Source organism: Pinus tabuliformis, chromosome J (assembly GCF_031772625.1).
Source record: "Pinus tabuliformis cultivar Carrire ecotype Pingquan chromosome J, CPIR1, whole genome shotgun sequence".
NCBI classification, from domain to species: Eukaryota; Viridiplantae; Streptophyta; class Pinopsida; order Pinales; family Pinaceae; genus Pinus; species Pinus tabuliformis.
Window position 1 is genome coordinate 301,207,690 of NC_142295.1, and position 144,179 is coordinate 301,351,868.

At 38.5% G+C, this 144,179-nt stretch overlaps 2 protein-coding genes across 2 annotated transcripts; both read left to right on the forward strand.

Moving 5' to 3' along the window:
• The first annotated feature begins 12,095 nt into the window (after nt 1-12,095).
• Nucleotides 12,096-97,990, forward strand: LOC149226946 (uncharacterized). The gene is made up of 3 exons (XM_089377636.1): nt 12,096-12,785; nt 21,661-21,873; nt 97,129-97,990. Exons 1-3 carry the CDS (start codon nt 12,291-12,293, stop codon nt 97,531-97,533), a joined length of 1,113 nt encoding a protein of 370 aa, XP_089233762.1. The 5' UTR covers nt 12,096-12,290; the 3' UTR covers nt 97,534-97,990.
• LOC149226947 (uncharacterized) lies at nt 53,927-55,425 on the forward strand. The gene is made up of 2 exons (XM_089376850.1): nt 53,927-55,123; nt 55,248-55,425. Exon 1 carries the CDS (start codon nt 53,927-53,929, stop codon nt 54,902-54,904), a length of 978 nt encoding a protein of 325 aa, XP_089232976.1. The 3' UTR covers nt 54,905-55,123; nt 55,248-55,425.
• Nucleotides 97,991-144,179: the final 46,189 nt, after the last annotated feature.

Sequence of the window (144,179 nt, forward strand, 5' to 3'; positions counted from 1 at the left end):
AGCCGAAGAAGCAAGCAAGAGAGGAGGTAACTGACAGGGTAAGCAAGCGTTGAGGAAGCCGAAGAGCCTGCGGAGAAAGGAAGCCAAAGAGCCAACGAGAAAGAGGAAATGAATGGACAGAGGCATGGAATGTATAAAAGCAGCAAAAACAGAGAACTGATGTGGTTATTGGTGTATGGTATAACCTGAGTATGAGATAGTGGAAGCAGTAGAGGCAAAAGGGGCAGCAGAAGCAGCGGAAGCTGAAAAGAGTGCAGCAGCACACCAGTGTATACAAAAGTTGGGTTGGAGCCCAAGAGGTTGGAGCCTCAGAATTGAACAGGATTGAAGTCCTTGGGAGTTGGTGCTCCTAAGTCCAAGATCGGTGTCTTGGCAAAACAAAGTTGGTGCTCTGGAGGTTGGAGCCTCACTGAAGTCCAAGTTGGAGCTTGGCAACTACTCACAGTCATAGATACTTATATTGTATTTATTTCATTGCACTGTCTTGCGTTTTAATAAAATTTATTCCAGCTGTTGATTTCTGTGTTCAGTATATACATATACATATCTATATATGCTTTTGGCAATCACTGGAACGAAAAATAATAAATACTGATTCACCCCCCCCCCCCCCTCAGTATTCCTAACACTTACAAAGGAACAAGATGCAGATATTTACAAAGGCTTTGTCAAAGGGAAAATTCGAGTTCCATAGAGGCAGGACAGGGGTATCAAATAATCCCTTTCTTTTTTTTCCACTGAAAAAAATGTCGAACTTTCTATTAGAAATAGATTGTTACAGAGTAAATGCATAGCATTACCAAACGACTTGATTTTCACCTTGTTGGGTGAAAAGAAGTCACGTCTGAAAGGTAAAACAGCTCAAAAGAGAGTATGTGCATCAGTTGTTACTGCCAATAAAATGGCTACAAACGCCTCCAACTGAGATACCATCTCCTCGAGAAAAGATTCACACAGAGAGAAACATTTTACAAGTTGAGGCCGAGAGACCAGAAGGAAAAGCAGCGAACAACGTCCCCAATGTAGATCATTTAACATTGAGGGCACTCCGCGGCCTGGGCTTCCTATAGAGAAGGAAACAGCCCAAGAGCCCAGGAGAAAGCTGCCTGAAAGAATTAAAAAAACAGAAGGAAAAAGAAAAGCTATGTACATGATCAAAAACAGACTCTGGTAAAAAAACTTAAGCGAAAATGGGCTGTTCGAGCAGCCGAACCAGCCCATTTTCTTCCTCCAAAACAGTCCAGGACCCCGAATCTTGTTCAACACCCTCTTTTGAAAGACGGTCAGCTTCATGATTTCTTTCCCTATAGATATGGCTAAGAGTGATCTCCGAGAAACGACTTTTCAGGCGTAGGACTTCTCTAAGCAGAGGGAGCAAGTTGAAGTTCCTGCATTGATGAGTCCCGTTAAACCATTTCACTGCGTTCATTGAATCCCCAAAGATCTGGATGTCTCTCACATTCCTAAGGAGAAGCCAACATAGTAGGAAGTGAAGGGCTTTCAATTCGATCAAATAACCCCTTTCTTGCTGAGAGGGAGTGTTGAAAATGCATCAAGAAAACCTAGTTTTGACTTTGCCTTGGTCAAACTAGATTAAATTTCAAATGTCAATTTCAGTAAAATACTTGGAGGTAGTTAATTGAGGTGACATGGCACTTGTCACTTAGTTAACTCCGTTAATTCAAGTTGGAGACGCTTGAGTTCACTTTAGTATGATTGATTGTTAATTTATAACAATCTATTTAAGTTAATTTGAATAATTGTGAGTTAAATTAGTTCTAACTATTAGAGAACTAGTGGAGGGTCCAGTAGTGGGGTGTGTATGTCAATGATCAACTAGTTAACTCATCAATAAGCCCAAAATAATTCATGCATACTGAGAACTCGAGTTACCCAATTGAGATTGGAGTTCAAGGGTAGTGTACTATCAGTTGTAGACTATTCCGAAGTGTACATGGGGTGCATGCAACCAGAGAAGGGCCTAAAGGAATTGTGCAATTCTCAATGAGCAATTTCCCTAATTAATAGGGGTTGATTCCTCAAGGAATGGCGCAAGGAAATAGGAGCTTGGAAGGTAGGAAAATTGGTTAAGTGTTGGCGAGGGTTAGTTTGTGAAGCATTGAGATAGACTATACTAGTGCAAAGGTTGCTTAGGCTTGAGAAAGTGTTGTATTTCTTCTCTATTTTATGATTTATGCAATACAAATAGGAAGGGGTTTTGAGTAGTTGCTTTCCCCTAGATAAATCTTTGTGTATGTGTATTAAATCATGTCTCATGTTTATGATTTCCTTTCTCGATCGTGAATTGCTTTCCGTGGATGAGTAACGTAGATTAAAGTTTTATGTTTGAGTAAATTACATGAGCAATTTTGAATATACATAGAATTTCTACATGGACAATGCATCCAAATTTTGGGACCCTCTCATTTATATTAGTCACATCACTCTTATTCATTGTACATTTCATGTTGTTGTACAACAAAGCCACACGAATATTTATTTTCCTGCATTTGAAAATAGCAATTTTTTTTGGAAGTTTTAATTGCATATTCCTTAAAATGCTTTAGGCATTCCCCTCTAGAAATGGATGATTTTTTGGTCATGAGTATTTTAAAATATCCTATTAATCTGTATTTGATCATTTTCTGATGGTATTTTTATTAGTTGATATATTGATGATTATATGTATAAATGATGATTTTTCAAAATTATGAATGTTTAAAGAACAAAGTTTAAAACTAATAGAACAAAATAAGCCTTTTCTTAATACTGTGATGTATTTTATAAATTCACCATAAGCTCTTTTTGATACACACACAAACACACACAATTCATCCTAAGCCAAGATTAAATTACAACCAGAGGTACTATCTAGTTTAACATATGAGGCCAAGGTTGGATGCTACTTGAAAGTACATGATGTTATTGTTGTAGCCTCAATGATGACAATATGAGATATTGGCTTTCTTGTAGATACTATAGATTGAAAATACCTAGTCTTAGAATAAGACCTAAAACTGTGTTTGATTGGCTAAGGGATCATCTTCCTTAGATGTAGGGAAATAGGTTAATGGCCCAAGGCCTTGAACCATCTTGTACGAGTAAAAAATTACACCCTTATGTGCCACCAGTGAGTCATTTTAGGTGGCTTTGTTTTCCTTGAATAATGACGATGATTTAGGCTACATTCATAGATAGAAGATAAATTGGTTATACCCCCTACCAATTGACAACTAAGTTATAATTTTCCATTTTTAGGAAAAATGATTTAAAAGAAAAGGAAAATATCCTACTTTAATACCTACATTTTTTTTTGGGGTGAAAATTAAATAAAAGAAAAATCATTAAAATCATAAAATGTGAAAATGTAATTGAATCATTATTGATAATGACAAGCTGAAATTTATCCCTTTAGACTTTTATTAAAATAATAAGAAAAAATAATATTTTCTTTTCAAATAAATTATATTTACCAAAATACCATTGTCATAATTCCTTTATAAATACAACATTGTTCCTCCTTGGCACGAGGTTAAACTAAATTGGGTTTTATTATCTAGGCTTCATGCATAGAGTTAAAGGATAGGTTCTTCTAGATACCACTTGACTACTCTCCAGTAACTTTCGCAATGACCAAATGGGAAAATGGGTATCTCATGTATACTAATGATTGGTTGAAACTACCTTTTAGTCCTTGAGTACGACCTTAAATTACTTTTGATTGGTTAAGAAATCAACTTCCTCAACTGCAAGGAAATAATTTGATGACTGAATACCTAGAGGCCTTTGGAAGGAGTGAAAGTCCGTGCCCTTATGGACCACTAGTGGTTTATTTCACATCACAAAATTTTGTTTACACACAATGATGCAGTTGTGTTGAGGGTCATGAGTTTGTGTTAATAGAAGATAGGTCAATATACGCGAGTAATGTAGGTAGATTTTGAAACATTATCAAATATATGCCTCTATTGTAATAAAAATAATAAAACAAAAAATGGTGTCAGACACTTTTTCTTGACTGACGTTAGTAGAAGAGAACTGACTGATCTTTAGTTAGTTAGAAATAATTTTCCCTCCATATTCTCTTTAGTCCACTGGAAACTATTTACTTTTCTAATGATGAAGGAGCTATCAAATCCTTGTGAGAATACACCCATTGAGTTGTTAAATCCTTATGAGAATAGTTATTGCCACCTTTCACTCTCACTCCATTGACCACCCTTTCTTTTTTCAATTGGGATAATAGTTATCAATGCTTTATGGGAATAATCGATTGAGTTATACATTGTTGAAAATAAACCATCTTCCCTCCACCATATGTCTCGTCATCCACCTTTTACTTTTTTTGGTAAAGATGTAGTCATCAATGAGGGGAACCCCAACCTAGATTTTCTCTCTCTTGTCCTGAAATACCTTTTGATGGCCCTCCTCTGCATTTCGTCCCATCCATCAACCCAATCTAAAAAGAATTGAAAATTAATAACATCCTAAAAACTTAAAAAGGAAAGAAGTAAACATTAAAACAAAATTAAGAAAACATTTAAAAATAAATAAAAAGATAACACAAAAGTATCAATAAAAACCAAATTAGAAACCAACCCAACAAGTAAAATAATTATAAAAAAATTTTATATTTTAAAATTATAAATTAAAAACCAACCCACCTTCCTCCCCCACTCCCAAAACAACCAAAGCTCTTCACCCTATTCCTCCACTCTCATCTTCCCCACATTTTCTCCCTTTCCTCTTCTCCCTACTGTGACAACCCTTTTTGCAATCCCTCTTGTAATTATCATTATGAATTGTAATTCAAGTAATTATTTGTGGAAATGTAAACACAATGACTGGCTGAGAGGAGTGGACAAGGATTTAGAGTTTTGAGGAGAATTTGCTCGGGAAGTTGGAAGTCAAGGTTGCATTTTATTGATCACCAACCCTTTAATGAGTTTTAATGACTTGCATGATAGGAAGGGAGGTGAAGTATGGGATTTTTGAGTGGAGGACAAGCCCATACCCCCTCTGTCATACCTCATAGGTTGTGATGTGTGGTTAACATGCAAGGGTCACACGAGGGGGTCAGTGGGAGAAAAAAGCCGACAAAGAAAGAAGAATGGATGGACAATAGAGTATGATCACATAAAAGCATGGAAAGAGCATTGCGAATTGCGGAAAAGAGAAATAACAAATTGGGAGACAAGTATGGCTGCCTGATGTAGGAAATCACACACCTAGATGCAGGTTGTGGATGCTTGTATGCCAGGCTAGACATATAGGAATTTACAAGTAAATTTGCGGGAGCGAAGGAGAATGTTGGGACGACATTAGCGCCAGAGCGAACACACGTAGAGTAGCGTGGCGAAAGGAAGGAACAAATGGAGACACATAGTATTTTGGAGCCATGTTGGGTTGAGTAGGTGGAATCTCTATACGCTTTGGATCCCTGGTTTGCAAAGGAGAAACTCTATGTATTTTTGCATGACTGTGTGATTAATAGTTGAACACTAGAGGACATAATTGGATGACTGTGCTGTGGATTCCTGGGTAATGGGTGGAGACACTAGAGGACATAGTACTGAACTAAGCAGGTGGAGACAGGGTAGTCTTTGTATTCTTATCTGATTAACTAATTGGCATCGATTGAATTCCCTTGAGCACTTCTCCTCAAACTCTAAATCTAGCTTGGGGGTGGTCAGCTGCAAGAATAATTGCAGTGTAGTTGGCCTACGGTTGGGTGGAGAGTGGAATTTATTCCCTCAGTTGCTAGACATTAAGATTATCATATAAGTATTATGTACATCCACTCGTATATGAATATGTTACACTATGAAGGGAATGGATATTGTTATGTGCTGTAACAATGCATGCATCAATATTCTTTGCATGGGAATGATGTTATTCCTGGCTATTAATAATGAGATGAATGTGTATTGTTCTCAAGGTGAAGGGACTTGCATATCCCTGGGATTGTTAACGTATCTTTGAGTTACAAGTCATCGATATAGTCTTGTATGCATGCCTATTGGGCTCATCTAAGATATACTATGCATGATTTCATGGTTTGCTAATGATCATGGATATTTGACTGGTTTAGTCTATTGATTACTTTTATGCTGCAATGTATGTTTGTCATTGGTTTTGATGATGTTAGGTTGCATCTATTTCGGAGCATGGTAGGATGTTAATGTGCTCGGTAAGTAGGGTTACATTGGCCACAATTTGTTCATTTAAGTTCCTAATAAAGGGGCATGCCTATAAGCTTTCTTGGAAATGCAATATTCTAAGTAGCATTGGTCCTTAACGGAACTTGAGAAGGGTCCATGAAAGTCTGAAATTCTATGTTTGATGCAATAAACTTGAGCTTGAGATTAAGGAGCCAAAGGAAAATCATGACTTGGAAAAGGTGCAGAGATAATAGGGCGCAGGATGGGAAAGGTTCTTGTTTGATGCCATGAAATATTTAAGTCGCATAGCACCAAAATAGTTAAGTGGTAGTAGTAAAGGAGGAACAATAGATAGAAGGTGTGGGATAGGTAGTTCCATGTCACTTTCCATCAAAATCTTTATTGCATCGCAGAGGTTGATCTGGGAGGATCCATAAATACAAGTGGCCTTGAAAATAACTCAAAAATAAAAAGTCGTTAGATGGAAGTGAAACAAAGACTAGGTTATAGTGCTCGTCCCCTTGATTCCAACAATGCGAACGACACTCAAATCTGAGTTCGTATGCTCAAGTTATAGCTGGTCAAAGTTGGGGTCAAACTTGGCCAAGTGACAGTCTTAACGACGCAACAAATTGGTAGAATATTAACGCACAAAATCTGGCCACCGGAACGGGCAAATTTATCGAATCGTTAATTTGTCCAATATCCCTTATTTTTCGGCGGGAAATTTCGGATCGTTGTGTTATTTAAAAAAAAATAAAAATAATAATAGTAAATTTGGGGGGCGGGCTGTCAACCCCGCCACCCCCAATGGATTGTGTTAAATATAATCAAAACATGAGTGGTGGGCGGGCCGCCCTTGGCAGACCCGTCTGACCACCAATCAACAACATATATTAATATACCTGCATGGTTATCAAACTTCCGACGGAAACCACAACATCAAACCGTTGGAACCATATGCTATCACCTTCGAAACATAATCGCCCATAGAATGCATCATACTTAATCATTAGGTCTATTGTTGACTAAGCTAACCATTTGTTGCCACATATAAAAAAACATTTTACTATTATGGGAGGCCAAGGTTTGAAACCGGGACCTCCCCCGACCTAGTTGGCTTTGCCACCAACGAGCCACAAACTCATTCCTTGGTGGCTCCACCCAATGAATTTATTCAAACTCTCATCACTCAGTCAGCTGAACCAGCAGAGGTGTAGGGCGTGGAACCAGGAGCGTCCCAGAGGTTCAAAACCCTGCGTGAGGGTATCAAGTAGATGCTTAAAAGATTCCCTTAGAGGGATAGAGGTTTTAGTGTCAAAATTGGGCAAATTTATAGTCGATTTTGCATGTTTCCGTGCTAGGAATCCATCCATGCTGTCTGTTTCTCTAGCCGAGCTCTCCATTTTTAGGCCATCATCCAGATTGGAGGTATAATGGCCATTTTTGTAAAGTTGCTTGTAACTGATTTATTTGATGCCACTTAATAAAAGAGGGCCTCCCCACTGTTGAGCAAGGCCCCGAGACATAGCTCACATTAGGTGAACTCTGTAATCAAATCGTTGTGTCTTTGATCTCATGTTTGATTACATTTTTTCCACTTCTTTTCATGCGGTTTAAGTTAGTTGGTTAATATGCTCTATTATATGCAATTCTGAATGCATCCTTGAAGTTAAAAGATATGGATCAAGTTTGGTATCAGAGCAAGTCCTCTTAATTCGAGTTGCATGAGTGAATGCTAACCAGAAACAAGCTCCAAAGAGGTGAAGGAAAAATTAATTCCTTTGATCTTGAAGCAGGACGTGCACCACGAAGACGAAACATGGCAGATGAGGAAGCTCGAATCAAGGAAGAGTGAAGTTATCACAAGGCTTTCTTCACCATGGCATAGAAAGTTGACAAGCTATTTACAGAGTACGAGAAGACAATTAAGCCTGAGAAGAAAGAGCCAGATGACCATGCATCGATAAATCATGGACGCGGTCGAGAAGAACCTCCTCCCTTTCCATCTTCTAGTGATAGTTCTTCTTCTTCTTCTTCTTCTCATCACTCTAACAGGCATAAGAGGAATACATCTAAAAAACCCTTTTTTAAGTTGGATGTCAAATTTGATTTACTTGTATTTAGTGGAAAACATAATGCATAAAAGATACATAACTGGATAAGACAGGTTGAAGTGTATTGGTTCATACAACAAATAAAAGAGGATGAAGCCAAGATTCAGCTATCATCCCTTCGATTGAGTGGCACCACCCTCGTCTGGTGGAAAGACAAACTACAACAAGGTGGTAAGAGTAGTCGTAAACTTCTTTCATCTTGGTCTGAGTTCATTTCTACTTTAAGAGGACAATTTTATCCATTGGGTCATAGAGAGAAGGCCATGATGGAATGACAACATTTGAAACAAAGCAAAGGTCAAACTATTCAGAATTTACAGAGGAGTTTAGAAAACAAGCATTAGTATTAAATATTCCACTAGATACTTCTAAGACGTTGATGAAATATATTGGATCTTTACATAGTTATTTGCGTCATTCATTGTTATTATTTGAACCTATGTCTCTTGATGAAGCTAGTGTGAAGGCTGTACATCTTGACAGTAGGGAGAAGCATGAGCAAAATGACCACGCGAAGAGGACAGCAGCAACCAAAAGAAGAGAAGCAAGGCCCTCTTGTACTCATTACGAGAAAGAAGGGCATGATGAGGAGAATTGTTGGAAGTTGTATCTAGAATGAGACCTAAAAGGAACGACAGAAAAGGGAAGCAGAAGACAGTTGCAACTGTGCAACAAGACCAAGAATTTGAATGAGAGGATGATGAGAAGATCACAACAACGGGATTTGTAGGTGATGGACCAATTGACTTGGGATCAGATTCAAGGGACAAAATGAAGATTGCAGCTCTTGGGATTGCAGCAGATGGACCCATCGACTTGGGTTCTGATTCGGGTGATGAGACAAATATTTTAGCAGATGTTGTACCAAAGATGAAAAGGACACCAAATGCGGCATGACTCCAAGAACTCAAAGAAATCAACCAAAGCATTCATGCGGAGAATGTTGAACTAACAAGACTCCTAAAAGAAGTAGAGAAGGATAAACAAGGGTTGCAACATTAGTTACAAGCTAAGGAGGAGGCCTTGGAAAAGTTGCAGAATAACAAGCATGAGGTAAAAAAGTGATTCTTCAATTTCATGTGCTTTTTATGATGATGATTTTGCTGCTTTTGAGAGACATACTACATGAATTGGATCAAAATTATTGAAGAAAATGGGGTATCAAGGAAAGGGCCTCGACATTAATGGCCAAGGCATTATGAACCCCATTAAAGTGGAGGAATTACTTCATTATGCATGACTTGGATATGTCAGAAAAGAGTTTGGGGAATGCTCTAAGACAACCAGTGATCAACCAATGACAGATGGTGAAAGGACCTCATCACATTCCAGTTCCACAGGCACTTATCATAGGCACACCAGGAGAAAGCGTTCCAAGACGATTTAGAAAGTTTGGAGGAAAAAGAATCATTGTAGTTATTGCAATGAGGATGGACACCAGAAAGCCGCATGTCAAACACTCCAGTCCCAGGAAGCACCCATGAAGAAACCAGTTGGTGAAAATATTCAACAAGCGAATCCGCCATAGGGAGATGAGCCATTCACTTTGTTGAGTAAGAGATGGTTTTACTAGGTATAGTCGCTTGTCATAGCTACAGTTTGTAAATCATGTGTTGCGACTAATTGTAAAAGTGATGATGTATTTCCATCGCTTATTAAAGCAACAATGATATTTTTGGCCTTTTGTTGGTAGCTAGGGTATTGGTTTCTATTATGTAAAACTTGACCAAAGAGTGTATGTTATAAACTCTTGGCAAGTATGGGGTTGTTTGAGTCATGTGTGGTTTTGTATGCGATTACAAAGAATGTACCAGATTTACATGAAATGCAAATGTTGAAAGTGTAGCTTGATGAGGACACAGACAATGTGCAGGATATGGTTATGCTTTTGGAGGACCAAAAACTCCTCAGTGGGGAGGAATGATCTGGGAGGATCCAAAAATACAAGTGGCTTTGAAAATAACTCAAAAATCAAAAGTCATCAGATGGAAGTGAAACTAGGACCATCTTGTAGTGCTCATTGCCCTAATTCCAATGGTGTGAACATCACTCAAATCTGAGTCGTATGCTCAAGTTATAACTGGTCAAAGTCGGGGTCAAACTTGGCCACGTGACAGTCTTAACGAGACAAGAAATTGGCAGAATCCTGACGCATGGAATTCGGCCAACGGAACAAATGAATTTGTAGAATCGTTAATATATCTTATTTTCCGACGAGAAATTTCAAACTGTTATGTTATTTAAAAATAATAATAATAAATTTGGGGGACAGGCTATCAACCCCGCCACCCCTAACGGATTGTATTAAATATAATAAAAAATGAGTGGTGGGCGGACCAAACCCGACAGACTCGCTTGACCACCAGTGAACAACATATATTAATACACCTACACGGTTATCAAACAGCTGATGAAAACCACAACATCAAACCGTTGGAACCATATGTTATTACCACCAAAACATAACTGTTGGGTCTATGTTGACCGCGCTAACCGTTTGTTGCCACATATAAAAGAACAATTGATTATTATGAGAGGGGGGGGGGGGGGGGGGGGGGATTTGAAATCGGGACCTTCGCCAACCTAGTTGGCTCCGCCACCAATGAGCCACATACTCATTCCTTGGTGGCTCTGCCACCAATGAGCCACAAACTCATTCCTTAGCGGCTCCACCCAACAAATTTATTCAAAATCTCATCACTTAGTCGACCAAACCAGTGGAGGTGGAGGGCGCGAAACCAAGAGCGACTTAGAGGTGTGGAACCCCGAGCGAGAGTATCAAACAGATGCTGGAAATATTCCCTTAGAGGGCCAGAGGTGCCAATGTCAGAATTGGGCAAGTTAATAGTCGATTTTGCACGTTTTCACGCCAGGAATCCATTCACGTTCTCTGTTTCTCCAACCAAGCTCTCCATTTTCATGCCATCATCCAGATTGGAGATATAAAGGTCATTTTTGTAAAGTTGCTTGTAACTGATTTTTTTGATGTCACTTGATAAAAGAAGGCCTCCCACTGTTGAGCGGGACTCAAAGACGTAGCCCATATTGGGTGAACTCTGTAATCATTGTGTCTTTGATCCCATGTTTGCTTACATTTTTTTCGCTTCTTTTCATATGGTTTAAGTTACTTGGTTAATATGCTCTATTATATGCAATTTTGAATGCATCCTTGAAGTTAAAAGATCTGGATCAGAGGTGTAAGAGCCCACTAGGTGTGGTAGATGGCAATATTGCTCGAAGGTGTGGGCGTGACAGGAAGTTTTACCATTGGGTAAATGGAGATATGTCCATCTCGGGAGACAGGAGGAAGCATACCTGAGAAAAACGAGAGTGTCTAAATTAACCGGAAATGGTCCAAAGTGGTTGGAAATTATACAATGGGAATTTGTGGGTTTACACGAATGCCAGGAGCTAGTGGGTCCTTTGGCTAGGTTAAACTGTTAAGAGATAAGTACGTTGAGAAAGGCTACATGGTTGTCACGTGGGTACATAATGTGTTAGAGTGATATCATCAAATTGAAAGGGTGGTGATATGAACTTTTTAGACTTTATCAAACATTTTTTAGAACTAAACCGAAATGAATAAGAAAATAAACCATACTCCCAATTACTCTAGTTACTAACCTAAAATAAAATAAACCCATACAACACTAACAAAAAAAAATATTTTCCAATAAAAATACCCTATCCTACTTACTTAAAAAAAAACTAAAAACCCAAAAAATACCTTATCCTACTTATTTAAAAAGAAATACCCAAAACAAAAACAACCATATCAATCATTATTTTATCAAATGTTAACTGACATAAATTCAATCTAAACGCCGCAATACATTTTGCATTTTAACAGAATGCTTTTTAACTGTGTTCCTTCGCACCAACTGGGATAAAATTGCAGTTTCAAATCATATTGCGGCATCCGAAGCGCGAGCATTCAAATGGTTTTTCATCGGTTACGAACATTATCTTGAAGCGAGGAGAGTCGTGAAATCGTGGGAAGCGCTTCAGAATCATGGATGATCTAGCGGTGGAGGACGATGAATTCCTGTCTCTCGTGGATGCAGTGGAGGCCAATGTCTTGAAGAAACGAAAGATGAATGACGGTGGTGGCTCCTATACACCTCCTTCCAACTCCAATCACAATCCCAATTCCAGTGAAGAAGGTCAGTACCTTGCTGCTCTGAGGGGAAGCAACAGCCATCTGTGGCAGACAATGAACATTCCCAAGACAAATACCAATAAGAGACCGGCCGAAACTGCTTCCTATGGAGGTGCCGGGGGAGGAGGAGGAGGAGCAGCAGGAGGTGTTTGTTTTAAATGCCAGCAACCAGGGCATTGGGCTAAGGACTGTGTCGCATCAACTTATGCAGGGCCAGACAGAGGCGATGAATCTGGCCCTCAAGCGCCGGAAAAACAGTGCCCGTGTGGTGGAGGACCTTGTCTTGTCTTGATTTCAAGTACCGAGAAAAATCCAGGCCGAAAATTTTACAGGTGCCCTGTGAGAGAGGTATGTTCCGCTAATTCTCCTAAACTCTGATTGTCCTTTTTTTAGGTTAAATTCTTTCCTTTTGGGTTGATTTAAAAAAAAATTGTTCCTTCCCTTATGATACTAATATTTAACAAGTCACTACTCTTTTTTAATCTATATATTTTTAAAATGTCAATCCATATTTTTCTATAACAATTAACATTTTAGGATTTTTTTTTTTCAAAACAATTAATATTTCATGAGTTTTTTTTCCCTAAATTTCCTCTTTTCAAGTCGATATAAAAGAAATGTTTTTTTTTTCATTGTTATTAAGTTATTAATAATATGTGTTTTTTTTATTGAATTTAACAAAGCAAGTCTATATATTTTTTTAAATAATTAACATTTTTTTTTAGAGGAATTGATTATGAGATTTTATTAAAAAAGGAAATTAAGATCTGGCCCAGAACCCTTCCAATCTCTTAAGCATTTACCCCATTGTACAGAAATTTCAGTTATGCATTTACATTCCATCACTAATATGATTTATTAACATGAAAGGATTACCTTGCGCTAATTTGAAGGCCTCATTGATTTGAGGTTGACTTCCAAGTTTTTTATTTAATTCTGCTGTTACCTCTCTGGCTTCCCTCTTAGAGTGTTTCCATGGTCTTTTTTGGAGCTTCCTGTTTCCTGGCTGCTTTTTTCATCTCACCAATTCATTTTTTTTGCCCATCTAGTCAATAAATTCCTGATGCTTACCTCTAGTTCCTTTGGTATTGTAGGCATGTTGCCCATTTTCTACCCCTTATTACCTATGGAGTTGTCAACTTGTTCTCATAGTTTTAAAAACCGGAACTGGTGACTGGACCTGTCCACCTAATAAACCTGGTTTCAAACCGGTTTTTAAAAAAATACATGAAATAATTAATTTTTAATGAAAAAAACTATTTTTAAGATTTAAAACCATGACTCCAAACCAATAGAGACAAGATATGCAAAGTTTTCTCATCTATATACCATATAAAGGTGAATATCTCAAAATGGCACCGAGTGCAATACATATCATCGACAAAATACATAAGCAATGAGGCTCTAAATGGCCTATAAAGTCCAAAAACAATGCTACAAGATTTGGGACCATTGGCCTACTACAAGACTACAAGTCTACTGATACATATTGGTGATCAACATGAGCTACATATCAGTGATCAAATTCATCACCACTACTAGACACAGGATCATCAACAAGAGCTACATAAACATCATCTAGATCAGAGTCTGAGGATGCCTTATTCTCATTAGCAACCTCAGTTGTAGCACTGCCACCAAGATGACTACTCCAGCAAAAACTCGACACTCTCCAAGCTCCCAAGATGACTACTCCAACAAAAGCTCAACACTCTCCAAGGTCCCAATAAAACTCACAAAAACTCCAAATGAGATGTGTGAGGCAAATGAGGGGGGGTGATCTCCTTCTATTGGTTTGGAGATGGTGTTTTTGGAGGGAAACAACCCTTAGTTTCCTTCCAAACCACTTGAGAAGCTTCCAAAAATTGGCTTGGTGGTTGTGCGGCGGCTGTGGCATTGAACTGACCGATTTATGACGAAACCAACTGGTTAACCCATAAGCTGGCCGATTCCATCATAAACCGTCCGATTTACCCATAAACCGGCTAGTTTACCCATAAACCGACACTGGCTGGTTTACCCATAAACTGGTCGGTTAGTTCCGATTTTTGTGAAAAACTGACGAAATGGTGGCATAAACTCAGTTTTGAGATTTGCCAGTGAACTGAGTTTTTGGATGGAAACAACCCTTAGTTTCCCTCCAAACCACCTAAGAAGCTTCCAAAAACTGCCCTGGTGGGTCTGTGACGGTCGTGGCATTGAATTGGCCGATTTATGACAGAACTAGCTGGTTTACCCATAAACTGGCTGGTTCCATCATAAACAGGCTGCTTAGGTCCGGTTTTTGTTAAAAACCGGTAAAATGGTGGCATAAACCCAGTTTTGTGGCCGGTTTGGCTAGATTTGCTAGTGAACTAACTGGTTTGACTGGTTTCCGGTTTATGCCGGTCAGTTTTTAAAACTATGCTTGTTCTAGAATTGGAGTGTTTTGATTGTTGATTTGATCCGTGGATAGAGATTGCTCCTTTGCCAATGAAGTCATTTCTCCTTCTGGTTCTTTTTCATGAATTTCCTCCTCTACTTCTGAAGTTACTGCTTCCTCTTCCAGAACCTCTTTTTGTTTATTGCGCTTCCTCCTCCAGAACCTCTTTTTGTTTATTGTTTTGTGGTGCTTCTGATCTAATTTCTTCTTGCGCCTTGTCATTCTCTTCTTGAGACTGCAAGACCTCGAATGGGTTTTCAGAGATTGATGCTGCATTTTTGTCTTGTGTGGGTTGGGCTTTAGATGCTGCCAGATTTCCTTTATTCCTGCCCTTTTTTTGGGTTTGCCATTGCTCTTCTTGACCTGTTGTCATATCCGGCCCCTTTATCAGATTGAGACTGCTTGCAATCCCTTGCAAAATGGCCATATTCATGGCAGTACTTGCATTTGAAAGGTAATTGCTCAATCAAGAGTTTGACAATGGGACCATTCTCCCTGTGTGAGATTTATTTATGAGGGAAACCTTTTTTCCAGATCTACTTCAACGCAAACTTTTGCACATGCAAACTAAAATCCTTTGGGTTCAGCCCTATCCAAATATTTCCCCAATCCATTTCTGATTGCTCACAGACAATCGTCACTCCAGCATGAAAGCGGGAACGAGGGAGCTTGACCCAAACAGGAACTGCATTTGGGATATCTTCATCTGGATGAAAGTCTAGTGACCATTTGTTCAAATACCTTTGGTCCCAAAAAAATAAGGTCCATTTCGAAAAATTACATCTTTATCTTCTTTAAATTCAAATAAGAAGGCAAAGAACCTGTTTCCACATGCATACATTCCAATATTACCTTTCATTAATGGCTTCCAGGTTTTTTCCAACCATAGCTCCATGGATCTTGGGGACAGCCACATTCCTATGAACTTCCCCACTAAAGCTCATTCTGAATATGCCAAGGAAGTTCTTCAAAACCCTGTGGGAAGGGCCACCGAGGGAATAGTCTCTTCTTCACAAATTTTGCATGCACCTTAGATCTAGGTTTTTTGGAGAGTGAAGCTACAAGGGCCTGGAAGGTTGCAGCTTCATCCACTGGCGAGGAAACAACCCCTTCCGAAGCAGCCATTTCAAACCAAAGGTCGCACCTGCTTAAAAACTAGAGCAAAGGTACATCAACAGTGGATCTGTGAGATCTCCGTTGACTGTGACAAAGACGGCCACACACTGTCAGCAAATCGTCCAGCAATTCACGCAGAGGAAGCCTGGTTCCAGATCTAGGACGTCACCTTTGAAACAAGCACGAATTTGCCCTGAATCTGCAATTTCTTTTTACGGTGGCTAAGGAAACCCTAGCTGCCAAAAGCCATACGCTGCGGAGCTCCGCTTCATTTTCTTTTCAATTAGGTATTGATTATTGTGGAAAGAAGGAATGACATTAAAACAATTAACATTTTATAAATTATTCTTCAAAACAGTTAATATTTTGTGTCTTTTGAAGGATCTACAATATTTATAACTACAAATATATTTTGAAAATTTTGTTCAAAAACATCAATAAATTATATATAATCCTTTGGACTAACAGCAAAATTCTATTTACATATTTTCAATTCTATATATGTATTTCCAGTGCTGTCAATTTTACTGCAGACATTTTGATAATAAAATTTGCCTGTTTCTATTTTAAAAAAATTGTCTTTGACCTGACATATGAGAGTGTTGAGTTGTGAAATTTTAATCATTATCATAAATCGTTATTATATTTTTAGATTCAAATCATTGTTATATTAGTATACTCATTTTACCATGTAAAAAGTTTGAAAATGAAAATTCATTGCTCAGGAAAATATTTAAAACCTGTAAAAAGCTTGAAAATGAAAATTCATTGGTCAGGAAAATATTTAAAACATACATCTTATCAACTAAAAAGTACATACTAATGATACTTAAAATTTCATGAAAAGCGTGCCTGACAGGATTGAAAGTGGTTCTCAGAGGAAAGAGGCCTGATAATGTATCTAATCAATTTTCAAAAACCTAATAGTTTGAATTTTTTTTTTATATGTCATTAAGGCAAATCCATTTTAGTTTTATAATTATTAATTTAAGTTCTAATGGTGCAGGACCCAGGTTATTGTTTTTGGTTCCATGAATCCGATTTTGAGGAGAATTCTGCTGAATTGAATTCTTGTTTGAATTTCTGCACAGAAGGGCCCTATTCGACTGAATTCTGCTGCTATGTTCTAAACTTTGCCCCTTTGCTACAGAAAATCCTTTACCAACTCACTATGGTGGGGTTATTCCCAATGTTCCACCAAGTTTCAAGGACACGCGCGGAAGTAAGAAGACACACATGGAGATATGTGGGAGCATCTTAAATTTTTAGGGCAATTTAGGGGATGTTAGGGTCCTTAGCATAGGAGTCTTCGTTGCTAAAACTATAAAAATAATGATATGATAATGATAAAATCCCTATATCAACAATAGTGAGGTTATTCCCAATGTTCCACCAAGTTTCAAGGACAGGCGCGGAAGTAGGAAGACGCACATGGAGATATGTGGGAGCATTTTAAATTTTTAGGGCAATTTAGGGGATGTTAGGGTCCTTAGCATAGGAGTCTTCGTTGCTAAAATTATAAAAATAATGCTGATAATGATAAAACCCCTATATTAACAATTCATTTCATGCAAACTCATCATTGTGCAATTCAATGGAAATATTATAATCCTTTGAATCCTATAACTCTGAAAACTGTTAAGTCTGCTAAATTTTGAATAGAATATGAAATTCTAGTTTCTCCACATGAAGTCTGATGAGGTTGGATCCACTCTCAAATATCCTGAAACAATTAATGGCAATGTTAAAAATTAAAGTAAAAGTGACATTCACTTTTACTTTAAGAATTTAATATTACCATTAAGTACCAAGGTCACAATCTTCTCAAAGTTCTATCCTCTATCTTTTTTCTATCTTAAAGGGTTGTTGGACAGAAAATGGGGGAGAGGAGGGAGATGCCTAAACATCCCCTTTTTAAGTGCCCCTTTTGTGGAAACACGTCCCCCACACCGGATAAATGTTTCCCCAAAGGAGGACACGGGGAAATGTTTTCCTAGGTAACCCCGCCCGTGGAGCATGGGAAATGTGGAGGGCATATTCTTGTGGAACACTAGTTATTCCTTGTTCCTTTAATCATCTATACCACGAACAATGTGCATGGCTTTATTTTATAAAATCAGCCATAATCAGATCTCAGCCCCTTAGGCATAAGACAATTCATGCAAACGTCCAGACCGACATAGAAAACACTAGATAAAGTCCGAGCCAACAGGCCCACAACCTACATAGCACCTAAAACCAAATACACAAATTAAGTGTTTTCGCAAGTCTAACCCAACCCCCAGGTTGGGTCATCATTATCCTTGGGGTTGACCCCCATCCATTTATTGTGAGCTGTGGGTCAGGTATAATTAGCAACACTAGAGTCGGGCCCAGAGGCTTTTCAACCTTAGAGATGGTGAGTGTGAGCCTAGGTAACTTGTCATTCTGTTGTATAATTTATGGGGCCAGTTGTGTTGTCATCTTTGACATTATCTGACAGCACAGTTGTGGAAATTCAGAAATTTCACTTCAATCACTTAGAAGTTTCTGGATTTATTCCCTGTGAATTATTAGCGATCCAAAATGGAGCTGAACAAAGCTAAATGACTCAATACAAACAGGCCCACAGCCTAGCTAGCACATAAAATCGGATACACAAATTAAGAGTGTCACAAGTCCAGCCCCAGGTCGGGGGTCATCATTATCCTTGGGGTTGGCCCCCATCCATTTGCAGTGACTCGTTGTTCAGGTATCATCAACTGCCAAGCATCATTACTAGAGTCAGGATCAGAGTCTTTTCAACCTTAGAGTTGGTGAGAGCGAGTGTAGGAAACTTGTCAATCTGTTGCGTAGGTAGTGGGGGCTAGCTTTACTGTCACTCTCCGTGCTTTTTGATAGTTGTGGAAATTCAGAAATTTCATTTCAATTAGTTGATGTTCCTGGAGCTATTCCCTGTGAATTCTCACTGTTCTGAAATGGATCTGAACAAAAACGAATGGTTGTAAGATTCAATACACACGAGCAGTTTGACAATTAATGAGGGTTGAAGAAAAAGAAAACACAATACGATCATTGAAAAAATTAAATTAAATGAAAGGGTTGAAGAAAAAGAAAAGACAATATGATTACTGAAAAAAATAAAATTAAATGAAAGAAAAGAAGAGAAAAATGATAAAAAGAAGGTGAGATAGGAGAGAAAATTGAGCAATGGGAAACGAAGGGGCAGGGATGCTTGGTCTTCCCTTCACCCTAGCTCTGTGCATAACTTTTTGTAATTCGACTCAGAAGGCATCTTTTGACCAAGTGGAGAGGACAATGAAGATAAATTCACTATGTAAATTGTTCATGGTCAAGAGAGTCATGAATTTGCATTCTAATCTGAAATTGTCAAAATAAAGACTGAGCAACCATTTGGTTTTTCTGTTTTGGGTTTCGAGGGTAAACATTATGTCCATTGTATCATGACTTGCTATATGAATGTGTGTAAGTTGTGTAAAAAAATCATGCGATGGATCCGGAAACAAATTCTCAACAAAACTCAGATCACAGAAGCCTCAAAACTATAAGTGATATAGTTCTTGGTTTTGTTCATGAGTAACCATGATGAATTTTAGACTATATTTCTGAGATCTCTAGTCATTCCATGTCAGAAGTAGAAATGTAGGTCGGAGAAAAAGTTCTTTTATGCATTGAAGATCATAACCTTGGACATACTTGGGTTGATTATTAGTTGTCGAAGGTCACAATTTACAAAAACTGGCAAGGGCATCAATCTATCCTTGTGGGCCCTCAGGGGTGGATGTCAGCAGGATCAAGTCTTCAACAAAGAGGAATAAGGAAATCAGTGCCTGATATAGAAAACAACCATCTCCCTCTTGAATGTGCATGTAGAGGAAAGATTCGAGCTTGTTAATGTAAATCCCAAAGAGGGTTGGCGAGGAGGAGTGCTCCTGCTTTATCTCAATGGTATTCTAGATAAAGTCAGAAAAGCTTGAACTTTGGTGTCATTCAAAGACAATCCATAATTGATTTGCACAATTTCATGATGGCCACTAGGATGGGTTTAGCGATGCCAACATCATGAAACCTCTGGAATAAGGCTTTCTTGGTTGTGTCAAATGCTTTCCTAAAGTCCAGAAAGTAGCAATAGACTTTCGAAGAGTGATAGCGAAAGCCTCCTCTATTCTGGCTTTCAGTGTGAATATGTGATCAGTCGTCTAGTACTTTGGGCAGAAATCAACATGTCCTATAGCTTTGTGGTGTCAACTCTCTAGCACTTTTGAAAGCCACAAATGCAGGATTGTGGCATATAGCTTGGGGAATGTGCGTCCAACCATAATCGTCTGACATTTGTTCAGATTAGAAATGCTCCCTGATTTGTGGATCAGGTGAATGATGTGTCCAGTCCAAGAGTGGGGCAAACCAAAGTAGAGCACATGGTTACAATAAATCAAGAATGTGTGAATCAAGAGACCGGATGCCTTGCTTGAAGATTTCACCCTAGAGGCCTTCCTTCTTTGCTGCTTTGCTGGTGCTCATAAACTTGGCTGCTCTCTTGAGATCTCTTTCAGAGAAGAGAGCATGAGTTGGGTGTGGGGACGTGAGGGGACTGTCTAGGAATGTTGTGGAGGGACGTTGTGCGGGAGAACATAGACTTGGGGTCTAGGTCTTGGGGAAGGCATGGTGTTTAGGGAAAAGGGTACGTTGAAAGGTTTTTGGGGAGTGTTGGAGTGCCAACACAAAGTTCATGTCTGCTCCAGGAGAGGTGCTCGCTTCTTATGACTGAGGCAATAGTAGTTTTTGCAGAGGTGATAGAAAGATGGGGGTGTCATGTGTAAAGGTTAAGCATAGATGCTTATGGAGAGTTTTGCTTTCTTTGTAAGGAGCTTCATTTATGGGGCAGTTTAGAACAGCCCAAAGTTCAACATGGCTGACTAAGCTTGCAGAATTTTGTGTGTCCTCAAAATACTTCTCAAAATATCTTAAAAACAATTAATTTGTAAATGTGGAAAGTTACACAGTTTTTTATTTGTTAGGGACTATGAGCCCCAAGTCCTTATTATTGTGGTACCATTTGGACATGGGGAGCCATAAAACTAAGCCAGCACACACATTATTCTTGGGCTGTCTGCCTGCTGGGATCTGAGACTCTGAAGCTTGGTTGTTTGCATGGTGACGCCCTATCTCAACCATTAGACCATAGCCAGACAGACGTAATGGTTGAAAGTTATGTTTCGAAAACTATCGTATTCTGCTGTATATATTTGAAGGATAATAACCATAAATGGCCCTGATTTAACTTTTCCCAAGAAAATTGCTAACCAGAATCCTGTGTAAGATGAGTGGTGGCTCAAATAAAATTGATCTTAAGGATGTTGCTAAAACGAAGTAAAATCTCTTATCAAAGATCAAGTTCAATAGTGACAAATACTCATCCAACATTAACCTTATCAGTTTTTTGCTTAACATAATGCCATCCAGAAGCAAAATAAGTCGGTCAGTTTTCTTCAATTTATCTTCTCGTGCAATTAGATATTGTATAGTGAATGCAGTTGTAACGAGTGATATCAACTTATTGGTAAACTTTGTTTCTGAAATTTATCTTAAAATAACAGGCTGTTGAAAGTATCATTCACTGCAGGTTATCATGGTAATGGTTTGTGACTTAATATTGACTTGTATCTATTTTGGGACGAAATGTAGGATGGTGGTAGATGCAAATTTTTTGAATGGTGTGACGCTGCTCAAGGTTCTTCAGGAGCATATGGAGGTCAAACTAGGGTTTTCAGCACAGATATTTCAAAAGGATCAGAGCTGTCCATGCAATGCCCTTGTGGTGCTGGCCTTTGTCTTGTATTGACATCCAAGACGGATAAAAATTTGGGCCGTCAATTCTTTCGATGTCCTTTGAAAAAGGTATATATATTTTTGTAAGATACATCCTTGCTTCTTGCCAATGGAGATTGCTTTTTAAGGAATAAAGCATAAGAGGGGAAATTTTGACTCCATGGTATTTATCAATAATCATGGATCAATATGATATGAAATTATTGCTAATATAATGTTTGCTGTAATATTTATGGTTTATAAAGATAGATTAGGAAAACCAGTCTGCACTTTTCAAAATGTTGTACCAGCCAATGACTAACCAAAATTGTTAACAAATTTTTAAACAACAGGCAAGCTCGAGTATCTATTCTTGCTTCCAAGTTAGTGGTCTTACAGACATAAAAACTGTTTGGTTTTGGTGGATTTGTATATAGTGCATAAGGAACCATCATCTGTTGCATGAGCTTTCTTTCGAGAGATATAACTGAAAAAGCTTTAGTTTTTCAAGATAAGATACGATAAGATAAAGTAATTTCGAATTTCTTTAATGTCCATGAATGACCATATAAATGAAAAGCTGCTTAAATCCATATTAGTTTTCTTGAGATGAAGATACGAAAAGATAAGCTAATTTTATTAATGTCCATGAATGACCGAAAAGGTAGGTCAGCGGGACTTACATGTACTACTGGTAACAACATATTGTGGGAGTGCCAAGGCTACTCCTTAAAGATTAAAAATGCCAGCATGTAAGAAAGTACAAGTAATAGCTAAAAGAGAAACAGCCGCATATAATTAGTTATAGATGTAGAAGTAGGAGGGATAAGGAGCATCTACCACCACCTCTATCATTGTGAAGGTGTGCTTGCATTTTTTGACAATGTAATCATGGGTGTCTGCGGCGCTGAGAGGACTTTGCTCGGTGATCCTAGGAGGAAACCAAGAGACATAGATAAGAAAACTTCTTAGGTTCACACTAGTTCTCCTGAGAGACAAGTGGCCTTCTTAAATTCACACCTTTTCTGCCAAGGGAAAAAGTTACAGAAATTTGATTGAAGTTAAATGTCCATCCGATGAAAATAATCATTCTTTCAGATACTTTCATCCATCCTTACATATATATTGGTAAAAGAAAGTGGGAATAATATTAACAAATATATTATGGAGTATACAAAAATGTCTTTCCATTCTAAGGTGAGGTAGGAAAAAAAACAGTAGATATGCAGGTCAAAAGTGAACAAAATGGCAATAGATTCTAGGTCAATAAAATTCCTCTTAGTTATTACCTTAAAAAGCCTATGGAGCAAAAGGACCTATAAGAGATAATTGTTTGAACTTTGAACCAGAAAACACAAGAAGTTGATCAATTAACATACTCGCATAAAGGTCCTGTGGACCTAACAAAAACCACCAAGAAAGAGAGTGACACTCCTAAATGCAGATTGGAGTCAGTGGTACCTAATGTATTAGTCAGTTGGGGAGGCCTTGCTCCTATCTTTAGCTTTGTTGGTCCTGTGTCATTAGGGCACAAACAAGTGACCATGCCTAGTTTTAGTTTGGCTATGTCTATTAAGGAGTCCTTCAGCTAGAAGTTTTGCTTTAGACGTAGGCTAGTTGCTGGAGCACTACTTTGGGGCGCTAGTTCATCACCAACTAGTTATTTACCGTAACATTGAATGCTAGGAGAGTTGTGGTATATTGCTTCGGACTTGAAATGGATCACTATGTAATTTTTCATCTATTCTAGTACTTTATGAGTAAATCAAAGCCATGACCTTGTTAGGCCCATTTTAGAGGTAGATCCTATAGTTGAAATTTGGGGTCTTGAAACTTTCAAAACATGTTTTGGTATTAAACAATCATTTATGGGTTCAAAACTATGTGAACAAAGTTAAGAGCCCTTAATGTTGTTCTTCTTATTGAGAGCATTACATTGGTTCAAATAGCACCTCAATGTGAGTTTGTAGATTGGGAATCGGGGCATGCAAAAAACCCTAATGCTAATTGGGAGTTTGGCCATGCAAAAACCCTAACCTAACCCGATATGGCTCAGCGTTGCATGGGAGCGCTTGTCGAATTCGCTCCCAAAGCACGCTTTGCTCGGGAGCAACCCTTGGGAGCGCAATTCCTAAAAAAATTTATGCTTCTTGCCCTGTTGGGAGCGATTGCTCTCGTATCACTCTCGACCGCTCTGAGAGTGATTTTTAAAGTCATGAGATTGAGAGAGATTGAGAGGGTTTGAGGAGCTTGAGTTGAGGAAGATTGAGAGGGTTTGAGCTTGAGGAGCTTGTAAGGGAGATTGAAGGCTTCCATTTGAGAGAACTTGGGAGATTGAAGGCACCACCATTGGAGAGCCAAAGAGGTATGGTCTAATCCCATTCTTTTTTATTTTCCATGTAGCATTTGTGTTTTTTATATGTTGAATGAAAGATGTTCTCGTCTCCTACTCTTTCCCAATTCTCATTCCTCCATTTTATTGTAGACAAGAAACTATAACTCCACCAAACATGATGGGTATATGGCTTGGCATTCTCTTGTTGGTTCCTTTTTTGTTATGATGGTGTTGGGAAGCAGAAGGAGGAGTGATGAAGATGATGAAGAAGTGGGTATTGGTGGATTAGGAAACCTTGGAGAAGAGGAGTACCAAGAGGAAGAGGAGGAGGAGGATAATGAGAGTGGAGATGTTGATGTAAAAAAAACCACGGTAGACCAAACCCCCTTGTGGAAATATGTTACTAAGCTTTTAGGAGGGAAAGGGGGTGGAACCACTAAATTTACATGCCCCCATTGCAAAATCACTTACACAGGTTCATATACCCATGCCAGAAAGCATCTCTGTGGGAAAATGGCATGGGATGGAACTAAGCAAATAGTAATCAAAACCAGTGGATGTGCGTAAGCACAACAAAGAGCCAAATACATAAGGGAAGAGGAGGAAGCCCAATACATATCTAAAAGATCAAAGGGTGACTTTGAACATGACACCACTAGCCCACAATCACATAGACTATGAACTCTGTTACCATCCACCCATGGTAGTGGACACAGAGGCACAAACACAGACATATCTTTAAGGTGTAGATAGTAGAACTATATTAGATTTCCTTGATCAAGGGTGTAGGGATGATGTGGATGCAAAAAGTTTTCGGTTTCTCTATGCATGTGGGATACCATTCAATTTGGTAGCTCAGTGATAAATTCCAATCATGGGACTAGATTCCTCTTTTCGAGAGGACCGTGTTATGAATAAATATATAGGAAATAATGTAAAATATTGTAAATGATAATAATCATAAATAATGATTAGTTAATTAGTAATTAGGTTTAAGAGGCATGTTTAAATGAGACATGACTCTCCATGAAGAGGCACCTGCTTGGTATATAAGCAAGCCTCTCACTCTCATTGTATCATCATTCTTATTCACACATTTAATATATAATATTTGTATCCTCATGGATATCTTTATATTCCAAGTCTTCTAGAGTAATTAATCTGTAGAAGGAACTTTGTTCGCTTCATTTGGTATCAGAGCCACGTTTCGCTGATCACTAGGTCTTTGGTCGTCAACCTATTGTCAACTTTGTTGTCGTCGTGATCTAGGCGTTTCGCTAGCCTTGGGGATTCTCCATTCCTCCAGATTTATTGTCAGGCCTTTGGCCATTTAAAAGGTTTAATATATATATATACATAGAGAGAGAGAGAGAGAGATGAATTATTCAAAAAAAGGGGTAAAAAAAATCAGGAAAAAAAAAAAATAAAATAAAAAATTATATATATAAAAAAAACAAGAGTCATTTAAGAAAAAAAACAGTTATATATATATATATATATATATATAAAGAAAAAAGCGAGAGCTAGATATAAAGTCAGAAATAAAAAGAAGAAAATATATAAAAAGAGTAAAAAAAAATTATTAAAAAAAAAGAAAGATAAGCAGCAACACATAAATTTTCGGGCGAACGTTTTGCTGCCATGGACGACTGCCACCGCCACCGATGCCCTATTTGCAACTAAAGACTGCCATTAGCAAAGCGCCTCTCTCAGCCGAACTCTGCAGCTGCTACCTCGAGCCCGACGTGGCCTCTTGCCTTGTGTTGGAACTTTCCGCTGCGTATACGACGTTGCCATCGTTGTGCCAGAACTGCAATAAGAATCGTGGCCAAAGGATTGAATCGCACTGCTCTAGACACCACGATTGCCCCGATACAATACCCTTCGCTGCCCAGATGTGTTGCGGCTTCTGTCAACCACCACTGCCACCTTGCACAGCCAACGGCCTAGACCAGCAACACTCTCCTCTTTCCTCCATTGTACCTCTCCTCGACCATCTTGCATGTTCCTTGCGTTTCGACATCCACCTCAACCCCACTGTCGCTGTCACCATTCGTTCAAGTTGTCCTCAACTGCCCGCACCATATCACTGTTGCAACCCAACAAACTGTCGTGCTATTTCTGACCGCACCACCACAATTGCCCCAATGCCTATTCGTAGTCCCGACCTTCTCCACTGTCTGTCGCACTGCTAACTCTGCTCTCGTTATCGTAAAACTGTAGTTGCCTGTGTTCCTAATTCACTCTGCCACCAACACAGTTCTTCATCGCTTGTCTCCCACTGCCAACGACACCGATTCGATGACCATACCATTGTTCCATCGCATCTAAACCCATATCGTGTTCTACACACCACTGTAATATATTTTCGTTGCTAAACATCTCCTATCAAACGCCACATCCTTCTCTTCTCCGTTTGTCCTGCCTCTGGCCAGTGGAAATCAAACCATTTCATGCGTCATTGCCAAAAGTCATGGCTACTTGTGAAGTGGATTTATTAAAGAGAAAGGTTTTATAAAGTGAAGTTACGGATTTATTAAGAGCAAGGTTTTAGAATGTTATATATTATATCAAAAAGGTAATATATAAAAACTTATAATATAGATAATTATATAGGTCAAATCAAATAACCACTCAATATGTGGAAGATTAAGGAAACTTATTTTATTAAACAAAAAAAAATAGAATATTATTGAGACGTTTTAAGTCTATATATAAGTCTCAATATATAATTATAAGAGGAGAACGGTTATTTGTGAAGTAAAGAATTTATTAATGAAGAAGGTTAGCAAAAAGTACTCAAATAAAAAGGTAAAAGGGTTAGATTGAGAATTTATATATATAAGGGTATAAAAAGGGAGATAAATTATACCTTATTAAGTGGAAAAAGAGAGTATTAAAAGCTGAAAAAAAATGGAGTTTAAATCAGAGATAAAAGAAGGAAGATTTTCAGAAACCTCAATCGGTTATGCTAAAATACTATTTAAAATTAAAGGAACTATCGTAGGAAAAGATGTCACTATTGCTATCTCTCTCGCGGAAGATAAAAATTATATAACGCCTAAAATCGTAAACCAATTAGTAGTTCTGGCATCAAATATAATCGAAAAGTTAAACTGTTTAAAAAAACAATACGAAATAACTGATTTACAGTTAAACATTGGCGATTATACATTTATATCGCAATTCTCGGTTCAATCCCTATTGACTAATCCAAGTGACATTATTCTGGGATCCCCATGGATGCAAACCCTAGGTTCCTTCATCCTGAATATGAAAAGAAGTTTTTGATGTTTTCATACAAAAAGAAAAAAATAACATTTGAAAATGTTACATTGAAGCCAAATTTAGTAATGCCAGATGACATACAAGATCACTGACTTATAGTTAAACATTGGCGATTATACATTTATATCACAATTCTCGGTTCAATCCCTATTGACTAATCCAAGTGACATTATTCTGGGATCCCCATGGATGGAAACCCTAGGTTCCTTCATCCTGAATATGAAAAGAAGTTTTTGACGTTTTCGTACAAAAAGAAAAAAATAACATTTCAAAATGTTACATTGAAGCCAAATTTAGTAATGCCAGATGACATACAAGATATTTCAAAAGTAATTTTTCAAGAAGGTAAAAAAGTTCTACAAAATATGCAAGGAGAAGTTGACAAGATTACTGCTGACAAAAATGAAGAAGTTTCTTGGCTTAAAAACCATAGTGAAAAATTACTAACGCAAATTAAGAAACTTAAGAAGGATAAGAAGTCATTAGAAAACAAAGTACAACAACTCATTTAAGAAGGAAGCATTAGGAATTCAAGTTGACGAAAAAATAACAGATACCGATCCAATGAATATGACAACTCAAGAAGAAGACAAGTTAGTTGAAGAAAAGACACAATTAGATGTTGCAGTTAAGATGATAAACATCCCAAGTGAAGGTTCTGTAACCAACTCAACGCTGTCCTCACAAGTAGAAAATCAAAAAATTTCCTCACACCTAATAAGGGAAAGTCAAACCAAAAAAGTTCCCTATTGGCATCCGAATCATGGAAGTAGACAAATCAAACATGCTGCGTATCGGGACCATTCAGAACAGAAACAACAAATTGATGTTCTAAAGAATAGTGATGTAACCTCAATCCAGTCCTATGATGACAAGTCGTTACAAAGTTCCAGTGATCAGAATACTACACGGAAGGTTAATCTAGGATGGTCTGATCCCTTCTCAGTGCGACAGTTTTGTTTGTCACTTAGAGGATCATATCGTCTTGCTTCGACGAAGATGACAATTTCGAGACAAAAAGACATCCGAAATAGAAAAAATATCAAGCCTTTCATCAGTGAGCTTTGAGGACAAAGCTTTTTGAGGAGGAAGGCAATGTTATGAATAAATATACAGGAAATAATGTAAAATAATGTAAATGATAATAATCATAAATAATGATTAGTTAATTAGTAATTAGGTTGAAGAGGCATGTCTAAATGAGACATGACTCTCCATGAAGAGACACTTGCTTGGAATATAAAGATATCCATGAGGATACAAATATTATATATTAAATGTGTGAATAAGAATGATGATACAATGAGAGTGAGAGGCTTGCTTATATACCAAGCAGGTGTCTCTTCATGGAGAGTCATGTCTCATTTAGACATGCCTCTTCAACCTAATTACTAATTAACTAATTATTATTTATGATTAGTATCATTTACATTATTTTACATTACTTCCTATATATTTATTCATGACATTTTATATATAGGACCGATTTTGACTTTTGAAGCACTTGATTTGGACAAAGGAAAGTGTATTTTACATTATTTTACATTAGCTTAGTGATAAATTCCAATCATGGGACATTATTTTACATTCTTTCCTATATATACATATATACATATATTTTATATATGGGACCGATTTTGACTTTTGAAGCACTTGATTTGGACAAAGGAAAGTGTATTTTTGAATTGAAGCTCACTTGTGCACAAAAGGACAGGTCGACCCAAAAGAGAAATTGGACACCCTCGGATGGCTATAAATCAATGTTTTAAAACTCCGACTCCGGTTCGGAAATGGCTGAGGGTTGGCTCCGACTCCGTATCGACTTGGCCGGTTTGATTTCAATGACTCGGTTGTTGTAAAAAATACATTAAATATTTTTTATTTTATTTTATTTTATAATAAACATTATTTTAAAGATTTTCATTCATGTGTCCAAACACAAAGCTTTAGAATATAGAAAGAAGACAACATATGATCAACGTAGGCTCATGAATATATCCATTATATCAAAATGGCACTCAGTGCACTGTCCAATACAAAGTTTATACTTAGCCACCAATGCTAGGATTCTTTTCTGCCTCAGCCTAAGGACAATCACTAGACTACAACAACAATAATACCAATTCTTTGCCCCTAATGAAGTCTCAAAACCCTTGATTTAATTTTGGTCAAGCTCTAGAACAATCAGAGGTAAATATGTATTTATTAGTCCATTGCCAGAACATTTGCCTTCTTAAAAACATTGTATGGCTCAATGCATTGTTTTAGTTTTCTAATTCATGCCCCTAGGATAACCATACTTCAGCCTTGTAATTTTCAAAACTTTCTCACAGTGATAGATTACTTTAGGGCTATAAATATGCAATAAACAACAACACAACCATTGATATGTAGGAGGCAGAACAACTTTTGACAAATGTGCTTCAGGATTTTTGTCAAAGAGCCAAGCCGACTGAGTTGTTACCGAGCCGGTTGAGTCATTACTGAGTCGGCCGGGTTGTTACCGAGTCGATCGAGTCAATTACTGGCTCGGTAACAACTCGACCAACCGTTCCATTTCAGCCACCAAGCTGACCCAACCCAACTAGGCATTGGCTCGGTCTGACTTGGCCAAGTCAGAGTCGACTCGACCGTTTTTTAAAACAATGCTATAAATACAAGTCAAGTGACCCTAATTTGGACATCGTCATGATCATTTTTCTTTCTTTGGTCTGGTTTGGCTCGCATAGGTCTGAGGTGGTTTGCTGAGATTGATTTGTACTGGTTCGAAATTGTAGGGTTCGAAGCTCGCACATGAGATCTAGGGTTTTGGTTTCTAGTTGTAGGGATGACACAAACATTTTTCGGTTGCAACCGCATGTACATAGGCTCATGAGTGCAGTTGGAGGGTTTCACCGCAGGCATGTACACTCTTTGTGTGTGGTTGGAAACTAGGGTTTGATTTTTCAGTTGATCACAGACAATGACAGTTGATCGCAGGCTTCCGAATCAGGGTTTTGATTATTAACATTGCGGGGTTCATCTTTTAGATGTTGTTTAGTTGATTTTGCTGGATAGTTTTGTGGTAGAAGATATGGATCATTGTACTCTCTCTCTTTGTTGAACATTTTATGACATGATAAGAAGAAGAATTTGAAAGGGTTTCCCCCTTGTGGGGTTTTGCCCTAGTCTTCGACCAATCTTGGTGTCTCTATGTGTAAATGCTTTTCTTCTATTGTTCTTTTATGTTCTGCTACATTGATGATGATATTTTTCTTTCTATATAATTGCATATGTTGTTGAATAATGTTATAAAACTAAATAATGTTATGATGCTGTGGGTGAATTTAATATATATATTTTTTTTCCACGTGGAAAAAGTCGTAATTTTCATTAAAGGAGAAAATTACATTTTGTATATTCCGAGCATTACTTAAGTAAGGCATTGCCTGTTCAAAAAAGATGAATACTTTGTGCATTCCTCCACGCAGGGAACGAGCTAATTGAGAACAACAAAAGTAGAGAGCTACTGGCCTCTTCGCAGAGAGGATATGGTGCTATAAAAAAGTTCTGAATAAATATTTACAATATAAGCAAAAAGGTAATTTCAAAAACATCCCGTCCCTTGTAATGATGCTTCAAATAGATTCTGGGTCTATGAAAGGTCTGTGGTAGTGCTGGTAGGTAGCACCATCCTTTTCCTCGCATATCAACCAAGTATCGTCATCCCTGAGCGCTGCTTCCTTAGATAAGTGATCGGCAGTTGAGTTCCGCTCCCTGTAAATATGGTGACAAGTGAAAGAGTCAAAAGACATAATAAGTCTATGAGTCTCATCCAGAATATGCTTCAATGTATATGCATTGCAGATGTGTTTTTTGTTGATCCAGTTGACAACCAGTTTTGAGTCACCATATAGTTGAAGGTTTGTGCATTGTTTATATAAAGCATATTGGATGAGGTATTTAGTAGTTATAAGCTCGACATAGTTATTTGTTCCTTTGCCCAAACCCATTTGTATTTTGAAGGAATGAGAACTTGATAAGTGTAAAATAGCTCCCCCCCCCACAACCTGATTCCTGTGCTGATCCATCAAAGTAAGCCCATGGTATGGAGGTGTTGATGACTTCTGTCTCAATATTCCTGAGTTGTTTTTGAGAGATGTCATCAGGTATCGAATGATAATCGGCTAAGGTTCTGTTCAGTATGGAAGGCCAAAAGGGGGGCTTTTGCTGGAATATAATTTGATTCCTAGCTATCCATAATGCCCAACAAATGAGCAGAGGTATATTCCTTTCCTTGCTTGTGGTGTCTTTCCACCAATTATTCCATGCATCCTTTATGTTGTTGTTGTGCCACCGACTGTGGATGGAGAGCGTTGAGAGAAAACAATTCCATAGCTCTTGTGATATAGGGCAGTCCAGAAAGAGGTGTTTTGTATCTTCATTGCTATTCTTGCACAGGTAGCACCAAAAAGGCCCTGAGAAGGATCGTTTCATCAGGTTTGCTCCTGTTGGGACTTTGTTGTTCAGTATAGACCACAGAAGCAGCCTCATTCTTGGGGTCGCTTTTAACTTCCATATGAGGTTCCACCAAGGCTCAGAGGCTGGCGGTTTGTAGGGATCCATCAGAGCCAGATATCCTATCTTGGGGACATAAGAGCCATGTTTGGCAAGGGCCCAAATGAGCTCATCGTCTCCTTCTGTGATCCTGATATGGGCCTCTGTTAAAGCAGTAATGTAGTCTCTCCAGTCTTGTTGCCAGGGCGGGGGAATGTTTAAAACAAATCTTGTTTTCCAAGCCTGCTGTGTCAGAGAGGATCGTCCATTATCAGCTATGTGACATATGTGTGTTATACCTTGATCAGCAAGGTGTGTTTTCAGCTCCTCAGGAAGTCTGTGTGCATTGCCACAGCCAACCCAGGGGTCTTCTCCTATGCGCACCAGGGAGCCAGATCGGATTCTCCAAGTCAGTCCATTTCTTATCAGGTCCATAGCTTTTGTTACTGCCTTCCAGATGTTAGATATGTTCCCACTGGGTCGGTGGGCATGTCTAATCCAATCAAGTGGGTTTGAAGGGGTAATATATTTAGAATCAACAACCTTTGTCCATAGAATGTGATTATTGAGTAGCTACCAACCCAAATTTGCTGTAAGTGCTTTGGAAAAAGTATCCAATCTCTTAATCCCCCATCCTCCCCATCGTTTAGGCAGTGCTAGAGATTCCCATCTTGTCTAAGCAAAAATTCTCCCTGTCTGTTTCCCCTTCCATAGAAAACGACAACAAATGTTTTGCAGCCTATCCAGTATGCCCCTGGGAATCCAGGCCAAGGTCATCCAATATACAGGCGTTGCTTCTAATACTGCTTTGATCAAAATCAACTTGCTTGCCCTTGACAGATATTTATGGTACCATATGTTCAAATGCTTTTCTACCTTAGTAATTAGCCAGAGCCAGTCAGCTATTTTGTAACCATACGGCTTCAGGCGATAGCCAAGGTACCTCAAACCTTCCTCTATAGGTTGGGTAGTAAAGGGGAATCTCCTTAGGGCGAATTGTAATTCGTTTTGGGTGCACCCGGAAGCTGTTAAAGTGGATTTAGATTCGTTCAGCACCATACCCGTGGCTTTTAGAAAGGTACCAATAGCTTGGTGAAGAGTAGTGAGGTCGCCAATGCCCCCATTGAGGAATATGAGGACATCATCAACAAAGAGCAAATGAGTCAATATAGCTGTGTCAGTGATTTTGATACCCCTGATTCGCCCCTGTCTGTGGTCTTCTCCTATAATTTTGCTTAGACCCTCCATGATAAGAAGGAACAAAAGGGGGGATAGGGGGCATCCCTGCCTGAGGCCCCGTTCAGCATGAAAAAAGGGGATGCCAATTCATTAATGAGGACACTGTAAGGGACATTGGTAATACAACTCATGATCCACTTAATGAAGGTAAAAGGAAAACCCAATTGAGTTAATAGGATCCGGAGGTATAGCTAGTTGACTCTATCAAAAGATTTAGATGGTTCTATCTTTAGAATCTTTCCTTTTAGTTTCCTGAGCTATACGGAGTGAAGGAGTTCTTGTGCAGTACCAATCGCCTCATGTATCTGTCTGTTATGTAAAAAGACAAATTGTTCATGGGATATGTGAAGGGACAGGATAGGCTTTATCCGATTGGCAATAATCTTGGCTATAATTTTATATATGCAGTTGCATAAGGATATAGGCCTGAAGTCATCAAAGGAGGAGGGCTTGTCAACTTTGGGTATAAGTGCAATGAAAGTGGATTTAAGGCCGTTCGATATCCTTCCACTCCTTCTGCTCTCCTCTATGATTCGCAGGAGGTTTGTCCCTATGACTTCGAAGAAGGCAATGTAAAATTCCACTGTCCATCCATCCGGCCCCAGACTTTTGTCCTTCTTGAGCCATTTCAAAGTAGCTTCTAGCTCTTCTAGAGAAACTTCTCGTGTGAGTTCCTGTTCTGCCTCCTGGTCTACATAACCGGGAAAGAGCTGTGCAATTCGCATCACTTCGGCCAGGGTAGCATTAGGAGGAGCCTTGTAGATGTCTTTGAAATGTGAACACGCCAGTGCTGCCAGCTCTCGGAAAGATTGAACTGATTGTCCATGTGTATCTTTAAGCTCCCATATTGTGTTAATCGCCTTCCTCCCGTTGGCATGTTTATGATAGAATTTAGTGTTGTCGTCCCCCTCCTTCAGCCAGATGGCCTGGCTACAGAGTCTCCAGCTCTCTTCTCTATCTTTTAAGATTTGAGTCCTCTTCTGCAAAGTTGCAGTGTATTTATCCTTTTGCTCCTAAGATGCTATGAATCCTCCCGTGTCCTCCTTAAAAGAGTGGATTTCTTCCTCTGCTGTTATGAGGAAATGCTCTTCCACTTCCCTTTTCCTCTTAGCCCAGATCTTAGAGAGGGACTTCAACTCCTTCACATTGTGCGCGGAATCGTGCATGAGGTTCCCTGCTGAGCCGGGAGGGTTAGCCTTCCAAAATTCAGTCACCATTTTTATGTAGTCCACATCTCGTAGCCATGTGGAATTAAATTTGAACGGGGCCTTTGGTTTGTCAATTTCATCCTGCAGCTCTAGGTAGATGGGTCTATGATCAGATAGGCCTCCAGAGCCAACCCATTGTCTGATACGAGATCCCCTGTTGACCAAAAATTCTTTCATGAGGAATCTATCAAGCCGTCTGGCCAGGCTTGCGTCCCCTGCTCTATTGTTCCTCCAGGTGGGCTGCAATTTCGCTGAGGGGATATCAATTAAGTTGTGGTCCTCCAGGAGATTTTCAAAGAATACAGACAACGCATCCACCTGTGCTTGATTGCCCCAAGATTCCGCATACCCCAAGGAGAAATTCAGGTCCCCCCATGATGATGTTATCTTGCTGGAGGAGGGTTGAATTAAGCAATTTTCTCCAAAAATCGGCTCTGTCCTGACAGGGACCATATACATTAATGATCTTGAAGTCTGCTTCAAGAGTAGGAGAGTAGATGTCTGCTCCCAAATACCCCCGTCCTCCCCAAACTCTCAGAGTCTTGATGGTACGATTGCATATGCCCAAGGTTAACCCTCCAGATCTACCCATGGCATCTAGGGAGTGGAAAGACCAGCCTGGTAGCCAAGATTCAAGTAAGGGGGTGATGGTGCTCGCAGGGCCAAGGGTTTCTTGAAGGAAAATAATGTCTACAAACTCTGTAGCAAATAGATGCTTTAGGGCTAGTTTTTTATCCGGGCTAGCCATCCCGTGGCAGTTGAAGGAGAGCAGCTTCATGGAGGGGGGATGTTAGGGGTTTGCTCTGCTCTAAGGGCCCAGTCAATGGTTTTCTGTTTGCCAGATGCAATTTCCTCCCCTGCCTGATGCTTGGCTTTGGATAGATGGGAAGGACGCCCCCAGGATTTAGGAAGAGAGGGGGTAGAGTCTATCCCGAACCCTATGATATCGAGGCCCTGTGAGCGCATTCTTGAGCGAAGGGGGTAACGAGATTCCGAAGGGAAGGGGTGGACGGGTGATGTGGCAGAGGGAGTTTCAGAGAGGAAGGTTGGGGGAAAGAGTAAGCGGGAGGGGGGGGGCGCTATGGGGCAATGTTGAATGATAGGGGGCTGATGGAAGAGCTAGGGAGGATGAGACAACAGATGAGTGATATTGAGGGGAGCAGCCGAAGTGTTTGTAATCCAGTCTTGCAGTGGAAAAGTAGGCAATATAGGAGAAACAAAAGCAGAATATGCAAAAGAGAGTGGAGAATTAGTCGTACCCGTGGAATAAGCATCCCCTATAGTCGCCCGAGCTCTTGTTAGAGGTGGGGAGGGAGGCCAGAGTGGAGCTTTCCCACGCTTCTTCCTTGCTTCTTTCTCGTGTGCCTTGTCTGCATCTGCTGGGATTTGTTGTGGCTGTTCTTCCACTTCCATAGCTGGTTGAGGTTGATCCTGAAGAGTGCGAGCATCCTGGTCTTTTTCCGCTGATTGATGGCCCCTCTTGTTGATCAGGGGGCAATCCTTGTATACGTGTCCGACCTTGTGGCACCTACGACATCTGTAGGGTATACCTTCATAGTCTAGTGGCTGCTTTTGAGTGTATGTTCTCCATTGAATGGTAATATATTCCTGTAAACCTCCCCTGGTGTCCATATGCACCAGAATCCTAGCGAAAGCCATCTTGCTAGTGGATAAATAGGATTTATCAAATTCCATGTATGTGCCAAGTGAGTTCCCGATGCGGCGGAAAATGTCTTCGGACCAGAAGTGTAACGGGAGCCCTGGTAATCTGATCCAGATCGGGCCAACGCCTATCTGCTCTGAATCCGGGTCGAAAAGCGGTGACCATCGCTTCAGGAGGACAAGGGCATGCTCGAAGTGCTAGTATGATGATAGGACCCAATTCGTGTGATTTGGCCTGGAGAAACATAAGGCAAACCACCCCTTCACAAAGGTCTGTACTGTGGGCAGGTTGGCTAAATGATGTCCCCAGACCTCTGAGATCCATGTTTTTAAGCGAGCCACTATGTAGTTCCATCCCCTAATTCTTCTGACTAAAACCCTATCTGCAATTTCCATTGTATCGCCTAATTGGATATCCTCTTCGAGCTTGAGAAAGGTATCAACAACTTTAGTCCTAAAGCATCTGGTCTTCTTACGGGGCCTCGCTTCAGCGGTAGAGTTTTCCCGACGGTCAGAGTTGTATTCAGATTCAAGTGGGTTCACGGGGGAAGGGATGGGTCGACAGGGAGGGCGTTCGATAAAGGGGGAATATTAGTGAAACTGCCAGATGGGGGAAAAGATGTGCGTGGCATAATCAGGGGGACCGCTGAGGAAGATGGAATGGGTGGAGCGGGGGGATAACCGGACTGAGGGGGATGGGAGGTATGACCAGGGCTAGGAATCAGAGGGTTAGGGTTAAGACAACCCGTTGCAAACCCTAGAGATGATGGAGACGACATAGGAGTGGAGAGGGACGACCAGGTTGGAGGGTTGTCCGACAGTATCACCGGGTGATCAGATGGGCCTGTGAGAGAGGGGAGACCGGAAATGGTCTCGTTCAGCTCGCTGCTATACGAATGTGGACCTAGCTTAACAGAATGCGGGGTCGTCCAGATAGAACCCTCCACCAACGGTTCTATCGAGTAATCCACCAGATCGAGGTCCATCGCTGTCAGTTAACTCGAAACGCCAGCTGCCTGTGGTAACCGTCAAGGGAGAGTGCAGCTAGGAGAATGGGCGATGGTAGCCAAAGGTCTATGCGTCAACCGCGGAGCAGGTAAAAAACGGGCACAGTGAAACGGTAAAAACCTAGTTACGGTGACAATATGGAAGGTATGAGGTGAGTCTACCTTGTGTAGAGGAACATGTACTTGTATTGTACAGCCAGCTGCATCATGGTGCTGCAGACACGCAGTTGCTAGCCATGTTCTCCTACCTCGGGGTGAATTTAATATGTAAATGAAGAAATGCAATTATCTAAAGCCAAGAACAATATAGGCCTAATAAAAATTAACATTGTATTAGACCTGGGCTGAAGAAAAGTCATTGAGATCACCCCTGAGAAGACACCTTTCATGGAAGCAAGAGAGGACAGAGGAGACCTAAAAGAATACTAGGGTTTGAAGGAAATCCTAGGCAATCTAGTTATTATGGTTTGATGGATATTATATGGTTAGTGTTTGGAACAAACCTTGGATTATGAAAAAGATTTGAGATATGCAATCTAGAAACCCTAGCATGATCAATGTGAAGATGTTCTATCACTTGTGACAAGTTTGATGTAGCACTAGATGGGATAGTCTCAATTAGGTCTGGTTGCTAATGAAGTTGGTTGAAATATAATGAAGGCAACAATGTTATATGGACAATGGACGATGATGACGCTTGAAGGTTGGTTCAAGAGGGAGATGATCACTTCTCATTGAAGATAAGTACTTTTTTGATTTATGTTAATTCTTTATATCTTTACTTTTGTTTAAATTTATTGATTTGATCATTGATTATACTTCATTCCTGTACATTTGAGTATTTGGATACTTCTAACCTCCTGATGAGATGTGATAAGTGGATCCTTCTTAAGGATCATCTAAGGTGCAGGAAAAGATAGCTAGTGCAGGAAGAGAAGAGCTACAGTTGCCCGTGACAAGTAAGTGATATAAAATGCAAAAGTATCTGAATGTTATAAGGTATGTATAGTATATTGTTTCAACTACGATATTGGATGGCAAGGTAAGCCCTAAGGTATGATGGGAATATCACCTTCATGAATGACTCATATATGCATATGAAAGTAAGTTTGATTCATGGTACATATGATGAGATGGTGCACTTGGTATTGGACAAGTATCTTACATTCTATTAAGTCATAGTAAAGCTACCTAGAAACATTGACTTTTGATATATGGTAACTTGATACTATTGATAATGCTTGTGATAAGCATGATAACCCTAATGATAAAAGTGTAACAATAAAATTGATATTCAGGATCTTCTTGTTGACATTGATTAGGTTTTGATAAGCTTAGTAATTTTGTCAATATTGTAAAATTGGATGTCTCGACTTGATGGTTGAATAATGTGATTACGATGGAACACTTGTCAGTTGCCCTAATTATATGAGACTAACCTTTGATGAAAGTTTGATGTCATGTTCACATGTAGCTATTGCTAATATGTTATGACTATGATAATAATCCGATATAGTTTGACTTCATGATCTAACAATACTGCCGATGCATGATAGTATTATGATAGACAGGTTGATGTTTTGAATGATGATGACTGAAGTGGCTTCCCATTTAGAGGGAGAAACTTTTCATGAGATTTTAACACCTATTATTATTTGAAAATAAGACACTTGACTATTGGAGGAAGGATTCTAGACATGAATAAACATCTGATGTTGTGGAAAAAGGTTTTGGCAAGTTCTGATTTTAGCAGAGAAGGGTTCTCCTAGTCTAAGCCCCAACTGCATGAAAGAAGACTTAAGGATGTGGTTGTAAGCCTCCCAACTACATGGAAGAAGGCCTATGGGTGCGATTGTGCCTGTAGGACACAAAAACTAAAGCCTTATGCATGAAATCAGGAGTGCACCAGGAGTATGACAATCCTATAGATATGGAGCAAACAATAGAAAGTCCTATGAGCAGGGAAGTTTGAATGTTTGACTTACTATAAAGAATGTGAATGTGTTGACTAAACTTGTTTGCAGGGGACTGGAATTTGCATTTCAGTATGTTATTTTGATTCGATCATTGAAGTTAGTATATGTCAGTATTTGATAACAATTGCAAGGGTTTGACAAGATTTGGCTTATTGGTTTAATATAGATGAGCAGTATTGGAATTTTGACATGATGCTTAACAATTCATAAATATGTTTTGTCTTATGGATTGATTGAAGTCACAGTGATAATGAATTAGGGTTTTGATCAAATTTGGTTCTTGATAATGGTAATTTTCCTTGATGTGAAATAACAATGCTATGTAGACATAATTGATTTTGTATTGGCATTATTGGTTGAAGAGTAAACAATTATGATTCAATATGTAGTGATCTCACTATGAATGGATAGAACTTATATGACTTATTCTTGGTGTATGCATTCACATCTAGGGACATAAATGATGATCATAAGGATGACTTGATGAAGTCTGGCTTGATATTATAAATAACAATTGTTGACAGGTCAAATAGATAAGGTTGTAACCTGGTACTTGGATGTGAGCTCTACTTGGGGACTTGGATTAAAAGGTTTAACAATGATACTGGCAAGAACTTTCATGGCTTTGATATTTGTTTTGGTTTGACAAGTAGACTTGGTTGATTTGATTGCATAATATTGATTTGTTTGAGGCTGAGCATATTGGTTTGGTCAAGTATTATGTTTGCAAAAAGCATTGTATGAAGCAAGCTCCCTGAGCCTGGTATGTCCGCATTGACAGTTACCTAGTAAAGCTTGAAAGATGTGCCGATCCAAACCTCTACTTCAAAGTGGTCCAAGGTATGCCTTTGATTTTGGTTTTATATGTTGACGATCTATTCTTGATAGGTAACGAGCCTCTGATGATCAAAGGAAGAGGGAGTTGGCCTCTGAAGTTTGAAATGAAGAACTTGGCATGATGAAGTTGGAAAAGGGAAATATATCGTGAAGCTATTAAAGAAATTTTGGAAAGTGGGAATGCAAATCCTTGGACACCTCGATGGAATTAAGTTATGCAGATTTATTACTGAACTTGACTTGGCAACCAACAATTGATTGAAGCATTGATGTTCTGTCTAGATATTTGTTTTGCAAAGAACAACTTAAGTCAATTCATGATTGAGCCGCTTCATACACATTGGGTTTCCGCCAAGCACTCTTCGAGATATTTGCATGGGGCGACCAATTTTTTGGTCTAAGATATTCTTCTTATGATATATGACTGCATGGATGTACTGATGCTGTTTGGGATCGTTATTGATGAGATGGGCACATTTGGGTCTACTTTAGTATGAGATTTGCCATGATATTTTGGATGTGAAGTCCTTAAATTTAAGCATGATCGAGGTTGAGTAGGATGTTGCTAGCATGCCTAGCTGTGAGGCAAGTTGAAGAAACTCTTTAGAGAGCTATTTTGAATAGGTTCCAGATGTAACAATGATACATTGCAATAATAATGAGTGGGATCTGATTGGCAGAGAATCCCATACATAGGGGGGCAGAGATATCTTCATATATTGAGACAATGCTGCTGTATGAGACAAGCTTTGGCTTGTGGTTGCTGCCTCTGTAAAAGGGAAGATGAATAAGGTATCCTTTGTGATATATATTTGCTCTTAACATAATATTTGATTTTGATGACTTGCATGAACATGGAAATAGAGGAATGCTGCCCTTGGTGATGTTTGAGGCAACTCGTTAGTGCTGGATGTGAGCACGTTGATGTGTTTATGATCTACAGAGAGCAGGACTGATTGAGGACACTGAGCCAACTCTGTTGACAAATCTAGGGCGTTGAGATTTGGTGATTTCTCTACTTTAGATCACTGTTTGTGAATGCTCTTTAATTCATTAGATTACGATCAAACAGTTATCAAAGCATAAACGATAACGAGACAAGAGACACAGAATATAGGATATTAGCCAGGGCCAAAACCTCTCCCACTTGAGAGGAAAACCCGAACAGATTCTTCTTCTTATAGATACTTCAATTGAAAAATACCAAGACCCTTGACCTACTTGTCACTCCAAGACCAAGCCACAAGACCTCTTAGTTTAACTCCTTTCTTCAATGGTCAAACTACTTGCTTCTCCTTCCTTCTCTGCTATTTTTCAGACCTCAACTCCTTAGATTAGACCCGCTACCTTTAGTAGCCCTAATTGCAACACGTGAAATTATGATGTACCTTGTTATTACTTTGCTTGGAGGGGAGACTTCCTTACATACTTCAGATTGATGTGTTCAATGAATCCTCCCTTAATTCGACTTCCCAAGTGACCCTAGCAGCCTCAACCCTTCTAGAGCTCTTCTCGGCTTCTTCTGCAACAAATCTTGCCTTCCTTCCTCACACAAGTGACAAGAGAACCCTAAAACAGATCTGGAATAGTTTGGATATCTTCCCTTCTTCTTCGCTAGTGAGGAGGCTTCCTTCTTGGGCTTATTGCACTTCTTTTTTTATTGTAGACCTTGACCGAAAATCCTTCTCTGAAATTTTGCCTTCAAATGAAATCCAAACTGCCCTATTTATAGTTGTTGGAGCTTGTAATAAGCCGACTTGAAGAGGGTGAACTGACATGACTCTTTGTTGAAGATATTATTATTTTTCTTGAAGCCAACTTGAAGGAGAGGTCTCGTGCTTGTCTTGGAGGGCTTTCATATTTAATTTAATGACTCATACAAAATGTAACATGCCCAAGAAGGGTCCTTCATACAAGACATTGAATCAATTTGACTTTTATGGCTAGATGACACAACCTAAAGGCTCACAATGGGAGTCATTATTAAAAATAAAATTCCTTGCTCATGAAACCCATGAGACAAGCATTACAATAATAATTTTATTTTTCTTTTTTTCATCAATTACATAAAATCACAATTACACATGTCATTATGAAGACCGAACCTAGTTACACTTTTCAACACTCACTCTTAACTAGCGAGGTATCCATAATGGTACTTGGTCATTCTCAATCTGAAGAATTTCTCATAAGAAGAGTCGGATTGGTAACCCATTTGTTTAGCATAATATCAACCAGCCTTGTCACATAGCAAAGCCTTGACTAACAACTCTATCTCTCCATGAGATCTGAGCACAATGCTGGCGAGACCAATGATGTATAGACACCCTCATCTTTGTCTCTCTCGGAACATACCCCACCCAGTTTCTCAGGCTGTGTTCCACCAAGACTATTCTTATCTTAGATTCCCAGACCCAAAGAATATCGGTCCTCTACTACTACTCTTATCTCGGATGCCTTAACACATCCTCAAAGAGAATCGAATGCCATATGTTTACCCAATCCTCCATTCTGTCTTCCCAAGTGAAGACAAGAATGATGTGTCTATCTCTCCCTCTTAATTAGGGAGGACATATCTATTTCAATAAAAGAATGTACTCATTCCTACGGAAGGAATGCACCTAAGCTCCCTCTTGGCTTAGGAATTTTGCTTTTAAGTTTCCAACGAGTAAGAAACTTGTTTTTAGGCTCCCTTATAATTAGGGACCTACAATAGCTTGTCAGGTGGAGATGATGGGACAACCAGCTGCTTGAAGAACTCCTCTTCATGATGTCATGAACTTCTTTTTGTTATCTAGGAGTCTTCATGTTTGGGGCTTCTTCATAGGGCACAAACCATCCATCACTTTCATTCATGAGTTAGTCATGTCATCATCAGAAAGTGATCCATTTGTTCATATTTGGCCTACCTTCATGCCATGCTTCCTTCTTCATGCCATGTTTCCATAAGGACCTTTCATCCTACTACATGGGAATCGATGGTGGAATATATCCATAGATCTTCCCTCAGCAGCCCTGCATAGGCCCATCTAGAGATTTGTTCAAAAATAAGAAATGAACATTTAAATCAAAATTACCTTTGTGATGGTCTTTCATCATGACGTCTTCTAGTTTGCATCAGCATCCTACATACATATCGACACATTTCCCAAAGATATATATATATATATATATATATGGAAAAAAGCAATCAACATCCAAAGACCAAGAATATTTGACTAGGATATTTCCATGAAAGATATGAAGATTCTAATGGAGTTTGTCAAGGGTCTCTTTATTTTTCCAAACTCCATTAGAATCTTCAGATCTTTCATGGAGATATCCTAGTCAAATATTCTTGGTCTTTGGATGTTGATCGCCTTTTTCCATGGTTGCATATCCCACGATCTCTTCCTTCCTTTGTTCACACATTTCATTCCCAGGATTTTTAATCAGAGTTCCTCCAATTAATGTCAACCACCTCATACTTCATACGAGGACATATTATGTTGATTCATCTAGTGAATGTGTGATCCATGCATTCCTGCATCCCTTCGAGGGAGGAGATCCTTTTAATTTTTGATCATGCTCTCAAGATAGAGCGTTGATCCATGTTACCTGCAATCATATGACATGAATCTTCAATATTGAATAGAAATACATACCTCATTTCCCTTTGGGTCATCCAGACTTCCTGTAGCAACTCTTGATTGAAAAAGCTTCAATCAAGCTTCAATCCATTGCTCTGCCTCTTTTATCTCATCATACCATCATCCCATGAATTCCACAAGTTTGGAATTCTTGATGAAACACTTGCTTCCCCTCATGATTGGCGGACCTTTCAATGAAGATTCCGTCAGAGAATATTCAGGATCTAAAGTATCCCCATCAACAGATGTTTCCTTTTGACAAATGTATGATGAACTTTGTACTAGATGACCTTGCCACTTATGTTTCCAATGAGATTCTGAAGAGCTATACCCTTGAATTCCATAGATTCTAACCATCTATCATGCTTCTCTATGATGATGTCCCAAGCTCTTTCTTTCAATGCTTCTATGATGCTTTGATGCATCCCATTATTTTACTTAGTGAGTCATGATAGCCATATCTTACAACAGAAGACTTAGGAACTTGAAAATAACTTATGTGAGGAAGACTATCTCAATAATAGAGATTTCTTACTTCCTCTTTCTTGGACTTCTTCTTTTCAACTTCCTCTACTTCTTTGGTAATATGGGCTTCTTCTCTTCCTCTTTTGTTATTGTCCTTCTTGGTCTTAGGACAATCCCTTTTGTAGTGTCCATATTCTTGACATCCATAGCATTGGATCTTAGCCATGTCCCTTTTCTTTTTCTAAGAATCAGACTTCCCAAATTTTCCTTTTCTTCTTGTCATTGTAGCATAAGATTGATTTTGGTCACTTGCTCCCACATCAGATTTGGCCTTTAGTCTAGATTCTTCACTCTTGCACAATGACCATAGATCCTAGAGTGGAGTAGCTTCTTTGTTCCCATAAATACTTGAAGTAAAGTTGCCCCACTCCTTCGGTAGTGCATTTAATACAACTGTAGTCATTTTTCTGTCAGACATGACTTCTCCCATATCTTGTAGTTGATCCCTGATCTCAGATATCCTCATAAAGTATGAGGCTATTCCATCTTCCCTTGACATCTTCAACTTGTAGAGTTCTTGCCTTAATTAGATGACTTCTCTAGCAGTGCTCACATAATACAAATCTACCAATTTATCATAGATTTCCTTTGAAGTTTCGAGTTTTAATATATATGGGATGAGGGGATCCTTGATGGATTCTATGAGAATCTTTTGAGCCCTAACTTCCCCTTTCATATACTTTGCAAGAGCTTGAGCATCTTCCTTTCTTGGTTTAGTGATAGATCCTTTGACATGTTTCATAACATCATTTTCAATGAGATTCAGATCTGTCCTTTTCTTCCATGCAAGATAGTTTGAAGCCCCAACCAATTTGTTGCTTTCCTTGCAAAAAGACATTTTGATAGATTCAAATGTGGACATAAATGTACTTACTTGATAGGATGCTCCTTCTCCTCGTTGCTTACTTGATGTTGATGATGATATAGAAGAAAGAATAAGAAAGAAAGAAAGAAATAAATTGTTTTAATGTCCACGAGGCTAAATATAGCCTATGGGACAGATTGCTTCTTCATCTGCTTGATGTATTCGACCCTTTTTCTGTGAAGCTTCACAATAAATGCTCCCAGATTCTTGACAAACCCCTCGCTAAATAGATTATCCCAAGAGCTAGTTGTCAACATATCTGCATAACTTTCCCTGCTCTCTTTGAAGGCCTCACATTTTAAAATGAAATGCTTTTTTGTTTCCACTTTTCCAGAAGAACAAAAAATGCATACTCTTTCCTCCCACACTTCTTTTTGCCTTTTCCAGCGCCTTGTTTCACAACAAAGTTGATGAGAATTAGTCCTTAACTGAGCAATAAAAATTTTGGCTCTCCAAGAGTTATTGGCCTCTATGTATGTTTTTGGTTGATGACTATGAGTGGGATTAAACACTTCAATATCTTTTTCTTTCTTCCTAGCTCCTTATCCCAAGTACGCTTGTAGAACTTACCCATAACAAAAGCTTTTATCTCTTTGCTGTTTATGGGACACGTGATCAAGCAAATACCCCATTTACTAAACCATTTGTTATTTTGTTGTTTAGAGAATATAAAAATTCTCCTTGATAAAGATAGTTTTCTTCAATAATGATCCTTGATCTCATAGAGAGGGAGATCCCTTTTGATGGTGAAGTCTTGTTGATGAAGATCAATGATGACTTCTTGATGATGTCTTCAATCGTAAGGACCTTACTTCAACAAGAGAGAGATCGCCTCAAAATCTTGATGACAACGCCTTTTGATCTAGCTTCCTTTAGATGAATAATCTTCAAGACACTTCAACTTGATTCGTAGATCTTTTCAAGTTGAGTAGATGTAGGGTTTTGGCTTTCTTGTCTTGATGACGTTTCCAATACTTCTTTGATCTAGGGTTATGATGCTTCCTTTGTAGATCTTGACTTCAAGATGATCTTGATTCTGATGCCTTCCTCGAGATTTGATCCTTGAGTGCCCCTTGATAAGATATCCTTCCTTGATTTAGTCACCTTAGCTCCGATACCATGTTGAGAAATCTAAAGCATCGATATTTGGTGATTTCTCTACTTTAGATAATTGCTTGTGAATTTTTTTTACTTCATTAGATTACGATCTTATCTTTAGTTAGATTATTATAGTGTTCTTGATCAAACAATTATCAAAACATAAACAATAATGAGACAAGAGACACAAAATATAGGCTATCAGTGAAGGCCAAAACCACTCCCACTTTAGAGGAAAACCCAAACAAATTCTTCTTCTTATAGATACTTCAATTGACTAATACTAAGACCAAGACCCTTGATCTATTTACCACTCCAAGACAAAGCCACAAGACCTCTTAGTTTAATTCCTTTCTTCAATGGTCAAACTACTTGCTTCTCCTTCCTTCTTTGCTATCTTTCATACCTCAGCTTCTTAGATTAGACCTGCTACCTTCAGTAGCCCTAATTGCAACATGTGAAATGTATGATGTACCTTGTTATCACTTTGCTTGGAGGGGAGACTTCCTTACATACTTCGGCTTGATGTATCCAATGAATCTTCCCTTAATTCGGCTTCTCGACATCTTTTGCAACAAATCCTGCCTTCCTTCCTCGCACAAGTGACAAGAGACAACCCTAAAACAAATCTGGAATAGTTCGGAATCTTCCCTTCTTCTTCGTTAGTGAGGAGGCTTCCTTCTTGGGTTTCTCGCACTTCTTTTTTTATTGTAGACCTTGAGCGAAAATCATTCTCTGAACTTCTGCCTTCAAATGAAATCCGAGCTGCCCTATTTATAGTCGTTGGAGCCTGTAATAAGCCGACTTGAAGAGGGTGAGCCGACATGACTCTTTGGTGAAGATGTTATTATTTTTCTTGAAGCCGACTTGAAGGAGAGGTCTTGTGCTTGTCTTGGAGGGCTTTCATACTTAATTTAATGACTCATACAAAATGTAACATGCCCAAGAAGGGTCCTTTTTTTTGTTCTTATTTTATTGTATTTTTTGGTAAGTAAGCACCCACGGGGGATTTGAACCAGTGATTTATCGCAAGGAATGCCTTAACAGTGCATCCATTCGCCATCAATCCAAAGCCCCGTGGGCAAGAAGGGTCCTTCATACATGACATTGACTCAATTTGACTTTTATTACTAGATGACAAAACCTAAAGGCTCACAATGGGAGCCATTACCAAAAATAAAATTCCTTGCTCATGAAACGCATGAGACAAGCATTACAATAATACTTTAATTTTTCTTCTTTTCTTCAATTACATAAAATCACAATTACACGTCATTATGAAGACCGAACCTAGTTACACTTTTCAACAAACTCTTCCCCCTGTCTGAGCTCACAGGTTGAGGAATTGAGATGTAGGGCTCTCGGGGTTGAGGGATCTCTAGACAATAGGGTATCACCCCTATCTGTTACCCATAGGGTGGAAGATGTTGCTCCCCTATCTTGGTCTATGCAGAGTATACCCCAGTTGGCATCATAACCACAAGCTAGGCTTGTTGGGATTATCGCTCCCTGTCTGGCCAACGGGTTGAGAGAGCTTGGAGGTGTGTGACCCAAGTTGATTATGATGCAGGTGTTCTACCACATGACTCTTGAGGGTCATTGTTGGGAAGATCAATGGGCAATAAGATGGATGAGATATTATTGATCGACATAGGGTGGAATATGTTTGCTCCCCTATATGATGACTCTTATTGCTTGACATAGGGTGGAAGATGTTTGCTCCCCTATGAGATGACATGAGGTGAGAGTGTCCCATAGGACCTTCCTCATTGTCATTGGATTTTGGGTTGAGACTGAGCTCCTCGATGTGGTTTCAGGTTGAGATGTGCTCCCTAATGTTAAGCTCTTTGATGTTTCCTGGGTTGTAGCATTGAGCTCCCCGCTGGCAGATGATTCCGGGTGGTAGCAGTGGCTCCCCGATGAATAGAGGGTGGTAGCTTGGACTCCCCTCCGATGTCAAATTCTTCTTCTAGATTCGAGAATGTTCAACATATGAGCAAAGGCAAACAAGAGATAAGCAGGGATAAGTCAAGAGAGCAGTGTCGACATTTGATGATGAGATACTTGAGATAGGATATGATTTGATGACAGGATACTTGCAATGATTACATGATGCAGTTGGAATTTCTCCCTAGCTGAGAGGGAGTGTTAATTTGGCAACTCAGTGACAAATTCCAATCATGGGACTAGATTCCTCTTTTCGAGAGGACCAATTTTGACTTTTGAAGCACTTGATTTGGACAAGGGAAAGTGTATTTTTGAATTGAAGCCCACATGTGCACAAAAGGACAGGTCGGCCCAAAAGAGAAATTGGACACCCTCGGATGGCTATAAATACAAGTCAAGTGACCCTCATTTGGACATCATCATGATCATTCTTCTTTCTTTGGTTTGGCTTGCACAGGTCTGAGGTTGTTTGTGGAGATTGGTTCATATAGGTTCGAAATTACAGGGTCTGAAGCTCGCACGTGAGATCTAGGGTTTTGGTTTCCAACCGCAGGGATGACACAAGCATTTTTTGGTTGCAACTGCAGGCACGCAGGCTCATGAGTGCGGTAGGAGGGTTTTAGTCACATGCACGTACATTCTCTACGTGCGGTTTGAAACTAGGGTTTAATTTTTCAGTTGATCACATAATTTGGCAGTTGACTGCAAACAAAGATAGTTGACTAGAGGCTCCTGAATCAAGGTTTTGATTATTAGCATTGTTGGGTTCATCTCTTGGATGTTGTTTAGTTGATTTTGCTGGATAGTTTTGTGGTTGAAGACATGGATAATTGTACTCTTTGTTGAACATTTTATGACAATCTAATAAGAAGAATTTGAAAGGGTTTTCCCCCTTGTGGGGTTTTTCCCTGGTCTCCGACCAATCCTAGTGTCTCTATGTGTGAATGTTTTTCTTCTATTGTTGCTTTATGTTCCGCTACATCCTATATAATTGCATATGTTGTTGAATAATGTTGTAAAACTAAATAATGTTATGATGTTGTGGGGTGAATTTGATATGTAAATGAAGAAATGCAATTATCTAAAGTAAAAAACAATATAGCCCTAAGAAAAATTAACAAAAATGCTTTGGGTAAATACACAAATGGTTGGAATGACTATGGGCTATCCATTTTATCTGCTGGACAAATGTAAAATTCAAGCCATTGATAAATGTTCTTGGTGTGTCCGTTACTAGTGCAGTCTTCCTTTCATCACATGATTACTCAGAAAAGTTCAAGACCACCATCAACATTGCACAACCATTAATTCAAACAAGTATTGGGCCATACAATGTCATCCATGTCATCACTGATAATGCTTCTAATTGTAAGGCAGTGGGAGCAATAATTGAGGATAAATACCTCAACATATTTTGGGTTGGGTGTTTGGTTCACACAATGAACCTTTTGATGCAGGACATTATTAAGATCAATGAACCTCAATACAGATGGATTGGTGAATTGCACAAGAGAGGCAAGATAATGATAAAATTTATTACCAATCATAGCAATACTTATGGGCTTTTCCGCAGTCTCTCAAGGTTGGAGCTACTGAAGCTTGGGAAGACTAGATTTGCTAGTTATTACATCACCTTCAGGTGCCTTTTGAAGGTAATAGAGTGATTGGCTTGTGTGCCTTTTGAAGGTAAGAGAGTGATTGGATAGCATGGTATCAATTCCACATTGGCAAGTATTAAAGGACAGGGCTTCAACCGCAACTAATAGGGAAGCTTTTAAAGAGGTGGAGGAGACCGCTCTTGATGGTCTTTTTTGGGCACGTGTGAGGGGTGTTTTGCAATACACCAAGCCCATTTATAACATGATTCATTTTGCAGATACAAATGCGCAATGTTTGGGGAGGTGTTTGAGCAAATGGATAACATGTTGGGGCAAATAAAATATACCGTTCAACCAAAAGATCCCAACTTGTATGATCATATTTACAAATATGTGTGTGCATAGTGGGATAACTTAACGTTCCACTACATGCCTTGGCATATATCCTTATGCCAAAATACTACTCTCCATCTTGGTTAGGACCAAACCCCATACAGATCGAGAGGTACAAGTTGGGTATATGGTAACATTAGGCAAGTTGGTCCTTGACAAGGAGGAGTGTGCTAGATTGCGTGAAGAATTAGGCAAATACTTTAGTCAAACTGGAGTGTTTGGTTCGCATGCAATTGAAGATAGGGACAGAGTGGATGTTGTCACAAGGTGGAACATGTATGGCTGCGACGGACCTTTGGCAAAATTGGCAATAAAAATGCTTTCACAGGTTGTTAATACTTCTTTTGCAGATGGGTGTTGGAGCACCTATAGCTTCATCCATAATGTGAGAAGAAACTGCCTCAATGAAAACAGGGCAGAAAGCTTGGTTTTTGTGCACTTCAATTTGAGGTTGTTGACAAATTATTGTGAGTGGGCTTGTGCTGATACATCATATATGACTTGGGACAACAACCCAGAGGAAGATAATTTGGAGGATGGAGCTATACTTTAGAAGAAATGGAGGCAAATTTTTTGAAAGATGATGATTAAGCAGCAATAGCAACAACAACAACCATGCCGCCCCCATCATCTAGTAGTAGTGCTCGAGTTCCACAATCTTTGCTGCCACCTCCATTTGCAGCCTCACGTGGAAGTAATGTGCCATTTGGTTTTGGACATGGTCGTCTGACTATGCGGGAGGAGACTCCCAATAGACCACGAGAAAAGAAATTAAAAATTTCTCGTGGCAAGAGCTAGAGGAACTAGTAGAATAATAGATTTACTTGACTTTTCTAGTTTCTTGTAGTTTTTATAACTGTTCACTCATTCATACTTATTATGATATTTTTTGTAAGCAATATATGACAATTTAAGTTTGAAGTTTGAAGTTGGCAATTATAACTCATTGGTAATGAATTATGAATATGATGCTTCGTGAAAGTTGAAACATTTCATTTCATGTTTGATATTCTTTGTTATAGTTTGGTGATGGTAATGGTTACAAGTACAACTTTAGTGATGACAAATGTTATATATTGAATTTTGAAAGCTTGAAACTTTAAGATTGGTGAATCATGAGACTCGATATATGTTGTAACATGTAATTTGTGGACATGTGGTTGATGAAGATTATAACTACTAGATGATTGATGTTATATGGTTTAATCCAAATCTAATTCATCATTCTACAAGCTTTTGTTGACATATATGCATCAAAATATATATTATATAAAAATTTGCTCTCGACTCTTAAGCTTTTGAAAATATTACTCCTCGCTTGCTTCCTGCTTCCCCTCCTGCTCCCAAGCAGCCCTGATATGGCTAGTAGGACATGTTAAAAATTGAGCTGCAAGGAAAGAAAAGGGATTCCATTCCTATTGTAACGATTTATTGTTCCATGGTTGAGCACATCAATGGAGTGGGATATTTAGGGAAAGAAATTAGAAGAAATCCCCGTGACAGTGATTCAAAATTTCAAATGCCACAATGTCTATTGTAACTCCATAGTGAGGTCACATTCTTTTTATCTTGCATTATATATCTGAGAAGAAAAGAGGAAGCATAATTCTCATTTTCTTGCTAGGTTTTCCCACACCCTAGGGTTCCTCTTGTGTTTATTGTGTGCATATTTTTTCTACTGTAGTTCTTCTTATATATTTTAGTTTGTTTCAATATTTTGAGCACTATGCTTCTAATATTACCTTTTAATCATAAGCAACCATTGCATAATAGAGACTAATGTATTGCTATCAGAGAAGTGTTCTTTGGGGTTTCTATGGACTAATGTGGTACTGTAGCTGATGCTTACAATACTTCTCCTATCCTTGTAGGATTAGTGACATACTTGTGATAAATAGTAACTTGGATCTATTGAGAAATATAGCTTGGACAAGAACTTCTGCTTAGGTCAAGTATGAATTTTCTGGAAGTAGTTTGAGATATTTTGAAAAGTAACTTTATTTTGTAATCAAATTAGGAAAAAGTGAAAAGTTTTATATTTAATTGTCGAATAAACTGTATTTCATACATTAATGACTTAGACTAGGATTAATCTCAACCATAGAACTCACTGAGAGATTAGGGTTTTGGTAGATTAAGGTATCAACTAATATTATAAAGGCTGTTAGGATATTCCGACACATAGGATATAGTTAAGTTCAACTTGGTCTAGTATAGAGTTAGGTTAGAGTTAGGTAAAGTGTGTTTCTTTACCGTTGTACATTTTGTAACTTACAATCCGACGGTCACGATATGTAGTGATCCGACGGTTCACTCTCACCTCGGTATTACCGACACTTGATCCGTGGCTTGACACCCGATTGGTCCATGAGTTCTATTTAAAGCGCATGGAGGGTCATTGTTCAGGTAATCCGTGCATGAGAGAAGCTTATGTAAATTTTCATTCTTTGATTAATAAATTGCCTGTAGTACCCACGTTGGGACAGGCCGTGGACTGTTTCCCTCCTTGCACTCTGAGGGTTTTAACCAGTGTTGTTAAAATCGCGATAAAATCGTGATTTTATCGGAAAATCGCGATTTTTTTGCAAATCCGATTTTATCGCGATTTTTATCGATAAAAATCGGCACTTTTTTTTATAGGCGATTTTTTCGCGAGTTTTTAAAAAAATCGCGATTTTTTCGAAAAAATCGCGATTTTTCGGTAAAAATCGCCAGAGGCGCGGGCAGCGGGCGTTTTATATGGAAAATCGATTTTTATTTTATTTCATTGAGCAGTCCGCGCGGAGGAGGAGGAGAAGAAGTGAGGGAGAGGGTTGCCGTCGGATTTGGGAGCGAATCCAAGCGATTTTAGGAGGAATCCAAGCCAAGATCACCAATTTGTCCATAAACCAGGTATGTAGATTAATTTTTTTTTGTTTTGCTTCTATAAAAACTTTGTTTTTCATTGTTTTTAAAGAATTTTTGGAAATTTTTCATTGATTTGGGATGGGTTATTTGTTATGACTATGAGAACCAATTTTTTATTTTTATTTTCTCATTTTCTTTAAACATTGTTTATTTTTTTTGAATTTTCATTGTTTTTTTGCATTTGCCATTGGCATTTGGTTGGGTAACTTGGGTTTAGAAATTGGGATTTTGGAAATAATTAACTTGTAATTTTGCAAATGCTAAATTGTAATTTGTATTATGTAATCCTAAATTCCTATTTCCTAATCCTTATTTTTAATTTTTTCCATAGGTTTGCAAATTCAAAATTCAAAAACAAACATGCCAAGGAAATTGGATCCTTTCTGGGAATATGGTGACCCTAAAACTCCGAATGATAGACAAAACTTGTATTGCAAGTTGTGTGGAAAGGAGATATTCGGGGGGGTGTACAGGTTGAAGTTCCACCTTGCACAAATCCCTGGACGTGATGTGGTGCCCTGTCCTAATACAAATGCTGAAATTATCCGAAAAGCCATGAGAGCATTGGGAGAATTAGAGCACTCTAAAGAGGCCAAAGAAGAACTCAAAAGGCAACTAAAAAGGTCAGCTGAAGGAAGTGGGCCAAGTGGCACTGGTTCTACTGCAGCGTCAGTCAATCCGGTAGCTGCATCATCATTTTTTGTTCCTCGAACTACACCTGGTGCACAACCAACTATCGGTTCAATGATGAAAAGAACTGAAAAAGAACAAGCTGACAAGTTGATGACAAAATTTCTCCTCTGGAGTGATATTCCTTTCAGCATTGTAAGGAATAATCCATTTTTCCAACCTACTGTTGATGCTATTGCCAGTGTTGGCTCGGGGTACAAAATCCCTTCTCTTCATGATTTCAGAGGCCGGCTTCTTCAAGATGAAAAGCGTGACTGCACCCAAAGATTGGAGGATTTTAGGGAATCCTGGGCACAAACAGGATGCACTGTTATGTCAGATGGTTGGACTGACCAAAAGGGGAGAACCCTTATAAACTTCTTGGTTAGTTGTCCCAGGGGGACTATGTTTATCAAATCTATTGATGCAACTCATCAAATCTATTGATGCAACTCATCAAATCAAAGATGCAAAAAATTTATGTGATTTGCTGGATGTGTTTATTTTGGAGGTGGGTGCAGAAAATGTTGTCCAAGTCATAACGGACAACGCTGCAAATTATGTTGCTGCTGGTAGAATGCTTATGGACAGGCATCCTACTTTATTTTGGACACCTTGTGCTGCCCATTGTATTGATTTGATGTTAGAGGACATAGGGAAAATTCCCTTTGTCAAAGAGGCTGTTGACTCATCAAAAACCATCACAAAATTTATTTACAATCACACATCTGTGCTTAGCTTGATGAGAAAATGCACCAACAACAAAGAGTTGGTGCGCCCCGCCATTACACGGTTTGCGACGAGTTTCATATCTCTTCAATCCCTCTTGAAATCTATGTGGGATTTGAAGAGAATGTTTGTTTCAGAGGAGTGGCGTTCTTCGCCAATGAGCCGCAAACCAGAAGGAGAGGCCGTCTGCAGACTTGTTTCATACCAAGAAGACTTCTGGGCGGGAGTGCAGGAGGTGTGCGCTGTCACTGAACCTTTGGTAAAGGTTCTTCGGTTGGTAGATGGTGAGAAGCCCACAATGGGCTATTTGTATGAAGCCATGGACAGGGCCAAAGAAGCCATTCGGTCCTACTATGATGACAAGGGAGATGATGGGTTCCAGAGACAACTCCTTCTATGGAACGTCATTGATGAGCGATGGAACAAAACACTCCATCGTCCCATTCATGCTGCTGGGCTTTTCCTGAACCCTGCATTTTCTTATGCATGTGGGTTTGATTTTGATGCTGAGATCATGGATGGATTATTAACCTGTGTCCAGAAGATGGTGAGAACTCCAGAACAACGTATGGAGATCTCTAAACAAATTGAGACGTATAAGATGTCAGGTGGCACATTTGGCTTTGATATGGCTATCTTTGATAGGACGGCCAAAATGCCAGGTATTTTTTAGTTTGTAACTTTGTTTCAAATTTCATTGTCTCTTCAAATTCCATTTTTTTCTTATGTTTATTTGTAATTTTGTTGTAGCCGCATGGTGGAAGATGTATGGTGGCAGAGTACCCCTTTTGCAAAAGCTTGCCATACGCATCCTCAGCCAAACATGCAGCTCCTCGGGATGTGAGCGCAATTGGAGTGTATTTGAAAAAATACACAACAAGAAGCGCAATAGGTTAACAACTTAACACTTAAACATTTAAAATATTGCAAATTTCCAAATAAATTTTTGAATTCATTAAACAATATATTTTTTTATAATATTAATTATTAATTATTATTTCATGAACTTTGTACAGGTTGGAGTCCCGTAGACTTAATGACATGGTCTATGTCTACTACAATCTTCGATTGTGGGTGAGGCAACTAGACAAGACACCTGATATGGAAGCCATCTCATTGGATGAGATTGACACCACTGCTGAATGGAGGGTTGAGACCGAGAGGCCTCTCATGGATCCCACTGAGGATTGGTTAGTGCAGGATGAGGGGGAGGAGGAGGGGGGGGGAGGAGGAGGAGGAGGAGCAGGAGCAGGAGCAGGAGGAGGAGGAGGAGGAGTTGGAGGAGCAGGAGGAGGAGGTGACACAGCTTACCCGGGCTACCACTAGAGGACGTGGTCTCTGTCTACCTACAGTAGCTGCTACTTCTACAGCTACTTCTTCAGCTTCTAGAGCACGTCAGACTCCACTGCCATTTCCACCACCACAGGCACCAGCATCTTCATCTAGGGGGAAAGGGAAAGCAGTGACATTTTCTCGCAAGAGGGGCAGAGGAAATCAATAGGATTAGAGTCTTAGACTTTCATTTTATTGTATATGACATTATGACATGATGAGATACATTATCATATTTTTTGTTGATATTTTGAGGCTGAGTTGGGACTCAGGACTTACTATTCAGGACATGATTCAATGTTATGTGTGATTTTAGCGCTAGAAATGATATTAAACATCTTATATATTAGTTTTTTTATCATATTTATGTGTCAATGTATTTATTTTATGTTGTAGATGGTTTAGATATTAAAAAAATTGAAAAAAAATGAAAAAAAATGAATATTTTTGTGCCAAACGATTTTTTCCCGATTTTTTCCCGATTTTAACGATTTTTCCGATTTTTTCCCGGCGCCGATTAAATCCCGATCGCGCTTTTAACAACATTGGTTTTAACCACGTCAAAAATACTGGTGTATTGATTTGAGATCTGGTTGTGAGCGGTGTCCTTTTGGTATTCTTTCTGTGGAACTTACCCTGTAAATTCCTACATGGTATCAGAGCTATTTGAGGGCCGCGTCCGTTGGTGATCCAAATCTGAAGCCGGTAGAACTGCATGCGGTTGTCGTTTCCTAGATCTGCTGTTTCTGACTGCTTTCGGGCCGAGAGGACTGCTCTGTTGCGTTCGGAGCATCTGTTCCAGTGAGGAACCCCTTTCGTTTCACGCGAAAAGGTTTCCGGTAGCCCTAGCTGCGTCATTTTTCAGATCGGGAGGTATACAGTGTTTCTTTTGCAGTTTACTGTTATTTTCTCTCTGCTTATTTCGGTCTCAGTTTATTTAGCCTTTTTTTTTAACCGGATCTATACCTTTCATTTCTGCGTATGCTCTTTGCCCTGCGACTCTGTGCGATCTGGGCAAATCAGAAACAGAAAGGAAGGATTTTTCTCATGCGTATGCTCTTTTCCCTGCACCTTAGTGTGATCTCGGAAAATCAGAAACATTGAAAAAAATATTTAGTTTTTCGGCTAAAGCTAACTTTGAGATTTTTTTTTAAAAATTTCTAGTTTTTTGGCTAAAGCTAACTTCGAGCCGCAAGGTTCGTTTTTCTTTGCATATTCGTGTTGGGTTTTGTGTTTTGTGTTTTGTAGGGAAAAAGAGCTTTCTCAAGGCAAGCAAGCAAACCAAGGCCCCCCCCCCCCTCTCTCTCTCTCTCTCAAATTTTTTGTATAGATCAATTGGTTCAAAGCTATTTTAAGAGAGTAGAGGTCTTGGGTTCAAGTCTCCATTTTGTGGGGGCGGATTTTTTCATTCCCGCACATTCGCGCACTTTGCCGGCAACGTCAACAATTTTTTTTCAAAAAGCCATAACTTCTTCATCCGGAAGCCTTTTTCAGAGCCGTTTTTTTTAAAACCGCCTATTTTTTCGAGATCTATCCGTTGGAACACTTACTTTCAGCATCTTCAGCTTCAGTTTTTTTTAAAATGGAAAGTCCATGCCAAGTCATTCTTGACAGCACTAACTACTTCCAATGGGTAGCCTACATGGAAGATTTACTTAGAAGTAAAGGTCTCTTCAGAATAGCCACAAACCAAGAGAAGAAACCAAAAGATGAAGACAAGGCGGCAAAATGGGAAAATAGACAAGATCAAGCACGTGGTTTGATAGGGATGTCTATTTCTCCTGATCTTAGATTCCACATTGCAGAACTTGAGACTCCTCATGAAGCATTAGAAAAACTTGCTAAAGTTTTTGGGATTAAAAATGAAATTAGAGCCCATCAACTTGAAAATGAGCTGCTTACTTTGGATCCTAATAATTTTTCTTGCATTGAAGATTTCTTGTCCAAATTCAAGACCCTTAGATATCTCTTGGAAGGTGTTAAAGTTAAGAAAGAAGATGGTAACCTTATTTATTCCATCCTTACTAAGTTGGGACCAGCCTACTCTGTATTTGTTTCCACTTTCCATTCTACAAGGGAAGCTTTCATTTGTCAAGGACAAGACTACAAGGCCCCTTCCTTTGACTCCTTTTGTGATTCCTTAATAAGAGAACAAGAAAAACTCTTACACCTTGGTCTTCTTAATCTTGGAAACTCTTCCACGAAAGCGTTAGCCGCCCAGCAGCAACCAAATTCAAAGAATCCTAAGAAGTCATATCCTCAAAAGAATGGTCCTAAACCATCTCAGCCTCAAAATGAAAGATCATTTCAGCAAAATGATAAGACCAATAAAAACAAATGGAAGAAGACTGATAGACATTGTAACTTTTGTAATCGAGATGGCCACTTAGAATCTAAATGCTTTAAGAAGATGGAAGCCTTGGAAGCCGCAATGAAGAAACATAACATCCATGTGGAGCCTACTTCAACTTCAACTTCCGGAATGGCACTTTCTGCATGTCATTGTCAATCATCTCAGTCTGGTTATGCATTAAATGTATCTTCTTCTTCTTCTCATTCTCATGAGTGGCTCATTGATTCTGGAGCCTCTTGTCACATGGCCAAAAACCAAGCCATGTTTTCTTCTTTAAATGATTGTAACACCAAAAATATATATATTGGTGATGATAGATCTCTTAATGTTGTAGGGACTGGAACTGTTCATCTAGACAATGGTCAGTTTAATGATGTATTATGGGTTCCAAGGTAAAATTGTTGAATTTTCACCTCATGATGTTGTAATCAAGGATCTAAAAGATCCTAAACAGATTCTAGCTACTGGTCTTGCTGATGATTCCAAAAGGTTGTATAAGTTTCACAACTTTGGGTCATCCAATCTTCCCTCAGTATTTGTTGCTCATAATGATGAAGTGAGCAAACTTTGGCATGAGCGATTTGGTCACTTAAACTATCGCTCCCTTCAGCATCTATGTAAAGAAAATATGGTGACAGGTCTTCCTATGGTATCTTGCAGAGATGGTGTTTGTTCCGGATGTGTACTCGGAAAACATCATCGGGACAGTTTTGACAAACGTGCCTCTTGGCACGCCTCAGCCCCTTTACAGCTTGTGCACAGTGATTTATGTGGTCCTCTTCCTGTTGCTTCATTCTCTGGCTGCAAGTACTTCTTAACTTTCATTGATGATTTCTCCAGACGCACTTGGGTATACTTCTTAAAACTCAAGAGCGAAGTATTTAACACTTTTTTGGCCTTCAAAGCCTTTGTTGAAAAACAATCTGGACATCAAATTCTTAAGCTAAGAACTGATAATGGTGGAGAATATGTTAAAAACACATTCATCAACTTTTGCACCGAAAATGGAATTCAAATGCAACATACTGTTCCATACACTCCACAACAAAATGGTGTAGCTGAAAGGAAAAATCGCACCTTAAAGGAAATGGCTAATTGTATGCTGCAATCTAAAGGACTCAGTCTTAGTTTTTGGGCCGAAGCAATTAATTGTGCAAATTATATAATCAATCGCACTCCTACTAAGGTTCTAGAGAATATCACTCCAGAAGAAGCTTGGAGTTCCATTAAACCAGATGTAAGTCACTTTCGTGTGTTTGGAAGTGAAGCATGGGCCCATATTCCAGATGAAAAGCATAAAGCTTTAGAACCTAAGAGTGAGAAATGTACTTTTGTTGGATATTCTGAAGATGTAAAAGGTTATAGACTTATTCCATTTAAGTCCAAAAATGTTATCATTAGAAGAGATGTAAAATTTGATGAAAATAAATCGGCCTGCGAGCCTAGTCCGGCGGATGTGCCACCTCTTCCTATCTCTTCTACTTTTGAAAACATTTCTTCTTCAGATGATGAAAGCGAGGATGATAATCCTCCCCCACCTTCTCAGGATCCTCAACTTCCAAGATGGGTCCGTGCTACTCGGGATGCAGCAGGTGATCCTACAGATCAGCGACGTACACGTTCTCAGTTTGAAAGAGCCTCTTCTTTACTGGCTCAAGCTCCAGTAAATCATGATCCTGACACTTTTGCAGAAGCTTCAGGCCATCCACATTGGGAAGCAGCTATGAATGAAGAATATCATTCATTGATGACAAATGATACATGGGATCTTGTTCCTCTACCAAAGGGACGCAAACTTGTTAGATGTAAATGGGTTTACAGAACCAAGTATGGACCAGATGGGAAAGTTGATAAACATAAAGCTCGTCTCGTTGCTAAGGGCTTTTCACAGGTTGAAGGCATTGACTACACTGAAACCTTCTCCCCTGTTGCCAAAATGAACTCTATCCGCCTTGTTCTTTCCCTTGCTGCCTCTTTAAAATGGGAAGTCCATCAGATGGATGTTAAATCTGCCTTCTTGCATGGGGACTTGCAGGAAGAAATCTATATGGAACAACCCATTGGCTTCATACAAACAGACTCCAGCCTTGTTTGTCGACTTAAGAAATCCCTTTATGGCCTCAAGCAAGCTCCTCGGGCTTGGTATGCCAAAATGGATAGCTTTCTTTTAGAATCTGGCTTTTCTAGGTGTCATTCTGACAATACTGTCTACACCAAGAAAGTGGGCAACTCTCTTATCATCCTTGTTCTTTATGTTGATGATCTTATTCTTACTGGTAGTGATCCCAACCTTATAAACCATGTGAAGTCCAGCCTTAAAAAGAAATTTGAAATGACAGACTTAGGACACTTACACTATTTTCTCGGTCTTCAAGTCTTGCAATCCCAGGAGGGTATTTTCCTTTCCCAGTCCAAGTATGCTTGTGATATTCTTCGTCATTTTCACATGGAAGACTGTAAGCCAGCCCCTTCTCCCTTTCAGTCTGGAGTCAAACTTTCAGTCTCTTGTACTTCTCCTGAAGTTGATGCTACCTTATACCGTCAACTTGTCGGAAAACTCTTGTATTTAACCCATACTCGTCCTGATCTTTCCTTTGCTGTTGGCCTTGTTGCTCGTTTTATGCAAAACCCTCGTGAAAGTCATTGGAAAGCAGCTAAAAGAATACTTCGTTATGTTCGAGGTACAGTACAGTTTGGGATTCATTACAGTGCCAAAGCAGCTCCTCTGTTAGTTGGTTTCACTGATTCTGATTGGGCTGGTGACCATGATGATCGGAAGTCTACTGCCGGTTATGTCTTCACTCTTGGTTCAGGACCTATTACATGGGCTTGTAAGAAACAGGCTGCCATTTCTCTTTCGTCAGCAGAAGCAGAGTATCGTGGTGCCGTGGAAGCTAGTAAGGAAGCCTTGTGGCTTCGTCAGATCCTATCAGAGTTTGGCTTTGAGCAGCAGCATCCAACCACACTTTGGTGTGATAATCAAAGTGCCATTCAGCTATGCAAAGATCCAGTCCAGCATCAGCGCAGCAAACACATTGAACTACACATGCACTTCATCAGAAAGCTCATTCATGACCATGTTCTTGAAGTGCAATATTGTCCAACAGATGATCAGGTTGCAGACATCTTCACAAAGGCTCTCACAGAGGCGAAGTTCACTAAACTTCGATATATGCTTGGAGTTCAGGAAGTTGTCACTAAGGGGGGATAGGCTCTAGTGCCTCCTTCCTTCTCCTATTGTGTCATATTTGTAAATCCTTCAATCCTATCCCAAGTTGTTCTTAAGGGGGGATGTTAGGATATTCCGACACATAGGATATAGTTAAGTTCAACTTGGTCTAGTATAGAGTTAGGTTAGATTTAGGTAAAGTGTGTTTCTTTACCGTTGTACATTTTGTAACTTACAATCCGACGGTCACGATATGTAGTGATCCGACGGTTCACTCTCACCTCGGTATTACCGACACTTGATCCGTGGCTTGACACCCGATTGGTCCATGAGTTCTATTTAAAGCGCATGGAGGGTCATTGTTCGGGTAATCCGTGCATGAGAGAAGCTTATGTAAATTTTCATTCTTTGATTAATAAATTGCCTGTAGTACCCACGTTGGGACAGGCCGTGGACTGTTTCCCTCCTTGCACTCTGAGGGTTTTAACCACGTCAAAAATACTGGTGTATTGATTTGAGATCTGGTTGTGAGCGGTGTCCTTTTGGTATTCTTTCTGTGGAACTTACCCTGTAAATTCCTACAAAGGCGGGTCAGGTAGAGAGTTTAGACACAGTTTTTGTCAAAAAAGGAACCAGTTGAGTAGAATTGAAGAAAAAGGGAGGAGCTAGATTAACCATCCATGCTATAGTTGCACAACATATCAAAGCGGGTCAGGTAGAGAGTTTAGATGCAGCTTTTGTCGAAAAAGGACAACTAGTTGAGTAGAGTTGAAGAACAATAGAGGAGCTAGAGTAACCATCCATACTATAGTTGCACAACATATCCATGCAGTGATATGGAGACACATAGTAGATTCATACAATCATACAAAGTTGTACAATAGATCCATATAGTTATACAGATCAGTACAGTGGGCCATACAGTCTTATTTCAAGCTATATCTTCTTGGGTTTTCTACAGATCTGTGTCTAAGGTGATTTTGATAGCCGTGCAGTCTGCAGATGCTGTTTTTTGCAGCTTGTGGAGGTTTCCTTGTTCGCTTTGAATAGGGAATGAAAAGTAACTTTATTTTGTAATCAAATTAGGAAAAAGTGAAAAGTTTTATATTTAATTGTCGAATAAACTGTATTTCATACATTAATGACTTAGACTAGGATTAATCTCAACCATAGAACTCACTGAGAGATTAGGGTTTTGGTAGATTAAGGTATCAACTAATATTATAAAGGCGGGTCAGGTAGAGAGTTTAGACACAGTTTTTGTCAAAAAAGGAACCAGTTGAGTAGAATTGAAGAAAAAGGGAGGAGCTAGATTAACCATCCATGCTATAGTTGCACAACATATCAAAGCGGGTCAGGTGGAGAGTTTAGATGCAGCTTTTGTCGAAAAAGGACAACTAGTTGAGTAGAGTTGAAGAACAATAGAGGAGCTAGAGTAACCATCCATACTATAGTTGCACAACGTATCCATGCAGTGATATGGAGACACATAGTAGATTCATACAATCATACAAAGTTGTACAATAGATCCATATAGTTATACAGATCTGTACAGTGGGCCATACAGTCTTATTTCAAGCTATATCTTCTTGGGTTTTCTACAGATCTGTGTCTAAGGTGATTTTGATAGCCGTGCAGTCTGCAGATGCTGTTTTTCGCAGCTTGTGGAGGTTTCCTTGTTCGCTTTGAATAGGGAATGAAAAGCTGATCTTGATGGAGAAATTGCTTGTGTATGAATGAAATTGTTTTTTGCTTCCACTATTTATGTTTTTAGCTATTGTGTGATTGATGCTATGTTTTGAATTAGTTTCTGCATTAAATTAAATTCAGCAACAGTAAATTAATTATTTGGAATGGACCAACAGTTAGAGAGTTTCAATATTTCTTTCAAGGACTAATTTTCAGATTTGGGTGATTGTGCAGTAGATCTCAGAGATGGCCTTGTTACTGCACAGATTAGCAGTCTTTGAAAGGTTCGGCACGATGCTAGAGTGGCAGCACAGAGGACAAGTGACCACTGTCACTTTGGCACAAGTCCGCACTGTTTAGGCCAACCCCTGAAATGCCACAGGATGCTTTCCTATGCAATCAAAACACTCCGCCACAAGATGGTTTAGATGAGGCCTAGGAGTTGGTTTAGATTGCAAATCTGAAAATGATATTCTATGGCAATAAATTGCAGACCAACAATCAACACACTCAATAAAATGGTGAAATAAACCTTGTAAAAGTACCAAATTGAGCGTAAGACAACCCTTACCAATTAGGAGATGATTAGCCTTCATTATGCCCCAGATATATGGCTGTAAATAATACTTCTGCTTGTTTATCTAGACCTGTAAGTTTGATATTTTGCAAAAAAACAGAGGACCAGCAAGATAGGGCCCACTTTAGGGCCACCTAAGAGCCTAAAAATGTGCAAATAAAACTTGTCTATGGGTTGGAGGTGTTAGTACACTAAAATACCTTTCCAATGAGCATACAAGCACTTCAAAACACTAAGTCTTTCAAAAGATATTCAAATCTGAAAACCAACGCTCAGTTTTGGGGTTAAATCACTAGGGTAATAACCCTGATTTTATTCCTTGCTGATTTTTAACCCTAACAAGTTTGGGATGGACTTTATGTTTCAAATAATATTCAAATATTTTTTGGAAGCAAGAAAAATTGAAGAGGACGGGAAAAATATATTTTTGGAGGTCAATTCTTGAAAAGTGCCTGTTTTACCTTGTAACATGTGGCTGTAACTTGCTGTTATAATCCTTATCTGCACACAAAAGCCACTATACTTTTTGTGAGCCAATTGGACAAGTCTTTGTAGCGAAATCCAAGTGCCAAACTAGTTAAAAATTGGAAAATTAAGCAGACTAGCAATTTTTTTTTCTCTTTTTTGTTTTTGTTTTTGTTTTGAATATATATAAAACAAGGGAATTGAAAACATTTTTTATTTTTGAGAAATTTGTGATGAAATGAAAATGTGGCTTACCTTTTACTGTTGGAAACATTGAGGGGGGTGAATCAATATTTCTTAGCAATTAGTAATTTATTAATATTTCTCAAAACATTAATTAATCTTCAGAATCAATTCAAAATCATAAATGAGCAGCAGACACTAGACAAGAATTTTTAGGTGGAAAACCCCCTCTGGGACAAAAAACCACCGAATGCTTTTCTAATAATTTTGTGAGTACATAAAAAATGCTTCAGCTCCAACTGAAAGGGAAGCCCCAACTCCCTAAGCGTTCAATTTTCCAGCTCCAACTGGAAGGACGCTCCAATGCCCTAGTTTTATCAGTAGTCAATTGAAAGGATGCTGCAACACCCTACCGCCTTGAACTGTTTCCAGGCTCCAACCTGAAGGGGACTTCAACCACTTGCCTAGCACCACCCAACCACCCTGAAAATGATAATAAGTAAAATCAACTATTGTGGGCTCCCATACCAGGGACAATGACCCACTTACATCAACAAAAATATAATAATGAAATCCCAAATACAGATACCCTTACCACAAAACCCTGACAAATCACTTAATGATAGATTTAATTGATGACAAATAACTCTTTCTTCCAAGCTGCTGTTGTAATAATGATGAAATTTCTCTGCCCTCACTACTGTAGAGAATGATGAAATTGCTCTGCCCTTACTGCTGTAGACAATGATGAAACTGCTGTGCCCTTACTGCTCTGTACAGTGATTAGATGAGACCTTGCTGCTATTATGACCGGAAGAAACCCTTGATGAACCCTTTGTCAAGAATGCTTATGCCATAAGTGACCTCAACAACAACTCAAATTATCTCGCAAATGTTGTCACCATAATGGATTTGGTCTGTTTACTTAAGTTGGCTTCAATAGGTCAGATTGATTACAAATTTTGGTCTCAAATACATATAATGGAGTACTGCTTAACTTCTTAACATGCTTTCGTTCCTGCCTTCAAACAAGACTGTGATTATAAAACATCAGGAATAAACCATTCCTTTGAGCACTGTAAGATCCTCCAAGAATAAGACATTGTCACTGAATGATTGGAGCTTTAGGTATATGTCTTTATTTGCATCAATTCTCTCAAGTTAGAGGTCGGCCTTTTGTAGAGCTGTAGATGATGGTTTATTTATTTATAAGATCCAATTCTTCAGTGAATGATGCAACAAATAGGTTTTCCATTAGGGCTTGGAATTTGAACCTAAAAACTTTAGGATCGTCTCTTATACTCAGAATGCCACACTCCAGTTTGCAAGGATGGAGATATTTGACTAGGCCGCAGACTTCTTACTAGTTATACCACTTATTCTTCTTCAAGATTAGGTTGTAAACGACAGGCCTGATTGCAGGTGCATGAGTATATATATTCATGTCTATCCTTAAGGGTGAAGGAGATCTGCAAACATTAGTTCAGTGCCTTCAAATGATGCCCTTCAATTGTGCTCAACTCGCTGGTATTGAAGGGCACTTTGACCGCAGACAAGGAGCTTTGGACTGTAGGTCTTAAAGGAAATATGGTGCAGATAGATATGAAAAATTCTGCTCAGAATAGAGCCATGCAACTCAGAGCTCCATGTAATACTTAATGCAATAAGTCCACATACTTCAAGCCCAAGGATCCAGACATAAACAATCCGTCTTGCTGACTTGTAATGAAGAGATTTGACTCAGAATGTTTTTCCCTAGAGGGTCGAAGATATGTGCTGCTCCTTCACTTGCAAAAGAAATTGCCCAGTGAATCCCAAAACCCAAAAATAAATTCAAGAAAGACGCCACGAAACCCTCCCACTGAACTGATCCTTCTCAAACCCTCTCTTCTGATTTCTTCGCTGTCTGCACAGGGGTCGAATTTCAAAGCAAGAGATCTCAGGAGATATTCATTAAATTTGTTTCCTTTGGAGAGAGATCTCAACCCTTTTTATAGATTATGGAGGGGCTTCTATAAGGTAACTGAATTAGACTTTGAAGGAGGATTTTGAATCATGAAATTCAAATTGTGGAGGGATATTAGGAGGGTAATCATCTTTGAAGTTAAATGTTATTTCAATTTGAGGCCCAAGGATGAGGCCGCTACCCTTTTGGAGAGAGGCTTGAATAAAAAAAACTTAAGTCAAAACCCCATGATGCCCTAGGTCAGATTTTAAGATGTCTTCAACAAGATATTATAGTAAGGCTTCTTTTTGACTCCATGATATTGACCAAATAATAAGATGCCACAACATTAACCTTTTTGGGGTTTTTTCCTACACATTGTGCCCTTTTTCTTCAAATTGGCATAACTTACAAACCTTGAGGCCACTTGTGGCGTGCCACATACCACTGGAAACTGCTTGACGAGGAGAGTCCAACAAGGATGGTCCGGACTCGAACAATCATGAATTTTCATGTCATTTTGGTCGACAAAAGGTGAGGCATCACTGGTGCTACTTGGGTTGACATCAATGACAACCAACCACACTAATTAACTCTGTGTAGAATTGCCATCACAACCCTGCCTAAATTTTCCCTTGATTATTTATGTGGACAAAATGTGAATTTGGAGTGCATGCACTAGTCGCCCCAACTCTTATCTAAGATTTTCTTCTGGTGACAAAATCCAACTAGGACTGGCTCCTATAATGGAGCACCTTTGGCCAATGGATCGACTATGAGACTAGAGAGATTTGGTGTTGAAATTTGATGACTAAAAAAAAAGTTTCATGCAATCCCAATCCTGTTTTAATTTCACCTTATCACTCCCATTCAATTAAATGCACTTTCCCATAAACATACATTCCACATATAGAATTCTAGAAATCAAATTTTCAGATTAAAACACATGAGACTGTAAACACATGCTGAAAATAAATATGGACATAACCAAACCAACAACACACATAAAAATACACAGATTTTTGGTCAACATAGACCCAGGCAAAACCCCTTCAATCTTCTCCGGGGAAAACTTGTTACAGAGCTCTTCAAATTTATTTATCTTTCAAGTTTAGGAAAAATACATTTGCAGACAAAACAAAACAGCAAAATACGACTTATCTCTTCAGGCCAAAACTCCTTGAAAATCGTGCCCACTTTCCCTCTATTTTTGTGCCCACTTGAAGATGAAAATATGTACTGTACGGACTCTATACGAACTATATGGATTTTTGTACTACTGTACATTTTTTTTCAATACATATCTCGAACGGCGTGCAGCTCACAACATTCAATGCTGTTCGTAGTGTACCTTATGTTTTCTTTTATGCCTTGATTTCCATGCCCAGCTTTGCCCAAAAATCACTCCTTTAGCTTGCTGCAACAAATTTCTCCTTCAGAATTTTTCTCCAGCTCTCATTTTCCTTTTTTCAATCTGCTCATGAAGAATGAATGCAGTGTCTTTTTTTCTTTTCCCCCTTTTGTTTACTTTAATGACTTTTGGGCAACCCTAAGATCTAATGGCTCGGATTCATTTAGATCAAGGGATGAAAATAAATGTGCATTTAATTCTCACTTTCTATTTTTTAACTCACCCATTAAATAAAGTACCACATTGTACTTTATGTCTAAAGTCACTTTTCACTTTATAATTTAACATTGACTTTACCACTTATAAAGTCACTTTCACTTTATAAAGTCACACTTAGTTAAGAATTATTTTGGACACTTTTCCCTAGGTAGAGACTAACACATGGGAAACCACTTGTCCACGGTACATTAAAAATCAACACTCCCTCTTACCGAGGAAAGTGTTTCTCACCACACCCATTTTGTCCCTGAAAGGGACATGCTTGCCTCATGGCAAGGACTTCGTGAGAACATAGGCCACCTGCTCATCTGTTGATATATACTCTAGCGTCACTGCCCCCTTTTGAACATAGTCCTTGATGAAATGATATCTGATGTCAATGTGTTTTGACCTGTCATGAAACACTGGATTCTCCGTGAGTTTAATGCAACTCTGATTATCACATTGAATAACCGTCGGTCTCAACTCCTGATCAAATAGGCCATACAACAACTTGCGAAGCCAAATGGCCTCACAACTAGCTTGGCTAGCAGCGATATACTCAGCCTCAAAAGAGCTCAAAGCTACTGACTTTTGCTTTCGATTGAACCATGACGCAATTGCCGAACCCAATCCAAAGCAACACCCTGAAGTGCTTTTCTTGTCAGAAGCACAGTCTGCCCAATCTGAATCTGTGTAACCTGCCAACCTCACTCTATCTCCCCGCCTATAGTCCAGACCATAATCAACAATCCTCTGCACGTAGCAAAGAATGTGCTTTGCAGTGACCCAGTGCACCCTCCTAGGCTCAACCATGAACTGGCTAAGTGTGTTCACTGCAAAGCATATAGCTAGCCTAGTGTTGCCCAGATACATCAAGGACCCAATAAGATGCCTATACAATGTGGGATCCACCAACCTAGAATCTGAAGCATGAAGATTCTTTCAGCTGGTGATCATAGGTATAGACATGGGTTTACAGTCTGCCATGTGAAATTTGCTCAACACATCCACAACATACTGCCCCTGCCCTAGAAAGATATGCCCCTCCTCCTGCCACACCTCAAGCCCCAAAAAGTAATGCATCGGCCCAATGTCCTTCATCTCGAACTCCATAGAAAGATCCTCCTTGCAACCACTAATTAGTCTCTTTGCCCCAGTAATGAGCAAGTCATCAACAAACAACATAAGAATGAGCGGATCATCCCCTACAACAATGTAGTATAGGTTTGGATTTGCATCACTCTTTGTGAAACCCATCTGCTGCAAGTAAGTATCAATCCTTGAATACCAAGCTCTCGGAGTTTGCTTAAGTCTATAGAGTGCTCGCCTCAACCGACATACATGGGTCTCCCGCCAAAGTACCTCAAAGCCTTGTGGCTGCTCAACATACACCTCCTCCTCTATAACTCCGTTCATAAATGTGGTCTTCACATCCATCTGATGGATCTGCCAACCCATTTCTGCAGCAATAGAAATAAGGGATCGGATAGAAGTGTATTGAGCTATGGGAGCGAAGGTCTCATCATAGTCAACTCCCTCTATTTGTGAGAACCCTCTAGCCACAAACCTTGCCTTGAACTTCTCAATGCTGCCATTTGCAGCATGCTTGATCTTGTAAAGCCACTTGGATGCCACAACTGACTTGCCCTCATGCCTAGGCACCACTTCCCAGACATTGTTCTTAATGATAGAGGCATACTCCTCCACGATAGCCTCTCTCCATACCTCCTGGCTGGCAGCCTCCTCATAGCTAGTAGGCTCAGAGTCAACAACTAGTAGCCTTGGCTACATAATTGCAAAATCGCTCAGGTGGCACACTCCCTGTTCACCCTCTTTGGAGGACCAATGGACTCTGCTTCCTTCAAGGTGTCTTGAAGCCACTTGTGCCTCCTCTTCCCTGAAGAAGCTTCCCCATAGGGAACCTCATCCTCTACCCCCTAGTTTGGTGAACCTAAAGGTCTATCAACTGACCCTGGTGTGCCTGTAACAACACCTGTCCTCGAAGAACCTGTCCTGGCACCTATGCCTGTGTCAGCTTAAGTGCCATGTGAACTCTGTACCAGTGGACTCCTTAAAGAAGTGCTCGGTGAACTTGCCACTGGTGCCCTAGATGTCACTAACAATGAAGTACCTCCTGTGCCAGTCGATCCAGAACCCTGAGGTCCTGCTCCCTGTACCTGACCTCCCTGTTGAGGAGAATTCAGTGACTCTCTCTCATCATACTCCCGTGATTTCCGATAGTCCCTCTCCCCCTCGAACTTCACATCCCTCCTAATCACCACTCTTTGTTTAGAAGTAATGAAGATCCGATAAGCCTTAGAAGTCTCGTTGTAACCCATAAAGATACCCTTCTCTGCCACGGGTTCCAACTTCGTCCTCTGCTCCTTGGGGATATAAGAATACAAGACATCCAAAGATACGAAGATGTGCCATATGAGGCTTCTCTTCAGTGAAAGCCTCCTCCGGAGTCATATTCTCCAATACTTTGTGAGGACTCCTGTTCTGAAGATAAACAACAGTATTGCAGGCCTCAACCCACAAAAACAAAGGCAACCCTTGATCATGAATCATCGCACTAGCAGCCCCAACAATAGCTCTATTCTTCCTTTTAGACACCCCATTTTGCTGGGGGTTGTAAGGAACCGTGAACTCTCTCCTAATGCTGTCCTATGTACAGAAGTCAGAAAACCCACCATTGCTGTACTCACCACCATTGTCTGACCTCAAGACCCGAATCTTCCTATCTGTCTGCTTTTCCACAAGAGCTTTGAAATCTTTAAAGCGACTGAAGACCTTACCCTTGGTCTTCAGGAAATATATCCATGTCCTCCTAGAGTAGTCATGAATGAATATAACATAATACTCATAACCACCCAAAGACACATGAGACATACAACCACTAACATCAGTATGAATCAAGTCTAATTTACCTGTAGATATGCTATCACTCGCTGGGAATGGGAACTTGGTATACTTGCCCGAAGCACACCCTCTGCAGACCACATAATGCTCGACACTAAAATCAAAAGCTCTAGTAGTGATCTCCCTTAATACTCTCAAAGCTCCATGATGCATATGCGCCATCCTCCGGTGCCATAACTCACACAAGTCTCTACTGCTGGTGGTACTAGTGTGAGTGCTTCTAGATGTGCTACTCACCAATGCTCTTGCTGATTGGAAACTAAACCTGTATAGTTTCCCAGAGCGGACTACGCTGGTGGTACTAGTGTGAGTGTTACTAGATGTGCTACTCACCAATGCTCTTGCGGACTGAAAACTGAACCTGTATAGTTTCCCAGAGCAGACTACAATCACTTTGGTCGAAGTGATGGAAGCTCCCCTGTGATGCATCAATACCTACCTTCCTGAGAAAGTGACGTCAAACCCCTTCTCCTCAGCAGACACTGAAATCAAGTTCTTCTTCATCCTCAGAACATACAAAACATCCATGACCTTCAAAGGAGGGAAAGTCTCCCTCTCAAAGGTCACAGTCCCCACACCAACAACTCTCAAAGTGCGGTAATCTCCTAGTACAATCTCAATATCAAGTGCCCTCTCTGCAAGCTTTGAAAAGAACTCCCGTGCACCTGTCATATGGTGGGAAGCCCCACTGTCTATGTACCACACATCGAATGATGTACTCCTACTAAATGTGGAAGTAACAAATGCAAAGTCTTGGTCAAACTGTGAAGCAAACTGCTCCACCTTTGCTGAAGCTGGAGTACCCTTATTCCCCTTGTTCTTCCTCTCAGGACACGTAGAAGCATAGTGTCCCATCTTCTGACATGCCCAACATTTGACTTTGGACATATCCGCATCTTTCTTCTTCTTTTTCTCCTTTCCCTTAGCCCCATTTGATGAGGCCCCTTTCTTGGCCTTCCCTTTGTTCTCCCCCCTAGCTATCAAGGCTACATCCTCCTCATCTGCTATCTTCACTCCACCACTGCCAGTCTTTTGTATCTCATGCTGTACACAATCATCCTAGAATCTGTCCCAATTGGGAAGATTCTCCCTAGAGGTAACAACATCTCCAAAGACCTCCCAAGACTTAGGAAGTCCCGCTACAACTATCTTGACTAACTCTATGGGTGCAACTGCCTCACCAATAGTAGTCAAATCATCACGTACCTGTTTGACCCTGCCAAGATAATGAACTACACTTTCAACCTTTGTCATTCTGATGTTCTTCAATTGTTCTTTGAGTACCATCTTCTTGTTCTCATTGGTACTCTGATAGAGAGTGGTTAGAGCTGTCCACATCTGATATGCATATGTGTTTCCTCTCACCCGAGGAACCACATGATCCTTTAGACTGTCCATCAAAATCCTTTTTTCCTTTGCATTATTTTTTGTGAATTCAACAAGTTCATCTACAGCAGTAGGAGGTACAACCACTTGCCGCACTATGTCCCAAACTTCTGCCTCCTCAAACATTGTCTGAATTTTCTCTTTCCAAACGACATAGTTGGATATCTGATCCAATTTGTCCTCTATCCTTAAGAACATGGCCATGATTGCTGTCCAAAATTCACAAAACCAAGAAAATGGACAAATGAACTTTCTAGCACACTTTGCTGTCCCAAAAGTTCAGTTTGCGTGAAATTTCACCTTGCTGTCCCAAAATATCAGTTTGCTGTCCCAAAATTCAGTTTGTTGTCCAAATCACTGTTTGCTGTCCCAAACTATTGTCTGCGGTTCAAACTGCAATTTTCAGCCTGTAGCTCTGATATCATGTTGAGATTTGATGACTAAAAGAAAAATTCCTGCAATCCCAACCCGAATTTAATTTCTCCTTATCACTTCCATTCAGTTAAATGCCCTTTCCCATAAACATACATTCAACATATAGAATTCTGGAAATGAAATTTTCAGATTAAAACACATGGGACTGTCAACACATGCTGAAAATAAATATGGACATAACCAGACCAGCGACACACATAAAAATACACACAGATTTTTGGTCAACTTAGACCTAGGTGTTCACACCTAATCTTCAACGGTTGGGTAAACAGGAACGTGAACAGTCATCAAGAAGATGAACTGATCCGTCCATTTTATGTATATAAACAATAGTTATCTAATGAAATAATCAGTCAGTTTTCTTCTGCCCATTTTGGAGTTACCCTGGCCTGACATGGTATCAGAGCACAGGTCCCAGGTCCCTTTTTCTGGCGTGCCTTGTAACTCCTCTGTCCCATATTCTGCCTTCCTGTTTTAGTGTAATTGCATCCGTTGGTTAACGCCTCTGCCTCTGCCAGCGCTCTGTCCTCAAACGGCTATGTCATTCTGCCACACCTGCGCTGCCCTGAATTCACCCAGAATCCAAAATCGTTCCAGCGTTCCTCTGCGTGACAACGCTTGTCTCTGACCTGCATCTGACATTTGAAATTGAACCGTCAAGGTACCTGAAGCGCTCCACATCAAGCCTTGAACACATCCGGCTAAAGACTGGGCTTCAATGCGTTTGTGAGGTGCTGGGTATTAGATGTGTCTGTGAGGGTCTGGATGTATATTCCCGGTTCATTGAAAGCCGCTCGAGCAAGTTCTTGTTGCTGAACGTGTCCCCTGCCCACACAGTGAAGACAGTGAAGTCCATTCCCAAGTTGGAGAATTCATGGCGCCCATCGTGGGGCACAAGTAGAGCTCTGAGGCCGGACTGTATTTTTCGGCATTTGTAGCTCCGCTTGCATTGCTGGAGAGCCGGCGTTTGTAGCAGATTGATTATCTGGTTATACAAATACTTTGTTGGATATTGGTTATACAAATACTTTGTTTTCCAATATAATATATATATATTCTGAAATGAGGTCGTCTCTGATGGATTTTGTTTATATATATGTATAAACCTTCGTCTTTATGCTACTTAAGTGCGTATAACATCAGAGAAGCAGTCAACGTTGGTGGATGCGTGGATTTGTGGACACAACTGAAGCGTGGTGGTGTTTATTCATGGTGGTGCCTTGGTGCCTGTTCGTGGTTTTTGCGAATCTGCGGGACAATCATAGCCATAGAATCTGTGATATATATGTGTCGTTGCTCGACATCCCACGCAGAACCTGGGTTATATATGCCCCGTTGCTTCACATGTAGACACAAAAATCTGTGAAGAGGAGATTTGTTGATAAGCTGCAGACTTGAGGTGGAAGGGTTGTTCTACTCGACGCAAGAGGAGGAAATTTTCTTTTCTGAGCATACTGTCTCTGCAATCTGCTAAATCAGTGAAGATTAAAACGCGCAGTATCATTCAAAAGTTTTACATATTGCGCTGCTTTCATAATAGTTTTGCATTGATATATATTGAAGTAATATATATTGAAGTGATATATCCCTTATGCGTTTTGCATTGATATATATTGAAGTAATATATCCCTTATGCGTTTTGCATTGATATATATATTGAAGTGATATATCCCTTATGTGTTTTTTCAACATAGTAGTATTGCATGATATATTGAAGTGATGCTGATGCTTCTATCAAACGTTAGAGGAAAATAAAGTGCATAAGGCTGTGACATAAGGTTTTTATCAGCAGAGACATTTTTTTTACATAATGCATTCAATCATCTCTATGGTAGGGATAGTTCTCACTGGCAAGGAGAACTATCCTGAATGGTCCCGGATGGTAAAACACACCCTCATCTACAATGAGTTGTGGAAAGGAGTGTGTGTCGGAGAAGAAGACAAAGACCCTGTGCAGCCTACATCAGATAAAGAACTTGTCATTTGGGAAAACAAGAACAGCAAAGCCTATGCATTGATCGCAACATCTGTAAATGAAGAAGTAAGTCGTCATATTTCATCTTATTCCACTGCCTTTGAAGCTTTACAAAAGCTGAAAGAACTCTATGATTCACATTCTGCACTTGAAGTTGTTCAGCTCATGATTAAACTCTTCACTCTTGAACTGAAAAGTAATGATCCTCTTGCTCTTGCATCTGAAGTTAAATCCATAATGCATGATATCAAATCCACTAAAGTTGAGCTGGATATCCCTCTTATTGCTTTTCTCAAGGCACTCTATCCTACTTACTCCAATTATCTTGAGTCTTTACAAGCAAATGGAAATCTTAAAGACATAACCTTTGACTCTCTTGTGAAAAAGTTTGCTGAAAGAGAGAAAGCCTTTGGAAAGAAAACAGTCCCTGAATCTTCTGAAGAGATTGTTTGCCTTGCTCATAAAGAAAAGCATCCTGCTCAAGATTCTACAAGAGGAAGAGGTGGACGAAGAGGAAGAGGAAGATACTTCAGAGGCAGGGGGGGCAGACACTCTCAAGCAGAAAAAGCAGATCTGCATTGCATTTGCTGCAAACGAAATGGATCACATGATGCTTCTACATGCAAGCTACCATGGGACAAAATTGAGCAGAGAAGAAATCAACAGAAAGGTAAAACTGATGATACAGACGAAGGTAAAGCACCTGAATCCGCTCACTATATTGAGGCACAATGTAACATTGGAGTAAATGAAGATTTGTTTAATGCTTCACTTGCTTCTTCGAAAAATGATTGGCTGCTTGATTCAGGAGCAACCTGTCATATGACTCATAGGAAAGATTTTTTTGAAGATTTCACTGACAATGTTGATGGAGCAGTATACTTTGCAGATCAGTCAAAAATCAAGCCATCAGGGCTTGGCACAATCGGACTTAAACTGCCTGGTCTTCCAGACTTTCTTCTGGACCATGTTCTATATCTCCCACAGCTCAAGAGAAACTTGCTGTCCCTGGTCCACATCCGCCAGCAAGGTCACTCCATTCATATGTTTGATGGCAAGCTTGAGGTAAGAAAGGCATCTGACCACTCACTTGTCATGAGGGGTATAGAAGAAGAAAGACTTATCAAACTGCAAGGAACCTCTGCTCATGCACAACATTTCTCATATATTTCTCATCATGAAGAAGGTACACTTCCATCAAGTTTATTATGGCATGCTAGATTTGGACATTTAAACTATGACAGTCTTCGCTTATTGAAGAAAAATGGTGTTGCTGGTTTGCCTACAATTCCTAGGAAACATAAGCAATGTGATGCTTGCATTCTAGGAAAGCATAGCAAACAATCTTTTCATGATTCACATTCAAGAGCACATAGGAAGCTTGAACTCATTCATTCAGATTTATGTGGTCCAATGCCTGTTCCTTCTGCAAATGGAAATAAATATATCATGACATTTATTGATGATTACACCAGAATGTGTTGGGTTTATTTATTGAAGAACAAATCTGATGCTTTTCAAACATTCAAGAATTTTCATAAATGGATTGAAAATGATGCACAATCTCATATTGGGTCTATTCGCACTGATAATGGAAAAGAATATACATCAAATGAATTTGAACACTATCTTCGCCAACATGGGATTAAACATCAAACAACTGTGCCTTATAATCCTCAACAGAATGGTGTAGCTGAAAGAATGAACAGAACAATCTTGAATATGGTACGATCCATGCTTTTCTTAAAAAATGTAAAGATAATGTTTTGGGCTGATGCTGTTCTATGTGCTGCATATATAAAGAATAGATGTCCATCTAGTGCTATAAGAAATAAGACTCCTTATGAATTGACATGTTCCTTCGGTAAAACATCTCAGGATTTTTGGTTCCACCTGTTATGCTTTAATACCAAAGGTACATAGAAACAAACTTGGTGCTAGAAGTCATAAGTGTATCTTCCTGGGGTATTCAAACACCTCTAAAGCATACCGTCTCTATGATGAAGTAAATAAAAAGTTTGTTGTATCTAGAGATGTCATTTTTCTTGAATCATCCAAATCTGACAGTGTTGTTGAGCGGCAACTTGATCGCTTGGATAGATTCACAAAAACAAAATCATTTCAAGAGTTTGATAATCAGATTCCACATCTTGAAGGGGGGATTCCTATACTAGATCAACATGTGGAATCTTCTTCTGAAGAACAATCTCCCTTGCACGAAACTCCAACACCGGATGATCCTTTAAGTGATGTAATTGATAGAATTGGGAGACTCAATCTTGATTCAGTCCCAACTCAATCAACAGAGCAGTCTGGACCATCTCAGAAAGGTCCCCCAAAGTGGCTGACAAAGACACTTGAAAGTGTTCATCCTGATGAAATTGGAAAAACAGGAACCAGAAATACAAACCGACAAGATGGAGGTGATGTAGATAACTCTAATTCACCTGTTGATATGGATGTTACTTATGATTGTGAATTGAACTTGTCTACAGATTTTGAACCAACTTCCTTCAAAGAAGCTACTTCTCATGATGAATGGAAAGAAGCGATGCAGAAGGAGTATGATGCCCTCATAAAGAATGGCACTTGGAAGCTGGTTGATCCTCCATTTGGAACCAAACCAATTGGCTGCAAGTGGGTCTACAAGAACAAGTACAAAGCTGATGGCTCACTTGACAAGCACAAAGCTAGGCTTGTGGCAAAAGGTTTTGCACAGAAGGAAGGGGTCGATTATGAGGAAACTTTTGCCCCCATAGCAAAATGGGCCACCATCCGGACACTCTTTGCACTAGCTGCTCAGAATGGTTGGAAAGTCCATCAAATGGATGTAAAAACTGCATTCTTGAATGGAGATCTAAAAGAAAATGTTTTTATGTCCCAGCCTGAAGGATTTGCTGTGAAAGGACATGAACATAAAGTATGCAAACTTGTGAAGTCCTTGTATGGCCTCAAACAAGCACCACGAGCCTGGTATGAAAAACTAACTGAGCATCTTCTGAAACTCAACTTCAAACATTTTGATCTTGATGATGCAACTTTATTTGTCAAGAAAGTTGGCAAAACAGTTGTATATCTTGTGGTATATGTAGATGATCTTTTAATGACAGGGAACAATGAAAGCTATATTGCATCCATAAAGAAAGAATTAGGAAAAAGTTTTGAATGACTGATTTGGGCTATGTTCATTACTATCTTGGCATTGAAGTAACCCAACATCCAAAATCCATATTTCTTTCTCAAAAGAAATACATTGGAGATTTGTTAAACAGATTTGGCATGACAGAGTGCAATCCTCTTTCTACTCCAATGGAACAAAACTTGAAGCTCACATCTATTGAAGGAAAGGAATTTGAGGATGCAACAAAGTATAGACAACTTGTAGGAAGTCTCATCTACCTCACTACTACCAGACCAGACATTTCATTTGTTGTTGGAATCCTCTCCAGGTTTATGCAAAAGCCTTGTGAGGGACATTGGTCTGCTGCAAAAAGAGTTCTAAGGTACTTGAAGGGAACTCAAGACCTTGGAATCAAGTATACACAGGTGGACGACTTCAGCTTGATTGGATACTTTGATTCAGACTTCGATGGAGACAAAGAAACTGGGGTATCTACTTCAGGATATGCTATGAGTCTTGGATCAGGAGCTGTCTCCTGGAGATCACACAAACAATCAGTTCCAGCAGATTCCACAACAGAAGCAGAATACGTGGCAGCAGCTGAAGCAACGAAAGAAATTGTGTGGCTCAGGAAAATTCTTGAAGATTTGTAGGTAAAACAAGTACAATCAACTCCACTCATGATTGATAACACCTCTGCAATAAAGTTGGCCAAGAACCCAAAGTTCCATGATCGTACTAAGCACATCAATACTAAATATCATCTGATCCGACATCATGTTGAGGCCAAAACAATCCATCTCCATCATTGTTCCACAAATGAGCAAATTGCAGACATCTTCACCAAAGCGCTTGGAAGAGAAAAGCTTGAAAGATTCAGAACGATGCTTGGACTCACCAACATCCCTTAAGATTAAGGGGGGGAATGTTCACACCTAATCTTCAACGGTTGGGTAAACAAGAACGTGAACAGTCATCAAGAAGATGAACTGATCCGTCCATTTTATGTATATAAACAATAGTTATCTAATGAAATAATCAGTTAGTTTTCTTCTGCCCATTTTGGAGTTACCCCGGCCTGACATGGTATCAGAGCACAGGTCCCAGGTCCCTTTTTCTGGCGTGCCTTGTAACTCCTCTGTCCCATATTCTGCCTTCCTGTTTTAGTGTAATTGCATCCGTTGGTTAAGGCCTCTGCCTCTGCCAGCGCTCTGTCCTCAAACGGCTATGTCATTCTGCCACACCTGCGCTGCCCTGAATATGTACTGTATGGATACGACTGTACAGAGTCCATACAGATTGTATAATTTTTTTCAAAACTTCTCTCGAACTCCTTGTAGCTCACAACATTCAATGCTGTTCATACTGTATTTTCTGTTGTCTTCTATGCCTTGCTTTGCCCCAGAAATCACTTCTTTAACTTGCTGCAACAAATTTCTCCTTCAGAACTTTTCTCCAGCTCTCAGCCTCCTTTCTCCAATCTGCTCATGAAGAATGAATGCAATCTCTCTTTTCTTTTCCCCTTTTTGTTTCCCTAAATGACTTTTGGGCAACCCTAAGATCTAATGGCTCAGATTCATTTAGATCAAGGGATGAGAATAAATGTGCATTTAATTCTCACTTTCTATTTTTTAACTCACCCATTAAATAAAGTACCCACATTGTACTTTATGTCTAAAGTCACTTTTCACTTTATAATTTAACATTGACTTTACCACTTATAAAGTCACTTTCACTTTATAAAGTCACACTTAGGAAAATAATTATTTTGGACACTTTTCCCTAGGTAGAGACTAACCCATGGGAAACCATTTGTCCACGGTTCATTAAAAATCAACATTTAATCCTTTAACGAGGAACCCCTGACAACGGTTTGTCCAAAAATCAAATTTCAAAAACTGTAGCTCAACAAGAAGAAGGTAAGGCCTAGCATCTTTACCTATTTTCTCCACATGACAAAGTAGCCGCGGAATGGATCAATCCAATAACTCTATGTAATTTCAACCATAAACCAAGAAATTATCTCATGGAGCCCAATATTTTTGCAATAGCTAAAAAGAGAGAATAGAATAGCCCATCCACAAAGTTAAGGCAAGATGATTGCAACACAGAAGCTCTTATCATGGCATTATGATCTCACATTTTCACATGATTTGCTAAGGAGGTAGAGCTCTAAATTTATAGATGAGGTTCTCAACAATAATCCTCCCTAGATCCACAAATTTAGGTGACTTTTCATCCATAAAATCCTTGGAGACTAAGTCAAAAATATTCTTTTGAATTTACAATGAAGAAATAATTTTTACATGAGAAATTTTCCACAAAGGGTTGTGGCACTTTTAAAACAGCTCCAATAAGACCTCAAATAATGCTGCTCATCTCTCAAATATGCCTTAAATGAAGCTCCATGCCCATATGATAAGTCAAGACACTTCCATGAAGCATGGGAATGATTTTCAAGCTAAAAAATGGGTCATAAAACCCCGAATAAATAAAGCGACGTCAAACATAGGAGGAGGACGATTTGCTTTAAAGATGCAATGTTCCACTTGGAATTTTCTTCTAGCGACTTGAAAAAATTGAAGAAGTCTTTGAGTGCTTCAACACTCAACATTTTTGGCTCAATTTTTGTCCAATTGACCTCTGATGTCCTCCTAATGGCTAGATTGGGTGGATGAATTCCTTGAAATTGACTTGACACTTGCTTGAAGATTGATTTGTGGCTTGACTTGAGTAATCTTAGCTTGATTTGAGATGATTTGATGATGAAGTGATCCTCCAATGGCCTAATGTTCCCTTTTCTTGACTTAGAATCCTCCTTGACTTGCTGAACATCTCTCTTATGAAGTCGACTTGGTCCATTTCATTTTGAAATAGATGCATATTCCTCTTCCCTGCTAAGTTTCTTGGAATTTGCTTGTAGTGACTTGAAAAAATTGAGTGCTTCAACCAGTGTTGCAGGGGAGCGCCCCCCCCCCCCCCCCTCTGATCCCGCTCCCAATCCATGCTCCGAGCGGAAGCGACTCCTGAGCGTGTCGGGAGTACGCTCCCTAAAAAAAATTTCGCTCCTTGCCTTTTCGGGAGCATTTTCGGGAGTGTTTTGCCTTTTTTGCAATTTTTTTTTTTGTAGTAATGTTCAAAATGCAATTTTTTTTTAAAGAAACAAATAATTTTTGAGTGGGGCAGCTTAATGATCAAGTCTATGGCCCTAGTATTGATATGCTATTCATGGTAATGTTAAATTCTTAAAGTAAAAGTGACATTCTCCTTAATCTTCATTTTCATCCTTTTACTTAAATTTTTAACATTACCATGAAATGACTCAGGATGTTTGAGAGTGGTTCCGGCCTCATTGGATTTCACATGGAGAAAGTAGAATTTTAGATTTCATTCAAAATCCAACAGACTTATCAGTTTTTCAGGATTTCAAGATTGGGGGATTGCAATGTTTCCATTGAATTTTGTCATGTATTAGGGTATGGAACTCGTATTTAATCAAGAGCACCAATCTCTCTATGTAACTTGATGTTAGTGACATTGGTTGTCGAACTCCTCTATCATGACCCTCCTAAAAATGTACGTATCACTCGAACAAAATCTTGACTTGACATGCTATGCTTTTTCTATTTTATGTTAATGCTTAGAGGGTGATATTAATGACAAAGATCCCTATAGAGATACAGAGGTAATGACAAAGATACTTTTGGATATTAATGCTTAGAGGGTGATATTAATGACAAAGATCCTGATTTTCCAACAAGACTAAGAAATTAGACATTTCTCGTGGTGGCAAGAGGCCCAAGCATAAGAAATAGATAATAGATTTACTTCTCTTTTCTAGTTTCTAGTAGTTTTTATAATTATTGACTCTTTCATATTTATTATGATATTTTTTAAAACAATATATGATAATTTAAGTTTGAAGTTGGCAATTATAACTCATTAGTAATGAATTATGATTATGAAGCTTCATGAAAGTTGAAAGTTGTTTCATTTCATTTCATTTTATAACATTTCATTTCATGTTAGATATTATTTGTTGTAATGGTTACACTTAGCTTACAAGTACAACTTTGGTGATCAATGATGATAAATGTTATATATTGAATTTTGAAAGCTTGAAACTTTAAGATTGATTAATCATGAGACTCAATATGTTGTATGTTACTAACTTGTGGACGTGGTTGATTAAGATTATAACTTCTAGATGATTGTTGTTATATGGTTCAATCTATGTTTTCTTATGTTTTTTATATCGAATTCATTATTCTACATGTTTTTGTTGACATATATGTATCAAAATATAAAAAATATAAAAATATATATATCATATAAAAAACGCTCCGGGATTCGCTCCCAAACCTGGAGCTTCTGAAAATGTCGCTCCCGCTCCCTGCTTTCGCTCCCGATCCCAAGTAACACTTCAACACTCTCCATTTTTGGCTCAATGTTTGTCCAATTGACCTCTGATGTCCTCCCAATGGCTAGATTAGGTGGATGACTTCCTTGAAATTGACTTGACACTTGCTTGAAGATTGATCTGTGGCTTGACTTGAGTAATCTTAGCTTGGTTTGAGATGATTTGATGATGAAGTGATCCTCCAATGGCCTAATGTTTCCCTTTTCTTGACTTAGAATCCTCCTTGACTTGCTCAACATCTCTCTTATGAAGTCAACTTGGTCCATTTCATTTTGAAATAGATGCATTTTCCTCTTTCCCTGCTAATTTTCCTTTATCCTTTGCCTGAAAAAGTTGTCCTTGCTTGACTTGTTGATTTTCCTTGGTCCAAAGGTTCCTTTGAGTGAATTGGTGGCTTTCTTAGCCCCATGTGTGTGGCCAACCCCCTAGAAAAGCAAGCCTGAGGTGTAGATCCCCAACATCCTTGATTGCATGAAAAATTCAAAATTTGGGTTTTGTTACACAAAATTTATAGATGCCAATTTGACAAAGGAATGATCTACAAAAGTGCCTTTGGAAACTCAAATTTGCCACAAATGCAGGATGACCCCCTTTGATTGAGCATATCTTCCTTTTGGATTACCATTATTGAAAAATTCCAAGGGGTATGGGAAATAGAAATTTTATTGCTTTATCTGAGCACTTTGACCAATGACCCCTTGGGAACTTGTGCATTGGGATCCTCAAACTGCTTTAAAAACCACAAATTGTTGGAAAATGTAAGATTTCCATGTTGAAGTGCTATGACATGATGAAGACACTAAGGCCAAGGAATGCCATACAAACTCAATAAGTCAACCAAGTGGAGAAAATGTCAATGCGTTGGGATCAAACGGATAATGTGAGGGAAGACTACAATAGGTTATAAGGCTATACACTGAGTGGTCCCATAAATCATGAGTCCTAATAGATCCACCTCCAAGATGCCCGCATACCACACTAGGACATAAATATGCCCATCAAAGTAGAGAGTTACCACCCGCTAGGGGGATGTGAACAATGCCATAAAACCAAGCATCATGGAAATGAAGCTAAGAAGACCAACTGTGATCGTTTACATATCGGGGATCTAGGACATAGTTTGACATAAAGATTATCCCACAAGGTTTTATAGGGATTTAGACTTGCATTCCTTGGGCTTATGATGGTGTTGCCAAAAAAAGAATATGTGCATATTTTCCCTAGCTGAAAGAGGGGTAACAAGCCTCAACTAGCCTCAGATTTGAGGACAGATTAGATGGTGCATCAAATTTCTTCTCTTGCAATGTTGCGGCTACATTTTATTGGGAGAGAATGATCTCTTGGATATTGTCAAGGATGTTGTGCTTTCACCTACATATTTGCAATAATAAACAACTCACGGGAAGAAGGAAGTGAAGGCCAAGTGGATGATTATGGATGTAATTAAGGATCACTTGATTCCTTACCTACATAAGAAGAGATGTCAAAGGAAATATTCGATGCCCGGGTTATAACCTTTACCAAAGTGAGAACATAACCATGAAGAAGATATCATGTAACAAACTCAGAGCCAAAGAGATGAACAAATTAGATTCAGTTACCAATTACATGGCATTGAATGGGTTCCAAGTTTCATGGGAATCATTTGTCAAAGATATTTGTGCTTGTGAGAACCTACCTAACTTTGAAAGGTTGTGGGATGATGGTATATAGGGGGAGACTCAGATGGAGTTATAAGGCAACAAGAAGAGTGGTGACAAGTACCTAGCCCTATTTGGATAGACAAGCAAGGGTAGAGGTAAAGGACCTAGTAAGGGTAAGATGAGGAGTCTACGTCATAATAAGGGAAGATGAACTTGAGTAAATCAAGTGATTCGTTTGTCATATGCATATGCATTATGCATCATTGTGTCCAGATCAATGTTTTAAAAAACGACCAAGCCAGACCGAGCCAAGGCCTGGTCGGGTCGGCTCGGTGGAGGAGACGACCGGTCGGCTCGGTAACAAATCAGCCGGCTCAGTAACAAATCGGCTGGCTCACCAAGCTCGAGCTAACTCGGTTGACCGGCTAGCCATGCACACTCACGACCAGTGAGTAATTTTGGGGGGAAAATTGGACCCCACAATGAATTCTAATTTGCTTTAGGGGGTTTTGAGGTCCATTTATGTTAAAATTGGCAACTGGGGCCAAACTCCACATGGGTCATCTTATTTATGACATCTGATATTTTTCTTGGATTCCTCTCTCCGAGAGGTGTTGGATTGATCTAAAGATCATCCGATTCTGACATGTACAAATGAAGTTATGAATTTGTTTTGATTATGGTCAAATTGTCAAGGTCGGCCAACAAACTTATGTAAGCTCAGAAGCCCAACAGTCACGTCTATTCATCCTCAACATTGCATATAAATAGAAAGTGACTTAGCCTCATTTGGACACACTCATCTTCACACCTCTCTCTCTCTCCTCATTGATTGGGTACGGATTTCTAGGCCTCTCTCTCTCTCCACACGTCCGAAATTTCAAGAGGCTGAAATTTTAGGAGAGAAATTTTGGGAGGCTGAAATTTCAGGAGACCGAATTTTTGGACAATTTGACCAAGCGTTGACCAGCATACGTTGACCTCCTTTGATTGCGTTTTTGTGAGGGCTATCTCTGTTTGGGTAGGCCGCATTTTTGAGCACAGTAATTGATGCTAAACGTTGACTGTTGACCAACATTGACTGTAGCTAGGGCTGATCGCAAGTGGGCTGTTTGACCAGAGTTTGATTGGGCTGAATTTAATTGTTTTGAGGGTTGTTTTATCTTGCTGTTTGGAGGCCGAAGTTGATTGAAGTTGACTTATTTGCTGAGGGTCAAATCTACCGTGTTGACCACGTTGACTTTTCTGGTTAGGGCTCTTTTGCTGTTGTTATAAATTATCAGATTTGTAAATTGTACTATCTCTCCCTGCTAAACTAGTGAAGACTAAAAGAAGATTTGATCAAGGGTTTCCCCACATTGGGGTTTGTCCTTGGTTGGTGCCACATCTTGTGTCCTCTTGTCTTGGCTTGTCTTCTACTGTTTATGTTTATGTTCTATCTGCATTTTACTGTCATGTTGATGTGATTGCTAATTTGAATATTGATACTGGGTTAATAAAGAAATTGAAGTAAAATTGCTCTAAAGTATAGAACATACCATTGTTGCCTAAAACTAACATGGTATCAGAGGTGAGGTGAAGACAAATCCCAAGCAAGAGTGAAAGAGAAATCACCAAAGACAATTGGACAAGGACAAAAGAGGTTCAATGGGTTCCTCATCCTACTTCCCGGTTGAAGACAAGCTCCATGATAAATTTGACTATCATGGATGGAAGATGTCTCTTTATTTGACCTTGGAAGAAAAAGAAGCGATGGACTATGTGTAGGGTAAAATCCCTGAACCTCCTTCAAATGCACCGACTGCTGCGAAGACCAAGTACAATAGGGCTGAAGTCAAAGCAAAGAAGATTATGAGGGATTCCATTGACAAACATCTAGTGGCCTACATCTCCGAATTGAATACCTCCAAGGAGATCTATGATAGGTTGGTTGGAGGTTAGTAATGCTAATCAAATTCTATTTCTCAAGAATAAGTTGAAGGATATTAAGAAGGGCATGGACAAGGATATTCAGTCCTATTTCTTAAGGATTACTGAGATCAAGAATGATCTACTCTCAATTGGAGAAGTCATTCCTGATAGAGAACTTACTCTCATCAGCCTTGGAGGACTCCCACCTGAGTGGTATGTATTTAGAACCACCATCCTAAAAAATGATCGAATTCCAGGATTTGAAGAATTAATGTCGAGATGCATTCAAGAAGAAACAAGAATGGTGGATCAAGAAACACTTTCTAATAGAAGCAACCCCACTACATTCTCTCCTCATGCCAAAAGGAGAAATAATGCAGGGTCTACAGGTCATTTCCATGGAAAACCTGGATCTAAGGGAGAAAGGAAGTGTAGGTGCTTTGTTTGCAATAAGTTTGGCCACTATGCAAGGGAGTGTCCAAATAGAAGGGACACATCGCATGATGATGATCACAATCATTCCAGGGGAAACTTCAACAACAACGATAAAAGGAATGACATGCCTAATGGCAAAGGTAAAATGAATGCGGGACATCAAGGAAATGGTTGACCCACCAAGAAATCAATGAAATCCAGGTATGAAGAATCAAATGTTTGATCCACTCCGACATATCTAGTGTGATGCTCGTAAACTCTTTGGGAAGATTCTTATATTATCTCACCTTTACGGATTATTATTCTTGTAAGACCTGGATCTACTTCTTGAAGAAGAGGGATGAAGTGTTCACCTGATTCTGAGACTTCAAATCCTTGATGGAAAACCCAATTTGAGAAGAAAATCAAGATATTGAGGACTGATAGTGGGACCGAGTACGAATCCAATGAATTCCAAGATTATTGCAGAGAAGCTGGCATTAAGAGGGAGACTACAACGCCATACACTCCTGAGCAAAATGGTGTGGCTGAAAGGAAGAATCGCTCTATTGTAGAAGCAGTTCGTGCCATGCTTTATGATCAAGGCCTTTCGAAGTTCCTATGGGTTGAAGCAATTAAGGCTGAAATTGGGAGGAAGAGGAGTATACAACAAAGGATGGCTGCCAACCACCATTTTGGTTTTGAGGACTCTTCATCTATCCCTTGTACTAATGCATCCAACCCCTTCTACCATGTTCCTCCCTCTTTGGAGTCCATGCAAGAAAAGGGTAAGGGTAAAATGAAAAAGAAGGGTGATATGAATATCAAAAGTTATTTCACTGTCACACCCTCCTCTCCATCAGATGCACATGGTCCTCAAGCTAGTAGAAGTCATATGTAGCCCACTTTAGATGACCATTGGAAGAAATAAATGAGGGAGACTGCTTGTAATTACATAGCTTGATGATGGTATGATGCTGATATCCCCTTCAATGCTTCCCATTCACCATATAATGAGCCTATGTTTGATGCCATATTTGCTGTTGGAAGGGCTTCAAAGGCCCTACTATGCATGAGTTAAGGGGGTCTCTTTTGCGAAAAGAAATTTCCTCCATTGATGAGTATTTGAAAGATTTCAAAAGCTCATGGGCAAAAACAGGATGTACCATCATGTCAGATGGATGGACTGATCAAAGGAACTGTACCACCATAAACTTTTTTATCTTTTGCCCACAGGGAACCATGTTTCTAAAATCAGTTGATGCATCTGATAGGGTGAAAGATGCACAATTGTTGTTTTAGCTGTTGGATGAGGTTGTTGAGGAGGTGGGGGTGGCTAATGTTGTTCATATCATCACAGGTAATGCCTCTAACTATGTTCTTGCTGGTAAACTATTAGAGGAAAAGCACAAAACCATCTTTTGGACCCCATGTGTTGCACATTCCATAGACTTCATGTTTGAGGATATTGGCAAATGAGATTGGGTCAAGAAAACTATAGAGCATGCCAAAAGCATAACAAAATGTATCTACAATCATTCATGGATTTTGAGCCTGATGAGGAAACACACAGGGGGCAGGGATATTATTAAGCTTGCCATCACTAGATTTGCAACTCATTTTTTGACATTGCAATCTATGCTTTCCCAACATAGAAACTTGCAAAAGTTGTTTTCCAATGATGAATGGAATGAAAGCCATTGGTCTCACAAACAGGATGGCAAAGATTTGAAAAATAAAGTTAATGAAGAAATATTTTGGAAAAAGGCAGCAAAGATTGTGAAGGTTGTTGAGCCACTGGTTAAGGTGTTGCGGTTGGTGGATGGGGAAAGATTGGCTATGGGCTTCATTTATGAGGCTATGGATCAAGCAAAGGAGCAAATAAAGGCAACATACAAGGATAGAGTGGCTAAGTATGGGCCCATTTGGGAAATCATTGATGAAAGATGGAACAATCAACTCCATCGCCTTATACATGCAGTTGGGTTTTTTCTGAACCCAATGTATCATTATAAAGCTTTGGAGGCAGGAGCTTTGACTGGGGAGGTTAGAGATGGATTGATTGACTGCATTGATCACATGGTCCCTATGGAGAGTGATCAGCTGGAGATACACCGACAGATCACTTCTTTCAGCGGAGCCACAGGTACCTTTGGCAAGAACATAGCAAGGATTGCAAGGGAAGCAGATGAGCCAGGTAAACAAACAATTTCAATTTTCAAATTCTTATTTTGTTAAATTCTTTATAATTTCAAAGTTGGATATAATTTGTTGAGCTAACTCATTACACAACTATGTTTTTTGCAGCACAATGGTGGGAGGCATTCGGTAGCCATTGTCCTCAATTGCAGAAGTTTGCAATTCATATTGAGTCAAACTTGCAGTGCTACTGGGTGTGAGCGCAATTGGTCTGTCTATGAGAGGATTCACACGAAGAAGCGAAACCGTTTGGATTAAAAACGGTTAAATGATCTTGTTTATTTCCAATACAACCTCCGGCTCAGATGCAACAAATTGTTGAACAAAAGACCTGATTCAGATCCCATTGTGTTTGGAAGATATTGATCCAACATTAGATTGGGTAGTTGAGAGTCATCCAACAGAGTTTGATTTTGATGAGGATATTGGTCTTGATTTGGATTTACAGACGGAGGCGTTAGTTGAACAAAATGTTCAGTTGAATGCAGATCCACTTGTACCAGCCTTAGGCCTAGCCCCACGTCTCTAGTTGCAGGTGCTTCCTCTACTCAGCCACGACAAAAGCGCATATCTCGTCTATCACAGCGTGCAACCGCTGTGCGGCCTACTAGTGCTACGACTTCTAATAGTTGTAGTTGGAGATGATGATGAGGAGCCATGGGATTCCTTGTCTGACTCTGATTCAAAGTTTGAGCCAGATGATGTTAGCTCCTCTAGCAGTAGGCAATGGTACTGGTGACTAGTGATGTTTCACAGTTTACTTTTGTTGTAGAGGCCATTTCTAGCCTCCTTGGCTATGTGTTTTTGTTTTGATCTCTATATCATCATTCATGTATGTATTGGACAATGCAGTGGGTGCCATTTTGATATAATGGATATATTCATGAGCCTACTTTGATCATATGTTGTCTTCTCTCTATATTCTAAAGCTTTGTGTTTGGAAACATGAACGAAAACCTTAATCTTTTTTGTTTTGTTTTTATAAAAAAATAAATATTTAATGTATTTTTTACAACGATCGAGTCACTGAAATCAAATTGGCCGAGTTGATACAGAGTTGGAGTCGCGGTCGGAGCTGACCCTCGACTGTTTCCAAATCGGAGTCGGAGTTTTAAAGCATTGGTCCAGATAAGAAGGGCAAAAGCATAGTAGAAAAAGGTAACAACCTCTACAAAATCTCAGATGAATGTGTTTGCTGCCAAGGTTGAGAAAATTTTCTCAATGATATCTTTCCTTTCTACTAACATGGTTCTAAGGAATGCATTGTGTGGATACTGGGGCATCTCATCATATGACATTAGCTTGGCAATTATTTTCTAGTTTAACAGAGTAGGGCTTGTTACCGCTCAAACTGGCAGGGGTCTTAGGAGGGGATCCTATAGAGCAACTACTAGGTCAAGGGCAATGATGGAGCAATAGTCCACTGTCACCTCAGCTAAGGGTCCCTGCTCTTTATGAACTTTTGTCGATGGGAGGAGCCCCAGTATGAGAGGAATCACAATAATGGATATGTCAAGGAAATGATGAAAGGTGATTCCCGGGGCCTGTTCACAAGAGAGACTTAATTGTGTATGGCTTGTGTGCTTTGGAAGGAAGGTGATGGGCTCTCTAGGAAGGGCCAAGAAGATCCTTAGGGCTAGGCTTTGAGAGTATGCTTTGTCAAGATGGTTCCTAGACCTAGAGATCTTTATGGAGACTTGGATTTTATGTGATCTTTGTGAAATTGGCATTAATAGGTTGTGGGACCACATGAGGCCAAGCGGACCCAAAACTAGGTCAAGGGTATGGAGTTGATCAACCAAGGAGGGGCTTGACCTAATTGTGGAAGAGAAGAGGATCAATGAACAAATCTTCTTGAAATAAAGTGAAATGATCCAAATGAGGTCACTAGCCAAGGGAAACCTAGGGAAAGAGACGATCCCTAGGCTAGGGCTTGCAATATCCAGAGACCCCACCATCGAAATTTCGTGAAATTTTGAGGGCCACTAGAGGACACACTGATGCAGTTGTGGGCAAGAGATTGAATTCTTTTGGTGGCTAAATTGTGAGAAAAGTGATGCCCTAGGTGACCTATGGAGGCTAAGCCTAGAAAAAGAGGGGAAGGTGAGAAAAATAATCTTTGAAAGTGATCAACTATGGAGGATTCATGCCATGTCCTTGGGAGAGATGGAGTCAAGGAGAATTTATGGTTTGGAAAGAGTTCACCCAATCAAGGAGGTCGTAAAACAACTTTGCATGGCATTAGGGCATGAGAGCAGTTGCTTTAAGGACTTTATACTTAGATTTTCAATGATTGATGACTTATCAAGATGTATTTATCACAAATTATCTCTAGGAACATTCACCCATTCATACATGGCCCATAACATGATGCAACGCTATAAAATATCACAATTTCCACTAATTCATATTGAAAAGCAGTAAATTTCAGACTTGTATAGCGAAAATCTCAGCAACATTCATGTGAAAAAATAAATAACAAGAATAAACATGAAAAGAGCACTTACATGTATAAAAGATTATATCCAGTCATCAAATTATGCCAATAATGAAGCTCCAAGACAAGAGAGAGATATCCAAACATCAAAATTCATCCATAACATCCAAACTCGTCCTCCAAAAGGGATAGCGAAAATATCACAAGAGAATATAACCCAATCCAAGTGACGATGATGAAAATGAATCATCTCACTTCTATTTATACACTCTAATGAATTTGATTTAGCTAAATTGGCTTATTTGAGCCCCTAAAATAAAATAATGTGCATAATAACAATACTTTTGGTGACAAGCCCACCAAATAGCTTAATAATGTAAAGATAAGCCTCTCAATAGGGCAGAATGATCAACATAGTAAGTCGTTGGGCCTGTGAAGAGGCCTTATGAAGTCCAAATGGTGCCATGATGTGAAACTGGACTCCCTATTAGTGGGCAAGGGGTTTGGCCCTTTGTTTTCCTATGGTGCTGCCCAACTGGGTGTGGGGGGGGGCATGGACATCCTCATGGGTCTCCAAATGAATCGAAAATTCTTGTAGACCATTTGTAAGAGCTAGGATCATGGGATAAGTCCTCCCTCTGCAGCGGGAGACATCCTCGGGAACTTGGAATATCTGCCAAGTGTATGGTGCAAGTGTGGAGCCAGCTGGGCATAGTGGACCAGGTACATCATCCTCATCCAAAAGGTGTAACACGAGCAATCAACGAGCAATGCTGGGGATCCATTGAAGTAATCTTTGCTATGGTGGAGGCCCATGGCTCTCAACACTCACCCTACAAGTGCCCATGTGGCCCTCTGGAGAGGACTTCGTATAGGGAGACCAAGCCCCAAATGGAGACCCACCTGCAATCTTGCATAAGATCCAATGTGTCCCCTCGCCCTCCAATACAACAAATCATTAGAATAATCAATTAAAAGAGTTTACAAATCATGGAATCAATGGGGCACTTCATGGTGGCATGCCCTTCCATAGTGGGCTTTGTCATGTACAAGTGTCTCCAAACTCAATAAGGGGTTTAACCAAGGGCCCTATTAGGTGGCTTCGACCTTTAGATGGGGTGACATGTCCATGGTACATCCATCAAGTGGAATGTGGCAAATGATATAATAATGGAATAGAGTGGGGGCTGAGGGAAGATCTGGGCCACATCTTATGGGACAAAGGGTAGCTGAAATGAGGGAAGTCCACACTTAGGTATATGAGTGTAGGAGGGAGCAATTGTGGTACATAAATTACCCCGACCGTTGTTTTTCCACCCTTCTTTATGTGCCTTTTGCCTTTTATTGATTTTTCTTCATAACTGCTCGGGGCTCTAGGTGATGAGAGCATGATGTGTGGTATATAGCAATGGTTACCATGTTTTAAGGTGGGGCATTTCATTGCCCACCAGGGGTTGGGACCATTATGGGCTCCTTAATGTGGAGGGGGCTCATCTAGGGCCCACAGGAACCAGGGTGATGGCCATATATGAGGGGTAGAGCTTATGTTTGGCTTTTCTCCACGTGTTAATTTTGTATGTCCCGACCATCTTTTGCATTTTGTGGTACATCTTCCTGTTGATAGTGGCCAAATTATGCTTTTTCTTTTCCTTTTCGCTACATCAACCTTTGGGGCATCGTTTTAGGATGTGGACCTGGATGGGAAAAATGATGAATGGGGTCAAAATGAGTGAAAGGGGGCGATGTAAATGTTGTCGGGAAACAAGACCACACAACCAAAATCAAGATTTCTCATATAGTGCCAACCCTAAAGTTAGTGGCCAGTAAAGGAGATCCCATGAGACTAGGATACAAGTCCAAACACCAAATAGGGTGGAGGAGACAAGAGCATAGACCTGGCCCACTCTTTCCGCCGAATCCCCCCACCAATCCATGCCCCAAAGCACCCATGAAAAGTAAACAAAATTACTCAACCAAACTAATGAAAAGTTATACCTTTGGGGTTGGAGGCCCACCTTCAAACATACATTCATAATAGATGGGCGAGGGACCACATGGCTGGCTCAGGTGGCAGAGAAAATGGCACATCGAACTATCTGGTGGCTGGAAGGTGTTGTTGCCTGCTCACTGAGAACCATCCTGGAGAAAATTTTTCTCTTATGCATACTACCCACAAGTGGTGGGTAACATGGCTTAGGGGTTCAAGGTGAACTTGGTGATGATACCAAGTACCTAGTTGTAGTAGCTGATACGATTCCCTTCTAGCTCTAGTTAGGTAACCCTTTAGCCTTTGGTAATGTTTTGTTTGTTCTAGGTCTTAGGAAGAGTTTTCTTTCAGTTTTAGTTATGGGGGATAAGGGCTATGTTGTGGAGTTAAAGAATTGAGTCCTTAAGGAATCTAGCCCAAATATTGCTTAGGTAATACAAAAGATAATCTTTATAGGTTGTAGAGTGAACCTATTTCAATGTATGGCTCCGGTTAGATAACTCTAGGTCTTAGGAAGAGTTTTCTTTTAGTTTTAGTTATGAAGGATAAGGGCTAGGTTGTGGATATCAAGACTCAATGAGTCGACATCAGGCTGGAGGAATCTAGCCCAAATATTGCTTATGTTATAGATCTAATCTGAAATGATATGAAAATACAAATATACCCAAGAAATAACCAAATAGAAATAGATATAAATGCTTCTTTATTAATCAAACCCTTAAGGTAGGGTAACACCATACATTCACTCCTTAAGGAAGGAGAACACTCCACAAGCCATATGCCTGTTCATACAATATTCCTTGACATCTCTCAACGGGGAGTTTCTAGCCTCTATATAGGCCTCATACATACAATACCATGGGTCATTACCATGGTTCCCTCAATACTATCTATCTAATACCATGGGCCCATTACATTATTACTAACTACTTGTGGTCCCTTACATGATACGGGTTAACCACCTTATTTATTACTATGGCCCATCCCATTATTACATTATTCCCTTGGGTACCTCCCTTTGTACCCCATATTATCCCCCCTAGGTATACTACTATATTCCACCACCCCTAGTCCACTGGTACCATGCACGTGCATCTAGCCATCCCAGAGAAAGGTGAACCATCGATCTAGCTGGTGCTTCGCTTGCTTGAGTGGAAGTTGATCCTCGTAGCTCTTCTATGTTGATGTATAGTAGGTGGATCGTCACCCTTCTCTATATGCTATGCGGGGGCTATTGTCCTTGTAGCTAATTTGTTGCCATCTTGTTGGTTGTTTTCTTGCTAGGTGATGTGGGTGGTGATATGCTGAAGTTTTAACCAACGGTGTATTTTTCTTTAATTTACCACCTAATGGAGCCTGATTGTTATCTGGTGCATGTTGTGGTGCCTGCTGTGGTGTCTTATCTTCCAATATTACTTCAACCATTGAGCCCTTATCTGATGTATCAACACCTGTAACTTTTTCTGCTTCAGCCTCTGTTTGTGTTTGATTGTCGATCATCAAAGGCTTATCATCTGAGATGTCAGTCCCTGGAACATCTTCTGCTTCAACCTCCGTGGATTCTACCTGTTTATTGATGGAAGTATCCTGTAATGTAATTTTCTTCTTTTTATACTAGAGCTTCAGGAATTTCTTCTGCACATTAATATTGATAGTACCCACAGATTCCATCTAAGGATATCCCAAAACAACATCCATGTTATCCATATCTGAAGTATAAAAATCACCATGCAACACATACTTATCCATAAAAAGCTTTCAAATCCTTATAAACTTGCACATTCTCATCATCAACTTGTCTGTTTTCAATGTATTTTGCTGGAACTTGCAATTTTTTTGCCAATTTAACATTGATAAAATTATACTTGCAACTAGGATTTATAGACACAACGATCTTCTCCTTCTAAATCAATCCATGAATCTGCAATAAGGAGACACCAGTAGAAAATAACCCCTTACGTGTCTCATTCTCCTTTTTTTCTAGCACGAGACCATTTGTCTAAAAGGACTCTTTCAAATTCTGCATCTGAGAGTTTGGTCAACTGCTTGTTGTCAAGTGAGAATCACCATTTGGTAGCCTCATCTCTGAGACCAAGCCACACGAAATCCTTCCAATCTGTCCCATATGTGGACTTTCTTTGTTTTATGAATTCTTCAATAGTAGGGCCATCATCTTTTCCTGTAAAAAACATTTTGCTAGACGGCATGAAAAAAATCACTTGACGAAAATTTAAAGTGGCCACAATTTAGTAAATATTGCTCAGAATCTTTATTATGACTGTTTTCGGAAATGGAATGACCATTCTGCATCTTCCCATGTGATAGAAATCCCGATCTAGGCACCAGAATTTCAGATCCGCGCTGCAACTTCCCCGCCGTCACCAATTTTTTTGAAAAAAGAGCTGATTTTAAATCAGCGATATCTCCCTCATCCGGGCTCCGATTCGTCTGATTTTTTTTTGAAATCGGGTATTTTTTCACAAGGAATCCAGATCTGCAATTAGATTTTGCAGATTTTGCCCCAAAATGTATAGACTCGCTGCCCCGAAAAAATGTCTGCAACACCACTGATTTTTAGATTAGCGATATCTCCTTCATTCAGACTCCAATTCAGCTGATTTTTTTTTTGAAATCGGGTATTTTTTTACAAAGAATCCATATCTGGAATTAGATTTTGCAAACGTTGCCCCAAAACGTACAGATCTGATCTGCGAACTCGCTGCCCCAAAAAGTTCCTGCAAAAAATAAAAAAATATTCTCCACTTTTGTCCAAGAAAGTGCTCTGATACCACTTGTTATAGATCTGATCCAAAAATATAAGACAATGCAAATATACCTAGAAATAATAAGATAGAAATAGATATAAATTATTCTTTATTAATCAAACCCTTAAGGTAGGGCAACACCATACATTCACTCCTTAAGGAAGGAGAACACTCCACTAGCCATATGCCTGTTCATACAGTATTCCTTGACATCTCTCAACGGAGAGTCTCTAGCCTCTATATAGGCCTCATACATACAATACCATGGGTCATTACCATGGTTCCCTCGATACCATCTATCTAATACCATGGGTCCATTACATTATTACTAACTACTTGTGGTCCCTTACATGATATAGGTTAACCACCTTATTTATTACTATGGCCCATCCCATTATTACATTATTCCTTTGGGTACCTCCCTTTGTACCCCATATTATCCCCCCTCGGTATACTACAGCGTACGTAATAGGGTTAGAGAAGGCAATCTTTATAGGTTGTAGGATAAACTTGTTTGAGCCTAGTTCATAATATTTGCAACTTGTGCAAGGTGTTTCATAAGACGATGGGTCACTTGCATCGCTAGGCATTTGCTTATTCTGAGGGAGATAGTCATAGCTCTTCTAGAGTTCAACATTGAACAAATAGTATATACTATATAGAGGGTGCATACTTGGGTAGCTTGTCAAAACTGCCTTCCCAAGAAATGAGCATAGGTGTAAGGGGATTATAGGCCTAGTGCATTTTGATGTTTGTGGACCAATGCTAGTAGCATTAATTTAGGAAGCATATATTATGTTTCCTTTATTGATGATTTATCTTGTAGGAGTCGTATCTACTTCTTAAAGGGAAAGGATGAAGTCTTTAGTAAGGACAATGGGGCTGAGTATACCTCCAAGAAGGTCAAGGGTTTTAACAACAAGGCAAAGATCAAGATCAAGAGTGAGCTAATTGTTATATACAACCCATAGCAGAATGGGGTTGCATAGTGGAACAATTGATCCATCATAGGGGTCGCTAAGGACTTGATTCATGACTATGGCTTGTTGATGTTAATTTGGGCAAAGGCATGCAACAAAGCATCTTGGAGGACAAGACACCAGAGGAAGGGTTCACTATGGTGAAGCTAGAGGTGAGACTTTTTTTGCATTTTTGGATGTCTAGTTTATATCCATACTACTAATGCAAAAGAAGACCAAGTTGGAACCCTCCAATGGAAAGGGTTTATTTGTATGTTATAGTGAGAATTCAAAGGCCTACAAGGTTTATATTCTAGAGCAAAGAAAGACAATGGTGAGTAGAGATGCAAAGTTTGAGGAATATTTTGTATCCAACGAGCCCCGGGAGCATATTCTAGTGATAGTGGATGGTTAGCAAGAAGTTATGAAGGTTGAGCTAGTGTCACCAGTGACTTCCAGCGCAAGATGATAAGCTTCAAGTGAAGAGGAGGAGGCCTCAATGGCTTACTAGGTTGGCTCAATGTGTGTTGTAAGTTCGTTCAATATAATATTTATAAAAAATAAATAAAAATGGCGCATTATAGTTGAGTGGTGTAACATTCATGCTCATAAAACAAAATATAAAAAGAAATATAATCTGTAATGTAATAAAGGAAATCCAAGAAAAGAATACCAAGCATTAGTATATTACAGATACACATACTAGTGTAGATCCATCTTAATTCAATTGATCTTTTTATCAATGATAGGTTTGCCTCTCAATGTCTTTTTGATTGCTGTTGGTGCTTAATAGATATGAAATGAACATGGATCTATGCTTCTATGTAGTTTGAATAATGGTATGCATTTTTTGTCTAGAAGCAATGAGCGTTCCTTAAAAATTGAATGCATTCTTATGCTATATGCGAATTGCTCTTTTTTCGCATGGAATTTTATTTAATGTGCTTACAGTAGCTAGGACAAGAATATTATTTTGATTTTTTATCACTGCACCACAGGAGGAAGGACCTTGCAAGTTCTTCAAGTGGTGTGATGAATTGAACTCGACCAGTAATCCTTCGCCATCTATGGCTCGTGGTTTCTCTTCTAACAGTGGTAGCACACCGAGTAATTCGGGAAGAACTGGACCTTCTCTTTGCTGCTACAAGTGTGGAATGGATGGTCATTGGGCCAAAGACTGTACAAATTCTTCGTCTGGTCTTACTGGAGTATATGGCACTGCACAAGGGGAGAGATCTAGTGCTTCTAATACCTGCTTCAAGTGTGGCCAAGCTGGGCATTGGGCGAAGGATTGCTCCTCTCAAGTTTCAAATTCTTCATATGGTAGCAGAGAATTCTCAAATTCTTCGTTTAGCCATCGTGGGGCATGTCGTCCGGCTTCATCAACATACAGGTCCAGATAATGTGAATATTGTAATAATAATATTTACAAAATGCGAAGGTGACATACTTCATCAGAATGTTTTTGTTCGAGTAAAGAAACTAATTTTTGGCTCCTTTGATCAGGAAACTAGTAGTGTTTTGACTATAAAAGAAAATTTGATGGGTGCTTTTTGATAGATCTAAAATAGTCTGGTACCAAAATAGTTCCTCTAGGACAAGCGAATCAGCTGAATTGTATGGCAGTATGATATAATTGTAAATATACAGTTTGTGTTCTCTTAGTAATGACGTGTGTTGTTAGAATTCATTTAGGTGATATTGGCATAAATGGAGATAATGTTTTTGTACTTCATGGGAATACTTCTGCTCAATCTTGGAGGGTTTGTTTACTGTCAAGAGCTTTGATCCTTACACAACTATTAGAAATTTTTAGTTTTTAAGTTCCCTATGGGAGAGCCTAAATGCTCTATTTATTTATTTTTCTTTAAAATATGGAACTTGTGTTTGATCCAATGATATCACCTGTTTATATTGTGTGTAGTTCATACAATATAGTTCGAGTCAAATCTGAAGTTTTAATTTGATTTAATACAGAGCGGTGTTAGTGGAATCAAATAATTGGGATGATGGTTTTTTTTTCCATAGAGTAAAAGGAGTACTTTTGGAATGGCTATTATGTCTTGGATCATCACTGTTCTTTAATGCCTTGCTGGGTGCTGAAGGTAAATCATGAAACAAGCGAGCAACAGCAAAGATCTGAGAGTAGTTGGACGGTGACGGACCCCTTATGGCTGAAGAGAAGGAACAGAAAGTCTTTCCCACAGGTCCTGTAGATACAGAATAATAAAAACAGAGGAGCTGCCCCAGTATAGAAGAGCCATTCAAAATGGAGCAGATGTGCCAAATGACTAGAATATGGATCTGGCTGTGTGGTTGTCGCTGGGAGAGATAGATGTTATCTCAGGGCTGCCTGCTTCCAGGTTGACTTCAGCTTTGGCCAGTGAGTCAGCCTTGGAGTTGAGCTCGCTCTATATATGGGTGAATTATATGTTGTTGAACCTGCATACAAGATCTGTTGTTGTCCTCACACTCACTTTAGGTGAATGATATTAACCTGCAAGGTCTCCTTACACCCGCCTATGATGATCTTGGAGTTTCACATTTTCTCCATTTTGACAACCCCTTTTTCCAGTGCTAGAGTGATGAGGGTATTTACTGCTAGCAGTTCTGCCTAATTATTTGTTCCACCCAAACCTACCATGAAGCTGATTTTGGAGTTGTGAGATAGCCTTATAAATCATCCTTTTCCACTCTGCTCAGGATTGCTTTGGCTGCCTCCTCGAAGCATCCATGGGTCTCACCTAAATCCAGAGTTGGCTGTACTGATATCTGGGATTTGATTTGTTGAGCTGGAGGGAGGGATACTTGGACTAGGGTTTTTCAATAAATCAGAACAACAGTGCACATTATCTAACAGTAGCTGTCCATCAATGCAATGCACCAACATTATAAAAGATTTCCTACAGCAATATGACTCTTCAATAAACCATAATGAGTTGGGGCTGACTGCCCAATAAACAGTATAACTATTTAGTTAATAATTCACCATGTATAAAACCCAACTATAATTGCACTATTCAACAGATCAGTATACCAACTGTAATTAACTAGCTAGGCTTATCCAATCCTGTTGTCACTATTTTAACTAACCACTCACTGTCTACTATTTTCTTGAACTGTGCTGCCTCGATTCTCTTGCTGTCAAGAGGACTTGTGACAGTAACTTCTTATCCTAGTTTCTGTGCTGCCGGAGTGGTCCCTTAGCCTGTAGGTACACTGATCTTACTGCTGTAGCAGATTGAGGTCTTGGAGGTTGGCCTGGATGTTCCGCTGTCCAAACCTGATGCCTTGGCTGATGACGAATGGCCTTGGAGCTCTGTGTGATCTAGGCCAAAAAAAATATAAAAGGGCTTTATTTACAATTTATTAAATATACAAGTATTCTGAATACTAATAATCCTAAATTTACAGGTATTCTATGAGCATTAATAATCCCAAATCACGTCATGATTTCCTGGGAAATCCATAGGATTTTTAAAATGTCTTTACAACAATATGTAAACCTCTGCCATCGAGACTTGAGATCTATCTTAGGAATTAATAGAGAGTATAATTGATCGACTCATTGACATAGGTTAGCAATAACAATTCTCCTAATTATAATTTATAATTTTAGAAGGTCAATTATAATAGCCACATTGAATCTTTTTCAGATTAGTCGAGCAAAGTTCCTGAACTCCAATAGATATAAATGCCGTCTATGCTTTCTTAAGCAATGTTTTGTAGTTTTATTTTTTATTTTAGAAGGTCAATTATCATAGCCACATTGAATGTTTTTGAGATTACTAGAGCAAAGTACCTGAACTCCAATAGATATAAATGCCATCTATGTTTTCTTAAGTAATGATTTGTGTTTGACGATAATTAAGGAATAACACTTTATAAATTGGCACACTAGGGAAGCCATCCCTGCGCAATAGATCAATAGAATGTTCACAAGTTGGGTTGGAGGGATTTTATTTGGATCTATGAAGCACCCTATTACAAATTTTCCAATTTACCGTATTAATGATGCTATTGAGACTTGGTAACCTTGATGTTTCTGACATCTTACATTTGTGGTGAAATAAGTGGCTGGACATAATATCAGTAAGAATTTGCTAGTTTGTTTGACATTACGCAAAACAGTGACATTTATGTTGTCTTGAAAGGAAAACACTACATTTTATGATATTATGATATTGTTTGAGAGTATGTAATAATTTTATCCTAGCTAAAGTTCTTTGGTTTTTTCTTTAATTCCCACGGAAAAAAATGGCATACTTTTTTTAAATCATTTTTTCATTTAATACCATTGTATATATTTTCTCTCTTGCTCTAACACCCAATGCAGTATGCACTATTGTTGAAGAACTATTGGCTTCAAAAGTCTGTATTGCTAACATGCTAATGGTGGTCACAGTTTTGATTGGCTTTGTTATGGAATCTGGGATGCCTTTATGAAACTTGTTCAAGCATACATAGATGGACCATAATCGAGTTTTTTTTTGTTGAAGGGTTGAAGATTAGGAATTTTTGTCAATGGAGTCAATGATATTGTAAATGTGCATTCAGTCTTATTGAGCTTGTGAGGTAATGGGGAATGCTAACGTTTAATGCTTCTTGGTACTTAGAATTAGGGAGAAAAAATGGTATTTACTTTTGTTGCATTGCCTTTGGGGATGGGGGATGACGAGGATGGGGAGACGAGTTTCCGGTATGTTGAAGAATCGAGGGCAATTAGGTGTAGTGTGATTCTTCTTGTCTTGATAACTATTTGTGAGGCATTTTTCATTTTCTTGCTAGCACAATCTTCTTCTTTACATTATTAGAGTGTGTGTTTCATATTTCATCAAATAGCTACCAAAAGAAAAGAGACAAGAACACAAAAAGTTGGCATTTTTCCAAGGCCAAAACGTCTCCCTTTTGGAGAGGAAAACCTGCTCAAAATTCTTCTTATAGAGAGTCCAATTGACGAATACCAAGACCATGACCCTTGACCTATTAGGCCACTCCAAGACCAAGACACCAATCCTCTTCTTTGTCACTATTGAGATCATCTTCATTGCTGCACAATCGAGGCCATCATTACTGCACCATCGAGGCCATCATTACTGCATCACTTCATTACTGCTGCAACATCTTTGCTGCCCCTTCACCGAAGTATTCATCAACTAGATCTTTCATGTTGAGATATGTATTGGAGAGCTGCCTTTTGATCCATCGAGATCATGACTGTTTTATCGTAGCCTTTACCAAGATCATGACCATGCTAGGATCATGACTGCACCTTGATCGATAATGTAACTATGTTCATCATGATTGCACTACAATTTTTACCGAGATCTTACTTGGCTATGCTGAGAATATATATCACTATGGTATTACTGAGTTTCTTATCCGACAATGTGAGGGTATGTGAGTGTGTACAACAATTATCCTTATCTGGAAAACCAGAGGGATCCTTCTACCCGAAACATTGTCCTGAACCTTTATCTGAGATTTTTGTAACCATTAACTTGACCGAGATTTCAGAGAGGAGTGCAAGGATGTCACTATCCAAATGTGAGGGTGCAGGCTCCTTTATATAGTAGTTTGTCCTTATATTTAAGTTGACATGTCCACTGAAAGTGTTGTGTCTCCTTTGTGAGCCGACTTGTCATTTATATTTATCTTGAGGCCAATATGACTACCTTTCCTCATCGTTTTGCTGGCAGACTTCTTCGTGCTTGTCTTTGGAGGATTGTGCTCGTCTTGGAGGGCCATTTAGACTATAGTATATATATTTACACATATGCTCAAGAAGAGCTCTTTACATGTCTTGGATTCTTTGACTTTCCTAGACCTATGGAATGAGCAAGAAACTCATTCTTATAATTTACAAAAATAATATTTCTTTTTCTTGACAAGTACAAAGATCAAAGTTACATTTGTAAATACCAAACCTAGTTACACTTTCTTCAACACTCCCTCTTAACTAGGGAGGTATTTATAATGGTACTTGGTTATTCTCAATCTGAAGAATTTCTCATAAGAAGAATTGGATTGGTAATCCCATCTGTATAGCATCATATCAATCAACATTGTCATAGTGTAAGGCCTTGACTAACAACTCCATCTCTCCATGAGACCATGAGCTACAATGCTGGCGAGACCAATGATTTATAGACACTTTCATCATTGTCTCTAAAGGTACCTACCCACCTGGGTGTTCACTAAGTATGACCTTCTAGGACTATTCTTATCGTGGGTTCCCAACCCTCAAAGAATATCGGTCATCTTGCCTACTCTTATCTTGGATGCCTTACACATCCTCAAAGAGTATCAGATGCCAGATGATTACCCAATCATCCCATTCTTTCTTCCCAAATGAAAACAAGAATGTTGTGTCTATCATGTGTCTACATTTCCATTCATGGCCTTCATCTAGACTTACAATTGTTAGTCCTAGTCTAGTGCATGACACATGAAATGGAAAAACACACTTGTCACTCCTTTGTAATCAGGGGTGATTTAATTCAAGCTCCCTCTTGAACAGGGACTTGTCAAAGGTCCCTCTTAGCTAGGGACTCTTTTATACATCATCAACTTCTTCTTCGTGGGTTCTTCAGCTGCTTGATCAACTTCTCTCCTTGATGTCATGAAATTTAGTTGATCTTCTTCCTTGTAGGGCAACAACCATTGATCAGTTTCCTTCTTATTCTGTCATGTCATTCCTTTCTTCATGGAAAGTGGCTTCTTGGCATACATCTGGAACTTTCTTCATATGGCTACTTCTTTTCTCTACATGCTTCTTTAAGGAGTTTCCATCCATCGCATGAACGCTGGTTGTACTTGTACTTGCAAGTCTTGTTCTAGTAGACCTACATGAACTCATCCAGGTATTATTCATGAAATCAAAACATCATATTAAATTAAATTAAAATAAATCATACCTTACGAGATGGCTCTTCATCATGACATCTTCTTGTAGGTATCAACATCCTGCACACTTATTGACATATCTCGTAAAGATATCCATTGTCAAGGGTCTTCATCTTTTTTAGACTTTCATCAGAGTCTTTATATCTTTCTTGGAGATTTCCTAGTCAAATCTTCTTGGTCTTTTGGATGTTGATTGCCTTCATCATGGTTGCATATCTCACGATTTCTTCCTTCTTCACACATTCCATTTCTCGGAGCTTTTAATCAGATTTTCTTAGTCAACTACCTCATACTTCATATGAGGACAGATTATGTTGATTTCATCTAGTGTGGCTTATGCCTTCCTCCATTTTTTTAGAGAAGATCCTTTTTCTCTTGATCATGCTTCTCAAGATAGAAGTAATGATCCATTGTTCCCTGCAACCATATGACATGACATTATAATATTAAATACAAGCATACATACTTCATTTTACCTTTAGGTCATCTAGGCTTCTTCCAACAACTTCCTTGATTGAAGAGATCTTCAGTCCCTTGATTTGCTTCATGTCATCACACCATTATCCCATGAATTCCATAACTTGGAGTTCTTGATGAAACACTTGCTTCCTCTCTAGATTAGTGAACCCTCCGATGAGGATTCCATTAGAGAACCTTGAGGATCTTGCATATCCCCATCTGGCAGATGTTTCTTGATGTATGATGAGCCTTGTCCTGGATGACATCTTTCTTCCCTTTAATGTTCAAAGAGATTCCCAAGAGCTATATCCTTCATGTTTGATTACCATGGATTTTGTCCCTTTTTTCCTTCATGATTCCCATGTTGATGTCATGAGCTCTTGCTTCTAATGCTTTCATGATGCCATGATGCATCTTATTGTCATTGTCATATTTTATAACACAAGATATAGGAGCTTATGATAGGATCCTTTTGTGAATGATACTATCTTACTCATAGGAGAGATTTGATACTCCCCCTTTCCTTGGCCCTTTTCTTTAGCTTCCTCCATCTTTTAGTGATATGAACTTCCAAAATCTCTCTATAGCATTGAATCTTAACTATTCTTATTTTTGTCCAACCTGGTCTATCTTTTCTACACATGGTTGAATTCTTTCATCCTTTAATACTATAGACTGCTACTTGTCTTTCTCTATCTAGCAGAGAGACCACAAATTCCTTGGTGAGGTAACATCTTTATTCATTGATATTTGTTACCTTGCTCATCAATGATGACTACCTTCTTATCATCTTTCCTAGATCTTCATGAAGTTATTCCTTTATTCTTTGATACCTTTATTGTGTAGGTCTAAGTGACCTTCTTTACTTCAATTTTCGAGAGTATATCTAACGTTTCATATGTCTCCTCTTTTGCTATTTAGGTATGAGAGGACTTTTGAGTGATATCATATGAATCCTATGAATCTCTTGATGGATTCAAACAATGTTTGATCTTCATAGACCTTTTCATAGATATCAATGATCTCTCTTTTTCTATGAGGATTATGACAATCCTCCTTATTCTATGCAAGGAATTTCGATTATCTAACCGATTTATAAATCCCCTTGCAATCATGAAATCATTTAACCAATTCTGATTATAAAATTGAAAGATACTTGCTGTGTGAAGAGGAGATCTTCACCTTGATGCTTCTTTTGCTTGAGCTGCCCATCATTGGTATCTTTTCATCACAACTTCCTTGAAGGCCTTCTAGAACCATGACATCAGTGGTCTACCACCGAAAATGTTTCATGACCTTCCCAATTCATCTTTAAGGTATTTTTGACTTCAACATATTGTTGAAATGCTACCGATACTATGTTTTGATCCGAGCATCATGCTGTTGAGATCATAATCATAGACAAAATTCGAGATTGTGACAAGTATGTTGATATGGCATTGCACAGTGATGTCTATGTGCATTGTGTAGAGAGGCAATACATTGAGAACCCAAACTTGTCAATGAATAACATAACTAAACTGTGGGTGGCACTGTATAGATAGACTGTCTCATCACTGAAACTGCCTTGATGTAATGACTATACTGAGACAATGATGTAATCATGGATTGTGAGAGGTATTCCTTGGATTACTTCTGCAATATATATATACCTGAGACTATCTTTTATGGCATGGAGAAAGTTCAGTGATCAAGAAGTGAGGATCACTGATATACTCCATCAAACTGAGCATGAGTTGAGTGCATGACTGTAATAACTGAAGTTGATATTCCATGACTGTTGTAGACCTGCTTGTTGTATACTTTCTCCTTTAATCCTTTCAACCTGCGTTGATGTCTTGAAGACAGATCCTTGTATGTCTCTTTTGCTGCCCTTCATTTGACTTCAACACCTTAGCTCTGATACCATGTTGAAGAACCGAGGGCAATTAGGTGTAGTGTGATTCTTCTTGTCTTGATAACTATTTATGAGGCATGATCATTTTCTTGTTAGCACAATCTTCTTCTTTACATTATTAGAGTGTGTGTTTCATATTTCATCAAATAGCTACCAAAAGAAAAGAGACAAGAACACAAGAAGTTGGCATTCTGTTAGGGCCAAAACCTCTCTCTCTTGGAGAGAAAAACTGTTATGAAACCAACTCACAAAAAGATATAAAAGATAGATCAACGCCTTAGAATTCAGCCTTTTCGAGGGGGCAACCTCCTTTACATTACACAAATGAACAATTCTTGGATGATTCAAATGACAAAACCTCATTTTTATATATAGGAGTCTAAGGGGTCACAATATAACCAAGCTGACCTAACAATAATAATATAAAGGCACAAAAATAACAATAGATGGATTCTATGGGGCACAATAATAACAATATGGGGACAATAGGGGCACAACAATAACAATAAGGGATACAACGACAATAGTAATGGGAGAATCACTAGTATTCTAGGGACCTAACATGTCCCTCTCTTTCAAAAAAGTGTTGTCCTCAACGCTTGAGTAGTTTTGGATGTTTCTGTATAAAATTCTAATCCTCCCATGTGGAATCTTCAACAGGTAAGTTCTTCCACTCTATGAGATACTCTGAAATTGATCGATTTCTTAGCTTTCGAGTTCTTGTTTCTTTGACTGCTTCAAGTTCCAATATAATTTTTCCTTCCTCATCAAGCTTTGGCAATATTGTTTGAACTGGAAGCTTGTCACCTATAACCTTCTTTAAGCATGAAACATGGAAAATTGGGTGCACTAGAGAAGCTGCAGGAAGCTCCAGTTTGTATGCCATAGTACCTATCTTTTGCAACACCTTGTACGGACCATAACACTTTGGTGATAATTTATTATCCTTCTTAGCTTGCTTGAGGGACATTTGTTTATATGGTTGTAACCGTAGGAATACCCAATCACCTACATCAAAACTTCTTTCGCTGTGATGTTGATTTGCCTGCTGTTTCATTCTATTCTGCGCGAAGGTGAAGTTATCCTTTAAGAGTTGGAGAACTTGTTGCTGATGCTCGATGTGATCTTCCACTGCTTGAACCTTAGAATTTTCTCTTAAATGATGTGATGGATGGTGGATGATATCCATAAAGTGCCATAAATGGGGTCATTTTTTTTGCAGTATGGAAGGAAGTGTTACACCACCATTCAGCCAGAGGCAACCATTTGATCCATTGTGTCTGTTTATCAGATACAAAGCAACGAAGATATCCTTTCAAACATTTGTTTACTATCTCAGTTTTCCCATCAAAATGAGGATGATAAGATGAGCTATGGGCTAACTGAGTACCAAGACAAGAAAATAATTCTGTCCAAAAATTTCCAGTGAAAGTGGGATGTCTGTCACTTATAATAATCTTTGGACTTCCATGTAGCTTTTGAATTGTTTCCATAAATGCAATAGAAACTATACTCGCTTTAAATGGATGAGATAATGCACAAAAGTGTGCATACTTGGTAAGTCTTTCAACTACCACCATGATAACACTCTTTCCTTCGGACTTGGGTAAACTTGTGATAAAATCCATTGAAACCTCCTCCCAACGTTGGCTTGGAATGGATAAAGGTTGTAATAGTCCTGGGGTCTTAATTGTTTCAACTTTATTTTGTTGGCAAACCAAACATTCTGCCACAAACTTTTGAATATGCGATTTAAGGACACCCCAAAAAAATCCTTCTTAATCTTGTGGTAGGTTTTTAGAAATCCTGAGTGCCCTCTTAAGGGAGAGGTGTGCAATTCCCTAAGAATCTTTTGTTTGAGTTGGGAATTCTTACATAAGTGTAACCGATCCTTGTACCATAACGAATGATTTTTCTAGCTAAATGTATTAGATGTACTGGGATCTTGTTGTATCTCTTGAATGAGTGCCCACACTTTCTCGTCATTCTTCCATTCATCCCTTGCTTTATTTATCCAATCTGGTTGGATAATATAAATGGCGCAAAGAAATCCTTCCACATCCTCATCATTTCTTGAGAGTGCATCTGCCACAACATTTTGCTTCCTCTTTTGTAGATGAATTCAATGTCATAACCCAACATCTTTGTGACCCATTTTTGTTGCTCTTCTGAAGATAATCTTTGTTGTAAAAAGTATTTAAGACTATCATGATTTGTTTTTATCTTAAAGTGTCTTCCCATTAAGTAGGGTTGCCATTTCTTAAGTGCATGTAGTATTGCTAACATTTCCTTCTCATAAATAGCTTTGTGTAAATACTTTCCTTTGATTGAACGACTTTTGAAAGCAATGGGTCTTTCTTCTTGCATTAAAACAACACCAATTCCATTTCCTGAGGCATCACATTCCACAATAAAGGTTTTTGTGAAGTCTAGTGTAGCTAAGACTGGTGCTTGGCACATTGCCTCTTTAATATGTTTAAAGGCCTTCATTGTTTCTGGAGTCCATGAAAATGCATCTTTCTTCAATAATGTTGTTAGAGGTGCTGCTATTCTCCCATAATTCTTAACAAACTTGCGATAATACCCTGTCAACCCGAGAAATCCTCGTAGATGCTTTATGGATGTGGGAATTTTCCATTCCTTAATGGTTTTAATTTTGCTAGGGTCTACCTTAACACCTTCATGACATACAATATGACCCAGATATTCCACCTCTAGTACTTCAAAGAAACATTTGGAGATTTTTGCATATAATTGTTTCTCCTCCAATAGTTTGAGCACCATGTCAACATGTTGGACATGATCCTTCCAAGACTTGCTGTAGATTAGTATATCATCAAAAAATACTAACACAAATTTTCTAAGGAAGGGTTTGAAAATTGAATTCATCAAACCTTGAAAATGTAGAAGGTGCATTAGTAAGGCCAAAAGGCATGACCAAAAATTCATAATGACCCTCATGAGTTCTAAATGCTATTTTTGGAATGTCTTCAGTCTTCATTTTGATTTGATGATATCCTGAACGAAGATCCAACTTGGTGAAGTAAATTGATCCATGCAATTCATCAATGACAGGAATGGGAAATTTATCTTTAATAGTGAGCTCCCTATAATCTGGACACATGTGCCATGATCCATCCTTCTTGTGAACTAATACTACTGGAGCAGAGAAAGAACTTTGACTAGGTTGAATTATACCAGCCTCTAGCATTTCTACAACCATACGTTCAATTTCACTCTTTTGGACATAGGGATATTTGTAAGCCCTGATGTTTGGAGGAACACTTCCTGGAATCAAATTAATAGCATGATCATGATCACGAATAGGTGGGAGGCCTTTGGGAGTCTCAAATACCTTGGAATGATTGTCCAAGACTTTTTGGAGATTTGGAGAAATGGATGATTTTGATGTGGGAACCTCTAGTGAACATAATTGTGCAATTATGCCTCGTTCTTTCTTTAGAAGCTTTGTCATTCCGTTAGAGCTGATTATCTTTCCCAATTTCTCTGCGATACCCCTTAATTCAACTTCTTTTCCTTCTGAAGAGAATTTCATGAAAAGTTCTTGAAAATTAAAAGCTATTGTACCCAAGGATTGTAGCCATTGGACTTCTAGTACAACATCAACACTACCCATTGGAATGGAAAACATTGGGCTATTCAATACATATTCTCCCATGGATAACTTGATATTATGGCACTTTCCTGAGCAATTTATGGTTCCTCCACTTGCAACCATCACTTGACACTAGTGCTGGATATAGGAGCAATTCAATTCCTTGGCTATCTGACAATGAATAAAATTATGGGTACTTCCCAAATCAATCAACACTAATACCTTTTTCTTCTTGATATGCCCTTCTATCTTGATAGTTTGAGGAGTGGTAATTCCAGCCAATGTATTACAAGATATGGTCGGATTCATTTCTTCTTTTTCTAGGGTTTGTTCTTGGTGTATATCCTCTTCTTTTGACGTTTCTTGTTCCTTTTCTTCCTCCTCTTCACAATCTATGTACCGTAATCTCTTCTCGACACACTATGACCTTTAGTGTATTTTCTATCACAACTGTAACAAAGCCCTTTTTCTTTTTTTTTTCTTTCAATAGTTGTGGTGTCAACCTTGTAGGTTGTGGATGGCTAGGGGCAGTAACACTTCCATCTTTATGATTGCGAGTGGTAGGCTTCCTTGTTGCCATAATTTTTCTTTCCATTTTTCTTGCCAACCTGAATGCCTTCTCTAATGAATTTGGTTTCCAAAGGCGAACCTCATGTTGGATGTTGTCTTTTAAAGTCCCCATGAACACATCAATCCTATGCTCCTCTGGAATATCTTTTACTTTTATATTCAATTTTTGAAAGTCTTCAATCTGTTCCATCATTGAACCCTTTTGTTTGAAATTTATCAATCGGTTAAAAAAAGTGTTGCTTTTTGTATCCTCATAATGTGCTATCATTTCATCCGTAAAAATAGCCCAAGTGACAATTTGTTTATGAGAGCAAAGCCATCGATACCATACAAACTGATTTGGTTCCAAATATAAAGTTGCAATGCGTACCTTTTGTGTGTTTTGCACATTATGGAGATTGAAAAATTGCTCCATTTGTAGTATCCATGTTTCGGGATCCTTGCCATCAAACTTCCTCATATCGATCTTTGGAACATAGTGGTTCTTCGATCCAACGTTAGAGTCTATGAAATCATGATTAACATTTATGTTGTTCTCATCATGAGTTTCCTTTACTACCCTTTCGCCATTAGTAAGAATTTCTTGTAGAAAGTTTGTCAAACCTGTCTTCAAATCTTCCATATCTTTCTTTAAATCATCCATCTTAGCTTCCACGCCATCCATCTTAGCTCCCACGTCATCCATTTTAGCTTTTACGCCTTTCTTTAAACCATGCATCTTAGCTTCCACGTCTTTCTTTAAACCATCCATCTTAGCTTCTATGTCTTTCTTTAAACCATCCATCTTATTTTCTATTACTTTTTGTACAAGTGAAATTTGTTGCACTTGGTCTTGTAATTTTGATATATCATGTTGCATTTCTTCATCTTCTTCATGAGTCATGCTAGAGCTTTCAGGTTGCTTACTAGGTGTTTCCATTTTCTTTCTTTGGGGCATCATTTACCGATAATAATGTTTCACTATGCCCTTTGAATTCCTTCAAACTAATTTTTCAAACCAAGTTTATGCAAAAATTTAAAAAAAATTACACACCTTTTTTCATTTTGTAGGAGCTTGATATTGAATCTGATGTATCTCTGTAATTTTGGATCTCCCAAGTCTGAAATTTCTTCCTGCGGTAACCTTCTGAGTAATCTTTCTAACTCCGCAAGTCTAATCAAGATTGGATTCTCCAATGAAGAGTTATGTCAAATCTCCCACGATGACCTGAGTATAGACTGGTTTAGTAGAGTGAACTTGTACGACGTGCCGCGGTTCACTGTTTCAACCTTTGTTTCCTGAAAATGATATCCAAATTTTTTTAGTCCGTTCTCTTTTTGTAACTTCTTACGAAAATTCAATCTGATGCTCAAAGCGAAAGTTATGACATTTTTCCCAAGGTGACCTATTTGGAATGTAATTCGAGGGTCTACAAAAACCCTAACTTCTTCAGATTATATCTCCGAAAATATAGCGAGACAGGATCTGAAATTCGGAGCCGAGGTTCAGACCGATTTCTTCTCAAATGGGTTTTTTTTTTAGCTTCTGAAACTTCGTAGCAAAAAAGTTATAGTGAAAATTCCACGATGACCTATTTTAGATGAAATTTTGGAGCTTGCAAAAACCCTAACTTCCTCAGATCATATCTCCGAAAATATAGCGAGACAAAATCTGAAATTCGGATCAAAGGTTCACCGAGACTTAGTCTCAAATGGGTTTTTTTTTTAGCTTTTGACACGTCGCAGAAAAAAAGTTATAGCGAAAATTCCATGATGCTCTGTTTGGAGGAGCGGAACTCTAGAATCCAAAGCTCTGATACTAAATGTTATGAAACCAGCTCACAAAAAATATAAAATATAGATCAATGCCTTAGAATTCAGCCTCTTCGAGCGGGCAACCTCCTTTACATTACACAAATGAACAATTCTTGGATGATTCAAATGACAAAACCTCATTTCTATGTATAAGAGTCTAAGGGGTCACAATATAACCAAGCTAACATAACAATGATAATATAAAGGCACAAAAATAACAATAGATGGATTTTATGGGGCACAATAATAACAAAATGGGGACAATAGGGGCACAACAATAACAATAAGGGATACAATGAGAATAGTAATGAGGGAATCACTAGTATTATAGGGACCTAACAAAAACCCACTCAAAATTCTTCTTATAGAGATTTCAATTGACGAATACCAAGACCATGACCCTTGACCTATTAGGCCACTCCAAGACCAAGACACCAATCCTCTTCTTTGTCACTGTTGAGATCATCTTCATTGCTGCAGCATCGAGGCCATCATTACCGCATCACTTCATTACTGCAACATCGAGGCCATCATTACCGCATCACTTCATTACTGCTGCAACATCTTTGCTGTCCCTTCACTGAAGTCTTAATCAACTAGATCTTTCATGTTGAGATATGAATTGGAGAGCTGCCTTTTGATCCATCGAGATCATCACTGTTTTATTGTAGCCTTTACCGAGATCATGACCATGTTAGGATCACGACCGCACCTTGACCAAGAATGTAACTACGTTCATCATGATTGCACTGCGATCTTTATTGAGATCTTACTTGTCATGGCTATGCCAAGAATATATATCACTATGGTATCACTGAGTTTCTTATCCAAAACTGTGAGAGTATGTGAGTGCGTACAACAGTCGTCCTTATTCGAAAAACCAGAGGAATTCTTCTCCTACTTGAAACACTGTCCTGCACCTTTATTCGAGATTTCTGTAGCCCTTAACTTGACCGAGATTTCAAAGAGGAGTGCGGGGATGTCACTATCCAAATGCGAGTGTGTAGGCTCCTTTATATAGTAGTTTGTCCTTGTATTTGAGCGGACATGTCCAACGAAAGTGTTTGTGAGCCGACTTGTCATTTATATTTATCTTGAGGACGACATGATTGCCTTTCCTCATCATTTTGCTGACAGGCTTCTTCGTGCTTGTCTTTGGAGGATTATGCTTGTCCTGGAGGGCTTTTTAGACTAGTATATATATTTACACATATGATCAAGAAGAGCTCTTTACATGTCTTTGACTCTTTGACTTTCCTAGACCTATAGAATGAGCAAGAAACTCAATCTTCTAATTTACAAAATTAATATTTCTTTTTCTTGACAAGTAGAAAGATCAAAGTTATCTTTGTAAATACCGAACCTAGTTACACCTTCTTCAACAGGGTACAACTAGAGTGCACCCCCAAATTTTCCACGGGACGACAAGTTGGGTACGACTAATAATAATAATAAAAATAAATTCTAATCATTTTCACCTCCATCATCCAGCCATATAAATGATGGAGGTAACCCTGAGTAATAGATTCTAACATCTGACTAACAACATTCCTATCATCTAAAAATTGATGTTGCAAGGGATGACGAATATCTTCATTAATAACATTTTCTCCACTGGTGAAATGAAAATCTTCATGTTTGTTTTCAAAGGCTATTTCCACTTGTCAAGATAGTTGGCTTCGCTGTGGTTTTTGATAACACCAATGTAGATCCATTTTAAATACGGATCTAACATGAGCTAAGAGGGATCCAATATTTTTCACGTGCAATTTTTTTATGAGTCGACATTATTTAAATGTTTTGTATAGTTATTTATTTATTTATTTGTTTTTATTTGTAGATTTTTAAATTTTTTATTTTGGCCGATATGAGCAAAATTTCAACTTTGATGACGGACCGACATCCTTACACATCATACTAGACTGTAGAATGCGCCTCTCAGCTCAATAAGCTGGCTCATATACTTCTGACAAAGTAACTGGAGTTTGCCGTGGAGGTGAAGATGGCTGTGAAAAAAAACCAATATTCTTGTCTATACTTGTGTTTTACTTTTGTTGTAACATCATTTATTTGTGGAAAGTGGCATTAAAATGTGAAGTCCAAAACCGCTCCTTTGAAAAGTGTATCACTTCCTCCAATATTAATAGTAATGAGATACCCTGCAAGAAATGATCCATGAAGCACCCATGGATAGTTTGTCCAATCAGATAATCGATACCCAGGCCAACCGATGAATTGTCCCCATATTCATTACTTGGATTTTGTGATACATACTATATTTTCCTTTGGGACAGCTGAATGGTACCCAAAAAGCCCCCAAAATTTGTCCGAGACGGATTAGGAACAACTTTGAACTCCCCAAGTCCCTGATGACGTTCCCAACCCCTGTAAAAGTCGAATGTTGGGTATGAGGGATTTTTTTGGTGGGGATGGGTAGGTATTTACCTACCATGTATGGGAAGTAATTTTTTTTTTTTTAAAGAATTGTAGTAGTAATGTTTGTTTTCATTTTGAATGTTTGCATGGGTTTTTGACATAATGCTTTTAGTTTCTCACCAACTTTTTCAGTCTATTTGCAGTCTCTTAACACATAAACTATGTCACACAAATAAAATTGTCTCACTAGATGCTGTAGTGCTAGATATATGGTGTAAATCATTTTAGCCTTGAATTTGAAAGTGTGGGATCATATCCCAAAAAGTTGGATTGAAGATGCGGAGACAATTAGATGTGATATGGTGGTGGAGAGAGAGGATCCAAGAAATATTGCAGGAAGGAGATGGATTTTAACATACCTGACATTAAATACCATTTTATAAGTGATAACCCTGTTGGTATTTCCACCATGATTAACATATCAACTGCTGCAACAGATAATGACTGTACCAATTACAACAACCATGATGAAATTATTGATTTCTAATGAGAAAGTTTGATAGAGGAATCTATATTTAGGTTCTAAAGTATTATGCGTATCATAGAATATGATGGACATCAGAGAAGCTAATACAATTCACAGCTATGTACCATGATGGTTCAAGTGAGTCTAGTTTTAATAATCACTCTCAGACAGTACTTTTAATTGTCCAAATGTGCAACCGCATTTCCTGGAGAAATGTTTGAAAGACTTCTCTCACAACAATTCAAGAATTGGACATTGTTTAGAGGATATTCCATGGATCTATTCTGAATTATGGTGAATTTCTAAATCATGTATGGCAATGATTGCATTATATGCCTCTGGGTGAAAATTTGGTTTACTAAGTGGAACTCTTCTAAATTTCAGGTGAAAATAACAAATCGATAGCCTATAAATTATAAGGTTGTAAAATTCTGGACCCACAATTTTATGAAGATGTGAATGGGTGTGTTATGATGTAACTAATAAGAAGCTTCAACAAAACTAAGATATGACAATGTCGAATTTTAGGATTTTGACAAAAACAAATCCAAGACGCCGTCAGAAATCATTATCATGATCACTTCTCACTCCAAAACCATCTCAAGACTACTACTTTATGCTATAATATGATCTAACAAAGTCACAGAGAAAGAGATCACTACAACAAACTAGGTCATTAGTGCCAAGATTAGCACCGAATTTTAGTCCATGTTTTTTTCAAGTTGGAGTGTTTTCTTGGTGTAGAAGTTGGTAATTTTTTTTTTTTTTAATAAGGTCAGTTTTAGCGTCGGCTTTAGCATTATGTTTAAACGCATTTGGTTCAGTATTGACTTTAGCTCTGGGTTTAGTATGGGTGTATTGCTAACTTTATCTCCCCGTTTAGCATAGACTTACTGACCATTGCCTATGAATTAAAATTGTACATAAATGAAAACAAAAAATTGGTAAAAATTAAAAAGATAACAATGGAATGTTAGGCTATGAACCTAGATCACTTAAGATAGGAGCTATATTTTTACATGAAAAATTTCTATTAAAAGTGTAGATATGAATTAAACTAGATTAATCTAGTGCAATTAAAATTTATAAAAACAAAAATGGAAAATAGTAAACAAAAATGAAAACAAAATGAAAAATGGTAAGGGAATGTTTGGATTTAAACCTTGATTATTTGTCAACATGCAAGAAATGTACTTGAACCACATTTCCACAAAAATAGCCATTAAAATCGTAGATTTGAATCAAAGTAAGTTAACCTATGCATGCAAACAAGTGAATAATGTAGATTTGAGATAAATCTCAACATTTTATACTAAATGAAAAGTAAGTAATGAGAGATAAGTTTCTTAGCTTTTATTTTGTTTTTCAAAAAACTTGATGCTAAACTTAAACTAAATTTAATGGTATACCTAGGGAAAATAGTGTTGAATTTAGTTCCGACTCATGAAACGACATTGAGTTTAGAGTTGTCTCATGAAACAACATTGAGTTTCATCAAAACTATAAAAAACACTAAAATGATAAATAGAAGCAAAAAATGAAGCTAATGACAATTGTTTTGTAGTGATACATAAATACATTAAACACGAGAGTTAGATTAAGACGTGGAATATGAATAACATGTATTCTATAGCAGAAAAAACATACATAAGAGTACACTAGCAATATGTTGCGATTTACAGACTTGACCCTTTCTGTGTATATGGATCAAGGTCCCTTAAAAATAATTTTGTAGATCAAAAGTTCTTTTAGTCTCCCATAGTTTCTTTGTAATTACTTTTTTTTCCTACCCATAAATATTTTTCGTACAAAGCTTATATACTCTAGGCTTATTGACTTGTTCTGGTCTCAATCTACAATGTGAGTATACAATTTGCTCTCTTAGTTTTTACTTGAGAAACTGCCCCCGTTTGCCTCTACAATGCGAAGATGCAATCCTTAAATCCATTTTGACTTGGTTGCATTCCAATTCCTTATCATGTTTTTAATTGGCTCTCTTGGGTCAACACCACATACTTTTGCTACACCATTATGATTTACCTCTTTTGACTTGTCATTGTTGCTTATTAGCCAAATTTACATTGGATTTTCAACACTTACTCAATTATTGCGTTATTATTTGATATTGCTTTTGTGAGATTTCTCATACTAAGTCTCTTATTTATCAATCATTGACATTTCCCTTTATGTTTTGTGAAGTCTCCACATTATCAACTATTTGAACTTCAATTATTTGTAGTTCTCTTTTTCGTCTATATCATTTCTTGTGCATTCTCAAGCCTATGTTTAATCAATTCTCGAAGGTTAGAATCTTTTCACATATGCACATGTTAACCTCTATGTCTTCAAGATCCTTGATAGGATTGCAAGATTCTCTTATGAATTCTTAGCTAATTGCAATTGATAACCTTTTCACGTAACTTTAATACTTTTGAATTCGCACCTCTTCCCAACATTTTACCATTTCAGAGTTCTGTTATTGATATATTGATCACCACTTCTAAATTGACAATTTAAGGAACAAATATATCAATTTAGTTTCGGACAATTGTTAGATTAAACCTAATCAATTTAACTTCTATTTTTCCATTAATTTTACAAATCCTTAATAAAAACTTATTTTATTTCACTTTAAACTTGTTCAATTCTATAAAACAAATTTTTATTCAATACCTTAGTGACACTATTTTCCACATGATTTATGATATTACACGATAACTCTTCAATATATCACTCTTTCACATTTTCCGCAAAAAGTGAAATTGTACTTTGATGTGCTTTGTCGTTTCCAATATAAAGTGAAATTGTAATTTATATTAATGTTCAAAAAGTTCTCCTTGCTAAGAGAGATTTTAAAATAATTTTTTTATAACAAATTCCACCCCAATACCCCTTCTTGCCCTCCCTTCCCCTCCCCTCGACAACCTAATTATAATTTGACAACCTAATTATAATTTATTACAGTGGCAAGTGATTTATATTTGATAATGCTCAACTCTTCATTTTTGACAATGACCTTTGAGTTCTAACTTATTGGTAACTACCAATATAATAAACAAACCTTACTAGAATGATTTAAAATAGGCAATCGGAAATTCAAAATGAGAGAAGTCAAATAAACCTAAGTATATAACTAATCTATTTTCCTTACCATGATGTTAATGGTTCATATTTAGGGTCAATAATTTAGTGTGAAGGTAACCATGCTTATTAGACTAGCATACACGTAAAAATAAATAAATTATGAAATCAATAGTCCTTGCAAATACTAAAATTTCGTTAGTAACATCTTTATTTAACATTTGAAAAATGGATGTATTATGCAATGTCATACACAATAGCCCATTACCACATGACATCCCATAATCCATCATGGTGGCCAAAATTTCTTAGATATGTCTTTGTGGCCTTGGCATGGGTGCTTGGGATTTTGTAAGTTGTAGTTCTATTATAAATCCTCTTTATGTTCCTCAATGTTCCTCTTTTAACTATTCAATTCCTTACATAATGAGTGCATAGTCTCTAATTGATTTCAATAAAATTTTAAAATGCAAGAGGCTTAGTTATCCTTTTTTAAAGTGCAAGAGGCTTAGTTATCCTTTGGGTTCTTTTCCATAATGTTACTTAGACTTTTCTATATACTTGAACTATTAGCTAGCTCCATTTAAAAAACCCCTTTCATGTATGCGAACATGAGTCCTTTAAGACACCATGATTTATAATTACACACCCTTTTATAAATCCAACCCTTGCATTTAGCCAACTTCATTACTTTTGGGGTTCACATTAAATTGCATAGGTTTAGTCATTTTTCAGGTTCTTTTCCCTAATGTTACATAATGTTCCCTATATACTTGAAGTATTAATTAACTACATTTAAAAAACCCTTTCATGTATATGAACATTTAACACTATAATTTATGCCTACATAAACGCATTTATAGATCTAACTCTTGAATTTATCCAACTTCATTGCTTTTGGGTTTCACATGGATGCACCAATTTTAAATTTTCTGTTTTGACATTTTGTAACTATTCTCGTGGAACTAACAACCATTATAGATCCATCTTAACCACAGAGCTAGCAAAAGCCTTGAGGTACAAATCCTTGATAGATGATAATTAAGATCTCTCTCTCTCTCTCTCTCTCTCTCTCTATATATATATATATATATTGTATTTTTGAATGCATAAATGGATTGAACCCCTTCTAAATCCCTTGAATACACGGAGTTAAATAACTTTAACATGCAATTCCAAAAGACATTCACCCCCTTCAAAATTAACCTTCAATAAAAGGGTTAATATAAAATAATAATACTTGAAATGCTATAACATAATAATTTACTTTTTCAATAACTTTATATACTATATAAATATTTTATTATTATTATTATTGACATTGAAATAATTTAGTTAACATGAGTATTGCGATATTTTATTTATGGATTATATTTTTCACATTAATGATTATTACTATTATTAAATACATTTCAATATTACTTAAATTTATATATTGATTTTTTTTTTTTTTTTATGATGCACGATGAATTTTTTAATTACTATTAATTGCATATATCTCTCTTATTACGCTTATAACTATGGAATTGAATATTTTTACTTTCAATTATCTTTTTCCATGGACATGGAAATATTTTATTTATAACTGAGTGAAAGTGAAATATTTTTACCATATTTCCTTTCTATTGGGCTATAATATCAACAACTAATAAAGGAAGCACAATTACATTTTATAATATTTTTAAGTAAAACTAACCAAATATGTTTATTTGAATTAATTACACATATCTCTCTTATTACTCTTATAACTATGGAATTGAATATTTTTACTTTCAATTATCTTTTTCCATGGACATGGAAATATTTTATTTATACCTGAGTGAGAGTGAAATATTTTTACCATATTTCTTTTGAATTGGGTTATAATATCAACAACTAATAAAGAAAGCACAATTACATTTTATAATACTTTTAAGTAAAACTAACCAAATATGTATATTTGATTCTTATTTTGATTATAACCGAAATCCACGTTATTGCACATCCCTCTCATATCCCTCTCATACTCGTTGAGCACAAACAAAATTACACATCCCTCTCATATATCTCTCTCATATCCCTCTCATACTGGGCTGCACATCCCTCTCATATATCTCTCTCATATCCCTCTCATATTGGGCTACACATCCCTCTCATACTGGGCTCCTCTCTCTCATCTGTAGAATGAGCCTAATGAGCCTCTCAACAACTGTAGAATGAGCCTCTCGGCTCAAATTAATTAGTTCAAATAATATATGATTACCTAATGAATGAGCCTAATGAGCCTCTCAGCAACTGTAGAATGAGCCTCTCGGCTCAAATTAATTAGTTCAAATAATATATGACTACCTAATGAATGAGCCTAATGAGCCTCTCGGCTCAAATTAATTAGTTCAAATAATATATGACTCAAAAATTAATCAGTTCATATAATATACCAAGATATTGCCATTGGGAAATCATGGGGTCAATTCTCCTCGATGCCCTCAAATTTAAGCTTTAGTTAATTTGGTTCACATAATGTGATTAATGTATGAGTCTTAGAAATTTCATATACACTTAAAATCATGGTGATTAATGTATGAGTCTTAATGTATGATTCTTAGAAATTTCATTTACACTTAAAATCATGGTTCACATGATATGATTAATGTATGAGTCTTAGAAATTTCATGTACACTTAAAATCATGTCACATAATAGGTTATTATAATATGCCAATTAAAAACCATGAAGTTTTTGAGTCAATATGATATTGTTATATTGGCCGGATACATAATCTTTAAATTTGGCATAATCATTTGTGTAGAAGGCTAAAAGCCACAAGTGCAATTGAAGAGTCATAAGATGTAGGAAACCATTTAAAATATGAAACTAAGAGAGAGTCATAACATAATGTATTAATATGTATCGCATGAATGAAAAATGTGTCTCACGCTTATCTTTCTTCGTCTATTTTCATGTGTGGGGTCATAATGGCATCAAATCAAAACAGGTCTGGCCCAAAAACCTGTCAAATCTGTCTAGCAGATCTGCCGTCTTGGTCCGTCAGCTCTTGTAGCGGGTCGACCTGCACTCCTGTAACGTACCACTCATTCTCTACGACCATTTCTCCATCTACCCTAGCAAATTCAACGTATTCCTGTTCAGACCCGCTCAACGTGCTTTCATCATCAAGCGTTACTCTATCGTTCTTGTTCATGTGCTCAGACCTGCTACAGAAACGCTAGCTCTAAGGTATTTCATGTGGATCTTCACACCGAGTGTGTGATGAAGACTCCCTCATCTTGGCTTGGTAAATATCAACACAGAGCTGAATTATTTCGGATGGTCGTTGATTGCTGGACGAACGAGCCATGATGCTTGGGAAAGAAGCGAAGTGAAAGAATGAGCAAGGGAAAGAATAGATGAATTAATGGGTGTTAACTTCGAAACTTTAAGCATTCAATAGTAGCCTTTGAAAGCAAATAACTCATCTGCTACTTTGTCAGCAAGTCAGACCGAGAGACACCATTAAAGGTTATGAGTTCTACTTCAGATTTCATCTAATGCTGCTCGTATAACGTTGTTGCCACAGGGAGAATCAGCTACATACCAATAGAAGTGATATTCCTCATCCTTGCTGATGCCAATAACCGCCCCTCATCTACATTTGCCCTGTTGTAAAGCCCCATCAAAGTGTCCTATTTGCCCTGTTGCTCCGTTGTGAAGCCCCATCAAAGTGTCTTATTGGAGTGGGCATTTCTGGAACCAAACTTTAGTACCTAGAGTCCTTCTTTCAAGAAGTGTGATTTATGTTCAATCCCTTATCCTCAAAGATATTGGTGGGGAGGAAGAGGAATAAAGAGGAAGAGGAACAAACACAAAGACTGCAATTATTAGCATGTGGGCACTGTTACAAAATGCTAGGCATCTCTAGATTGAAAAAATTTCTATACGGACTCAAAAAGTGTCATTTACTGGATTAATGACAAAGCAAACATAGGCACTCTTGATTTAGGAAATTGGATGCAGCTCGAAGACCTTCAATAACATCAACTTCTCCCATGTATACATGGAATTCAATTTTGTTGCGGATGGCCTGTCGAAAAAGGGTTTGATGGCGGCTCTTGGATCTTTTCATTACTATCAATGGAAATCTGACATCCCACTGGCCGAAGGTCTCCTTCCAATCCGATAAGGAATATACAAGGAACGTGGAAAGTCTATCAGTTGTAGCAGGGTTTGTGATTGATTCATAATAGTACATATGCAGCTGAAGCTATAAATAGATCCTAGTCAGTAGTTAGTTGATAGCCTTATGAATATAGCACACCCAATATTATCAGAATCAATGTTATTTTTGATGTGAAAGTTTATGATGAGGATAAATGTTTTTTTGAACTCTGATGTTTTGATTCAAGCTAATCACGAATATGTACTGGTTTTTTGTTTTAAATGAAATCCCAACATTTTGTCTTCCTAGAAAAAAACAAAGGATCCACTGCAAGCTTGTACCTAGCTCGAGTTTGCCTTTCTAACCGCCATTGAAAATGGGTCAATCCAATTAGGTTTAGAGTTCCAATGAAGAGCCAACAAATGCCCAAACTCTTTGGTATTCCTTTCTAAAAAATAAAAATAAAAATTTAATGTCCAATATTGGAGTTCGCGTTGTCCAAATCTATGATCGTATCGCTTGGGCGCTTTGCATAATTCGTGGCGCTTCTATTTCTTCACAGTTTCCTCTGGCTTTTCGCTGTAGTGTTTGCTAGCTCTGTCCAAGTCAAGGTTGCTCGGCCAAGATTTGATGCTCCTTCTTCTCGGTTTCGTTCATATTAGGGTTTCATTCAACTCTAGGTTTCTTTTATATTAGGATTTCATGCGACTAATCCCACTTATAGCATAGAGTCCCAACAGTTGGACATTAATTGTACGTGAAATTTACCGGGAGATATTACCTCAATCAACCAGACATTAGGGGAATTTTGAGGTTTAAAATGGGCATCCTAAGGAAATTATAAAATAATAGTGGAAATAATAAAATACAATTAGATTACATCATCAAACTTTAGAGGGAAAAAAGAAAAAGCCTATTTTTTCAACTTATCTCCCTATGGGTTAACTCAAATTTCGAGCGGTAACACTCGTTGGATGCAAAATTTGATTCCTCATCCAAGGAGTACCCATGTTTTATACTTTCGATGGACTTTACTACACGAAAAATGAGAAATACATGAAAACTGTGATTGTGATCATGCTTTTTCATGTATTTCTCATTTTTTGTGTGTAGTAGGATCCATCAAAATTATGTTAACATGGGTACTCCTTAGATGAGGAATTAAATTTTACATCCAACAAGTACTTCCGCTCGAAATTTGAGTAAAACCTTATGATCTGAAAATGAGATCTAAGACATTTATTAAGGTATTACAGACTCATGTGCATGGATTTGCCTATGTTACTTTATGCAATGGATCGATAAGATTGCGAAATACATAGACAATGAAGTAGTTAAAGAAACATAATAGACAACACGCATAAACACAACAAGTTTAATATGGAGTTCACCCAAAAATCCTGGGCTACGTCTCCTGGTCCAGCCTTCAGTGGTGGCCTCTCTATTATGTCTTCAGAAGCAGAGTTTACAACAGTATGAGCTCAATTTGAGTCTCAACACACAACAGATACAACAACAAGAGTTTTGCTTGAACCCCTCAAGCCTCTTTGAGTACACAAACTCACTCTATCACTCCCTGTCTCTGTCTTTGCTCTGTCTCAGCACTGCCTTCAATACTGCTTGTCTTTGTTTCTGTCAGTTTGTGGCTTTAAAGCCAATTTGTGCTGTCTACTCGTTTCACCTCCTTAGGCTCTCTGGCTTCCCGACCTCTGTCCACTCAGATCCCCCTCTGAGCGTTAGCAATCATTGCTAAACGCTTCCAGGGATGGTGGCCACCTGTTCTGTAACAGAATGGGTCATCAGCCTTTGAAATCCTCCAAATAACCATTCTTTGTTTACATAGAGAAATACAATCAAAACTATGAAACTCCCCCAAATTTTCGTTTATCGAACTTGAAACATTATGAATCCGCCTTATAACTTCTATCGAATCCGCTTGTATTTCTACATTGCATCTGGGAGATCCAGATCTAAGGGCTGTGGTTCATTTCAGGCGGATCTTTTGTACGGGAGTTAACTGCCTGATGAGGGTGGTTTTCTCTCTCCTCAGCCTAGACACGTGGTAGCCAGTGTATGGACTCGGGCGGAGCCCGGGCCAAACCACTTACCGCCTTCGGTCCTCCCGAAATCCCGCCTGTTTTGTGATTTCCATTTATATTGGAAATACATTAAAATATGGAAATCCAACTTATATCAGACTTGAAATAGTGTTCAACAGCGTTAATAAACCCTTTTGGGTCCGTGACATCGCATCAACGCTTTATCCCTTGTATTTCGTTTAATAAACGAAATACACGAAAATACATTAAAAATGCCATTTGATGGATTTGAATTTATATAGAATATCGTTTATAGTTCCATCGGGTCCGGCTATCGTGCACGCATATATATATGCCCGCTCCTCTGTGTGGCTCCGATGCAACTTGTCGCAGTCGCATGTCGCATGAGCCCCGGTTCATGGATAAGTGCTCGCGCTATAATCCACTGATGCGATATGGCGGTGCAACGTGGGCCGTCGATCTGCAAGCTTGATTGACGGTCCTCGTTAACCTCGCTGATCGACAGTCCTCGTTAACCTCGCCGATCGTTATCACAACGTTTATGCAACCGCCTCCGATAGCCTCCAATCGCCTCCGCTGATTTACGATTTACCGATCGGATCTGGACCGTTGACCGGCCAGATCCGACGGCCCTTGTATGTTGCTCCTTTGACTGCCGATAAGCCTGTTTTCCACTGTTTTCTTGGTGTTTTTGGGCCCTGATAGTGTTTTCCGCTGTTTTATGAAGGTTTTCTCATGCGATTGTTTTGATCTTTTAAGCGATTTTTGAAGACTTAGAGGGTATTTGGATCCATTTTGGATCACCTTAGGGAGATAAGTTGATTCTTATAAAGTCTACTTTGGTTGTACATTTTTCTTAGGAGGCCCATTTTAAACCTCAAAATTCCCCTAATGTAAGCAATAATTTTGTGGATATTTGGTGTGGTAGAAGAAGATTACAATGTATGATGTCTTGTACATATTTTTCTAGCTTGCCATAAAATTTGGAACTGTATAGGTTTCAAGGGTTTTGTATCTTTGGAGTTCCATTTGATCCATGTATGCCTATTTAAATACATCAAAATATTGATTCTAAGACGAAATTTAAGCCAACAATTTTCATTTGCCTAAGTTGTTGAAAAAATGGCTCAAATTAATAAGGTATTAGAGTAAAATACTTTGATATACTTTATTGTTCATGATATAGTAAAAAATCAACAAAGCCACTTTCATAGATATTTTAGTTTGTTTAAAAGATTCAGAGTCATAACAATCATAACCTATGCAGTGGATTTGATCCATGTAAGGAAGGAGTATGTCTACCTAAATACATCAAAATATTGATTCTAAGACGAAATTTAAGCCAACACCTTTCATTTGCCTAAGTTGTTGAAACAATGGCTCAAATTAATAAGGTATTAGAGTTGCTAAATACTTTGATACACTTTATTGTTCATGATATAGTAAAAAATCAACAAAGCCACTTTCATAGATATTCTAGTTTGTTTACAAGATTCACGAGACAAGATTGAGTTTCTTCAACTCGAATCACAACTCCAACGAGATGCACTGCATCAAAGGAATCAACATTCTAAACTAGTTTTATTCAAAACAACTATCTGTTTGACATTGATTCCAATTAGTAGCCAACACTTGATCAAATTAGTGATGCCATTTTAGAAGCAAATTCAATTGAAGCTGTGAAATTTCACTTGCATATTCCAAGCCCATCATCAGAAGTCATCAATAACAAGCACAAAACCAGTCTTGGATATGAAAAGGAAGTGACCTTTCACATTTCAAACTATTCCAATTTAGGTTCAAGGTGTGGAAGGTGAGAAGCCACACATGAAGTTGAACAATCATGAAGTCCAAAGGGGCTCCTGGAATATGAAAACAAGGGTCATAATTTTATGTATTAATGTGTATCATATGAATAAGAAATGAATCTCATGGTTATCTTTGTCTATTTTTGTTTGTGTGCTAACAATGTTGCATGATGACAATAACATAGTTTAAGTCATGATGAAAATGGAGGGTTATGAAAGTGCCATGTGGCACTAGCATAGCTTGGGTGCTATAATGTTATTATTATTTTTATTGTGTCGAAGCCTTAAGGGAAAGACTTGAGTGATTAGTTGAGTGCATTTAAGGAAGCCATATGAGCCATGAGGTCAATTGGATCTTGGACTTAATGTTTCTTTACTGAAAAAAGTTCGTGCATGGGATTTGTACTTGAATTAATATTATTTCATAACCCTTTTGTCTAATAATTTAGATAGATACAACTCCTCCTGAGTTTTGAAGCATGCATCCCATCGTAGGCGCAACACATTTCTTAATTGCAATTTATAATTTTTGTGTGTGTAGAACATAGGAAGAATCTAGACATTAAAGGTTCTCAAAGTGCATGAGCTTTCCTAAGGACTAGATGTCTAAATTAGTTGTTATAATAAAATTTTAGGGTTAAAGACTTTGGTGGATGTAACATCCAAAATTTCTTGAACTTTCATTACTTCTTGAAAGTACTCGATGAATTTGATATATTGGTTCTTAGAAAAAAATCGAGGCACCTTAAGGGAAATATAAGAGCATACAAGTTCACTTGATTCTTAAAGTTTTTTCCAAGTATGCAATCCTTACAAGTTTGCCTAAAGTTCACAATATTTGAAACTTGGGAACTTAAAACATTAACAGCTTCATTAAATTCCCTATGGACTTCAAGAATTGAATCTATCAATGCTGAGATCTAAGGAAATACCTTTCTCCTATGCTAAAGGATACCTTGAATAATGTCAATAATGAGTTCATAAAAAATAAACCAAAATCAAACTAAGAGGAAAACTAAAACAATACATCAAAATGTAGAAAATACACAATCTTATAAGAATGTTAATTAATCCATGCACAACCCTATCAACAATCCAATTTTGTTACATAATCTATTGCTTTAAAGAATAAAAAAATAATAAGATAAAAACTTTCAAGATAGGATTATCCTCAAATCACAAAGATTGTTGATGTAACTAGGACTAACCCATAACCAAACCTAATAAGGATTGCCATAAGGAACATAAGGTCAGTAAAGATAAATAATCAAATTGAGGATTGTCAAATATAAGTCAAAGTCAAATGCATGGTGTTGATGGAGTAAAATGTCCCGCCAAATAGTAATGGGATCCAACCCAAGAAAGAGGCATAATTAGACTCTTCCTTGTTTGTGATAGCTAAATCCTTTGGATTAATGGCTCAACAACTAGTTTCGATAGGCTTTAACACTTCAGATGAATAATATTTGACTAATTACCCTTCAAAACACGAATGTTGCAAAATTATGAAATAAAATAGGATAATTGTTCAACAAACCATGATTATTTTAAATTTACAAGAATACAACATCACAAATTACATTAAGTAAAGAAAAGTAAACACTGCGTTGATTCAATAGAAATGGAAATAACTAATCTATACTAAACTTTTAAAAGAGAATAACAACAATTCTAATATGTAGAAGAATAGGCATGTACATAATAGTATGATATTATGTAGGTTCTTGCTATGTATGTCCATAGAGGCCAAAATATAGCATAATTTTGAGGAGAAAACATGGTTCATAACTAACATCTAAATCAATTAGCATTGTATAGGAATCATAATAAAATTAGGTCTAATTTAATTTGCAAAAGAATCCATTACACATGGAATATCCTGAATACATTTGAACCTCTCCATCAATGTTTTGGCTAGGAATGACTTCTTACCGTTAATAATTCAAGATAAATAATTCTCACAAAATTCCTTTATGGGTGACCCCCATTACAAAAATTCCCAATTTCTAGTCGCTACAACATTGCCTTCATTATAGATTTATAACAATCCATCCATCTCATAAAGTGGAGTGAGATCCAAATCATGACACCAAATTGGTTTCAAAATTTGACATAACTAACCGATACCAACTCAACTAGTTTGAGGTGACAGAGAAGACATATTGCCTCTATTGGCTATGTGGCTCTCCCATTGGTTTGTTAGTTTTTGTAGCATAATATGGTGTTATAGTCTCAAACTTTGTGGAGAGGCTAAAACACAAGGGTTTTCCAAAACCTAGAAATCGTTTCTGGAAATTCCACCTAGAGACAACTTAATTAGATTAATTGATGGATAATTTAAAATGCCTAAATCTAACTTAGGGAAATTGATTAATTAATAGTAATTAATTGAGAAAGGTGAGAATTCTCTAGAAACTCACACATATCGACTTAAAGATGATCTAAACCATCGATTAAGTTTTAAACTTGGATGTTGAAGTCTTACCTAGAGATTATAAGAAGAGGTCGATGGGTAGATGGAGAAAACACATAGAGCAGATATTGAGTGATCTAGATAGTTCAATTTTCCAGTGCAGGGGATTCAACAGGAGGGATCGACTCAGAGATCGAGTAGCAGGTGGTAGAGGGGTAGAGAAACATATTTTCGGAGGAGTTTCTAGTTCCAGAAGAGTAAGGAGAGGAGGTTGAGTTTATTATCTAGGAGACTACGCAAGGTTTGCACAGTGCCTCAAGAGGGATAGTTCGATTTAGCCAGCAGAGAGGCTGATTCAACTTCCAGTGGCCGGGAATATTTCCAAGAGGTAGAGATAATCACTTCTAGAGGCAACATCAGGTTAAACGTCATCATCATAGCTATTTTCTGGGTAGCACGAGTTGGCCCTACTTAGAGGTAGCGCAAAAGTCTACACAGAGGTGTTATGGAGCCCGTTTTAAGGCTCAGATTGTTGCAGGATTACTTGGAGAGGAGGGTAATTTGCCTCCGTTGATTTTTCTAGTATTTCTCTCAGATAGAAACGACAATTTGATGTCCATTTTATTGTACTCAAAATTTCTACTGCTGCATAGTAATAAAACTCTCACTGCTGCACCGATTTTCTCACATTGGGTTTTTTCGGGGACAATTGTCCAAAAATAACCGTGTCAAAATTATTGTGTGTGCTAGAATTTTATTTTCTGCAACGTTTTTATGGTGAAAATTGTAGTCGTGATTTTATTCGTTGTTTTCCATAGCAAATAAACTGCTAATTAAATTTACAGCGAGAAGAATAATTTCTCGTTGTTGAAATAGTTGAAAAATTCACATGGTATCAGAGCATAGTTGATGGACAAGAGGCTCAAAGATGAAGAGGGAGACTTTCATGGTTCAGAGGGAGAAACAACATGAATTTTCTAGGGGATGCACAATTCCTAGCCAGGAAGTGCAAATTTCTAGACAGGGTTCAATTTTCCAGTTGCAGGCGGCAAGAAAGTTCGATTTGTCCAGAAGTGATTCTAGCAAGTAGAGGTGAGAAACACAATATTTTCACAGAGAAAATTCCTTGTTTGGGCACAAAAGGGTTTTTCTGTAGCAAAATCAACGTTGGGTGGAAGAGAAATTGCACACACAAAGGGAGATTTCTCTCAAAAGGTTTCTAGGTTCAGAAGTCCAAATCTCCAATTGCAACAGGAAATTTTGCTCACTCCAAGAAGGAGTGCAAATAACAAAGATAACACCCGAGTAGGTGAAAGATGGAGATTTCCAACCTAGGTCGAGTTTTTGCAGAGATGGCTTTAGCAAGACTTTGAGATTAGGACAAGTTAGAGGGTGTATAAAATATTATATCTGGAAGGCCAAGATGTCCTTTCTTCTAGAAGAACATGGTCTAAATATGTACACAAAACAAGTTGTAACTGTGCTGGACAAATGAAAACCATCTAGCTAATTACAATAAGGATATAGCCAGGGAATGCGGTTGATTCTCAATGGAATTCGAGATCATATAGTCTCACACGTTGCAGCCAAGGATAAGACCAAAGAAATGTGGGATGCTATTTCCTCACTATCACAAAATCCTTTAGAGTAGTGAAAGAATACGTTACAGAAGGAGAAGCTGAGGAATTTTTCTATGCAGAAGGGTGAAGGCATCAACCCCTTTCTCATAAGAATTTAGGATATCCTGGATGAACTTGTAGTCATAGGGGAGTGACCTCCAACTACAGACATTAGAGAAATTTTTAGGTCTAAAATGGGCCTCCTAAGGAATATTATAAAATAATAGTGGAAATAATAAAATAAGATTAGATTAATCATCAAATTTTAGAGGAAAAAAGAAAAAAACTATTTTTTTCAACTTGTATTTTCATCTTATCTCCTTATGGTTTTACTCAAATTTTGAGCGGGAGCACTTATTGGATGCATAATTTAATTTTTCATCTAATGAGTACCCATGTTGCATACTTTTGATAGACACTTCTACACATAAAATGAGAAATACATGAAAAACATGATTGCAATCACGTTTTTCATGTATTTCTCATTTTTCGTCTAGCAGGATCCGTTGAAAGTATGCAACATGGGTACTCCTTGTATTAGGAATTAATTTTTGCATCCAACAAGTGCTCCTGCACGAAATTTGATTAAAATAGTAAGGAGATAAGTTGAAAATACATGTTGGAAAAGTAGTTTTTTTTAATATTTTAATATTTTTACTTTTTTACTCCAAAAATAGTGAATCATCCCCCATGGTTGACATCATCATCTTGAATCCTATTGGTTCTTATAAAGTTTATTTTGGTTGTACATTTTTCTTTTGAGGCCCATTTTTGACCTCAAAATTTCTCTAATGGATTGTGCGTTTAGTCATCAACAATGTCACTGAGGAATGGGATAATTTCATCTAGGGCATTCTGGGATGAGATCAGCTGCCTGGGTGGGAACAAATGTGGGTAGGTATCACACAAGAGGATATAAGGTGAACTCTAGTAAGGAGATCCATCAGTGGAAATATCAACAAAGGATTGAAGGGTGTGAAGGAGGAAGAAAATGTGGCCCTTGCATTGAAAGGGAAAGCAAAAGGTCCTAGTTTGGTACAAGGCTCACATGGGGAGAAGAAGAAGAAGGATCTATCCAATATAAAGTTCTTCAGGCGTGGCAAGTTTGGCCATTACAATACTCAATGTCCTCAAAGAAAGAAGGACAAGAATGAGAAGCAGGATTAGGCGACAATGACCAAAAAGATAGATCAACTGTCCTCCAAGTTGGAGGAACAATTCACACTGTATGCAACTATACCTCTAGGTGAGAGGTGGGGTGACATTGAGTTATAAAATCTAGAGTTGCGGAAAGCTGAGCAGGGTCCATAGAGGAGAAATAGTTGTAGTTTACTCCTTAAATGGATCATTACTCTTGCTACAGGGGCCCATAGTATTCAGTAGCAGGTGGATCAATGTCAGTTGGTGCAGTCAGTTCCAGAGTGATAGTTGCGGACTAGCTGTAGTCATATGCTAAGGAGCATAGAGCAATGTTGGAAACAATGTATGAGGCACAATTCAGAGTCAACAACAACACATATTTCCCAGTAGACATTAAGAGGCTCAAGAGAAAATTGCAACATAGAGACATAGTTGATTTAGTATTTTGGATGCTTCTTAGTTGCAGTAGTTGAAGTAGTAGCAAAAACAGTGAGAGGAAATGTTAGTTGGTTTGCAATGTAGATGCAAGTTTGGCAACAATACATGTTGTACAGTGTAGTGTCAACAACAACACAGATGCAACATGGTTAAGGTACAATTAGTGGCAGATGAACCAGAGTTAGCACAGTGGTTGTTGGACAATGGCAGGCAACTACAATTGTCACACATCAACAACATGTATGGGAGGATGATGCAGATACAAGGTGCTGTAGCATTACAGTGCTAGAGAACACCTTCCTCACTAAGAGGAAGTGTGAGTTTTTGTAGCATCCCATGGTTTTCTACTCTCAAAATTTGTGGAGAGGCTAATACACAAGAGTTCTCCAAAACCCAGAATCGTTTCTGGAAATTCTACCTAGAGACAACCCAATTAAATTAATTGATTGATAATTAAAAATGACTAAGTCTAACTTAGGGAAATTGATTCATTAATAGCAATTAATTGAGAAAGGTGAGAATTCTTTAGAAACTCACATGGATTGACTTAGAGATGATCTCAACCATTGATTAAGTTTTAATCTTGACCATTGAAGTCTCAACTGGAGATTATAAGAAGAGGTCAATGGGTAGATGGAGAGAACAAACAGAGCAAATACTCAATGATCTAGACAGTTCGATTTTGTAGTGTAGGTAATTTAGCAGGAGAGATCGAGTAGAAGGTGGCAGAGCATCAAATTTCTAGAAGAGTTTCCAGTTCCGGAAGAATCAGGAAATGAGGCCGAGTTTATTCTCCATGAGGCTGCACAGTGCCTCAGGAGGGTTAGTTTGATTCAACCAACAGAGAGATCGATTCAACATTTAGTGTCTGGGAATATTTCTAGGAGGTCAGGAGAATCACTTCTAGAGGCAACATTAGACTAGATGTCATCATCAGAGGCAGTTTCTAGGTAGCATGAGTTGGGCTTGTGCAAAGGTGTTCTAGAGCCAGTTCTGAGGCTCAGTTTGTTGCGGGATTGATTGGAGAGGAGGGTAATTGCCCTTATTTGATTTTTCCAATATTTCTCTCAGATATAAATGCCAGTTTGGAATCCATTTTATTGTACTCTAAATTTCTACTACTGCATAATAATAAAACCCTCATTGTTGCATTAGCTTTCCCACATTGGGTTTTTCCGGGGACGATTGTCCAAAAATAATGGTGTCAAAATTATTGTGTGCGATAGCATTTCTCAGTGTCCAAAATTTTATTTTCCACAACATTTTTATGGTGAAAATTGTAGTTGTGATTTTATTCGTTGTTTGTTGTAGAAAATAAACTGCTAATTAGGTTCACAGTTAGAAGAATAATTTCTAGTTGCTGCAATAGTTGAAATTTTCAGATGCTTGTGCGTTTGCTTTATTTGCTTGACACATTATTGGGGCATTTGTTCCATTGTCAGCTTGCACTCTCCAATGCCTTGAGCAACAAATTCAAGCTCCCTTTGATAATATTCTTGCAAAAAAATATATTCCATAGGGGAGATAAGGAGGCTAAAAAGTGACACTGGGTCAATATATTTCAATTGTTGTATCACATAGGCCCTCTTCTCCAATCTTCAATTAGATTCTTTAGATCCATCTTGAGCTTGGGTTTGATTTAATCCAATTGTAGTAGGAATGTTAGATCCAATAATAAACTACTCATTGGTATCCCATAGTCTGGTGCACCTTTTCATTATCTCATCTAAAATTACATCTAACTTTGGGGTAGTCTCCTTCTAAGAGTTGATTAAGGCTTGGTGTTTTATTGACTCCTTTCCACCCAATTTGGGGATGCCACCTAGGTTATCATTAGACTCTGATTGGTATTCTTTGATTCTTCAAAGGTCTTCTTGAACCTTGTTATGTTCTGACCTTCTGTGACTCCCATTAGTGTTTTAAGTTGATTACCTCTTCATGGTGGAGTTGTGCTACTCTCATTTGGTTCAAGAATTTCCCTTAGGATTTCCATAGATTATCAAATGCTATTAGAGCCAACGATTGGAATTCATTCAATTCTATTTGTTTTTCTTCTTACGAGTCCAACAACTCCCTCAACACAGATAGTTCTTGTTGATTCTTGTCCACTACTCTTGTATCCTTTTATTATGCAACTCCTCCATAATATTTGTTTGATGTGTTACTTCTTTCCTTATAATGATAGATTGATGTACATGGATGTTTTGAAGATGATGTATATTTGTCGCATATTTCTTATTCAATGCCATGACTTGTTGCTTGATATCTTCTTCTTGTGAGAGATCCTTTTGTTTGATTTCTCCTTCCAAAGTGGAAATCAAGCTTCATTTCCTGTCTATCTTGGTAATTAATTCCTTAACTGAAGAGGCATTTTCTTGAGTGATTGATCCTAACATGGAAACTATCTCAAAGGCTCATTATTTGGGATTCGATGTTGATAGGTCATAGATCATTACTTTACTTCCCATCTCAACATTTGGAAGAGTACCCATCTTCCTCCACTTACTATACCTCTTCACAATGTTCTGATACTGCTAGATTAGAAGTATTCCCTCAAGGTTACCACATGATCCTCAATATGACTTGCTCTTTTGATCTCAAGGCTTGTAGGTGTGTGTGCTCTGATGATTCTCATTATTGGTGTGATAGGGGTAGTGTATTCTTTAGTCGTTCTTCCCAACATTGTTGACTAGCTTGGAGAGTTGCAACTTTCTTCTCCTTTTCCATTCCACCTCCTCTCACAAGGTGCTTCCCTGCTCTTTCCTCCTTTCTTCTTTGGCTGCTTGTCTAGCCAAATCTTCCTTTTCTTTTACCTCGTTCCTTAATGACTTTCCTTTCTCATTTTTTCTCCTTCTCCTCTTTTTCTTGTCTTATCCTCTCCTCATTTGCTGCTTTTGATTAAGAAAAACTCTTAGATACTTCTTGTTTCTTATCAATGTTTGCTTGATCCTCCAAGAATTTGGTTCTTTCATAGGCTTGCTTCTTGTTATATTTTAAGCACAACTGCAAGATCTAGTTGTGATAAAAATACTACACTAGTTACTACAAGATAGAAGGGAGAAAATAGAATAAACTAACACTCAAATAAACTAAGTAAATAAAGAACTAATTCAATTTCACTTTATGATTATTGCTCGACTTGAGTACAATTAAATAACCCTCTCATAAAGAGAAGAAATGCGCACTAAATGTGGTTCCCTGTGTATGCACAGTTAATAGAAAACCAATTCTCTCCTAGTTATAGTTAATTTAGCCAAAAATGAAGTTTTAGGGTCTAAAGTAGAGTTAGTGTTAATAATAGAGCCAACTAAAGATAAACTATGCTAAAATTAAGTGAAAAATAAAGATAAAACTCATTGATATAGTTCCTAACTCAAGTGGTGATCTAGATTGGATCATTATATTATTTTTCATCCATCTCGAGGAATTCAGAGTGGAAAACGTGGAGGAATCAACTCACACGACCATTTTTACTGGCGGGACCCAGTTTGGAAAAATGAGGTCTGAAACCTTCTGAGAGCGTTTTGAGGCATCAAAGGATGTTTTTTGGGGGTAAAACTTTGTTGCTTTAGTGTGGCGCCGTTACACGCTATTATACATGTTGTATCTTTTTCTATCTCCTATCAGACAATTGCTTCAGATGATATAGAAGCCTCCTAGAGGCAACCTCTGGGTTGATAGGAGACCAGTGCCTAGGGCCTCCTAGAGGAGTGATTTTGAAGATTATCTAAAGGCTTTTTGCTGCACTCCATATGTCACGTAATTTGGAAAGGAATAATTCAAGGCTTGGTTCAACAGACCTTCGCCAAGGTAAACTCAAGCAAACAAACTGGTAGATAATGGATAATTTCAGACATAAATGTGTTGGTTCTAGTGGCTGGCACACAAAAATACAAAACTTAACATTGTTATTATAATATAGATGAATAGGAGGAAGGAAAGGAGGGAAATCGACGTAGAAAGCTGGACATACACAAAATCCTAAGCAACAATATCCAACAGAAATATGGAAGAGTGAGGAGGTGAAAATGCATAAAAAGTGGAGCACAAATTAAGGTCTCAAGATTTATGCCTCATGAATACATTTATCACCAATTAGCATGAGTAAATATGTGCTTAAATACAGGTACTGTAGGCTATCAAATAACACTAGTAAATTTGTGTTTACACATGTACTTCTCACTACTTAGCAGCATACATACAACCATGAGAGAGTGAAATTGACAACTTCATAACACAATTTCAGAAGAGGAAAGACATACATGAAGTGATATACAAAGGGGAAAACATACTACGCATTTCTCCGATTAGAATCAACAAAACTGCTTCATTAATATTTGAAGATGGAGTCTAATTCACAAGTCCATCACATTTAACAATTGTATATGCCCGAGCACCTCATGAAAAAGCAAATTGAACCAAAGTGGGACCACTTTCTTTTCAAACAAAGCTCAGAACTTGAAAAAGCAGAATTAGGGCCTCTAGAATGAAAAAAATGGGAACCTTTTTTAAGTGTTTCTTCCCTCTATTTATAAGGAGAGGGGAGATTTGAACAACAGTTACAAAATATGTCAGTCGAGCTCCAGTTGTCTGATCGACTAGCTGTCTCGGTGTGAGAAGGTTCCGTTGCCAAAAATGATTACAATCAAATTTGATTCCGTTCTTGAAAATGCAAAAATTACAGAATAATAGACATAAAGAAAACCGAATGATGGTCGAGGAAAATATCTCCCTGCCATTCCTGTGATGGCCTCTGAACATGCCACGTCTTTGCCATGATGTTCCTCTTTAGTTTCTCGACTGGTTCACTTGTCACTTTCGCCTTAACTTCTTGAATTCCCCACTCTCTATGTCAAACACACACATGGAAACAACATAATATGAATGATAAACAGGAGAGTACTTTTATTATTAACAAATTATGTACATTTATAGTACATGGTGTGACCCTTGGATTCATATTCCAAGTGGTCTCTTGGAATCCTTTTGGCTGTTCAGCTTCCACACCAACCCTTACAGGATTAGGTGTCCAACATTCCCCCCCTTAATCTGAAGGGTTATGTATGAGTCCAAGAAGAGAGTTGTAATACAAAATGTACAAAAAATGCATGGTAGCTCTACGCTGAATGTGCTCTTTGAAATGTTGGTATAAAGGGCGATGGTTTAAGGATGACCACCAACACTGGAACGCTTACTAGTGCAGTTCCCAGAACTCTTCCAAGTCTGGCATGAAGCTCAGGTCTTCCGTTAGAGGAAGTGCTCCTGATGTTTTGAAGAGGGAAACCTTCAACCATGAAAGGGATGTCTCACCCCGCATAAAAGGGAGAACTTCAACCTGAAAAGGGAAGTCTCAACCTGTGATGGTTCAAGGATGACCAACAACTCTGGAATGCTTAATGCAATTCTTGGAACCCTTCCAAAACTGGCAAGACACTGAAGTCTTCTGCTAGAGGAAGTGTCCCCAATTCTTTGAAGAGGTGTCACAAACTGAAGGCATGCTCAGGGGCATATTTGTCTCTGTCTACAACTCTGAATCTGGTATGGCAGGTTGTGGCTTAGACTCACTTGACGTGGCTTTGAAGCTTGTAGATGACCATCATCTCCCCCCTTGTCAGATACAAGGTGAGATGATGGGGAAAAATCAACTGCAAGATTGTTCAATACTCTAGAACAAGTTCTGACATATGACTGGAATATCTTCTTGGCTGTTGATGCCCATTGCCAAGAAGCGATCCATCCAAGATGAATCTTTGTTCTTGCAGGAGGTTTGTTTCTGAAGCATCTGTTTGAAGAATGACTGGTTTTATGATAATGCTTACATGGATGAAGATCAAAACAATGATCTTTCATATGGCCAACTCGGTCATAGTGTTGGCATTTCAAAATCTGTTGTTGTTGATGTGGAAGAGGTAACAGAATCTGGAACAGCTGGAGGTGAACTATCATGAGGAGCAGGTGAAGATGAACCGTCCTGAAGAAATCCAGCACTTTGAAATTGGATTGTTTTGGAGTAGTTTGGAATATGAAAGGACACATCCTTTTCATATCTAAGACCAGTTCTGTGCTTGTTGTGGACAAGCTCTTCCCAAGGTCTAATGACCGACTTGGGAAGTGCAAACTGAATTTCTGCATCTGCATGTACAACTGCTGCTTTATTGGGTACTCGATCTGAATCAACTTGCTGCTTATGGGAGTCCGTTTCAATGTTCTAAACAGAAACAGGTTCAGAATGATGACTCCTCTATTTTAATTCTTCTTGCTGAAGCTGAGATTCAAGCTCCAAAACTTCTACCTTTTCTTGTGTATACTGCAGATAGGTTTTAATATCACAGAGAGTGTTCTTGCTGATTTTCACTGTATGATTATCAGTGGAATGCATCAAAAGTTTCAAGAATTCTAATCCTTCAGTAATTTGAGCCATATTCTACATTGTCAAAATTACACCTTTTAAAAACTGATCACAACTATCACCCAATGTGGAAAAGTAACACCTATTCACAATACAAAGACACAACAATATCCTCTATAAATGTGCACCAATTGACCAGTGTGCAACCAGCGAGCACCAATCACTGTAAAGCAATTCAAGTTGATCCGGTTGCAGCATCTTTGAATTCTACTTGTTGCTTCTTGTTGCAAACTGGGACATCACTTCTCATTTGGCATGGTAATTCTACAACAATCAAGCAGCAAAAATTAGCTGCAACATTCGCAGAGTTCTTAAGACCTACCATTAGTTTAAAAGTTGTAAAGGAAGGGACAAAACCAACAACATTTTGGAATGTATTAGGTGAGAAGCAAAGCTATATGAGTCAAAGGGGAGCGCAAGAATCTGGTGGAGATCCTCACTTGTATGCTTGTGCATTTGAAAAAGGAATATTGAAGCCTACAGAAGTCTTCAACTTTACTCAAGATGACCTGTTGATGGAGGATATCATGGTACTGGATACTCACAGCGAGGTTTTCATTTGGATTGGTCAGCATGCAAATTCTAAACTGAAGCAACAAAGTTTTGATATTGGACAGAAATACACAGAGCGTGCAGTGGTGTTTGAAGGGTTGTCTCTAGATACTCCACTTTACATAGTTACTGAGGGAAATGAACCATCTTTCTTCACAAGATATTTTTCATGGGATTCTTCCAAGGCCGTGGTCCAGGGGAATTCATTTGAAAAGAAACTTGTGATTCTCCAAGGAAAGCCTATTCTAGCTGTTGAGAAATTAAAAGGCCAAGTACACAACATTAATGCTGCATCTAGTGAAAATACAAAACAGACACCTGAGAGTTTGAATGGTCTTCGAAAAGGTGGCTTAACTCGAAAATCTTCTGCACTGGCTGCCTTGACTTCTGCTTTTACATCAAGTAACAGAGAAAAAGGTTCAAGTAAAGATGTGAAAGCGTCATCCAAACCTACTTTGAATCAGTTCTCTCGGAGATCATCTGTTGGTTCAACATTATCTACTGCCCTCAGTGTAGAAACCAAAAGCCATTCCGCTAAAGACTTAACCATTCAATCTATTCCAGTTATTGATGCTACAATAGTTTCAGATGCAGCAAAGATTGAAACAAGCAATACAACAGATGCTGAAAGTGAGTTGCCTAAGCAAGATGAATCAGCCTCAGAAAATGATACGAAATTAGAACTGTCTATGCCTGATAATAAAAGAGAGGAAATATCTAAAGACATCAATATCGAGCCAGAGGAAAATGGATCTTCACAATGCCATGTCTAACCTTGGAAGCATCACTAAGGCCCTCGAGGAAGCTGTTAAAGAACGAGACGAGCTGACAGGCTTGATTGAAAAGCTGACCTCTTCAAATGGTTCACTGAGCTTAAATTTGTGGGTAGAATCCATGCATTTCTCGGTAGAACGTAGCACCAACTCGAGCAAGTCATTTGTTCTGTATTAAAATGTGTCCTATGTTGTATTCTTTGGTCTTTCAACAAATGTTTTCCTGGGACTGGAAACGCTGGCCTTGACAAAAGCGTTCAATAATAGTTCCTCTTCTTATAATGGCTTTGGGAATGCAAGCGTAGTTTCCAGAAGCCTGGAAAATGCTGTAGCCGCACTATAGTCTGGTCTCACAAGCTGGTGGAATGCTTTCCTTACACAGCAACACACAAAGTGATGCTCGGTCTCTGGGTTTAGCTCGAAGGTTTAATCATTGCATGACATTACAAAATACTCAACTTGGACAAGCAGCACAAGGCATTTCCTCGCCTCACAATCTTGCCATTCCTCTCAAAGATTGCAGCAGCATGAAATAGGTCATTTTCTTAGTTCGCCTAACAAAAGCTCTAGTTCTGGGTCATTGATTTCGAGCTGTAATCCATTGAACCAAAGCTAGGGAAATCCACTTCTACACAATACATTGTCTTTGGTAAATTCTCAAAGTGCAAACTTACCTACAATTAGTGCCTGTGGCGTCGGAGCAAATATCGCTGACAAGCTAACCCAATGAGCGCTTACAAGCTGACTGGAATTATTACAGGGAAACGACCGAGTGAAACAACTGAGCAGATTCAGGATGGTAGGCCAGAAATGGCCACAAATAATGCTGAGTGAAGGAGTGTTTCTTTGCGCAACAATGAAATAGGAGAATATTGGCAACACAGGTTGATATAAAACATTTGAATTTGCAGACCTAGGACACCAATTTTTACTATTTCAGGATTATGGGTTGAAGTGTAGGATTGACATGCACATAAAGGCCACAGAAAAAGCTCACATAAACAAGTGGCTCATACTTGAGCAGGGCAAGAGATCGCCCGCTCTGATACCATGTTAAACACACACATGGCAGCAACAGAATATGAATGATAAACAGGAGAGTAATTTTATTATTAACAAATGATATACATTTATAGTACATGGTGTGACCCTTGGATTCATATTCCAAGTGGTCTCTTGGACTCCTTTGGGCTGTTCAGCTTCCACACCAACCCTTAGAGGATTAGGTGTTCAACACTCTAGAGTTGGGAGCAATCAACTGTCAGTTGCTTGTCACAGAGAAAAAACATAGATTGACCTAGCAGTCCTTCATTGTTTGACTGTGTGGAGATCCATGCTGAGAAATTAATTCTCGGGTGACCCGCACACTCCTCTGAGAGTCCCATGCTTATTTATTGTTCCATAGATCTTGACCATCCACAAAGGTGACTGATCTGTCCTTATTTACCACGACCATTGATGCACATGAAGCAGTCGAATTCATTTATGTTCCAATGTTGTCCTTGGTTTCTTGTTACAAAGTCTTCCACAAGATTAGCCCTTTTCAATTACCAACTCCTCTGTGCCTTCATTCAATATCACAGTTTCCAGCCCATATATTATTTAAAGTTACGTACTTCCTTATCAGAGTGATTCCATATCACAATTTCTCAATGGTGTAGTATTATAATCTGTTGATTGTCGACCTCCGATATGACGAGCTCCTTTTGCTTAGCCCTTCCCGCATTTCTCACCATAGGACCAAGGGCAGTGAACTATCGCTTAGCGTTAAGGTGCTAGAGAATTTAGACTCCTACCAAGGGCCATTCTCCCTTTGTTAACAACTTTCCACCCTTAGTTCTTTAAGTTCTTCTAGACTATGTGCCAACCAAATATCAGAGCCCCCTTATTAAAACTTTTTCAAGTATCAAGTGTTACAAAGTGCCGACATCCTTAACCTCTGATATGCGATCTCCAATATGATGTCATCACTTCCACGTGGCACCTCATGAGTGGTGACACATGTCACCAATATTTTCCCCCTTAGGTCCCCTGAAAACGCCAAAACTTCTTGCCACGTGTCCTTCCATACTGCCATGTCAAGTTGACGTCAGATGCCACTGTAGCTTTATCAGAACCAATCATATGTCACCATGTGTTTTTCTAGAAGAGATCAAAAAAGGCCCACCCACCTTTGGTTTTGTGATGAAATCCTTTGTTAATCCTTTATTGGCATTCCCGGTGGTTTTTAACACTATTGGCGCTCCACCCATATTGCAAATTTTTAAAGGTTGTCACCTGAAGAAGTTCTGATTCCCCAATTACTGATATCCCTGATGTGTCGATGCTCCAATATGCAGGACCTTCGATATGCGATGAACTGATATGCTTGATGCTCCAATGTGCAATCACCGATATGACTGATGTTGTTGGACCTCCAACATGCGATCACTGATATCTCTGATGTTATGATGTTGCAATCGCTGATATCTCTGGACCTCTGATATGAGATCTCTGATATTTTGGACCATCCTAAGGCTTCAATCCTTGAAACTTCGGCAAACCATATATTTTGATCCAGGAGTCCATTTTTGGACTTCCACATATCGCTAGAAAGCTTGTTCAGAGCACTTTTTACTAGAGAAGGTACGATGTAGGATTTGTGTCCTTTATCTTCTTGGAAAATGATTGTAAACTTCTCTGCTCATTTGCTCTTTAGACAACTGAAAACACCTTTTGGATTAAGTGACAACATTGGCTCCAATTGGGGACAATGCCTTGCTGGCATGGTGCTAAGAACCTACAGAATAGTAGCATTCACCATCGGGCATGGAGTAAAAAAAATATATTGAACCCATAAAACCAGAAAATCTCCATGGAAAATTATTTGCTAGAAGGCCTTTCCTCATAATATTGAAATGCAGAACTACAAATTCTAACAACTGGAAATTAAATGATCACCTAGTGAGCTTATCTATATACAACTCATACTTATGCATAGGGTTCAATTCACCCAAGTGAGGTCAACCTTCCTGTTATATGGAATTTGTATCTACGGATAAACACGTTTTCCCTAAGTGGGTAGTTACACTTAGAACAACAGAAAGAAAGTGGTTTAACATTTCCCTATAATAGATAGAGGAGGTGAAGGAACTTACTTGTGATCTTTCGCTTCCTTGATTTCCTTTGAATTGCTCCCATCGCTCCCACTCGAATTGAATCCGCTCAAATGGTACCTGTCAACAGAAACAAAAGACGACAACGATCAAAGTACATGATCTATCTACTATAAACCAATGGAATCGACAACATTAAAACATATATGCATCACAGATATGAACAAGAATATGGGAAAATGAACAAACAACTTTATTGATGTAGAAGGAGGAGTTACACCAATGAAGTTCGATCCTTTGTCAATCATCCAGCTTCAGTCCAAACCCTCGTCACACCAAAAGCACATCAATCCAGTAGCATAACATTACTTGACATGAAATCAAATCTCAAACCAACAATATTTCTCTACAATCTTCAAATTCTAGCCCCTGATGACTATGATGAGTGGTCAATTTATAGGGAAATGGAGGTGGTTTTGTCATAAATTGGGCATTGAATGGTTTTCCAAAATTGGAGTTAGTTTCTAGGGAGGAAGGGATGAGAGGGTAGAGGGTTAATTGATCCATAGCCTATCCAAAATCGAGCTCATAGGATGGGATAAGAGCTGAGACCATTCTAGAATTCTCTAGAATCAAGGAATATTCCTAGAACCCTATGCAAATTTCGCTCATTCTCGCCCAGCGCAGGTATAAGTGGGCCTAAGTGCTCTGCAGAGAAGGCTTGAATGGGCCTACCTGCTTTGCAGTGTAGTTACCCCTAACCAAGGCCGCGCTGGTGTCCTAAGGAGGCATTTCAGCAGGGCTTCAGTGCAAGAAACTTTCATGGATGGAAGCATTCAATGTGATGACTTGTCTAGGGAATGTAGCAACTGAATTAGGGTTTGATGAGCCCTAATTGTATTGATCTGATTGTCAGGAGTGATGTGCCCAAATATACCTGTAACAGCTACCGCCTAAAGCATGAAGTCGAAAATGATAATGTTGAGTGATATGCTTTATGATGTGATGAGGAGGATCTAAAGCACACCATGACGTTCATCAGTGACAATACATAATATCATGATATCTTTGAATTTTTCATGAATTGCTGAGGGAAGGCATACCCATGCTCAACATATAAACTTTTCATTACATGTACATAAATCAGACAGTTGTCTACAGATATAGAACCATGATAGGATGACCATCTAGGTAAATCCATCGTACAAATGATTTAGTACTCTCCTGAAATTGCAACCCGGATGGATGAAACTAGATCCAGGGTCTTCTATCTCATCCAATCGTTTGTTCAAGTACAAGTCTAACCATGTGAATATGTGATTTGAAGTCGAACATGGGAAGACACCGTCTGATTACCAGCCAATGAAGTAAGCTATTAACAGACGCGAGAGAAATCACCGACAATGATAATGATCCTCAAGGTACTACAATACATTCTGCATGGTGTGAATAGACGTTTTGATGTCAAACACCATACAAAGTCTTTCGTTCGAAGGCCTGTGATGTCAACCTATCGCCGGAAGTGAGAAACTTTCGATTGATGTATGCAAGCCTCAAGGTAGTGGAAGGGTGTTTCTAAGTCAAATTCTTGGATAATGTGCTGATGTCAACAAGAAGAGACTCGTCACAGGAGGGCCTTGATGTATCCCCCATCAATGACACGAAACAAGTATAATGATTTTGAAGACAGAATGTAGCTGACGACACAATGTTCAGTAATGGTGGTCATGAAAATGAAGGTTTATTAGTATTGCAAAGGATGAAGTTTACTGAGTGACTTATCTTGAACATGTCGACGACACTGAATGAATTGGAAGCATTGACCCAAAACCAAAGTGATAGATGGTGTGATAGATCATAGGTATGATAACCATCAAGCAGATAAACCAACCCAAATATTCACATAGATGAAGTGAAAGTGTCATGTTCAAGAGCGACTTGCTACCATAAAGTGATTTATCCCTTTTCCCATTTTCCCCAGTGATTGCTGACCAGTACCTCTTTATTTTTTAACAAGCTTGAGGAGGATAACATATGCTTGTTGTATAGTTCCACCCTTCGGGTGAATTCATCGCTATGTGATGTTTTAACGAGTCTAGCAAAGGTGAAACTCAGTCTTGTCATGATGGACAAGTTTGTCGCTATTTGATGTTTTAACGAGTTTAACAAAAATGAGAACTCGGTCCTTTTCATTTTTAGAGAGTTTGAAAAGGGACAAAAAGAAAACTCCACAAGTTCTTTTTCGTAAATTTGTCTCTCAAGTCTGAAAAAGCGTAAAATAATACAAGAGAGAACCTATTGACCATGTTCGATCAACGTATTCATTTTTCATAAGTAATCTATCTCAGTCTAAAAAAGGGTTAAACTTATACTGAGTAGATGT

Excerpts from the sequence above, each read along its gene's own strand:
- LOC149226947 (XM_089376850.1), top strand. The coding sequence starts at position 53,927 with ATGCAACTCATCAAATCTATTGATGCAACTCATCAAATCAAAGATGCA.
- LOC149226946 (XM_089377636.1), top strand. The coding sequence starts at position 12,291 with ATGGATGATCTAGCGGTGGAGGACGATGAATTCCTGTCTCTCGTGGAT. Across the intron at positions 12,786-21,660 it reads ACAGGTGCCCTGTGAGAGAG|GATGGTGGTAGATGCAAATT; the intron begins GTATGTTCCGCT and ends GACGAAATGTAG. Across the intron at positions 21,874-97,128 it reads TTCGATGTCCTTTGAAAAAG|GAGGAAGGACCTTGCAAGTT; the intron begins GTATATATATTT and ends ACTGCACCACAG.